At 53.4% G+C, this 117,987-nt stretch overlaps 1 protein-coding gene across 4 annotated transcripts; it reads left to right on the forward strand.

Moving 5' to 3' along the window:
• The first annotated feature begins 10,015 nt into the window (after nucleotides 1-10,015).
• On the forward strand, nucleotides 10,016-87,460 carry CDH22 (cadherin 22). 4 transcript variants are annotated; one of them, XM_053992905.1, is made up of 12 exons: nucleotides 10,016-10,381; nucleotides 35,053-35,986; nucleotides 39,889-40,183; nucleotides 49,657-49,776; nucleotides 58,781-58,948; nucleotides 59,926-60,113; nucleotides 60,947-61,200; nucleotides 68,166-68,302; nucleotides 75,351-75,472; nucleotides 75,747-75,864; nucleotides 82,786-83,037; nucleotides 84,431-87,460. In XM_053992905.1, the coding sequence occupies exons 2-12, from the start codon at nucleotides 35,762-35,764 to the stop codon at nucleotides 84,967-84,969; spliced, it is 2,418 nt and encodes an 805-aa protein (XP_053848880.1). In that variant the 5' UTR covers nucleotides 10,016-10,381; nucleotides 35,053-35,761; the 3' UTR covers nucleotides 84,970-87,460. The 4 variants fall into 4 exon arrangements, with proteins under 4 accessions (XP_053848880.1, XP_053848883.1, XP_053848882.1 ...); XM_053992907.1 differs by lacking the exon at nucleotides 10,016-10,381 and adding an exon at nucleotides 18,094-18,176; XM_053992908.1 differs by lacking the exon at nucleotides 82,786-83,037.
• Nucleotides 87,461-117,987: the final 30,527 nt, after the last annotated feature.

The raw sequence follows: 117,987 nt of genomic DNA on the forward strand, positions 1-117,987 counted from the left end.
CCAGCTCCAGGGATTACAAGTGAATAATTTACATCTGATGGCACATTTGAAGTTTAAGAAAAGGAAATGGCAAGTGTAGCCTGCTCCTTATCCCTGCCCCAGAGCCACGGTGCAGGCTGCTGCTGTGTCTCCAAAGGCAATTCCAAAGATTCCCTAAGGAGCCTTATTCTGCACATGGCATGGCCCTGCTTGGGCACGGCCACTCAGATCCTGGCAGCCTGCAGCTGAGGGATCCCAGGGCACCACAGCAGCAAAGGGCCCATGCCAGGAGGGGTTCCCTGCCAAACCAGGATGTGTCCTGGCAGCCCTGCAGTACAGACAGCAAGGCAAGGGCCAGTCGTGCCCTGCTGGAGGGCTGGCTGCTGGGCTGGCTGCTGGGCTGGCTGCTGGGCTGGCTGCTGGGGGTGCCTCGAGGGTCACCAGCCTGCTGTCTCCAGGGGGAGGAAGGAGGGACCGGCTCCCTCAGCTGTGCTGAGCACAGCACACACCTCTGCTCGACTCACACAGGGTCTGGGGCAGAGAATCCCTCCACACCCAGGGGCTGTGCTGCCTCTGATGGGCTCTGGGCTAGGCTTTCAGAACGCCAAGCTCGTTGCTAATTCTCTGGGGCCACAGGAAGATACTCCGGGAAATTATTTTTAACTCCCTGAGATTCACTCTTCAGAGCTAAGTCACTTTTATCAGCGCTGGTTCAGCCCCAATGAAGGCAATCTTTCCTCATACATTCACTTCTCTCTGCAAGGTGGCTCTGACAAAATTTAAATATGAACTTTAGTGGTTTCCAGGAGCTCTTGGAAGAACTAACAAGCGTATCACAGGGTCCAGCATTAAATCCTTCCCTGCTGGGATGCAGTAGAGAACGGAAACTGTCAGGCAGTTTGAGATCCACTTAGCAATTAGTGCAGATGAAAGAAGCACTAACGTGAAAGCCCTGGTCTCTGTGCTGCTGGTGGGAGGAGGAAAGGAACGTGTAAGAGAAACATAACAAAATGCCACTGTGTATCCCATAAAACAATGAATCATTTTAACATTTCCAATCCTTTTCAAGCAAGCAGAAACAGTCGATCAATATGTGACAGAATTAAAGACCTGCAGTAAAACCTTGGAGCTGAGGATCTGTGAGAATTCTGAAAACAGACTAATCTGTGAAATTCTGCATATGGCAATAGCACACCAGGAAAGACCAGAATATGTACAAGAGCCAGAAGCTGCAACAGAACAAGTCTGCTGGGCAAGAAGACTTCTCTGCCCACCCAGAGGAACACCCACTGCAGAGGAGAAATCATCACTGGCAATGGATATGCATCAGCTACAGAAAGCAGGAGTATTTCCCAGAAAACTCAAAGTTACAACAAACGTGGCCCTAAGCCATATCCTTGTAAAAGCCTGCGAAAATGTGATTCAGAATGTGTATTCATAAAAGCTGCAGCCATAGCCATGGCTCTGGAGGATTTTGGGCCAGTAAGAGCATCTCATAGCATTTACAGTCTGAAGTGGTGAAAACAGCCAAGAGGTGCTATTCCATGAGTGTGCCATAGCTAACTTCAGGAAAATGACAATTCCAAGGTGGGTTAGTAGGATGGTATGCCTGGAAAAAGGAAATGCAGGCATACAACAGCTAAACAGGTGACTACTTAATTATGTGCTCAAGGGATGTGATGGACTGTGTTTGAATCTATTCTAAAAATATCTGTACTGGGCTGTGTGAAATGTAGTAGGGAAGACACAAGTATGCGGTTTGGAAATAATAATATTTTTTTAACGTTAGGATCATTCTTTGAATCCTGGTAATTGAGTGAGCATAAGAGCCCCACTGATGCACTTACAGCATGTCTTTGGCAGGTCCAGGTTCCTGCAGCTGCACTTTGGAAAAGCTGTAGAACCCTGTCAGATACTCACAGAAGCCTGCTAGCACAACAGCAGGACAATAAATGGCACAAGGAAAGTGTAACTTTAAATTCATTTGCAGTGGGACTGCCACGGGATGAAGGAAGCCAGGGAATTGACTGCATGTGCACATACATTGCCAGTTAATTTAACAGTGGTGGTGGCTGAGCAGGATTTGAGTCAGAGGGAACAGGGCATGATGAAAGATAAGCAGAGCTGGGGCTGATGCTGCACCTCCTACACGTAGGCACTGAACCAATGCCCTTGGGCACAGGAGGGCTTTGCTAGTCCTTCCCAGCCACATTATGGTGATCTTCCCAGCTCAGACTGCAAATCCTTCCAGTGCTGGACTCAGCACTGGTGTACTCCAGCAGTGCTCACCTCACATCATTTCTGGGATGTCAGTCCAAAGAACATCCTAGTAACAGAAATAAACAACTGTTTTCCAGCTTACAGCCTCTCCACTGCTTTTTGCAGCCAGACTGTGACTTTCACTGCACCACAGTTCTCCTGTAATTATCACAGGAAGATTACAATTGCTTTGAACCTCATTTTTCTCTGCCTTTGGCTGACCTCGGGGCTACAGAAGAGTGTGTGTGCCTGCATGTGTGTGGACTAGGGAGAAAAGGACAAAGGGAGGCTGTATCGTGGTCCTCCTGCCACTTAGCCCTGGTCCTAAGCTTTCCATCTAGCTGAAATCCTTGGATGCAACCCAGACTTGATGGCCCCAAACTCTGCCTTTCCTCATTTTCTTTCCCTGTCTTTTTTATATTGCCTATCTAGGGCATAGCTTCAGTTATCCACTCTCTTGCAATGCCTAGGTGGTGAGCTGTGCATCTAGATGTAAGTCTTGGGAGCAAACAACTTGGAATAAGTCCCTGTGCCACTGAAGGGAGGGCACTTTGTGAACACCTCCCACAGCAGGGGCAATTCATCTGCCTGCCTATTAGCAGAGCCGAGTACTTGTCACTGGGCTTTCTTTAGTCTGGGCCTGGACCAGTAAAGCAAATGTTGAATGACTGCTACAAATAACTGCCCCAGCCACCAATTTTTATAGGCAGAATGGCAGCATTTCACACTGGGCACAACAAGCAGTGGAGATGACAGCTCAAAGCCAAATAGACATCACAGAGCCAGTACAGATGTGATTTATTAAAGAAATGTCTGGATTGCAGAGGAAGCAGAAAGGTGTATCTTGAAAGGAACCTTTAACGCCTATGAGTGAAAAGGAACAAGGGCTGGGAAGCAAGGGAAGCTGCCAGGGGCAAAAGCTAATGGGGCTGGTCCTGGGGTGTGCTGTCAGCAGGGGACGTGTGGCTGCAAGCCAAAGGGTAAGCTGTGCTGCTTCATCTGTAGGCATAAAAGCAAGAGCTGAGTAAAAGGGCTGCCCAAGCTGAGATGAGAGGCAAGAGAGTGCTGCTGGGGAAGGGAATAACCCCAGGCTCCCACAGGGGACTGACATTCTTCACTGGTTTGTGCAGAGAAACCAATAAACACACACCCGTGTCAGCAGGGCACGTTGAATTCTGCCCCTTCTCAGGGGCTCCAGCTCCTACCTGGCTGTCCAGCCCCAGTGCCTGAGCTGCCAAGTTCTGACCAGACCCCCATCCATCCCTCCTTTCCCAGTGTGCCAGCACAGCTGCTCCAGGCTGGTTCCAAGCCTTGGGTCCCCCATCACTGCAAACAGGCCTGCCCTGTGCAAGGACAAGTGTCCAGCTTCCAGCAGCTGACCAGGCCCTTCCAGCTGGACATGCTCAGGCCAGGCTGGGGTACTTGTGTGGGGGGGAGCCTTAGGCCTTCCCTTTCTCATGCTGTGACCCCCCACTGCCCAGCCTGTCCTCTCGTGCCAGCACACTGCAGGGACAGTGCAGCACATGCTGTCCCCAGCCCTGGAGCCACTCTGAGCAGCAGAATCTGCTGCATTAGGTCGATTTCAAGAGCCCCTCCAGGTCAGTTAGCAATTACCTGCACCAGATACACGCTTGGAAAGGAGCTTCTGATCTCTTCAATGCACTCGTTTTCCTCTTTCAATTTCAAATTCGCCTCACTGGAAATAGGCACTTCAGCCTCTTTTGCAGACCATGGTAAATTAGGATTTCGTCCAGTTCTGTTGGTTTGCTGATACAGATGTTTTCCTGTGCAGAGGCAATGCCATGGCCAATCTGAGGTGTGTCCAGACCCTTCCTGTTCAGCCACTTCCAGCTGAGCCTGTGGGTGATGTCTGGTACTGAGTGTTCCTGCACAGACCACTGGCCCTTGCATGTGCTGAGCAGCTGCTCCTGGGGTGGGCACCCTGGTTCCAAAGCTCCTGTTATCAATTCAGACTGGTGCCCCATGCTGTTGAGACATGGCCAATGAGGAATACCCTCCTTTGAGGAGTCAGCTGAAGTGCAGGTCTCCACCTGCGTACTCCAGTCTTGTCCTGGAAGGGAAAGGACTGGAAAGAAGAAAATCCAGGGTGTTTGCATATGTCCTTATCTTTGTGCTGAAACCTGACTGCCATCCACTTGTCACAAAGACATTTTCCACAGTGACATCCTTCATGCTGAGCTCTTCCAGCACTGCACTGGTCACACTGTGGGAATGCTCCAGCTGGCTCATTCTGCTGCTCAGCTGAGGGAGACACATCTCCTGCCTGTGCCAAGGACACGCTCCCAAGGGAAGGGAGGCTCACTGCAGTCCTGCAGCTGCTGCATCTGCAGAGGTCTCTGGGGCCAGTGTGCAGCCATCCCCTCGTGGTCCCCTCGCAGGCTCAGCTGAGGCACCAGGGCCAGCTGGTTGCAAGCAGGCACAGGCTGCTGGGAGGGGGTCTGGCAGTTTTCTGCTTGCCTTGTCACAGGGCACCCAGAGCCCAATGGGGTCATGCAGAGCCCTCTCCCAAAACCGGGGTTCAGTGCTCAGAGGCAGAAGCAATTTTACATAAAGTTCAATTAAATATTTGCTTTATAATTGCGCAACAAATTATTCATAAAGGCATTGGAATCTAATCACAAGGCTGACACCGTGGAGTCTGCAAATGACACAGTACTCGGAGAGAATAAAGATGGGGGGGAGCTGCCAGGCTGTGGTGACAGGCAGTGCCTGAATCTGTGGGGCAGTGGGAATGTTCCCAGAAAACGACCCATAGCAGCACAAAAGAACCTCAGCAAGGCAGGGTCATTTGGCTGACCGAGGAAGTAGGGTGGCATATGAGAAATGGCTCTGGACAAGAGTTTGGGGCATTTGGCTCAGATACGCCCAGCAAACAGGGCAGTGCTGGGGCTGTGTCCCTCCCAGTCATGTTTTGTCACCTCCATCTTTGTGTGGACACACTCTGTGTTGTGTTACAGTGTCCCCAGTTCTGCAGGACTTGTGTGAGCACAGGACTGCTCCCTTCAGCTCATGCCCCTATGTCCAGCAGGAATTATGGTGCCCGACCTTTTAAGGGGTGCAGAAACTCTCCCACAGCCATGGTATGAAGAAAGTCATGTGGTACAACCTGCCTGTGGGGTCCGTCCTAAACCATCCTAAACCAGAGCAGCACCCAGGTAAAGGCAGGAGGCAGTCTGGTCATGTAACAGGGCATCCCACATTGCAGCCCTCCAGAGACAGGCAGTGTCTCTGAGACAAGGATGAGCAGCTGGCAAGAGCTAGCTGAAAAGCACAATTGGAGCAAATGTGACCTTCCAGGGACCCTTTGCAGGGAGTGTGTCAGGGGGACTTCCTCCCATGCATCTTCATGGCATGCTGAGCTGCAGGTCTGTGAGCAAAGCCCTCTCTGCCAGTCCTGACACCCAGTGCTCAGCTCCTTTCAGGGTGAATTTTGGAGGGCAGCAGACTGAATCCTGCCCCCAGGAAGAGCGAGGCTGCTGGGACTGAGCTGTGTGCATCTCTGTTGTTCTGCTGAGACGAGGTGGGGTGTGGTGAGGGAATGAACACAGCTCTGCAGGACAGGTGCTGAGCCCAGCCACTGCAGCCAGGGATCTCTTTGCCTAACAAGTGCACATCCTTCCCAGATTCTGTCCCCTGCTGTCATTCTGGGCTGTGGGCGGCAGGCTGCCCTTGTCCTGCCAGGGAGAAGCCCTGCAGGGCACCCAGTGTTAGGAAAGCTCTGACTGACAGGGGAGCTGGATCCTGGACAGAGCTGGACTGGAGATGGATTGCCTGCCTGCCAAATGTGGACATTAGACAGGGAGTTAGATTAATGGGAGATGGCTCTGCCAACAGAGAGGTGAGTCACAAAGCTTGTCCTGTGCTGAATCTGTTTCTCCAATAGGGAAGGAGTAGGAGGATTTAGCAAGATTAATCTCTCACAGAGTTGTGAGAATAGCCAAGATTCATGGGCTTCTCAGCAACAAATTTCCAAGTAAGCAGACAGCACTTGGGCTTGCTCCATGTGACACAGCACAGATCTGTACTGGTAACTCTGGAATTTCCTGCCACTGGTCACAGGTAAGATTGACCATACTCCTGTGCTCACACGTGAGCCCTGCAAAGCACAGGCTGTGCAGGAGCACCAAGCAAAGTGGCTTGAAAGCATCAATTCCCTGAATTTCCCTGAAGTGGTCTGCAGCTGCTATGCTCAAAACAAACAATTTTGGACCTTTCACAGAACACGAGAAGGAGCTAAGAAAGAACTCCTTTTGGCGGATGAGAGGAGCTGGTGACACATCAGCTGGGAGAGTTTGCCAGGTCTCTGCCATCTTTACATGAAGGAAGAGTAGGAGCAGGGTTGGACAAGAGCCAGAGCACCTTTCCTGGTGTGACCAGCACTTCCCTCTGGATAGCAGTTTGTGATCCAGCACTGACACACCTGGCAGGATCTGTTAGAGATGGGGAAGGGACAGCAGGTTGCTCACAGCTACTTTTTGGCAGATGATGGGGAGCTCTCAGGCACCCCTGTGTCTACCCCCTACAAAACTGAAGTCTCCAGGAAGGAGGATGAAGCCAGGAAAATGAAATCTTGGTAAATGGGTTTTATATTGTGGTAAATGGGGTTTTGGTTGGGTTTTAAGGAGCTGTGGAGAGAAAAATCTCAATGCTAGTGAAACAGAGAGGTTTTTTTGGAAAAGGAAGATTTCCATTCCATGTTAGGAGTCCTGTTTCTTTCTGATATTTCTTCAGTTGTTCATGTCATGGCTCTTCAGTCTGAGCAGTTTTACAAATGTGTTGTGGAGATGAAAGCACCAGGGAAAGCTGCTCAGGATCAAGTTGGAAAAGCTTTTAACTTTCAACTCCTTACAGACAAAGGCACAGAGAGGAAGGGGGGAAGTGCAAAGACTGGGAAAAGGAAGAGGAAGAAGCAAAAAGAGATAAGGGAGAATAGAAGAGTGAAAGGGACAGAGCAGAGAAGACAAATCACAACAAGAAAAGGAACAAGGCACCAGCAGAAAGAAAGGGAGAGATAGGGAGAGAACAAAGCAAGGGGCCTGGAGCTCAATGAGATGGGGAGAGTATAACAGAGTAAGGGAACAGTGCTGCAGGTAGAGGAAAGCTAAAAAATACAAAAGAGCTATTTAAACGCTGGGGTAAAGCAGTGATGAGAATAAGAGGAAAAGAGAAGCCAGATGAGGACTAAATTCTCCTGGAGATAAAGAGGATGGCAGCAAAGTCAAAGGATAACCTGTCCGTCCTTCTGTCACTGCAATACAAGACATGACATGAAAGTGACATGTCAGCTTCTCAGAGGGGCTGAGACGCAGCTGTGGAAGCTGCATCCAGTGTTCATGGGGAGCCACAGGAGTGATCATGTCACTCACTAAGGGTGGTCCTTAGCATCCTCCATCTCTCCTTCCCCGTGGTGGCTCCTGGCCATGTGACCTGGGCATACTCTGAAGCACCACAGATTTCAGGTGTCATGGAAGGACTGTCATAAAGTGCCTTCTTGTGGTGCTCTCCAGGGCTCCTGTGGCAGCTGGGTGGGACAGGCTGCCTGGCCTTACCAGCACCTGCATGGCAGCAGCAAGAGGGCATGGAATCATGGAGTCATAGGATGGTTTGGGTTGGAAGGGACCTTTAAAGGGCATCTAGTCCAACCCACGTGTGATAAGCAGGGACTTCTTCAACTAGATCAGGCATGGAGCTGCTGTGCCACAGGGGAAGGGGCAATGGGAGGAGAGACAAATCTGTGTCCTCAGAACAAGGGAGTCTTAGCAAAAACCGGCTGGAAAAGGGCACCATGACTACAGACAAGTGCTGGGACCATCTCCTCCCAGTATCACACCACCTTATTGGGTGCTTTCAGCCAGGTGGTCTCAACTCCACCTGCACTGTGCGAGGCGGCCTCTTGGCTGTCCCAGGGAAAGGATCTGGGTGTTCCCAGTGCCAGTGTGATAGCTGGCACAAGAGCCTTGCAGCTGTCCCAGGGCTAGATTGGCACTGAGCACACGGTCTCTGTTTGCAGACTGTGTTAGCAGCACAGCAGCTGTGCTCCACACTTTGCTCCTTTCCCTACAAGAGCATCAGGCTCAAGTGGGATCTACTTTGGCAGCAGTGCTTGCAGCTGGCAGGTCTCTCAGTCTCACACTGGGATTGAGGACATTTCTAGATGCTTCTGTGTCTGAAGGCGCTGATGTGGAGCATTTCCTGGGATGTCTTCAGGGCTCCCTTGGCCTTTGAGGGTGGGAGTCATGCAGCAGTAGGATGGTGGGAAGCCTTGTGCCAGCTTGTGCAAAGGTGGGAAATAAAGCTGCCAGAGCCTGCTGCTGGATCTGCATCCTGCTTATCTTTTGGTCCTGGAAAGGAAGAGCCACTCCTCCTGGATCCATGCTGTGCTTATAAGCCTCTCTTTTGCTTTCCACCCACCTCTCCCTCACCTTCAGAGCACCTGCCTAAACAGGAAGCACCAGATCCACATAGTTTGTGGATAACCTGCTACTGGGTTACTACTGTTTCTTGACCAAATTGGCCAAGCAGAGGATTTGTTTGTGTTGTACACAAGGTGCTGTACAAATGGAGCACCACAGCATTCCCTCCTCTGGTGTTATGTTCCTTTCAGGGCCAAACTCCAAGCTCAAATAACAGAGAGTGCCATGGACACAGGAGAGCATTTTCTCCAGGTAAGATGTGAGTCTCTGGGCAGTGGAGACTGGGAAATGTCCCACTGGAGTCTGTTTGCCTGAGCTGATGAAAACCTTACTTGCAAGAGCAGATTTATCCATTCCCAAATACAGTACTGCAGTTTCACCAGCCTTGAGCTTCTCCCCTGCTTCCATCTTCCACTGGCCCAGAGTGCTCTGTACACCCTGCATCCCACTGCTGGTGGGTGACTCCACTGCAGGCAACAAGCCGTGTTGTCACTTCTGCCCCTGAGCCCTCAAAATGCTGCTGGGCCAGGACAGTGCCCACCAGGCATCAAGCAAGACTCTGGAGAAGGCACCAAGGAGCTGAGGTGGGTGCTGAGGATGCCAAGAGCCACGACCACCTGGTGCAGAGTGGGAGGGGGTCTGACAGCCTCAGCCTCAGCCCCAGAGATGCCCAGAGCCCCTGACAGATGCCCAGAGCTCCTGCCACGATGCCACTGGGCCATCAATGTCTGGCACCATACAAAGGCAGCGGAAGCGTGGGCTGGGGTGTCTGTCCCTGACCTGTCCGATGCCGTGGCACCCCGGCTCAGTCCTGTGCTCCACGCACTGAGCTAGCTTTCAGCACCGGGCACAGGAGGGTTGGCCCTGACCTGGGGGTGGCCAGGTCTGCCCCTGCCCCCGTCCGCGCCCTGCTCCCGCCCCCGGCTCGGCCGGCAAAGGCACTGGAGCGGCGGAGACCATGCGGGCGCCCGGGGCGGAGGCACCGCGGGGTGGGGAGCGGACCGGAGCTGCGGGCAGAGCCTCCCCGCCCCGCCGGGGGCCGCGCCAGCCCGTGGGGTTGCGGGGCCGCTGCCCCGGGGCCGGGCGGGATCCCTGGGGCGGGTCCCTGGGGGAGGCTCCGGGGCCAGCCCGGGGCGCGGACCCGGCGCTGCATTCTCAGAGTCTCCAGCAGAGGCTGGGCTGGGCCGGGCCGGGCTGGGCTGGGCTGGGCTGGGCTGGCGGGGAAGGAGGGGAGGCAGGCAGGGAGCGAGGGGGAGGAAGGCGGCTCTCGCCGCACATGCAGCCCCCGCCGCGCACCCGCCGCCCGCGCCCCGCCTCGCGCCCTGCCCGCCCGGTGCCCGCAGCCGGCTCCGCTCGCCGCCGCCGCCGCTCGGGGCTCCGCGCTGCTGCCGGGGCTGCGATCCGCTCCGTGCCGGGGCGCAGGGGCTCCGCTCCGCTCCGTGCCCGACTGCCCGGGCTGCGATCCGCTCCGTGCCCGGCTGCCGAGGCTGCGATCCGCTCCGTGCCCGGCTGCCGAGGCTGAGATCCGCTCCGTGCCCGGCTGCCGGGGGCTCCGCTCCGCTCCGTGCCCGGCTGCGGCTGCAGGGGCTGCGCTCCGCTCCGTGCCCGGCTGCGGGGCTGCGCTCCGCTCCGCGCCGGCGGGTGCCGCGCAGGATGCCGCGGGAGGCCGAGCGCCCGGCGCGGGGGAGCCGCCGCGGCCGCCGCCCCAGGTAAGATCGGGCGGGGGCTCGGGGGGCGGCGGGGCGGGCGCGGCGGGGGAGCCCAACTTCTCCGTCCCTCGCCGCGCCGCAAACTTTGCCGCCGCTCGGCGGGGATGCGGCGGGCGCTCCCCGCGGGTGAGCGCGGGCTCGGCCCGGCCCCGGGGTCGCCGCCGCCTCGGGCCGGGCAGTCCCGCGCCCCGGCGTGCCCCGGGGTGCCCCGGTCTCCTTGGTGTCGCCGGGCGAAGCCGGAGGTTTGATGCCTCCGGCGCGGCCGCGGCAGCGGCGGGTCCGAGCACACCCTCCAATTAAAACAGTCCGGTGCTTGAAGAGCTGCAGCTCCTTTTTTAACCGGTGGTATCTTAAAACGTCCTCTTCGGGCTCCTTCCTACCCAAGATCGATCTCCCCGTTTCTCTCGCTGAGACCGGAGCCTTCGCACTCATTCCGTGCCCATTCCGCACGGAATTTGCTCTGGGCGTGTGTGGATGTGTGGCTGCTGTGCCCGAGGAGCCCAGCGGGAGCCCTTTAGAGCCGGCCGGGTAACATCTCTCTTCACAGAGCCACATTTTTTTCTAACAACAAACTAAAAATAACTGTTCTAAAACTAGCACTTTCCTCATTTAAAATGTGGTTCCCAACTGGCTGTGCACAGGCCTTCTGGGAGCGAGATCTGCAGCCGCATCTGCTCCCCGGCGTGCCCTGGCCCAGTGCTGCCACGCCAGGTGCCTCTCCCCGGGGAGCCCACCCTGTGGCATCTGGGCTCCTGCGGGCACTGCCGGTGGGTCTGGGTGTGGAGGGATGCAGTTGATGCCTCTTCATTTTTATTTGGTTTCTGACAGTTTTAACATCCTGCACAATCTGGGGACATCTGCCCTGTCTTCTCATCTAACCTGGTTTTATGCATGAGCAGGACCAGTTACGGGGGTGATGGTGTAGACAGCGGCGAGGAGGGGCAGGCTCAGGAGTTCAGACATAACTTCATAAGGCAGTGCAGTGCACCTCAGGGAAGCCTCTGGACCTGAGAGGGCTGCAAAGGAAGGATGGGTGGCTCCGCCAGAGCTCTGATACTCCAGAGCTTGTTTGCATGGCCTGAGGAAATAAATGAGGGAATGTGCCTCTCTGTCCCTGCTCCTGAGTTGGTACTTATGCTATTAAAATGCCGTGTGTTGCAACACAGTCTTGCATACCACTGAGGAAATCTCAGCTCACGACTGTTTCTTTGGGACCTGCTTCTGTCTCTTTAGAGTACCCAATGCACAGAGCATGGCTGAAGCCTGCAGTCTCTGTACTCACAGATTGCATGCCCAGCTCAGAACCTGGGCTTTGCCAGGTTTTCCCTATGAGGGCTGATGGATGCTCTCCACTTCTTTCAAGAGCACTGGGTAATGAGTATTTGCAGCAAACAATTATCAGGGCTGGAGATCATTGTCCTGGTACATGAGTTTTTAAATGCTGAAAATAAATTGTTTCTCTGGCTTTAAGTCTGAAACGTTTTCTCTGTGCTGGTGCTGTGTTTGTTTGTGTTCGAGGCCAAAAGGTGGTTCTGCTGCTCATTGATGAATTCCCTGAAATGTTGACAGTACCCTGAGAGTAGCACAGGGTAAGAGCCCGCTGAAATCTAAATAAGGTGGCCCAGATTCTGTGCTGACTTTTGTCTCACATACGCCTCTGCTCCAGTGAGGTGAGGGTCAGATCAAGTGAGGTCTGGTCTCTGTATGAAATGCCGAATAATACAGTGCTGAAATTGGTGGGCTTATGAAAGAAAAAGTATATGCTGTTTCACAGGTAAAAAAGCCAGTTTTGTTCCTTCTGAAAAAAAAAATGCCCTTTGCTTTTTGGTGCATTGACACTTTATAATATGATATAGTGATTTCATACCTATGACAGAGAAGTGGCTACTGGAACAAGGTCAGTTTTAAAACTCTTTTTCAAAAGAAGCTAGCAGGCGTCTAGGAAAAAAAAAAAGGAAAGAAAAGGTTGTCTTTGGGTTAAAAATAACAGTTAAAATCCTATTCTTCCTAGCTCCATCCCAAAAAATATTATATTTTCATGATTTAAATGCAATGTCATGTTTTAAAAATTCATAGTTCTTTCTTGTGTGTAAGGATTATGAGAAAAGGATCACAATTTACTGTTTGTTGTTTATATTATCTGTTCAGCTTTTGGTTTTTTTTTTGGTTTTTTTTTTTTGCATTAAAAATAATATTGAGTTAGCAAGGCTTTTTTTGTAGCAAATTTTACTTTTGTGCTCATAGTCACTATCCCGTAGCAGTAAAATTTGGCTGGAAATGTTGCAGAGAGAATGTTTGTTTATTTGAAGCCCCTTTTTCAACCCACAGACTTTATTTCATTAGAAGGATTAGATTATTTATGAAAGCTTTGAAACAAAACTGGACTTCAGTTATTCCTTTAAAGTACAATTACTTATTTTTTCAAATAATTAGTTTTTATATTTTAAAAGCCCACATTTTGAAAGTAAAGGAAAACAGTTGGAAAAAGAAACAGTGTGGTGACACTTGGGTTCTTCTGACATCATGTCACTAAAGAGTATTCGTGCATAAGGATACAGCCATGTATGAATTTCTGTTATCTTTTAACCATGTGGTTATGCAACTGTGTTTGGGTTTACAAGCAGTGACACTTCTCTGCAGATAAGTCCATGCATATCCCGAGGCACAGGCCATTTTGAGTGATCTGCTTTCTTGAAAAATTACATGTAAAGATGAGGTGGGTGTGAATCCCAGCCAGATTGCTTGCCCGAGGCTGTAGGTGGACACGGTGTACAGCTCCTTGCTGTTCTCGGGATCTCTTTTGTCTCTAGCACCAGTTTATCCCATGGTGTTTCTTTGTGGAAGAGGTGCCCGGTGGGGAGGGATGTCACCGGCTCAGCCTCAGACTGTTTGTTGCTCTGGGAATGTCCTGCCCGTGCCCTCAGCACCCGTGTGCTCTTTGCTCTGCGGGGAGCAGGGTCCCCTGTGTCACCTTGCTCTCAGGTGTGTGGCTGCCCTGGGCTGTAGGCGAGGGCACAGGGCTCTGTCCTTTGGCTTGGCTACTGCAGCATTCACAGGGCTCATGCCTGCATGTCCCTGTGAGCTGTGTTACTTGGGAAGTCCCCGCTCTACCCCAGCAGAAAAGCCAAGTCTTCGTGGCTGGATTTCAACAGCAATTGCTGTAGACTTGGAGCATGGGGTTGGACTTGGACTCAGCTGTTCACCCAACATGAGCTGAGTGCCCACTGCCTGCTCAGCTCTGTGGGACATCTGTCTCTGCAGTTGTGTCCCGTTTGTGGGTTATTTTCTGCTCTGGAGAGCTGTGGAGGGCTCAGGCATGGGGCTTTCTGCTCCTGCTGGCAGCCGCTGCAGAGACCCATCCTCCCAGTTAGTTCACAGTTTCTTTTTCATTTAGTCATCACTTTCTATTATTTGCAAAGTCCATAAAAGGAATACAGCACATTACAGTAATTTTCAATTTTATCCTTTGCAACAACTCTGCTTTCAGAGACTAGTCCAGGCTTTACTTTAGCCTGACTCTGTATCTCTTGCATTTTTCTTTCTTTTTACTGTCCTTTGTGCTGTGGCAGGAAGAAGGGAGTTCTGGTTTATCCTGTTGGGGAATGGTTGTTGGATGACATTTTTGTACTGGTTGTGCAGGATAATGTCTGGGTAGTAAAAGTGGATCTTTTTCCAGCAGTGTCTGCCTTTTGTTACCCCACAGGGCTGGCTGGGATGCCCGCAGAAGGTCTAGATCTAGCTCTGGGTCTTCTTGGTGATGCTCTTCCTCAGATCCTCTTGCAGTGTGGTTGGAATTCTTCTTGCAAATGGATGTCTCATCTCTTTGACAGCATTACAGCACCTTCTTCTGAGGGTCTGTGGGACACTGGAGCCTGAGCAAGTGGTAGCTGGCAGCTGGGTGTGGAGCCCAGGGCAGCCCCAGAGCTCCCTCAGCTATTGAAGTTTCCTGGTGCATGTACAGCAAACGGGGGTACAGGACTCTGCTGGGAGGTGGGAGCTCAAGGAGGGACTGTTCACAGCATGTGGGTTGTCTGGGGGTGCCTGTGCCTCAGTGGCTGGGCATGGCTTTTGTCTTCAGATGGGTTTCCAAGTGCTGTCTCAGCTGCTTCCACACTGCTGACCCAGCCTCGGTGGTGGTGAGGACACACACCAGTGTCAGCTGGGCGTAGCTCTCCCCAGACCTCCTAGGAGGCATCTTTGCCTAAAAGGTGGGGGACAGACCCTGCTAAGCTGAGGCCCCTGCATTTTTCTTCTTGAAAACAGGTGTAGTTGTGCCCTTGGGCATAGGAGAGGCAGCCAGCCCAAAGCTGGTCCATCTGTGCTCCAGCCCAGAGCTGGTCCATCTCCTCCAGCCCAAGGCCCAGATTTGACTGGATCATTCATTGCTGCCACACCTACAAGCTGAAAATCAAGGTGCTTTTCAGAAAGTGCCTCCTTTCCGCTGGGTGCCCCATGTCAGGATAGCTCACTAAACACAAGGCAAGGTTGCAATACCCATTGCAGGAAGGGCAGCACTTCTGTGTTCCCAGTCCTGCCCTCCTGCTCTTGTCCGAGAAATCTGCACTTGCCTCCTCTCTGCCTGCTGTGCCCTGTTCTGCTGTCCTGCTTTTACTCACTGCCTTGCTCTGGCAGTGCCATCCTTGAGCCTGGAGAAAATAAACCCAACAGAACTCATTCAGTTTTGACTCTACTCAGCTCTGCACTTCCTGATTTCGGATCTCTTGTGGGAGAGCCGTGCCTTAGCTCACACTCCTCAGGGCTGAGGCCGTGGGCTATGTGCCTGTTAGCACTGCTGTCACAGTGTTGTGGGCAGGCTCTGCTCCCCAGACAAAGCCACCTTGCTTGTCTCACGTTGTCACTGCTGTCACGTGTGCTGAATTTGGCCCTGCCTGGCTCATGATGGAAGCTGTGGCTGTGATGGAGGTGATGCTGGGCCTGGTGCTTCTCAGAAGCACCTAGAGATTTGTGGCTGCCCTGCAGGAGCACTTAGTGAGGTGCCCAGTAGGAGCAGAGCCGGGAGCTCTGCCAGGGCGCTGGTGTGTCAGGGCCAGTCACTGCATGGACTGAAGTGGTCCTGTGCTTTGGTTATGGCAGTTCTGTGAGCTTTGCTGATTGGGAAATCCTTCAGGGAATATGAAAGCAGAATTGTTTGTCCAATACCCTTCTGCAGACACGCCCTGCCCCCCTCTGTTGCTCCTCCCTGCTACAGAGAACCCCAAGGGGAAGGAGACGGGCCCACTCCTCTTTGACACCGCCGTGCTCACCATTCAGTGAGGGTTTTGTTAAGCTCTTCCCAACTGGCTGTAGCCAGTGGCATTAACAACTGCAGGTGACTTGAAGCTTGAGGCCCTCAACTCACCTGAAGCTGCTGATGGCCAGAAGCTTTCCACAGCCAATGATGGGATGTGAAGGTAGTCGCCATAGAAACATCTTGGACAATAAGTGGAGCCTTGAAAGCTCTAAATGCCTTTTGGCAGGAGCCCACGTGTGAATGTGGGTACAGGTAGTGGTGTTCACCCTGCATGCCAAGGCTGTGAATGAGACATTTGGAAACAGCAGCTGTGGGAGCAAGCACAGGATCTGAGCACTGCTTTGGTAAGCTGGCACTTCCCTGAGGTTTTGATGGCAAAGCAGAGTCAGAGCAGGAGGGTGTGATGTGGTCACAATAGTGGCCTGGCAGGAGGGAGTTCATTCCCACAGATGAGCTGTCCAGTTCTGTGCAGCAAACAGCCCCTCCTGGGTGCTGCAGCCACAGGCTTGGGGCAGCTTCATCCCCAGTGCTGTGCCCAGCAGCTCCTGGGAACTCAGCACAGCCTCTGCAGGTGACACCTCTCTGTCTCTGGACTCCTTCTTGAGCACTGCTGCCCTTCCCCGTGCTCTGGCAAGCTGTGTGCAGGCAGACACCAGACTAGGAAGGGCCCCAGGCCCACCTGAGAGGTGTTGGAGCTGGGTACCCTGGGCTGTGTCCCCTTCGTGCCCCTCTGCTGCCTTCGGGGCAGAGCCTGGGTGCCCCTGGCTGGCTGTTTGCTCACAGGTCACAGGCTGCCCAAGGAGCCTGTAGAGCAGATGGAGCCTCTGGCTCTGAGGCCCCACTGTTGTCCAGAGTCAGTGAAAACAGATAAAAGTTTGGCTGGTCCAGAGAAACCATACTGGTCTGGCCATCCCAGGAGGGAAGCGAGCTGGAAGCTGTGGGCCAGGCCCTTGTTCTGGCAGCCTCCTGCTCTGGAATGGATGTTCCTTTGAGCCAGATAGTAACTTCTGTGTGTGCCTGGGGATGCTGCACTCCCTTCTCCAGTCCTGCTTCCTTGCGTCTCTGTCTGTCACACTGGGATTATCTCCCTCTGCTCCTACTGCAGCTTCTTCCCGGAATCCCAAATCCCCAAAATGCTGTTTCTCCAATAATCCTTGTCATTAAAAGTGGCTCCTAAGCTCCAAGCACCTCCTCCTGTCCTCATCACCCTCTCTAGAGAGAATCAGTTTGAGATGTGCACGTACTAACAGTGAGCAAATCATCTTGTTAACCTGGGACAGGACACTGTTTTGTTCCCCCCCCTGCCACCACTACCAGACTGCAGAGTTACCCTTGGAAATTTCTGTATTTTCACTATTCACTTCTTTTAGCTGTGTGAAAATGTGCTTTCTTTGCTATTGTTATGCCCCAACTAGGCATGTGGCTGTTGCTGACGGTGTTGTGCCTGTGTGGGAGAGGGAATTGTTTCCCCTGCCACTGGAGTCTGGAAGGTCGAGGACAGACAGGTGAGGGATAGGGTTGTTTGGAGAGCTGGACTTCACCAGCTTTCTGAGCTTGGCTGCCTTCCCACTTATGAAATACAGCTAAACCTTTTAATGGCAGGTAGGAATAGCTGAGCATCAGCAGAGTCCTTAAGAAATTACATCCCTGCTTAAACTTTTAAAAGTCAGCTGAACACCCGTTTGCTACAGCCCTCCCGGGCTGTTTCCCAGTGGCATGGTATTTTTTCCCAAAATAACTCCTGCTGCAGCAATACTGTCCCGAGGCAGGGCACCCCTTCCCTGGACATCCTCAGCTGTGCCCGGGAGATGGGAATTCTCGCCGCGGCAGCTCTCGGATGCTGTGGCGGTGCGAGGTCAGCCGTGCCCCGGGCCGGGCTGCGGCTGCTCCCGGTGCTGGGGGGACGGGCACGGGCGGGGGGCTCCTCCTCGGGCCGGTGCCGGCAGAGGGAGCCATCCTTCCTCCTTTCCCGTGCACAGCCCGCCGTGCCAATTAACCAATTAATCTGAAAGGTGCTGCGGGAGGTGAGCTGAGAGCTGGGCTCCTCCACTGGGCAGTGGCTCTGCTCGTCTCGCTGAGGCTGGGAAGTGACCGTGTCTTTCCCAAATCCCTCTTTTCTGCTTTGTTCATCTCTCAGGTGAGCCCTTGGGTGGGTTAGATCTGGCCCAGCTTCATGCAAGACAGGGGCGGCCTCCGTGGCAGGTATGGCAGAGGCTGATGCCAGGGTCTCGGCCAGCTGGGTGTGTGAGCAGGGGACGAGCCCCAGGTGTGCAAAGGACTGGGGCTGCCACTGTGAGTCCCCATGGCATGAGTGGCCAGGGGCTGTGGCTGACCCTGCAGATGAAGACATGGCCTTGCCCAGGAGTTGGCAGTGGATTAGTGAAGGCAAACAAGGGCTTTTGAGCTGGAGCTCTGAAGTCCTGCCTAGAGGAGTGACTGTTGTGCTGACAGATGATGCTGCTCCTGTCCTTGGCACCGCAAAGTGATGGACGTGAGGAGTGAGTGCAGGCACTGAACCCTCCCCAGCTCGAGTAGTCACCACAGGTGAGCATTTATGGGTTTTTCTCTGAAAAAGCGGTTTACATTTTTGTGTAATGGGAGACTCGTGTCTGGCTGGGAAGGATGCTGGAACCATCAGTTGAGGCTTTAATTGGTTTTGCACCTAGAGTGCTAATATATTTCAGTGGATTAGATGGGAAGTGGGGTGGTGCTTGGCTGCTCCAGAACTGGAGATGTGAGCTCTCGTCACAGGACTGAGAGGCTCAAAGCGTTGTGCAAGGAGAATGGCAGTTTCTCACTCTGCCACGGCTGCTGCTTTCTGGTTAATGCATTTGGAAGGGTTCAGTCTGCTTTCCTCTGCTCTGGCTGTGAACGTGGCCTGCACTGGCGCAGCCAAGTGTTTTGGGCTGTTATGGGATAGCCATGGTAAGCTGCTAAGCCCCACACAGCCAATTACTCACTCCCTCATTCCCAAGTGGGTCATGGGAAGAGGAAAGGAAGAGTAAAAGCAAGAAAATGTGTGGGTTGAGATAAAAATGGTTTAATAAGGGAAAGTGGAAGAAGAGAGAAAGAAAACAAGGGGTGCAAAGGCAAACACTCACTGCCTTCTGTGCGTGGACTGATGTCCAGGAGTTCCTGAGCTAAGGGTGGCACCCCCCCCAGGATCTCTCCTCTTCCTTTTTGTTGCTGAGCATGATGTTAGATAGGACAGGGTAGCTTTGTTGCTGATCTGGGTAATCCACTCCCAAACTCTTGTGCACCCCCAGTCTCTTTACTGGGGGACATGGTGAGAAGCAGAGAAGGCTTTAACACTATAAACACCATTTGGCAGTAGCTAAAATATCAGTGTGTTACCAGTTTTGTTTTGGTCACAGACCTAAAACTCAGCACCAAGCAAAGCTAATTAACTCCCTCCCAGCCATACCCAGTAGAGGACAGTTAAACACCTCTTAGTGCTCACACCGAGGGAGTGCTGGAAAGCAAGCCTTGGTAAGCAGGGCTGTGTGTCAGTGGTGAGCTGCTCACTCAGCTGGTGTAAATTATCCTCAGTCCTTCAGGGTGCTGGAGCTGGCAGGACAGGGTCTGACCTAGGGCTGCTGCTCAGCATCTCCCTTCAGTTCCTGGCCACAGGCTCCAGTCACGTTTGGTGCTTCTAGGGAGGCATTTTCCAAACCTTAGGCTGTCCCAGAAGGAGAAAATCCTGCAGCTGAGCTTGTATTGCTTATAGTAAGCACTGTCAGGGTTGTGAAAAGCTGCTGTGAAATAGAATTGAGAGGGAGGGACTGTGAAGCACCAGGCTGGAAGGCCTTTTCTTTAAACTGCAGCTGAGCTGGGCTTAGGCAGAGGTAGGACACAATGTCTGGTCCTGGTTTCCAGAAGGCAGCACATGCATTTCCCTGGTGAGCGATCAAAGGCTGGGACTGAGACTCATCTGTATCTTTTCTATATCTAGTCCATTGCTATGCTATCTGGTGCTTCCCAAGTATATATAGAAATAGCTTTTTTTTTTCTTCTTTGTCCTCTTCTAGACAATGCCTGGAGTCTTTGATAACTTTTTATGTTTTATATGTTTTTGTGTGTGAGGTCTGTCTGTGCCTCTGTGTACCAAGATGTAGAAAGCTGTTTCATGAGTGAATGCTCTTGGTGTCCTCCACCATGGGGGCCCCAAAGAGTGCCCAGATGCAGTGCTTGTGTCTGGCTGGGTCCTGAACCTCTCAAAGGTTTGTAATCAGCCCTGCTCAGGGCAGCTGTGTCTTGTTTTTGTGTTTTGGAATCACAATGACTGCATGTTCAAGGTGTGCGTTTTGGCATCACACCACTGTGAGGTGTGAGGGGCAAGACATGCACAACTCAGAGGCCCAGGGGGCTAGAATGGCTTCTTGGCTGGGCACTGCTTGGCTTTGGATGCCCAAACTCTGCCCGAGGTTGCTGCCAGCCCAGCAGCCTGAGTTAGGTGGTGGGTTGGAGAGGAGGACACGAAGGAACACGTTTTGCCTTCGCTGCAGTCCAGGTTGACACAGTCCAGTGTCCAACTGGAGCAGTGGGGGCCTGGAGGGTTGTGTGGCAGCACACAGGGGGTGATGTGCAGTTTGGGTTTCAGCACTTGTGCAAGTGACTGCATGGATTGGGTGTGGTGGGCTCTGGGCTAGGCACTTGGGGCTGTCTGAATGGGCTCTGAGGTGACTGCCATCAAGGGAGCTAGAAAGGCTGTGAAGGGAGAAGTGAGGCAGCCCAGAGGACAAAGGCAGTGCAAGCCAGGGTCTGCAGTGTAGTGACAGAGCAGGATGCAAAGGGTCAATGTGTGTGAGGGTGACAAAGCTGGAGAAAACCATCCAGGGAAGTGGCTGTGTCTGTACGTGTGTCCTGCCACTTCTCCCTCTCCCAGGCACAGAAGTTCCAGTTCCAAGCACGGAACTGCTTTGGGGAGAGCGGGGGTGCTCAGAGCCAGGGTCTGTCAGTGTCTCTGGTTGTGAGGATCTTTCTCTGTCAGAGTGGCTGCTGTACTGAATGGAGAGGGTTGGGTCAGGGGAGTCCTGCGTGTGCCCTGGCCACTCTCAGGGAGATCCCGTGCTGAAGCAGTGCCAGGCTGCCAGCCTGGGGTGGGGCAGGAGGACTGGGGGCTGCAAATGGCTGCACCTGCCTGTGTGAGTGTCTGTGCCCTCTCCTGCACGCCCACACTCCCACACGTTCCAGCACAATCCTGCTTGCTCACGTGTATGTATATCTCCTTCATTCTATTCTTTCCCATGCACTTTGTCCATTTGCTTTTCTGTCCTCCCTGTTGCTACTGTAATCTCTCTCTTTCTTTCTCCCTTTGTTGCCTGGGCTGCTTTGCTGCCTCTTACTTCACCATGTCCCTCTTTATTCCTTTTGATAATAATAACATTAGAACCTACATACAAGTCCCCAAGGTCCCAGCTCTGTGCAGATACATGAGGAAAGACCCTTCAAAGCCTGTGTGCTGGGTTGAGAAGATTCTCTCAGTCTCACTATTTCCAGGAGTGTCAGAGGCAAGGGCTGGATTGTGAAATAAGGCCTGTGCAAAACCTCACGCTGCGTCCTCTGTCCATCAGGAATGTCAGAAGTGAAGATGCCAGTCTTGTTTGATGGAGTTTTACACCAAAGCCCTGAACCCCTGTGCCTGATGGAGGAACTGAATGATTAATCCCCCTTTATCAGTTGTGCTGAGCAGAGTGGTTGTTCCCAGGGCTCCCAGTCTGTCCCTTCCTCTTTGTGCTGTTGGTTTGGTAGTGACATTAAAGTGAAGCTACTTGCAGATTCTGTTCCAGTCTGCTGTGTTCACGTGCTTCGAGCTTTCAGAAATGTTCTCCCTTTCAACTGCAATTTGCACATTTGGCCTCTGCTGAGAGGTGATGCTTCAATGGGATGCTGAAGTCTGGTGGTTGGAAAGCAGTGTTTCTAGTGATGCACTGAGCTTTGCATATGTGATACCCACTGTATTTCCCGTGCTTGAAGGCCCTGTGTGGCTGCTAGATGCTGGCTCACAGTCTGCAAATACAGCAACATTTAGCCTGTTGCTGTTGTCTGCAAGTTGGGGGAGGAATCAAATCCAACTTTGTGGAGGAGGAATCAAATATTTTTTGTCACTCAACAAAGTGGTCAGAGTTTCTTGCAGAAGGAAGGCTGGTGCTGTATCTGGCTTGCAGAATCATATCCAGAGACCCACAGGCTTGTCATAAGGATGTATCTCTGCTGTGCTAGTCCATCACAACTCAGACCATAGCTAGCAAAGGACTCTGAAATCAGGAGACACATTTAACAGTTTTTGTCCCACTGAAAGTCCTCCAAGGAATGTACTTCCTATGTGTCGTGGTCTCTTTCAGCCTTGTTCAGCCACGTTCCAGTTTTTTGATGCTTCCACTTCAGCTCTCTCATAGGTGAACCTTCTGTTATTTATGCCCGTGTCCCAAATCTCCTTGCTGAGAGCTGGATTTGGGAAAAGAGCAAGCAGTAAAATCAAAAGCCATCACCTGTTCCTGGGGTTTGCTGCTCTTTGCAGCCCTTTGAGTTTATGTACAGCAAATGTCTGTTGCAAACTCTGTCTCTGCAAACAGCAACAGGCTGTTTTGGGATATTTGCTTCCCCTGTGATTTCTCTTTGAGCAGCACGACCTGTAGGCAGGTCATGACTCAAGAGCAGTAGAAGGAGATGGGGGTGGGCTGTGGCAGCAGGACCCTCTGTTTTTGTCTCTGCAGTAAAGAGGCTGAAACACCTGTGCCAGCCTTTTCCTGGGCACCGTGGAGCACTGTGGAGTGTTTTTGCCAGCGCTTACATCGGTCACTTTGTTGGAGCTGGCTGTCAGCAGGGTCATTTCCTTCTTTCTTTGGGCAAAGTGCCTCAGAGAGCCTGAGAACACTTTCTGAGGAGAAACTTGGTCTCTCCACAGACCTGGGGGAAGATGTCATTTGTGGATGCAGCAGAGTTGGCAGCTCTGGGTCCTCCACATGAAGATTTTGGGAATTCCACCTGGGAGCACCTATGTGTCAGTGCTGGCAGCAGAGAGCAAGGCCAGGGGCTCCCAGAGCAGGTGGCCAAGATCCTTCTTGATGAGATGTCTAGTCCTGTCCCAGGCTCACCACCCTGGGAAAGGGAAGTGGGTGGTGTAAGCTGTTGCTGCCCTTAGGTCTGCCCCTTGTTGCTCTGCACCTTCCTGCAGTGCTCAGGAGAGTCCCTGATACGTGAAGGTGGAGGAGGAGAGTGATTTCTCCCTTGGAAGTCATGTTGGAGAAAAATGAACTGGATCTGGCCAGGTGAGATTTTTGAACAGTACCTAAGTTCTATTGGGGCTGCTCTGTGGTGGCTGCTTCTCCAAGGGTGTATATTGCTTTGAACTCATCCTGAAGCTGTTTGGAATGTGGAGAGTGGCATCATTCTGCTTACAGGGGGTTTGTGAGAGGTGTAATATTGCTGGCAGAGCAGAGAAAATTGGTGTCTGTCCAGTACAAGGCACTTTAGACAGGACAGAAATTGAATAGAACCTTGTCACCTGTTGTAGCATTTACTGGTGTGTGTTGGAAGATTTGCCCTTCCTCGAGGCAAGGAGGAAGGACCAGCCCTGGAAAAGGCAGTGGGACTGGTGTGTCTCTTTCTAAACTGTCCCATCACTCCTGCTCTGCAAACTCTTCTCCTCTTGCTAGTTAATATTAGTATTCCGTTTGTGGAACGGGCGATGCAATTAACACAAAGGTACAGTCATTCATTCTGGCTGGAGGACTCATGGGATCAGATGTACTGGGGATAGGAAGCGGAGGCTTTCTGCTGGGAAAGAATGTCACAGCACAGCGGACACAGAAATGAGAAGCTATTAATAATGATCCCGGAACTTCACTTCCATCAGCTGTTTATTTAAAGGTGCTCCATATTCAAAGCCTCCTGATTTATGTGGGCAATAACACTCACAGTCCTGGGATCACTTTTTTAAGCAAGGCTAATGGGGTGAAACCATCATACTGCGACAGTAGAGATCAAGCTGGGAAAATGATACTGGAGAGAAAAATAAACTATTGCCTAGATAATCCCTGAGCTACGCTGGGCTGGGAGCTGGTGTGAGCTCCCTGCTCTTCCAGCATTTATTAAGGCTTTTACTTCCTTTTTTTTTTTTTCTTGGTCTTTGTGAACAGAATTTAGTGGCCATGAAAGGATATCAAAATTTGATTTCTGCAAGACTGGATGCTAAAATGCTTCTTCATTTGCATGCAAGTGACCTGGGACATGTGGGATCTCTGTCCCTGTCTCCAGAGCCCCCATCCAGACTTGGTCCATTCCCAAAGGACTGGTTCCTCTGGAGAAAGGTGTCTGTGCCCTCTGCTGTGTGGGTTTTGCCTGCAAAGTGGTTGCACAGGAGTGCCTGGGGGGACACAACTGGGGAGTTCTGAGCTGTGGCACTTAGGGGACAAAGGGCTGCTCTGCTCTGGGGGTGTCTGGTTTCCATGTGGGTTCTCTTTGTGGGGCTGTTTGCTCTTGCAGGAAGGGCTTCTTGGTGGGGCCCAAGTTGGGCCATTGACATGTGAATTTTGCAGAAACTCACTGTAGCTACTTTGTTCTGCAGTTAAACCACGGCAGTGGGCTGGGCTCAAAGTGCAAGAAGGACTCGGGGCAGGAGAAGGGTGAGTGTGGTGCTGGTTTCTTCTGACTGCTCACTGAGCCCTTGGTGGACAGGAGCTGCTTTCAGCAGCTCCCTCTGCACATGGGGCAGTGTGCAGCAGTGCCAGAGGCTGGCCATCAGAGGGTATAGTGGCTCCTGGTGTCTGCAGGGCAGTGAGCAGGATGTTTTCCTGGGGAGGTGAAATAGCCCTGAGGCCACTGAGCTTCGGGTTGAGTTGCTCTGGGCAGGGAGTGACTCCTGGGACATGACTGTAAGCACTGTTCATTGTCAGGAGCTGCTAGTGGTGATGTGATTAGTAGAATGAAGCAAATGATTCCAGATAAATAATGCATCAATCATTAATGGTTGAATGCAAAATTTAGCCTGTTGCTGTTGTCTGCAAGTTGCTTACAAGGAGGTCAGTCCTTTATTGTGCAGGAAGCTGTTATCTGCAGCTCATGGGCAGACGCTGTGCTCTGAGTATTCCTGGCACATGTGCTCCAGTGTGTAGGTCCCTGGCCCAGCAAGAGGCTCTGGTCGCTCCTGTTTGTTCTTTGTGAGGGAGAGATGGGCTTTGCTTCCAGTGAGTGTCTACCAGGGTGACCATCCAGAGGCTCCTGTGGGGCTGCGATGCTCTGGGGCTTGTTCTCAAGAACGCTGCTCACTGCTGAGCTGTTTGTGCTCAAGGTGCAGCCTCAGGGACCCAGGAAGGGACTAGGAGAGCTCTGATCATCTGGGCAGCCCCTCTCCTTGCTGTGCTCCTCGTGGAGACGTTGGCTTTCAAACAGACTTGGCCAAAATGCACTACCTGTGTTGGAGACTCAGCTGCTAGGGATTTCTGCCAGCTGTGGTGGAATATTCTGCACAGTGCTGTGTCTTAGCAAAGCATGTTTGCCTCCTCTTTTGGGGATGAAGCTGTGCACCATTCTGCTTCAGGTTCCTAAATTCCTGTGGTACCCAGATTCCTTCTTTTCTTCCTGGTGCTTAGGAATTCCTGGGGAGCGGGAAGGTTTGGAGCATCTTCTTCCGAACCAGAAAAGCCTGTCTTTAGGCAGGACAGTGTTGGATTTTAGCAGGATGTTGCAGAAACAATTTTCTTACCCATTATACTATCTTCTTTCTAATTTTTATTTAATGAGCTCCTCTGAAAAAAAGAAAATCGTTGTAACAGTTTTCTTAAGTGTGAGAGATCAGGCTGAAATTGGCATTAAGGAGACTAATTACACTCATTCTTCCACCTTCCTAACAGCTGTTTATTGCTGCAGGCTTGTCTTGAGGTGCTGAGGAAGCCATTTAGCTTGGACCAAAGGCACCCAAAGAGGTATCTGCAGTAGAAAGCTGGTATGGGCTTCTAATCTGGGCTGTGCTCAACCAGATGATCTTGTTACACTGCAGAAAAGTACTGTGAAAACTGCAGGTGCAGCCCCCCAGGTCTTGTCCTGGCTTTTTGCTGCTCTCCTGTCCTTCCTCACAGCCTCTCAGCTTCATTGTGGAGGATTCTGTGGGGGCCTGGTCTTAGTCTCAAAATGACAGTGTGCTGTCAGGGGAAGGGACTTCCTCAGGCTCGTGCGTTCTGTGAAGAGAGGTTGCAGATCTCCTGTCATGAAGACTGAGGGATTTCCAAGGACAAAATTGCTAAGAGGATTAAGATGTATAGGGAAGAAGAGTGAGCAGCAGCAAGAGACCTTCCTGAAAGTGATGTGTGCCTGCCATAGTATTTATTTCACCAGAGGACTGAGTCTGAACGTGACCTTGAACCTTGAGAAGCAAATTGAAGGAGGTTTCTTTGAACCTTTCAGACTCAGTATAATACCCACTTGTTATTCTGTGTAGGAATTTGAGAAGTCTTTCACAAGAGGTAGAAAGTTGCAGACAAAGCTATGAACACCTTCAGTTTTCCATTTAATCACACAATATTGAATGATAAATAATTCATGCATCTGCCAAACATTGGCTTAAAAGAACCCAATTCCCTCCACATTTGTCAAAGCGGGAGAATTCCATTTTGTGCTTCTTTATTTTACTTTGTCCTTTAATTCCTATCCAAATGGCCCGTTGTCTGGGCCATCAGCTTTGATTCCACCTGTCCTGTTCTGGGCTCATGCCTTTCCTTTCTTGTCACTTTTGCTGGTGTTCAGGGCCCCAAGAAGTGGCAGCAGGAGGCAAGGAGGGGGGTGATGGAGGTCCCTGTGTGTCCTAGGGCTGTGCCACAGGTGCAGCTCTGGCAGGGGAGGTTGGTGAGGGTTCTCTGCCCCACTGCACAAGAGCACTTCAGGCTCCTCAGGAGCTGCTGGGGCATTAAAAATGTGGCTCTTCTAGGAATGCAACTTCTGACTTTATGCAGGGTGCTTGTAAGGGAACGACTTTCAGATACAGGTCTCTGTCCAGATCCTGAAATGAAAGGTTTGGTCTGAGCTCTAGAGCTCTCTCACCACAGCAGGAGGAGCTCTGTCCATCTCAGAAGTTGTGACAGAGGTGCTGTGATGGCTGCTTCCACCTCCTCTCAGAGACTGTTTTTAAAGAAAAATTAAAAGTATTGTATTCACATAGACAAGGCATGAAAATTCCATATTTGGAAAAAAATTGCTGCAGAGCGAGACCGTTATGGCTGTGAAAACCTCTTCCCTAGGGCAAATGTTGAGATTTTCTTTGCAATTAAAATTTCTTTGAAACTTGGACTAGAGAAGATTTGGAGGAAAAAAACCCTTCCAAACTTTGAAAATACTTCTTTCCAAACAATGCTTGTGTGAGAGCTTTAACAAATACTGTTCCTCACAGTGTGTCTGATAGCAGAAAGTGACTGAACATGAGAAGTCAAAAGGTTGTGAATAGCTCCTGCTCTGGCAGTTGCCTCATTTTTCTATTATAATTTCTTAAGGCAGCATCAAAGGGGACAATAATTAAACTTAAAGCAACTTAAAAAGAAGGGAGAAAGAGGCATATTTATTCATAGAGACCTGAACGTTGTGTAGGTACACATTCCTCTGCCAAAACAACTTTTCTTAACTGTGTGCAAGTTGATCTGAGAAGAAAGGCAGATGAAGGAGTTCCTTGCTGAGAGAATAGTTCCAACGAAGCAGAAAGAGGAAATCCAGAGATTTACTTCAAAAATAAGCATGACTAAACTTTTACTACGGATAATGGGTTTTCTGCCCTGTTGTTAAAGCTGAGGCTATGGTGACATCAGAGAGAGAACTTGATTTTTATCATTGTCTGCCTGTCTTCTGTGCTCTCTATCAAGGCTGAAGACTTGCTGAAAGGCAGATTGCTGCCAAATGTTGCCTTGCATGGTCTAGACCTGAATTTGGGATATGCTTATCCAGTAACTGGTTACATGACTCTTTCACTGTGTAAGTAAAGACAAAAGTAATTTAAATATCTTAATTCAAAAGCCTCTGCAGTTTTGAATCCTTTTGCCACTGATCTCCAGCATTTGTACACAGTGTGATGCTATCTGCTATCCAGGTTAATATCTCTTGCCATCTCTCGCTTGGTTGGCAAAATTTGGTGATATTCTGGAAAGGACACTGGGTTAGAGTCTGCCTTCTGCAGGATCCATTTCAGCAGAGGGTGCAATGGGAGTTCCAGAACTTGCAGTGGCAAAAACCTGTCTAGCTTCCAGATGCTCTCTGTGGCACCAGTATTCTGGTACTTTGTCCGGCTTTATCTGAACATTGAGACTGAAGTGGCACTGATGGGATCTGCTGTGGAATGGGAGCTTGCAGTGCAGTGGCTGTGACCATCACCTGTGTTGATGTGAGTGGGCATCCCACACCTTTTCTCTCAGCAGTGCTGCCATCCCTTACAGAATTAGTGATGTGTGTTCGTGTTTTCCAGTCAAGGACACTGGTTTGTGAGGGCTGCAGCCAGGTTGTGTTGTTGGTCCCTGGTGTTCTGAAACTGCAGAGTATTCCCTGTGGGGCAGGGAGCTCGGTGCCCTGAGCATTCCATTGTCCAGCCCAAAGGAGTAATCCTGAGGTGCCTCTTGAATGCTGGAGAGGAGCTGTGGGGGGCTGTGGGGATATGAGTGGGTGCTTGGCCCAGGTGCTTGGTGTGGTACTGACATCTCTTGTCAAGAGACAGCGTGTGGGATGCTGGAAGCTTGATTGTGATACACCTGCCTGGCCTGGAGTTGACAGTATTTTATATCTGGCAAGATTGCCTCATCTCTCGTCTCTATATTTTGAGGAGAAGTTTATAAAAGAGAAAAACGTCTCATCTTTGCCTCATCTTGTCTTACAATATCCAGTAGAGAAAGTGAGCTCCAGAGAGCCTGAGTTCATGTCTTAGCCCTAGGCTTGGAGATTATGAACCATCTTAAAGCTTTGCAGCAGCCTAGCCATGCTTGTATTACCTCCATACAACAGATCTGGGGAGTGTGCTCTAGCCAGCCTGTTCCTTTTCCCAGGAAGGGGAGCTTTAAGCGGATTTGAATCCTGTTTAACAGGAGGAGATGTGGTCACAGCCCGTGCTGCACTGTAGGCAGTGCTGGAAAAGAATTGCTGTTGGAGTAATTGCTGCTTTTTCCTGCCCCATCTCCCAGCAAGGGCTGTCTGAGGCTGGCCTGTTGTGCTGCCCACGCTCTCACATGTGAGGCAGGTGGGCTCCCTGTGGGGTGCAGACTGAGCTGGCACTAATTTGACCCCCAGAGCTGCTCTTGTGCCTGCTATGGCTTCAGCTGTTCCCTTGAGGTGACACAGCTGACACGTGTGGATGGTGCTGGAGCCAGTGCACACCCTCCGAGGTCTCAGGTAAAGGCACAGTGGGGTCAGAAGGAGCTGGGCAGAGAATGGAGGGGGCTGGTTGGTGCTGGAGGTTGGCCCCACTCTTTAGAAAGGGTTTCCAGATAGGTTTGCATGTTCTGGGAACAAGCTGTTGTGAAACTTGTGCTCTTCTTGCTGCTCTAACAGTGGGGCACTTATGGCTGCTTGCTGGGAGTCCAAGTAGGAGCTTTTGTCCATCTGACTTTCTATCCTGGGTTGTCTCCAAAGGTGCTGTAGTCCTTCCTGTTGGAAGCAGAGCTGCAAACCACTGACAAAGCTGTGACTGTACTCTGTCTGCATCTCCAACCTGCCTCTTACATCTCCCCATGCTCTTCTCTGCAGCCTCCCTGTGAGGTAGCTGTGGTCAGTGCCCAAGCTGGCAGAACAGTGCTGGACCTGTGTGGCTTCCTCATGACAGGTGAGAGATACCTGCTCCAGACCTTGGGCACACCGCAGCTCTTCTCATGCCCCCTTTGTCCCTGCATGATCTGCCCTTGGGAGAGCACATTGTAAGGAGCAGCTCTCTGGCAGCATGGGAGTCCACAAGCTCCCAGTTTTCAGCCATGGGGTTGGGATTCTGCATGCAGGTGCTGGCAGCCACTGCTGTCCCCACCCTGAGGACTGTCCCTGCTGTGCTGCTGTCTGCTCCTTCCTGGGCTTTGCTGGGTAGTGGGGCTGGAGCTGTGTAAGGGGTGCTCCTAGCTCGGGGTCTCAATGCTGGGCTGACCCCAAGATTGTAAAAGTCCTTGTTTCCCAGCCCATGCCGCCAAAGAAGGAGTGTGAAAATGTGTAGGATCGAGTTCTCAAGGTTGTTTGTTTTTCTTTATCTATAGCATTCTTTCTCTGACCTGCTGAGATCCGTCTAGTAAAGCAGCCATGGCAATCTGCCTGCCCTGTCGGGCAGCATCTACATTTTATATCAGAAATTACGTGTATTATATTTACAATAATGTGCCAATAGCTATCACCTATGTTAGACAGTGTGTCTCTACCTTAAACCAATAGAAAAGTGTCACCATCACACCAAGACATGGAGGACAAGAAGAAGGCCAGGACACACCCAAATTCCTCCACCTTGTATCCCTGAATCACATTCTAAAAACCCCAAAATTCTACTTTTCTACCCTGTGTCAATTCACCTATTACACTACTCAAACCCTTGTGGCTTCTAATTCCTCATGTAGAGTTGGCAGCCTCTCCCATGGGCTAAAATCGAAGCCACAGGTGTTTTTGACTTCTTGCCAAGGTCTCCCAGCCCCCTGCCAGGGTCTCAAGACAGCCAGGGCAGCCAGAGGGATGTCCTGGACTCCGACATTCCTAGTTTGAACTCATTCTGCAGGCAGCTAATCCAGCAGCAAGAGGACTATGGGTGTCAGGACTGAGGTATTGCCTCTGTCCAGCAGCCCTCCTACTACAGCCTTCATTTCCTTGTGTCCTCTGGGGTGTGGAAGGGCTGTGGTAAAGCAGAATAAAGCCCAAGCTTTAAGGAGCTCCTCTCATGTGCTTGGTATTCATGCTGTGTCTCTGCATTCTAGAGGGTGGCACAAGCAGTGCCTTGCTCCTGCCTTCCTCCTCAGCAGCCTTTGTAGCATCCTCATGGCTGCTCTGAACAGCTGGAGCAGTCCTGATGCTTGTGCTGGTGGTTGGTGCCACTCTGCTGGGAGGAGTGGGGAGCCAAAGAGGACATCCCAGTTCATGTTTGGTGAGGCTGCAGACTGGGGGTGAGGAGAGAAGGCTCTCTTTCCCTGCCTTTGCATCTTCTGGTACCTGGTGGGCAGTTCTGTGTTTTTTACCAATTATTAGGGCTTGTCAGAGGAGCAGTACTGGTGTGCCAACCCTTCCAGTAGAGCTATGTGCATGGGAGCACTGCGTGAGGTCCCAGGGATGCTCCCTGGCCTCTGGGTGGGACAGTCCTCCCTGGGCTCCTGGGCAGTAATGCAGGACTGTGGTGTACTGGGCACTGCTATTCTGGTGTGCTATTGCCTGCCCATGTCTTCCCCCTCCCCCTGCCTACTTTCTCCTGCATCAGCCTGCATTTATAAAATGAAATAAATATTGACATGGACGGGATGCTATTCAATTTGTCCTGATCACTGGGCTGCGGTGAGTTCTGACAGAGCACAGTGTAAAACATAAGCTCAGGATGTAATTTCTACTGTCAACATGATGTACAGTATAGCTGTGCCAAATGCACACCAACAAACTGCACGAGCTCCTGTGGGGAGGGGAGGGGGGACTGGTGCTGATAATTGGAAGCAGGATGGCAGAGCAGCAGGAGAGGGGACATCCCCCTGGGCCTGGGGCAGTGTGAGGGTCTGGTGCTTCACACTGCATGGAGACCTTGGTGTGGTGAGTGCTGCCATGCACGCTGCCATGTGGGAGCACGTGTGCTGCTGTGGGCTGGGCTGGCTGCAGCAGCAGCTCCCACTGGTTATTTACAGCCCCACTGCTCTCGTGTGGCAGAGAGAAGGGGCACTTCCAGCTGTTGGTGAAAGGTTTTCAATAACATAGGGAAATAAATATTGTGCTAGTCCTAGTTCCTCTGGATGGGACCTTCTGGGGTGTCTTGACTCCTGCTGCTGCCAGGGCATGAGTAGGACTTGGGGCTCTTGGCTTTGTAGCCTCTGCAAGAGGTCTGTGATGTGACAGCTGGAAAGAAGGTTCTGCACACTGAGGAGAGACATGACCCTGAAGCTGTCACAGAAGAGACACAGGCTGAAGATTTGTCACTGGAGAAGAAGGATCTGGTTTGCAGCAATGAGCCTGGGCCCGCATTTTGTGGTGCAGGAGACTGGAAGTTGCCACAGGTTTCTGTAGTTGGGCTTTGATGTCTGGGACCTGGATGAGGCAACTCAATCCTGCATTGCTGCCCAGAGGAAGAGCATGCAGACAGCTCAGCTGAGAATAGCTGAACTTTGGACATGTGACACTATCACCGGCAAACCACATTGGCTCAGATGAGAAATCTGTTAAATATAAAAAACAGCACAATAGCTGAGACTATACATAAGGTTGTGTTTCCCACAGCAACGCAGCCCAGCCCCAGGGGTGTTCAGCAGGACTCTCCTTTCCATGGCAGAATCTGCTCTGTGGAGTGCTCAGATGCAACGGGGCTGAACAAGTTGCCTTGGGAACTGTGGGCCAGCTTGTCTGCCAGCCAGGGAGCAGCTCTGCTCAAGTGGAGCTCGCCCACTGCAGCATCTTCTGCCCTCACTTCCTCTTTCCTGCTTTGCCTTAGTGTGTGCATTTAAGCTGTTCTTGTTACTGGTTTATTGATACTGTTTGGGACTGTGCTGCTTCCATTGGTGTGCTGTAACTCTGGTCAGGCTGACAGAGTGGCCCGGTGTCCATTTCTGAACAAGGAGCAGTTCCATTTGTGTGTGTACAGGGCTGTCTGCAGTGTGTGCCTGGGGTAGCTGTGTCGTGCGGGAAATCAGATGCCGCTGAGGTGTGAAATGATGTGATGAGGGGAGTGAAGGTGGCTCCTACTGCTGTGACAGAGCCAGTGCTGGTGCTTTCTGCCAGCTGTGTGCCCTCAGTGCTGGGTTCTGGAGGCAGTGGGAATGTGCTGCCTTCTTGTGCCAGCTCGGTTGGAGACCCTGGATGCTGATGTTAGTTGTGGTGCCAGGATTTGCTCCATTGGACTGGCTTCCTTGCAGCCTCCCCATGTGTTCAGAAGGCCTTCAGTGTTGCAGAACTGCACCCTGGCACTGGCATTGCTGCCTTGTCAGGCTTCTGGCAGGGCTTTATAAATCTGTGTGGATAGATTTGCTCCTGGATGGCAAGGACAGATGCTGGGTGGGCAGAATGGGAGATTTCAGCAGGTGGTGGCTGCTTCTCCCCAAGGCTCTGGCTGACACAGTTGTCCTGAGACCACTTGCAGATGGATTATTTTTTAAATTCTCTTTCTGGCAGTTGAGTTTACCAGCTACAACTCATTTGTACTCAGATTTTGGATACAACCAGAGGTGTTGCCTGCAAAAGTGCTGCAGAGTGACAGGCAGAGGTGCTGGGTAGGGTGTTCTTCCCACACTTACTGTTTACCCTTGCTGCTGACCTGAAACTCTTGCTCTGGCACAGCTTATGCTGCTCAGTTTATTGACATGTCTCACTATCTGGGTAACCTACTCCAAAATAACCAGAGATCTCCTAGGTGTGAGAATTTGGAGAGGTGCTGTTTGTGACAGTGATGCGCTATGTCTTGCTGTATTTATCTTATGTATACCCAGGTAAATGTGACAAAGCACACTTGCACTGGTGCTGTTTTTGTGAGTGTCTTGCTCTGGAGCCTGCTGTGGGTCGGGCAGCCTCAGCTCCGTTGCTCCAGAGCAGGGACCCCAATCTCTGCATTTGATCTGTGAAGTTTCTTTACCTTCTGTGTGGGAAGAGATGGCTCAGTCCCCCACCTACAGGTAGTCTTGCTCCCCTAAGAGTGCAGTGTTAAATACTCTGGCGTTTGATAGGGATCCTCACCAGCTGCCCTTTGGGAGCAGGGACAGGAAGCACTTCTGCGTGGGGAGGCCTGCCTGCAAGACAGTCATGGCATTGCCAACAGCCTCACCTGGCTGCTGTGGAAATACCTTTATAATAAATGGGCTGGCAAGGAGGAGGAGCGGGGAGCAATGTTACTGCTTCTGTACCATGATTGCTAACTTAAAATACACTGGAGACCCTGTCTTCCTTGGAGCATGAAGTGCACAGGGCTGGCCCATGTGACAGCTGATGTGCATGTGTGAGTGGAATATAGCGTGTGTACATGGGGAGGAAATGTGTGTGCACACTAGTGAGACACAAATAGACAAAAGAAGCCAGTGTGTATGAGTGATCTTAGCTGTGCATGGGGATGGGATGTGTGTGAGACCTTTTGGTGAACAGATTTGTGCACATTGTGTGACACACAACTTGTGAGCCATGAACAGGCAGTGTAGAATGATGCATCGTGGTTCTCAGGGAAGTGTTTGTCCAGACAAGTGAATGCAGACAGCAAAGAGTGCAGCAGACATTCCCTGTTTGGGAAGCAGTCCCATTGGTGGAGTCACACTGGGGAATGGCAAGTGAGGGAAAGGGCTGGAGAAATATGTGGGAGCTGTCCCTCCTCTGAACTGTTCAGATTCATGCAGGGGTCTGTGCAAAGCACAGTCCAGTTCCCTTTCTATGGGGAGTAGATGGACATCTAGTCCAGGATCATTTGCATTTCCATTCACCCTTTTTCTGCCTTCTATTAAGAGTAACAGCTGACAGGAGATGGATTCTGCAGACTGGTGCATGTTTCATGAGTAGATCAGGCTGTGGCTGGTATTGCAGAGCTCTGGTGGAACCTCAGGGCGTTGGTGCAGGGAGAGATGGATGCTGCATCCCCATCTCCTGATGAGGCTTCTTCTCTCCATGTGCTCACTGGATGCAATGTACCCTTGGCTAAAGGTCTCATGTCTCAGCCCTTAGTGCCTTGAGGATGGCTTGAAGCTTACACCAGAGCCCTTTTTCAAACCGTTACCTTTAGAGTCAGCCAGGTGGCAAATTCTTGAACAGATGCTTTTCTCTTGCCTGTGGCTGCAGAGGTGAGATGACAGAAAGGTTCTGCAGGAAGGGCTTCAGGAGTGTCTGCATAGGCTGTACCAGGGGCTGGTACCCCTCAGTGTGAGCCTTGTCTGCCTGTGCAGGACTGCTGTGGTCTGGTCCTGCACAGGCACTAGCAGCTGTGCTGTGCCAGGAGTGCTGCTACACATCTCCTAACAGTGTGGGTGGGCACCAGTGACTCCCTCCAGGCACAGACCTCACTCCTCACAACAGCCAGGACCATGTGGTGAGGGGATGCCCTTGTCAGCAGGGTCCTTGGTCTCGGAGTCCCTGCTGGAGCAGATGTCTGCAGTGCTGAGAGCTCTGCAGCCCTCCCTGTTGTGTTCCTGCTCTGGCAGGACCTGTGGGATTTGGCCCTGCTGTGGAGCACCTGGGGCAGGGCAGGGCAGGAGATGCTGAGCAAGGCTGCAGGAGCAGCATGGGGGGACATTGGGCTGTGTTTTCATACCAGCTCTGACACCTTGGCTTTTTCCAGGCTCCTGGAGATGCTGCTGACTGCCCTGCACCTCCCTGCATGAACCAGCAGAGAATGGAAGTGACCGGAATCATCTGGGCAAAGGACCCTTCAGCAGGCACTGGGATGGTGATCCCCTGGAGACAGGAGTTACAAATGGCCTTGTGAACCTCACGGACACCTGCACCGCCACACCCCTTGCACAGTAGTGCCAGGCTGCCACAGGGCAGGCAGACGTTGGCCACAGCAGCTCATCCTGTTAACTCCTCTGCGAAAACCTTTGTGGAAGAGCTTTCCTTCTCCTCCTGTGAATGCCAGCAGTGGGTGTCCGTGCCCCGTGTGCCCGCCAGCGGGGTGGGCAGCAGGCTGTGTGTCACCCCCTTCCCCAGCGAGACCGGCGGCAGCCGAGCACAGAGCCCTGCAGCTCTGTCCTGGGGGACAGATGCCAGCTGCCAGACTCTGCTCTGGAGACCCAGGAGCAGCCTGCGAGGCACCAGCACTGACTGCTCCCACGGCAGCAGCGGGCAGTCCGGGACACCTCTTGTCACAGGTGTGACTCACACAGGACAGGAGTGCTCCAGCTGCAGGGCACGGCATGCAGCAGGGACGGGGATGCTCTGCGTTGACCAAGCAGCCTCACGCTGCTAGTGTGGACTTTCCTCCTACTTTTCCCTAAAGGATGCTGGCTGCACATCCAGAAGCTCCTGCTCATGCAGCCTCCTAGAGTGCCATGGCGAAGGGTCTGCAGGGCTTCTCGTGGACCATGCTGCTGCTGTTCTGCGCCATCCAGGAGCTGGGGTCCTGGGCCATGCACACGGCGGTGGAGGGCCCTGGCCTAGGGGAGCCCGGGGATCCTGCACTGCTGGCCAGCGGGCGAGTGAAGCGCGGCTGGGTCTGGAATCAGTTCTTTGTGGTGGAGGAGTACACGGGCACGGAGCCGCTGTATGTGGGGAAGGTAAGCTGACCTGACATCTCCATGGGGCAGGGTGGACATGCTGGCGGTGCTGAGCAGAGAGAGGGCTCATGTGAAGGTTGTTCACGGGAGCCTGGCTAGAGAAATACTCTGTGGACTGCAATGGCAGGAGCCTGGTCCCTGCTGGGGGTGGTGAGGTCAATGTGCTCCCAGGGATGATAACAGGACACACCAAGATTTACATCTGCGTTCTTACAGTCGTATACTGGCTTCTTGTGGTGTCTGGGGGTGGGTGCAAGAAGCCCTGTCTCTGTGGGAGCTGCTGGCAGGTGACAGTGCCTTGCTGGGCAGGACTGGGTCTGCAGGTGGGAGCTCACCACACTTCCCTGGTGTGTGACCTCCTGGGAAGGCTGGACATGGACCTCTGCTCCCTCCACTCCTGGTGTCCTGAGGCTGAAGGAGCATTTCACCTTGGGGTTGCTGGGCTTTATCCTTTTCTGGGAGCTTTGGAGAAACAGCTGCCCCATGTGTCAGGCAGACATGGTGTTTGTATTTGGGTGAAGGCAGTGCTAGCTGTTGGGACCAGTCAGAGGAACACGCTACAATCCAGCTAGAGCTGGAGGCATGGGCTCACCCCGAAGGAAAGTGCCCAAGAGCTTGTACAGCAGGGCTGCCTGATGGCCTCAGCCGTCTGGGCATGAGTCTGGAGGAGCTTGAAAATGGGTTTCTTGGCTGGGGGCCAGCAGGGATTTCAGTGGTGATTTGTGTCCGTTTCAGCAGACACTCAAAGCCGCGCTCCTCCGCCGCCCTCGGAGCAGGCACAGCTAATTCATGGCTCCCCTGGGAGCAGCGGAGGCACCGGGCCCTGTCACAGGCCTGGCAATGCCTCGGCTCCAACTGAACCGAAACCTACAACTCACCCGTTTTACAGCCCCTTTCCACATCAGCCACCGCATCGCCCGCCCGGCTCACGGCAGCAGCACTGACATCACTGCCTGTGGTCCCCAGGGCTGAAAGCCAGCAGGGCCAGGCTTTTCCTGGTGCTGGGAGAGGATGGAGTGCTCGCCTGGGACACTCTTTGTCCCCAGCAGTGTGCCAGCCCTCTTAGCAGAGTCTGTGGGTCCAGAGCCTTCCTGCACTGGGGGACCCTGCAGAGTAGTGGGGCTTGCCCTCTGTGGATGCCTCTCACACACCTACACGTGCTTTCTGCAGGGCCAATACCATTTCCATAAAATCTGGGTTCTCTAGCTAATCCTTCTTCTGAACTGTAATTTCCCCTGAGGCTGCTGTCAGTTTGATGTGGATTTCTTTGGGTTTTTTAAATAGAATTATGGGGTCAGCACTAGTTACAAACTTCTGCATGTGGACAGATCTATTTTAGATAGAGGAGAGGATTAAAGGGAAAAAAGCAGATTTAATTAAGTTGCTAATATTTAAAGAAAATTGATGAACTCGGGCTTTATGAGTTGGAGCAAACAGAGTGCGCCTTTATTACGGGCTAGTTTTTATTTGATTTTCTTTCTTTTCTAGCCCCAGAGTCATTTTTTATTTGTGTATCTGTGCTTTCTGTTTAATTGCTTTTAATAAGGAATGTGCACCTCTGTTCATATTTAATTTTGATTTAATTATTAGTATGTAATTAATGGCTTCGTAAGAATTCTGGTTGTAGTCTTTTAGGACAAGGAAACAATTTTTGCTGTTTGACAAATGGGACAGATCAGCCCATTGTCCGCCCGCTGGATGTCCCAGTTCTGCAGACACTGCTGTCCTTGCTTGGGGCTGAGCTGCAGGCAGGGCTGGGTGGTCCCTCTGCTCGTGGGGCCCAGCGTGTGCCAGAGCTGTGAGACTTCAGTCTCCTGCCGTGCCCAGGGGTGGAGGGAGCCCTGAGGCTGTGCCAAGCCTGCCTGCTGTAACGGGGAGGAGAGAACGGGGAGGAGAGAACACCTGGGATGTGGTCGGGTCTGTGGCATCTCCCCTCGTGTTTCTGTAGTCTGCGATCTGGCCCTCCCCCATTAGTTGTTGTTTAGCCAAGCAGCACAGATTTAGCTCTTTTAATCTTCCCCTGTAAATCAATCTCTGCAGCCCCTTGAGCCCAGGCTCCATTTTTCTTCCTAGCATTCCGGTTTGCAGGGATGCTGGTGTCTGCTCCGAGCAGTCAGTGATGAGCAAATATGTGAAGAGGACGTGCTGAGAGCTCAATGTGGTGCTGGATGCTTTATCTCTAGCCTAATTATTAATCATGAGCCCAGTGTTCAGCAGAAAATGCAGGTTTCTGCTGCCTGCGCTGTACAGACCTGGTGCTCCTTCTTCGTTCTGAAAAGCTCACGGAGTAGCAGTGAGAACTGGGAGAGGATGATAAAGTGAAGAGGGCAGCAAGCTCTCCACCAGCCAGCAGGGAGGGTTGGGACTGGATGGCCAGGATGGGATGACCATCCCCACAGACCAGGGCAGGATGCTGCAGGTGGCCAGGGGGGGTGACCACCCCATAGGCACGTTTGCAGCCAAAGCCATCACGGTGGTCCCAGACTCTGCTGGGCTCACAGCCCTATTAGTGAGCTGAGTGAAGGTCTCCTTCCAGGCAAGCCTTGAGAGATGTGTCACCATGGGCAGTAATTTGTGAATGTTGTGCAAAATGCATTGAACTGCCTAACGTGTGGGTCCCTCACTTGTGAAATAAATACATAAACTGTATCTAACAAGACAAATATAATGAAGGCATCGTAAAAAAAGAGGCAGCTCTGGTATAAATTCTTGCTGGTAGAGCTGTATGTCTGAAAGGTGGATTATAGAACTGCAGTTTGGAAGATTGAATGGCCCATAAACATTTTCATATTTCATTAGCCGATTAATGGACAGCTTTTTTCTTTTTGTGGAGGGGGGACATGACTTTGCTGATTCTAAGCAAAAATTGTAGGAAACAAATGAAAGCAGCTGATGAAACCTTTCCGGGGGCCTGTCCCATTATGGATTGTCCCAATTAATGCCCATGCTGCTCTCTGTCAAGATGCATTCTGCCTGTCCAGTTACTGTTAATAGATTTCTCATAAGTGGCTGGATTGTAAAAACCTCATAACTCAGTTTAATGCCACCAATAAAATTATCTCTGGACGTCTGGCCTGGATTCCAGTCAGCTCTTGGTCCATGGAAAACTGCTGTTTACCCTTTCTTTTCCTAATTCTAAACATTGTCTTAATTAAAAACATGAAACAGCAGAGATTGCCTGCAAAGGCATCTTCCTCAGGGTCTGTTTTTAGTCCTGAACATGAGCTAATTTGTCACAATCAAGATGTTGTCAAAATCTTTTGCAGATTTTGTCCAGGTGGGGCTCTGGGTATGATGATAGGACGTTGTGACCCCTGTTATCCTGCAACATAAACCCAGCACAGGGGCGCAGCAAGTGTGTGAGCTCTTCAGCAGGGAGACTTTGTCAGCTCCAGCTGCCCAGATCATGGAAGGTAGCTGTGGCTGAGGCAAAGCAGGTGGATGAGGATGGACTTTGGGCAATTGGTTGCATAGAAGGGGAGGGATGCTGATGGTGAGGTACCTGTGCAGCTTGGGAGAGGTGGTCCCATGCTGCCAGAGTCCTGGGTCCTTGCCCATAGGGAAGCCTCTTTCTTTGGAGTGCAGTTGAGTTGTCCTTTGCTTTTCCATCATCTCGTAACCCCTTATTAAAGGGATTTTTCCCTTGGTTTGTAGTGGGGGTGGGCACTGGCAGAATCTGTAATCTGCAGAGCTGTAACGGCAGGCCTGAAGTTCCAATTTATTGGGCCTTCCTTTATGCACCGGAGTTGTCTGGTGATGCTCTCTGTCACCATCCAGTCCAACAAGCGCAGAGTGAGCAGAGGGGCATCACACAGGGGCCATGGGCATCTTGTGCAGGTGGCTAGGGTTGGGTACAAGCACAGCCCCAGCCTGCTCCCACCCTCTCCCTCTTTCCCTGGCAGATCCACTCGGACTCGGATGAGGGAGACGGCTCCATCAAGTACACCATCTCCGGGGAGGGCGCAGGGACCATCTTCCTCATCGACGAGATCACAGGTGACATCCACGCCACTGAGCGCCTGGACCGGGAGCAGAAAACCTTCTACACGCTGCGGGCGCAGGCCCGGGACCGGCAGACGGACCAGCTGCTGGAGCCCGAGTCAGAGTTCATCATCAAGGTGCAGGACATCAACGACAGCGAGCCGCGCTTCCTGGAGGGGCCCTACATCGGCAGCGTGGCGGAGCTGTCCCCTGTCGGTAGGTCTGCTGCGGGGGCAGTGCGGGCTGGGAAAGCTGCACCTCTCTCTTGTCAAACCTTGAGCCTGCTGTACCCTACAAAAACCACTTGCAAATCCCAGGGATTCCAGAGCTAGGGAGTCAAAAGGGAGAAATAAATAAGGTGGCTTAAGAAAAACAAGTGGATAAATCCTCTGAGCTGATTGCCAGCCTTTGGCTGAGCGCTCAGTCTCAGCCCTAAGCTGTGCTCCGGGGATGGGTCGTGGTGGTGGCAGCTGCCTGCTGTGCATTGACTGTGGCTTTGCACAGCCCCCTCCCTCCTAAATGCTGGATGGTTGGACTAAACCCTCACAAATCAAGGGGCTCATGTCTGCCTGTGGTTCAGATTGGTCTGGGTGGTGCTTCTCCCCCAGCTCAGGCAGTCCTCTGTGTGCTGCTTTGCTGCTCCTCTGAGCCCAGACATCATCCCCTTGTGTGCCCCCATGCAGAACTGCCAGTCCCTTCTCAGCTGGATCTGCTCTTCTCTGAGGGGCCAGGCATTTTTGGCTGAGACTGGGGAATTCATGTCCCTGTGACAGAAGTGTGGCTTCCCTGTGTTCGCCTTAACTGCCCATCCCCTTGGCACCAGGCCCCTCTTAAGTGTGTTGGTGATCAGCCTCACTGAAGCTCTGAGGGCCGGGCTGGGATGATGAGGCTGGGATGGCAGAGCAGGACAGTCGGCTTTGTGCTCACCCAAGCTTCAGGAGGGGTGCAGGGAGGTGATGTGTGAGCTGCAGCACTGTTGCCCTCACTTCTGCTGGGTTCCCATGCTGCTGAGCACAGCTGGAGCCCAGGAGGATGGCTGGTGCTGCACTGCCTGAAGCCACGCCGTCCCCTGTGCACGCTGGGCTCTCTGCTACCCCTGTAGCAGGCTCTGTGTGTCAGCATGTGCTGCAAGCAGGAACTGTAAATCATGTTCCCAAAGGCTGTGTCCAAGTAGCAGACAGCTTGTGAAAGGCTGATGTTGAAGATCAGGCGGGACCCCAACACTGTCAGCAGGAGAGGAGTGAGCACAGGGGGCAGTAACAGTGCCAGCACTGCAGAGAGCCCCCAGGGCAGGGGCAGCAGCTGAGCTGCACCAGGGGCGTGAGAGGCCAGCTCAGGGCAGCCACCAGGTCCTGCTGTGCTGCTGCAGGAAGGTCTGGCTGCAGAGGCATCTTGGCAGCAGAGTGCAGGGAATGGTGCTCAGGTCTGCACTTCCTCAGGACAGAGCTCCAGCTCTCCATGGTTCGTGTGCAGCATATTGCAAGGCTGGTGCGTGGCCTCCAGCAGGTACAGATGTACAGGAATTGCCTGCACCAGAGGAGCTGCTGCTGCCTAGATTCTCTTCATGTATGGAGAACAAGTTCTGAGGCATCCCAAGCTCTTCTTCTGCTTCCAGTTAGCTGTGCAAATCCTTCCCTCAGTCAGAGAGTGACCCCTTGAACTACAGCTGGGTGCTCCTGGAGAAATGAAAGACAGCATGTGGGCACCAAAGCAAGAGGCATCCTGTTCCCAAAGGGAAGAAAGAAATTAAATTAATCTGATTTGCTTGAACAACATTTTAAAAAGCAAGGAATTCTCAACTCTGGGTATTAGACAAGGATCCCAGTTCTTTGAAAATCACTAACAATTATGGAGCTGCCTGATCAGACTGATGTGAACAAGACATATCAAAGGAGACAGTTTCTATGCGAAATTGGAGATCAGAGGGAGAAAGAAACACGGTTTCACAACATGAAAGAAGGCGATTCCTGCAAATTAAAATACTCGGAAGTTAAAAGTGAAGAGGAGTGCTGTGAACGGCGTGGGCTGCATTTCCCAGCTGTGTGCTTGGAGAGGGGAGCTGGAGCCAAGAGCCTGTTCTGCTTTCCAGGCTACCTGCCTGCCACAGCCTCGGAGCCTTCTGCAGTCTGGCCATCCTGGGGAGTGTACGGGCTCCTCCAGAGCAGCCTTGCCCTGGAGATGGCCCAGGGAAGGCTTGACACATCATCTTCCCGTGCTGCTGCTGCCCGGGCCCCAGCAGTGTGAGTGCAGAGCTGGCTTACCCTGCTTTGCCCAGGAACAGGCAGCACGAAGGACAAGATGGACACATCCTGTGAAAGCATAAACAGGCAAGGCTGGCAAGGAGCTTTCTGCTCAACCCTTTGAGGTTCAGCAGCTGGGAGATAGATACGGCTGGTCGTGGACCTGGTGTGAGAAGTTCAGCTCCAGATGCTGTAGGAAGGGCTGAGGGTGCAGGATATGGGAAGCTGCTGGGCCAGGGAGGTGAAGTTCAGGATATTCTTGTGGGAAGAGACCTGCCAGGCCCTTTTTGTGTGGGAGTGCTCCTTTTGTGGCATCAAGGCTGGGTGCAGCTGTGCTCATGGCTTTGTTGTGGTTGGTATTGATAGTGACATTTGCTGTCTCTGAGCTGGACAGAGCATCTCCCCTAGAGCTGTGGGGTATTGTCATGAGGCTGAATGGGGAGTGTGCCTTGCTGCCTTCCTGAGTGGGTAGAGGTGATCCCAGCTTGGCGTTGGCCAAGCAGGAGAACGAAGGCTGGGGAACTTAGGTTGGCTATTAGTGTATCAAGATCAAAGCCTGGGGACCTGCTGGTGGCCATGCCTGCTCTCAGCACCACTTGGATTCAGCTGTGCTCTGCTGGGGAAGGGGCTGGGGCCACTCCAAGGACAGGGCTGCTCTCCAGCTTGGAGCTATAGGGAGCTGCTGATTCCCTGTCTCTGCTGCTCTGAAGCCTTTGCTCTGCATCCCAGCCTGAAAAGTTAAGGGTGACCCCTTCTTCCTCCTCTCATGGTCTTGCCTTCCCAGACCTCACTGGGGTTTGTGCTTGGGTGGTTTTTGTTCTCACTCAAGGCAGCTCTCAGCTACATTCTCCATTCCCTGCCAAAAGCAGAGTCCCAGCTCCCAGAGGTGGGTGCCTTCCTGGGGCATGAAGAGGAATAAACCAAATACAGTCAGATCCGCTCTGTGACAGCAGGAGCAGATCAAAGGACATTATTTGCATAATGAAGGAGTACTAATTGGGAGGGAAAGTCATTTGATTTCCTAGTGTCTAAGAGGGAATAACAAATGAGAGAAGTGCACAAACTCTCAGAGTAACTGGGAGTGCTTTGCAGCACAGCTGCCCCTTGCTCTGCGCTGGGGCCAGGGCAGTGTGTTTGTACGTGCTGCCTGAGACTCTGAGACTGAGGGTGGACTGAAGGCCTCTTTGTTCCAGGATCTTGCCTTGGCAGTGGCCAAAGTGCATTCTTAGGAAGGAGGAACAGCACACACAGGACATGTGATGCTCCTCTTAATATTCTCCCAGCCAGCATCTGTTTTCAGCTTGGAAATTTCTTTGGCTGTGGGTGGTTTCTGGGGGTTTAGTCAGCTTTGGTATCTGTCTTCCATGAACTCATCCAGACTCCCTGTAAACCTCTGCAAAGGGAAGAGGAAAGGGATTGCTGTTGTTATCTGATGGATCAAAAGTGGCAGATGCAGGATGGTCAGGAGGATAGGGGATTTGTAAAGGGCAGAGGTGGTACCTGGAGCTAGCCCCAGCCTATGAGCCAGGCTGGAGAAGTCATTGTTTTCTACACAGGGATATCCTACACTTGGAAGAAGCACATCCAAAGTGGAAGCTGACCCAATAGCTTTATCTGGCCTCCCTTGCACAGCAGAACCAGCTGCAAAACCAGCAATTGGCTTCTCTGGAGAAAACTGATCTGGCCTGGGGCATCAGGAGCAGTAGTGCAACTGCTGTGGGAGGTTTGCAGCCTGGCAGGGAGGGCAGATGGGTCTGTAGAGGGATGGAGAGGTCCCTGCTCAGCCCCCAGGGGAGCTGGGCTGGAGGCCATGCCCTGGAGTCATCCAGGCTGAGGAAGGCAGGGGCTTTTGGGGAGTATTTTCACTGACTCCCCTGTGCCCACAGCACGCATACCAAGGAGCAGTGTGTGTGCAGGATGGGGGCTGAGCTGCAAATCCTGTTTACAGCTTCACTGCTGTCCTGTCACCTCAGGGAGAGGCTGCTGGTCAAGAGCTCACAGGCTGCTCTGTGCTGGCACCCCAGGCTCAGCCTCTGTGGATACCTCTGGGTGGATCTCTCCAAAATATCAGAGTTGAGCAGAATCCAGCACCAAAGGGAGAGACCTGCAGCTGCAGAAGAATGTAGGATGAGACCCAGCCAACTGCCTTAGAACTGCAGGAGCTTCACCTTGTTACGGGAGGTGCTAAAATTAGCTGTATTTTGGGTTCCTTTCCTGACCTCCCTGGGGTCTGCTTAAGAGCTGTCTGCTGCACTGAGGTGTGAGCCCAAATCCAGCACACGGTGCCTCCTGTTAGACAACTCTGTTGGTTGCACAGGGTGGGTGTTGCAGCCCAGAGCTCACCTGTGGGGTCCTTGGGGAGCAGGCACAGCCTGGAGTGAGGAGCATGCCAGGAAAGGCATGGAAATGATTCCATCAGAGCATCACTCCTCCCTTGGTGCATTTCACTCTCATTTCTCTGTGTACCACCATGTCCAGATTAGAGGCGATTTGGCTCTACAGACAGAAACTTGGGGTCAAGCCCTGACTCCAGCACAAAGCTGGCTGAATGCAGAAGTGATTATTGTGAAGAGAAATTGTTTAATCTCTGTGCTGGGAGCAGAGAAAAACACTTTGTTTACCATGCAGTCAGAACACTTGCAGGCAATCGGATTTTCCCCCACTTGCTAGAAAGTACTAAAGTCACTTGTGTGTATCTGGAAGCTGCTGGGACAGCAAGTGGCTGGGAGCTGGGGCTTGCCCTGTCTGTCTTTGGTGAGGTGAGTCCCCCCACTTCTGCACTGTGCTCTAGGTCACGGGGCAGGCTCCAAACACTGCCCTGCCCAAGTGAGGACCTCATCCAGGCTGCCTTTGGCAGCCCCTCAGGGAACCTGAGCCTCTCCATGGGATGCTTTGGTTTGCTCCCCATGGCACCACGTTTACCTGCTCCATGCCAGGGGCTGCGGTGCTTTGTGCAGTGCCTTTCTCTGGCCAGACACCCCAAAAGAAGTTTCACAGGAGCACATTGGAGCAATTGCACCCTGCCAGGTTACTGCCCTGGGGCTTGTCCTGCGGGGTGAGAGGGCTGTGCAGTGAATCTCCTCTGGGCCTGGCTTTCTACCAAGTCAGGATGTTCACAAGATTGCAAGAAACTCACTTCTGCTCCAGTAATTTTTAAGCTACTCTAGTTCATTTTTTCCCCGATGTCCTGCCTGAATGTGTCTGGGGTGCATCAGCCACTGCAGGTGTTTGGGGCCAGACAAAAGCTGTAAATTGCATTGTTTATAAAATCCCACCTGCCTCCTGCCCCATGGCACCCAGGCACCTGGGGTGAGAGTGCTGCACACTGGCATCAGGCCAGGGAATGTGGCTTTGAATGACACAGCACTCCTTGCAGGGTCCCTGATGTTCTGCTGGACTGAAGTGCCTGAGTGCTGTCCTGGAGATGGCCAGATCCACACAGACAGGGCTCTCAGCATGGCCAGAAAGTATCCCTGGTCTCTGCCTGAGATGAAGGTGCTACCTGAGCCCCAGAGTTCGTCTGGAGAGCATCTGGAGGCTCCTGGTTTCACTGCAGAAGGGTATTGCTGCCATGAGGAGGGACAGTCAAGTTTAGCAAGTGCTGCTCATTTGCCTCTTTGCCTGCCCAGAGCCTGGCTGTACTTCTGTCCCTGGGGAAGTGACAGGTCCCAGCCACTTGCTTGTGCATTCAGTGCAGGGCCCCTCTGCTCGTGGGTGTGTTTGGAGTTTGCCTGTCAACATTTCTTTCAGCTGAACGTGTTTGGAGTGAGTGGCATAGCAAGTGGTCTGGAGCTCTCAGCCTTCATGCAGGGTCGCTGGGACTGGCCCCAGAGCTCTGGGTCCTGTGGGAAGGCAGATGCCAGGACAGGCCTGCATTGCTATTCCAAAGGTGCCCTGCAGAGCCCCATCCATCCCATCCAGGGCACTGGGCAGAGCTGCTGTGCCCTGCCAGCCCTGGGGACACTCAGCGTGGCAGGGCTGAGTGGGGCTGAGCTCTGCCCTCACGGGAAGGGACCCTGCAGAGAAACAGCTCCTGCATCCTGCAGCTCCTGGGGCATGGCGGGCACCTCTGGGTGTGGGCAGCCCCTCCCTGCCCCGCTGACCCTGCTCACAGCAGAGGAGGGATGCTGCTGGCAGAGCTCAGGGCTGGCTGCTGGCCCTGGCAGGTCTCCAGGATGGCTCAGGGTGTGGAATGGGGACAGCCCCAGCAGGGCCCATGGGGACAGAGGATGGCTGGGAGCCACAGTCAGCTAGGCTGAGGGAAGTATTGCTCTGGAAGTGAGGGTCTTGCTCCCCCTTCCTTCTGGAGGAAATCAGGGTTTGTTTGATCTGCTGTGCCAGATCTCACCTTTGCAGAGGGAGAATAAGAGATCGATTCTGACCTGTTAATTTTTATGTAAAATTGTTGGTTTCCTCTGATCTGTGGAGTGAGTTTGTCGGGGGAGGAACCAAGGTCTTATCTCATTTTACATGTCTAATTATCTCTGTGGATTTGGGCTCAGGCTTCTTGGTTATGGGAGGCGGGTGATACAGTACATGATGGATGTTTAGATTTTATTTAGTGTATCTTTTATGGCTAAGGCATGTGCCAGAAAACTAAATAAAAGCTGTACATTCTGTACTTGCTGTGGGCAGTGCTGTGCTTGGAGAGCAGGGACTAATATTGGAGCAGGGAAAGCTTGTCTCTTCAGGAAGGAGGGGACCAGGTTAAGCTGAAATTGAGTACCATTGCTCTTCACATGGAAAGAGAGAAGGGTGGGAAAGGGATAAGTGGAGGTTAGGGGAGGATGCTGGAAAGTTAAACTAGTAAATTCCTGATGCCCTTTAGGTGACCTTGAGCAGGCACCTTTGCAGACAAGAAGTCAAGGCACAAAGTGGGGTCAGTGTTCCCTACTTGGCTGATGTTGCTCTTTTGTTAATGAGATGCTGTGAAGGCAGGTGTGGAAGGGCAGAGCCTTCATCACCTCTGGCATTGCTGGCTGCAGCCCAAGGGCACCGTGGCCCATCTCTGCCTCTGAGTGAAGGTATCTTGCTGCAATGCTCCTCGTGCTGCTTGGTTTCCCTTGCCCTAGAGCAGAAAACTCTGGTCCCAAACATGGGGCTCACTCCTGGGACCTGGAGGTGGATCTCCTGCCCTGTTGCTCCAGTTCTTGGGAGTGCCCAGCAGCTGTGGGCCAGGAAGCCTGAGAGCAGCAGCCTACCTCACCTGTGCAAGCACAAACCGTGCTCTGGGTGGGCACAGATCCTGCTTCCTCTTCAGACTCTGCAGTTTGGCAGCATCCAGGTAAATACTGGAACACAGGGAGTACAGCTGTGTCTGATAGGGATGGATTAGGAGGTGAGTTATGCAATTGAATGAATGCATCGTGGGGGAAGCAGCATGAGATGCAGAGTCTGGTGCAAATGTTTAGTGGCCAGCCTGCCTCTCATGATCCCTGGTTTGGGATGACTGCACGAACAGGGCTGGAACAGGAGGCTGTGGTGTGCTCCTTGGGGCACCTGCTCTGTCTGCAAATGTGCAGTCCTGACACAGGGTGTACAGGACAAGGGCAGGGAAATAAACTGATGGGCTTGGGTTCCTGTAGGTGAGTTTTGAATCTCCTAACCCTCGGCAGGAACAAGTGGTTCTTGGAGCGTGGGATGTTTGTGCAAAGTCAGCAGGCCCTGCCTGTGCTGCAGGTGCAGGAGTGGGTGCTGCTGTGGACACTGGGCTCTCAGCTGATCGCTGCCAGGCTCTGCAGAGGGAGCCCTCTCTTGTTCCCAGGGGCAGGTACTGCTTTCTGTGATTCTCAGACTTTGGCACCTCCAGCATCCCTAGCAGGCTTCTCTACTGCAGCTGGGAGAAAGATGCTTGGCGACCCTGGTGTCATTTCCCTTCTCTGGTCCCTTTTTTTTTTTTTTTGCTTTCTGATCAGAAACTTCCAAAGGGAACTTGCCAGGCTGCCCGAGGGAATGTGCAGTGCTGGTGTGGGAGTGATCTGCCTTGGCTCATACCTGCTTGAAGGAGTTGTGTTATGGCAGGCAGAGGAGGAGGAAATGCAGCAATAGTATTTCTTAAACAGTTGTTTGCGAGGCAGAGAGCCAGTGTTGCCGTGGTGTAAAATCTGGACGTGCCTGGCAGGGATGCACCATAACTTCACTGGAGACAGCAAAGCATAAATAAGTTGACTCAAACTAGCTTGTTGCTGAAGACCGATGAGGGGGATTCTCCTGTTATCAGCAGAGCTGCAGCTCTGAGAAGGCTGCCAGGGAGAATGAAAAGCAACCATGGCAACTGCTCGTTTCCCTCAGTGAACACCCTTTCCAGGAGATCAGAGTGAACTGGACTGGGGGAGCATGTGCATCCCAGCTGCTCACAGCAGCACTGCTGTCTGTGCTGCCTCATCTCCTGCCTGAGTCCAGGCAGGGCTGGTGCAGGAAATCCCTGGTTTGCCTGCAGGCTCTGGGCTTGTGGTCTCCTGACAAAGAAGGAGGAAGGCACCAGGGACTGAATTCCTCATCCTCCTCTGGATGGTTTCAGCTCCATATCTGCCTCCTGTGACATAAGAACAGAGGCTGCTTCTGACTGACTGGTGCCAGTGTTTGACCTCTGGACAGGGATGCACTGAGTCTGGTGCTGGAGATGAAACAGGGTAGCCTGTCCTCACAGTGCTTTGGTCACACCACCTCCTTTCTCAAGGTGTCTGTAGGTAGGGGTAGGCTTCCCTTCCTTTCTCCCTTCTGTTATCTCTAGATCTCAGCCCCTTTGCTCCTGCCCCCACCCTCATGTTCTGGGTCCTGCTTTTGTTAAATTGAACATGATGTCAAATTAAAGCCATCACAGGGACAGTTGGAGTGAAGTACCCAGTTTAATGAGGCAGCCTTGAAAATCAATAACTTAATTGCAGACATTTGATGGACTTTTATCCAATTTATAGTCCTCCTGCCCTGCTACGTGTAGAGCATGAGGACCTGGTGCTGTCTGGCTCTGGGCAAGTGAAAGTCTTTCCTCTCCTCGGGCTGCTGTCCCTGTGCAGGTCTGCCTGCTGCAGTGGTGCTGCAGTGTGGATCAGCTGGCTGCTCCCTCTGTGGTCTGGAGGTGACCATGTCACTGTGCTGAGGAAGGGCAGGTGTGAGTATGACATCCCCAGCTCCTTCCCAGATGGTCCAGTAGAAGGCTACTGGGAGAAAAGCTCCCAGCTGTTCAGACCAGTGATCTCCTGGAGAGCAGGTCCTGCTCCAGGATGGCCCAGGATCCTGTCCCTGCTGCCACTCTGCAGCACACCAGAGGCATTTGCAGTGTCTGGAGTCCTGGCTTTCAGGCATTTGGCAGGGAGGTGATGCTGCATTTGCACCCAGCTGTTCTCTTTTCCCTCATCATTTGCAAGCAATCAGTTTTGGGCCCTGCTCTGAGGTCTGTGCTGCTCTTCTAAACTCCTGCCTTTGTTTTCCTCCTTGTCCCTGCTGCAGGCACCTCTGTGATGCAGGTGATGGCCTCTGATGCTGACGACCCCACCTATGGGAGCAGTGCCCGGGTAGTCTACAGTGTGCTGGAGGGGGAGCAGCACTTCACTGTGGACAGCAAAACAGGTGAGCAGCACCCAGCTGGGCTGGGCCAGGAGACCCCACAGTGGCTGTGGGTCCTGGGCATGACTGTGAGCCAGCAGATTTGTGCTGGCCACTGGTGCTGGATACTCCTGGCAGGGGTGGTGGAGAGGAAGCTCAGCAGCCCTGCTCAGGCTGCTGCCCAGCTCCACGCCCTGCCTGCAGCAGGCAGGATCTGCAGCTGCCTGCCCAGAGTGCCTGGTCTGCACCTGCACTGGCCAGAGATCCTCTCTGCCTGGAGCAGGAATGCCCCCACAGGCACATAAAACTTCTGTGTAGAAGGTTTAAATACTACCAAAGGGGCCTTACCAAAGGCTGCATCATTATCACCAGGGCTTTGATTAAAGGTAACACTTTAAATTAAGGATAGGTTTATAAATGTTCTATTAATATTTAATGAAAGAACAGTAGAAGCTGCTCCATTCCTTAATAACTTATAATAGAGCCTGTTGTAAAATGCCTCTGTAATAAATCCCTGGCAGATGATGCTCTGACATACTGGTTAGAGTAGACCATAACCAGGAGATGTTGGGGTATATATTCTCCTTGCCTCCCAGGAGTTTGACTCTCATTACCCTTAATGGGAGCCTCACAAGCTTGCTAAGAAGGGAAGACACTCAAATGCTAATAAGGGATATTTAAGGCACAAAGCATGCAGTAAAGTGCCCATAGTTTAATGAAAAATTGTCAAAGGATGAGCAGACCAAGGAGCTGCAGCTTGTGCTGAAAACTGGACAGCAAAGTCCTCCCCACCCTATTGCTGAACCACAGTGGCATGAGCTGAGATCACCCCCTGGGCTGAAGTACCAAGTCTCTGTCAAGCTGATAGATATTTTCTAAGGCTGGAATTTGTTCGGAGATGCCAGTGTAAGGAGAGTGTAAAGGAGGTCTGTGTGCCTGAGCCTCTGTACCTGCAAGAAACCCTCCACCTCTGACCGTGCACGTGGGGAAGCTGGGTCCAGCCCTGGCTCTGCCACCAGCCTGGCTGCTGCTGGAGGAATGCTCAGGTTTGGGAGTTTGGGAGCTCCTACACACACCTGACAGCAGCACTGTGGCATGTGCTGGGAAATGCCTCTGTCTGGGCTGGGGCTGGTGCAGTGGGGAGAGGGCACAAGCAGCAGGTTGGGGCTGTACCCACCCATAGCTCAGGAGCTGTTGCACCTGGGCTCTCTTCTCTCCCAGATTTGCTTTGTTTTATATTGTGTGTGTAGGAACAATAGGCTAAACACTGAAAATTCAGGTGCACGTGAGATCCTGTTAATCTGAGACAGCTTTGTGTGAGTGGAAGTCTGGCTGCCGGAATGGAGAGGGACCACTGGGAGCAAATTGCACAAGCCAGGACGTGCAGAGGCTCAGCTTCCTGCCACATTAATGCTCCATATTAAGGCATAAACTAAAATGGGCCCTGTGAGACTGTGGTGAGAATTAATGTCACTCTGGGAATCCAAGCTTCTTGATTCCTTGACTTTTTGTGTCTTAATTCTCAAGCTGGCTGTTTCATACACTGGGGGGTTGATTTACTGTTTTACTTGCTTTTGTTTCACAAAGGCAAAATTGCTGACAGTCTGCAGAAGACTCCAGCCCCTCTTGAGCACATCTGTTTGCAGGATATCTAGCTGCTAACACAGGTGTTGGGGCTGACTCTGGGGGGTCTCTGAGCTGCAAATGGCCTGTGGCAGCTGCCTCACCAGCACTGCAGGAACTGCAGGGCTGCAGCTCTGCCCATCAGCCACTCAAGTTGTGGCTGCAGCCTGTCCTGTGCCCCTCTGTCAGTGCTGGTCCATGTGGGTGCAGCTGTGCTGCAGGGGCACAAGGTGTCATCCTAGCCACCCAAGCACACCCCAACCTGCTGCACTCTTATTCTGTTAGAATAAGACTTTATGCTGCACAAGAGAATCCAAGTCTGATTGCCTGAGGTGGCCCAGCTTCTGCCCTGAGCATAAGATTTAATTATCCATAGCAGCAGCGTCGCTCTCAGAGCCACCATTGTTATTAATGGCCATAAAAAGAACCATAAAAACTTGGCATGTTACATTTCTTATAATATATGATAATGAAGAACAATTTGATTTCCATTTTTGGTTTTGACCTCCTTCTCTGCCGTTTCTTGCAGGTCCATGCATGCATGTGCTGCCTTGCACACCACCTCAGCCCCTGACTCCTTCCAGCACAGGTTCTTTCTTCCCCCTTTGTCTTGTGCTCTTTTCACACCCTCCTTCATAGCACAGGTGTGGCGTGTACAAAAGTGGTTTCCATGCTTGAGTACAGAACATGGACCACGTGTAGCTGACTTTGTCTCCTGTTCTTGGATGTTTCCAGCTGTAGTGTTCAGCTGGGATTTTGTATTCAATGGACCTTTCACAGGCAAACCCAAACTGTCTGGCTGCTGTGCTGTGCCAAGTCCTGCCACTCAGTAAGCCCTGAATGCCTGTAGCATCTCAGAGGGAGACAAGCATTTTTGGAGGGAGACAAGCATCTAAATGGCTCCACTGGAATAGTGGGAGCAGCAGGATGGCATTTATGCTGTAGGAAGATTCCAGAATTGAATGATGGCGAAGAGAAAGCTTGTGCTTGTGCTGATGCACATGAGCTTTTCTTTCTTTCATATACAGCAGCCACTCTCATGCTTTGAGATTAGTTTCACAGACTGAAACTTATGTTGTGTACACCAAATCAGGTACAAGAACTTCACCTATGTGTGCTGGAGGTCAAGGCTGGTTTTTCTTCTGTGAGTGGGGAGCTTTATATGCATAAGCTTTTGAGGCAAGGTTTTCTTGCCAAGTGTAAGAATATCCCCGTGGCTTGTTGCAAGAGCCTGCAGGCATTAAGCTTTGTAAGCTTTGTGCTGCCTTCTTCGCTCAGACAGGGTACAGGCAATCTTTGCTCCTTGCAGCAGGTGAGCAGCAGTGCCCGTGCTGTGGCTGCCCTGATCTGCTGAGGAGGCTGTGCTCTCACAGCAACCAGCACACAGCTCTGCCCTGCTGCTTCCAGTTGAAAACAGCCTCTTCTGCTGCTGTGCTGGGTGTTGGCTCTGGGTGAGAGCACTAATCTGACAGCAGAATCCCCCTCGCTGCTGCTGGGCCACGAGCCCAGCTCTCCCAAAGTTACACAAGGTGGGAGGTTGAGTGGCAGCTCCTGTTCCAGCTCCAGGAATCTCATCCTCACCAAGATATTTCAAGCTTGTGCATTTCCAGTACAGAGATGTGCACCTGAGTGTGAGCACTCTCAGCGCATTTATGTGAGAGGAGAAGTCTCTGCATTTAAATCCACGGACTGTGTTTTCATGCTGCTTTATATCACCCTGCATTGTCTGTACCACTGCAGATTATTCACCTTTATAGGGGAAAATCTCTCTTTTGGCAGGCAGCTGTGCCTGCCTGCTCGTGTCTGTTCCCGTGTCCTTTGCAGTGCCCTTTCTTATTCCTGGGTAGGGTGGCTGGAGACTCACTGCTGCCTGTGATCCCTTGCACACAGCCTTCCTTGGGAGGGAACCTGAAACTGCTCAACACTCCACAACCTGATGCCTCTGTTTCCAGCAGTTTTGTTCATCCCTTTGTAGGGATATTGAGTGCTATAGAGCAAACACAGCATGTAACACCATAGGTTTCATTATGTTTGCTTCCTTAAAAGCCAGCTTGTCAGTTTTGGGGCTGTGCATGGGAGCCTGGCTTTTTACCGTAAGGACAAGGTTGTTCTTCAAATCTGTCACTCTGCTGAATGCAGGGAAAAGGCAGAACTCAGAAGGTATTTGAAATGCAGTCTGGAATTTGTGATCACTTAAACCAGCTTCTGAGTTCTAGAGTCTGTGTCCTGATTTAAAGACTGAGCCATAAGGGCTTGGAGTTTTTTATGCCAGGGAGAATGGAGATACTGGCCTGCTGGGATGGAGCTGATGGTTATTTGTGTGCAGTCCTTAGTTGTTTCATCCCTACCTGTGTTTGGAGACAGACCTGCCCTGGTCCTGGGGCAGTAAGGCTGGACTGGGAGGGGAGCTGTGTCTGGGAGCCTGCTGCACATTGAGCTGGGTTGATGAGCTGTTGATCTGTGTGATGTGGTGGTGGGAGGCAGAACAAGTTTCTCTGCTGCTCTTGCCAGTTTGTTAAAAATGCTCCTTGGTGCCTGGAAACACAGATGTACCAGTATGTGTGTGTTCCTGTGTGCCCAGAGGTTGTGCAGGTCTGTGCTCCATCCCTGTCCCTTATCCACCAGAGCTGTGCACAGGCACAAGGGAGTCTGAGTGTAAGGCACAAGAGTCTGCAAAGAAGCCACATCTATTTAAGGGGATTCCTCTTGTCAGCGAGATTGAACATTAACAACCCTTTTCCGAGACTGGTGCAGGAATTTCAGCTGATTTGGGACCAAATTGTATGTTTGGTCATCTTGAGGAAATTCGAGTGTATTACTAATGTGCCGAGGGAATTAATGTTAAGTGATGAGGGACTTAGCTGCTAAAAGAAGAGACAAAGGAAGGGTGAGTGTGCTGGCTTTGCACTGGCATGGGCAAGGCTGATTGCAGCCTGGAACAAGCTCTTGTTAAGTGCTTCATGAACCTTCTGACCCTCTGTGCCTCATACTTCACTCAGAGCACCTTTACCTTCTGCCTCTCAAATTGTGCTGAGCTGAAGGACAGGATGGGGGGCTGAAGGGTGACTGAAGTGCTGGTTCTTGGAGCCAAGACCTCTTCTGCAAGGGCTGACCTCCTCCAGGATGTGTGCTTGCAGCAGGACTCATGTCTTGGCAGATATATTGGTATTTCTGTGTCCCTGCAGGCAGGTGAGGGCACAGGTGAGGAATCTGCAGTCAGTTTGGCAGGTGCCTTGCCATTCCTGGCCTGAAGCAGAGATGGGTTTGATCTAACTGACCAGGCTGCTGGCAGAAATTAATCTGTTTTATCCAGCTAAATAGGAGAGGGATGGAGGAGACAGACCCAGATTCTTCTCAGGCATGCACAGTAAAAAGACCCAAATGGCAGGAAGATAAGGCTTGTCACCATGATGGTGGCACTTCCATCCCTGGAGATACTAAAAACTTGAATCTTTATGGCCCAGGGTAATCTCGTCTGCATTTGAAGACTGCCTGCTTTGAGCTGTAGATGGATCAGGAACCTCCTTAGGATTGGTCCCTGTTTGTTAGTCCATGACTTTCTGGCTTATTGCTCCTCCTGCCCTCAGCTGGAAGGTGCCTTGTCCAGGCAGTCTCTGAGGATGTGGACATCTGACCTAGAAGTACCTGAGAGCAGAGCAAAGCCCATAATGATGGGATTCCTGGAAGGCAGTTACCTGCTGAGTGCTTTGTCCTGCTTTGTTTTTATCACCCAAAGAGAGTCTGCTGTTGGAGCAGATTCAGTGGTATTTATGTGATGCTCTAAGTGTCCCCTTGCCTGGTAATTATACTGATTAATCTGGATCATGCTGGAAAGCCACATGTGCCTTGTACCAGAGGGTATGCCACCATGTGTCCACATTATTCAGCTATAACAGATACTGACAAGAATGGGGGAGACAAGTCTGAGCTCGAGGTTGTTCTTGCTTTGTTAGCAGTGTCTGGGAAAGACAAAGTTTGTCAGTTTTTCCAGCTGGAAAGAAGGTGAATCTTGGGAGATGATAGCAATGACTTTTCTGTGCTCTCTGTACAGCCTTGAGGAAGATCTGTCTCTATCCCTTGCAGCTTCTTTGCAGAGTCCCTGGGAGTCAGGTTTTGGGAGCAGAGACTATCTTGGCTCTGGAAGATGGGACCATGTGGGTTTGCTGCTGGTGGGTGTTTGAGGCAGTGCCCTTAGTGACACATGAGAGCCTGATTTGCCACAGCCATTAGCGAATGGTGAGTGGTACCTCGGCCTAGAAGACAAAGCCAGCCTGACTCTTGGGCTGGTGGCCTGGTGTGGCCCGTGCAATTTGGGAATAGCATCCCAGTGACAATCCTGATGGGCTCCTGGAGGTCTGGCAGTTTGTCTGCAGCAGATCCCCACCTTTCCAGGATGGACTCGACACACAACACCATGAGAGGGAGTTTCTGATCAGTCTCCACCCTGCCACAGGCAGAGATTTTGTCTGTCCTGTGCTGCTGGAAGAACAGGAGCTGGCTGGGGACATTTGCCCTACTCTGCATGTGCCAAACAGCCTGGACTTGCTCCCCGTTGGGACGAGTGACCTTGGAGGTGTTCTGGGAAGTGCCTGAGCACTTTCCTCCCATCTTGCATGGCGTATTATGAGCTATATCATTACGAGCAGCTCAGTTAAGTCATTACAGCGTTGGTGAATGCATGAGCTTTTTCCCTCTCATCCCAATTCATCACTATTGTGCTGACATGAATCATTTTCATTATAAAATGCTTCAGACCCCGTTAATTAACAGAATTGCTTAAATTTCAATGCGATAGCGCTTGCCCAGAAATAACGGTTTTGTATTCACAGTGGAGTGGCAGGAGAGGCCTGTCAGCACGAGCAGCTGGGGCTGGCCCCTGAGCCCTGGCTGTTTGTGCTGCCCAGGTGGGAGGGTGCCATCCTTGCTGGCATGGGTGCCCACAGGCACGTCCTTGCCTCCCCTTCCTGCGTCTGCTCTGCCTCTCTGTGCGAGGTGGAGTGGGACTCCTTGCTCAGTGGCTTCCTCTGAGCAGAGCCAGGATGAATGAGGGGGTCAGAGCAGACCCTGGGCCCCATCACAGGATAATCACCTGCTCCCTTATCCGTGGGGCTGAAGGCAGGAGAGTCCAGGTGATTACAGAACTTGAAGTGACAGAGGGACGAGGGAGACTGGGTGATAATTGTGCCTGTCCATGAGAGCTGGAGAATGGCAATGACCTGAAATGCTGGTTATGTCTTTATAATAAATCCTAACAATGCTAATCATTGGAATAATTGCTAGTTTCAGAAAGGAAGGAGTGATAAATATCTCCTGAACAGTTTTGCCAGCTCCTGCTGCACCTGTAATGTCATGCAAAGGGCGAGGGGGAGGAATTTCATCATCCCAGCTCAGTGGCATTTCTGGCTGCCTTTGGGCCACAGCACCAGTGACTCCATGGTGTGAGCCCTTGTCTAGAGGTCACACCAGGCACTTGAATGGGGAAACTGGAAACCTGCTGGCTGTGGAGTAAAGATACCTGGTAGCCTTGGGGTCTATCCCTGTAGCCATATCTTGGCTCTTTGCAGCCTGCTGGAACTCAGCTCCCACTCTGCTGTGCTCTTGGTGACTTGGACCTTTGATGCTCTAGCACTGCTCAATGTGCTGCACATCAGCAAATGGATTGTAAGGTGCTCAGACCACTGGGTGATTCTCTACTGTTTGCTCAGCAAGAGAGGAGCTCCCTGTTCCCTCTGGGTCAGAGCCCACACTGGGGACCCATTCCAGCAGCCTCCTCCCGTTGGTCCCTAGCACGAGGTAGGATTACTGGTGAAACAAAGCAGAGATGAATTTGCAGTTCACAGTAGGAGGAGGCAAAGCTGATAGTTAAACAGAAAACCCTGGAAGAGAGAGGATTTAGAAAAACATAAACCAGTGTCTAAATCTGTGGGAATGTTAAAAAACTGAGCTGGAGGGGATTTTAAGCTGATTTCTGTCTGTTATGGGCTGCTGCTGGTACAGTGGGACTGGAATGTGGTGCTAATGACCTTGTATCCATCTAGGCATTCCTTCCTTCCTGACCCTGGTGCCAGGTCCGGCCAGAGTACTTTCTTTCTTTTTTTCATCCTCAATTTTTTTTCCATTTAAATGAAATAGTCATGGGTGATTGGTAATTTCTGCCATGCACAGAGTTTTCAGGCTTTTACTGCTCTTTGTTTTACATTCCTTTATATTTTAGTCTTGGTCTTTTCCCCAATCCCAGATGAATACTGGAGACCTATAAACACTGTTTTTAAAAGAGTTACTTTTGAAAGAAGTACTACCATGCTATTTTGTTAAACTCCAGTGCATTCTCTGGCACAGAGCATGTGTTTTGTCATCTCTGGTCTCCTTAACTTAGAAGGACACTTGAAAATAAGGGGTTTTGTGCAGACAGACTTTGAGAAATGTGCTGCCCGCCCCCCCCCCATTCTCCAAATCACACAAGTCCCCCCAGAGGTGCCCAGGCCACGGCACCTTGTAGATGGAGCCTGGGCAGGAGCACCCCTGTTCTGTAAGGGGTGCTGCAGCAAGCCTGGCTCCTGCTCAGCAGATAAGTGGGCTGCTGCAGATTTGTGCCAGAGGGATTTTGTGACTCAGCCTGGGTTTTTACAGAGCAGACCTTGAGGCTGGCCCCAGCACAGACCCTGCATTTGGATGGGGGTGAGGATGAGTCCTCTCTTCCTGTGACTCCTGTCCCCACCAACCCTCTGATCTGCACAGATCTTTAACCTGCCTCCAGGTCACCCTGGAGAAAAGCACAAACCTCCTCTGTGCCAGGGTTTAACCCAGTGAGAGCTGCAGGTAGCCCACAGGAGAAGCAGCAGCTGGGACTCTTTCACGCTTCATCAGGAGACTTGCTGGGAGCCGGCTGGGCCTGTGGCCATTCCTGGGCTTCAGGAGGAATTTTGGGATGTTTCTGGCTGGCTGACAACCTCCTGGGCTTGTTCTTCTCCCCAGTGCCCTTCTCTCCCCTTAGTTGGCTTTTGCTCACGTGACCTCTTGCAAAGGGGTTTAGCAGACACTGTTTGTGGCCAGCAGTGTGTTCCTGAGGCAGAGGTGGCTGGCAGCACCAGGGCTGTGGTTGGGGAGAGTGTCCCCAGCAGTCGAGAGAGGTGACAGTCCCTTCTTCTGTGCACTGGTGAGATGCAAGTGTCACACCTGACACCAGATATGATTCTGTGGGCATACCAGAGTGAGTCCAGGGATGGGCTGTGAAGGTTGGTGAAATACTGGAGCATCTGCCCCGTGTGAAGAGGGAGATCCAGCAGATCCTGCTTAGGTCTGGATCTTGTCCAAAGTAATCTCCAGTGACCCCTTCCAGCCTCAGCCTGTCTGTGGCTCTGTGACCTGCCTGTGCTCTGTGCTCAGCTGTGCTGCTGCTTTCCAGGTGTGATCCGGACCGCTGTGGCAGACCTGGACCGCGAGACACAGGACCGCTATGAGGTGGTGATCCGTGCAACAGACATGGCAGGACAGCTGGGTGGCCTGTCTGGGTCCACCACAGTCACCATCGTGGTCACTGATGTCAATGACAACCCACCACGCTTCCCTCAGAGTAAGTCCTGCTGGCCGTGGGGATGGGCACTGCAGCATGTCCTGGGTCCTGTGGGTGGTGGGATGGAACCTGCAGGCTGAGCCAGCCTGGCCATTCCAACTGCTGAGGGGGTGGCAATACCAAAGGTTCCTGACAATACACAGCTCCTGGCCTGGGTCTGAATGTGTCCCTGCCTGGCAGCACAGTGGGTGCCACATCCCTGCTCCAGTGCAGGTCCTGGAAGCTTGGCTTCCATCCTGGAAGAATGGCTTGCGTGGTAGGAGAGCAGGGCCAGCCCTTTCCTGAGCCCTTCCAAGCAGCTGGAAGCCAGCAAGGTCCACCATGCTGCTGTCCCCTGGGAGCTGGGGCCAGAACTTGGCTGCTGGCCTGGCCCCTCCTGGCTGCTGTGTGAGAGCTTGTCACACCCTTGCCCCCGTGCAAGGACAGTGACACTGCTCAGGGGCAGCAGCCTTGTCACAGCACAGCTATTTTCCAACTTGCTGCTAATGGCCTGTGGCTGGTGCTGGTGTCTGACCTGGGACCCTCCCCAGACAAGGTGCAGGGTGATCCTACTGTGAGGAGTGGGCTGTGAGGGCTCTGCAGGGCACTCCGACTGTGGCCCAGCAGCTTAAAGCTGGCAGGCCAGGGAAGGGGCTGCCCTGGAGGAGGCTCAGCTCTTGGGCTGCATCTCCTAGAAATCAGAAATTGCAAAGGAATCTTTGCAAGGAATCAGAGAGCACTGATTGCAGGGCAGTGTCCATGCAGAGAAATCAGCCCTTACTTCACACAGCACCTGGAATGTCAGTGCTTCCCAATTACCTTCCCTCAGCCCTTGTTTTTGGCTGGTGTATTTACTTCTCCTGTTGGGGCATTCTGGACTGTAGACACGGTGGGGTTTGAGCAACCCTCACAGCCCAAAGGTGCCCCAGGGAAGTGTGTGAAGGGTGGGGGCAGTTCGAAGGCAGAAGCAGTGACCTTGGTACCCATTTCTCCTCCAGAGATGTACCAGTTCAGCATCGTCGAAACGGCCCCCGTGGGCACTGCCATCGGGAGGGTGAAGGCAGAGGACTCTGACGTTGGGGAGAACACGGACATGACGTATCAAGTGAAGGATGAGGAAGGGGTGGAGATGTTCAAAGTCACCACGGACAGCAATACCCAAGAGGCTGTCATCACAGTACAGAAGGTGAGAAGTGTTGATTGAGTAGGGAGGGCACAGGTCCCTAGGAGGACCCTGTTCTTTGGGGACTGCTGCTGTTGAATCTGAGTTGAAGAAAATCCTGAGTGCTGCTCTAGCAGTAGCAGTTGCATTTTTGTGCCTGCTGATGCAGGGAGAGACCTGTTTCTGCTCTGCCTGCGTGGCAAAACACAGGGCTGTGTCTGGGAGGAAAGGGTGAAAAGGAGCAGCAGAAAGTGCCTGCTGACCCCCAGGGTGGCTTGAGGGTGGCAGTGAAGCAGTGAGCTGTGCAGAGGAGACACCATGCATAGGACTACAGAGAGGAATGCTTACAGCTGTTATTGATAGCACCTGTTAGAGGAGAAAAATGCCCACCTAATTCCTGTACCTGACCAGCAGCACTTTAACTGTATCTGCTTTTGGTGGCAAAAACAATCAAGCAAATACTTGGTGCAGGCAGGGAAGAATGATTGTTCTTCAAGGCCACTGTATGCAGCTTGCCTCGCCTGTAGAAATAAGAGCAGGGTGATTAATGATGAAAACTCGCTCATGTGCAGCACACACTGTGCTGTCTTCCCAGTGAATCCTGGCTGCTCACAGCCTGGGCACCCTGTTGGGGGCCCTGAGTGGAGTGGGCTGGAGGCTTCTGCTTCTTCCTGCCCCCTTGGTGTGGGTGCTGCTGGCGGGAGGGCAAAGCAGAAGCCCCCAGGCTGCTACAGAGGTACTGCTTGGGAGCAGGTGGCTTTAGTGGCTCTAGTGCTGCCCCGATGTCTCTCGTGAAGGAAGGGGCAGCAAAGGGACTCCTTGGGCTGGCTGTGGCTTACCCTCTTCCCTTGTCCCAGCCTCTTGACTACGAGTCAAAAAAAGTGCACACTGTCGTGGTGGAGGCCCTCAACAAGTTCGTGGACCCGCGGTTCGTGGACCTGGGCACCTTCCGGGACCAGACCATCGTGCGGGTCTCAGTGCTGGACGTCGATGAGCCCCCCGAGTTCCGGCCCCCCTCCAACCTGATGGAGGTCCAGGAGGATGCACATGTTGGGTCTGTCGTGGGGGTGGTCACTGCCCTGGACCCGGACACAGCGAACCACCCTGTCCGGTAAAGCGCCGTCCAAACCTCACATCAGCCCCCTTCCAGCAGTGGGCATGGGGTCACCTGCAAGGGACACGTGTCCTGGGAGGGCTTGTGGCCATGGCTGGGGCAGAGGAGGTGGGAGAGTGCAGGTAGAAGTGGCAAGTGCTGCATGTGTGGCCCAGTGTGTGCGTGCCTCGTGGGACAGGCAGATGGCAGGTGAGTGGCAGCCTGTGCACAAGCAGGCACAGCGGTCTCTCAGGCAGCAGATACGTCACTGACAGGTGACGGCTTTGTGAGTTCAAGGGAGTGTCAGGGAAGGTGGCTGGGTGATACCTGTGTGTCCTTGCTGCTGACAGCAAGGTATCTGCAGTGGTACCTGACACCAGGAGTGGCAGGGGGACAGTGGTGAAGGGTGATAAATGAGGTGAGGCTTGGGAGGCACAGAGCCACAGCCTGGCTGTGTGTGCGTGCATGTGTGCATAGGATCAAAGATCAGAGGAGTTTATATTTGGGCAGGGGATATAATCCAGGCAGCAGCTTATCTGCACAGGACATTTCCCATTTCCATTTAATTTGTGGCTAAAGAGATTGTTACCTTGTTAAATTGTTATTACCTAAGGCACAAAGCAGCCTTCTGGGCCTGCCAACTGGCCTGAGTCACAAGCAGTTGGGTTGGAAATCTGGTGTTCAGAAAACATCCTCAACGTGTAGAAAATTTCCTTGAAATGTGTGTTCTGGTGCCAGGTGCCGGCGGGGCTGCAGGCGCCCGTGGAGCCGCTGACTTCCAGGGAGCAGCACTGGCTGTGGCTGAGAGCTCTGCAGGGAGTCAGCCCTGCAGCAGCAGACTGGGAAGGACAGGGGTGGGGATGTGGGGTGGAGGGGGACAGGCCAGAGAGGGCTCAGTTACAGCACTTGGTTGCATTCAGTGATGTCCCCAGTGCCTGTTTGGGGCACTGAGCTCAGTGCTGTGCAGCCATGGGTTTCTGTTTCATGGTGCGGTGAGGAGGATCTCCTGATCCTCATGCAAACAAGGACTATGATGATTAGAAAGCTCAGAAATGCATTTACACATGGAAAGCTGCCATCTACAGATGCCTGGCAGCTAGCAGAGACTAGTGTGTCACAAAGCTGGATGCTCAAAGTTGACTTTAGGGGGAATGTGAATGAAATCAGCCTTGGTGTGCCAGGAACTGTGTATGTGAGTGCTGCACCACTTGCACTAGTGGGTGCTGAGTGCTGAATGTGTTCTCAACATACCTCTGCTCACCTCATCCTGTGACTCTCCAGCCCCTCTCCAGTCAGGCTATGTGTCTGATTTCTTTCTTTGTTGCCCCTGAGCACATGTCTGTCAGCACACACCCTTAGGAGAGTGGTGTGTCCACATATCTGTGTGTGTGCACATGTGCATGTGCTTTTTCACTCGACTGTTTCTAGCAGTGCTGCAGAACATAGATTTTATTTTCTGATCTGTAATTGTAGAAAAGGGACCTTGGGGACAGAACTATTCTTATTCTTGTTTTTTCTTGTTCTTTGTGCTGCTTCCCTGTGGAGCTTGCTGCATTGTTTGCAGACAGACCAAAAGAAAGCAGTAGAGGGAGGCTCTTAATGCTGTAGAGAAGAGACTTGGACAGAGAGAAGCAGATTCACGTACTGGGCAGGAATGAGATGGTGAGAGCCCAAACTTCACTTTGGGAGTCTCTCCTACAGTGAGCTCAGTGCTGGCAAGGCAATGCCTCGTGCTCAGACACAAGGACCCAGCCAACAGGACTCCCAGGCATCTGCTGCAGCTTGGGAATTGCCATGTGTTTTCCCTTGTCAGGGTTGATGCATTCAAATACGTGTCCTGCCTGCAGCTATCCCCAGGCAGGTGGCTCATCCTGTGTCCCCCATGCTGCCCTGTGGGACTTGGTCCATCCCTTCACTCCCTAGTGCTGGCAGTCCCTGCTGTCATGAGCAGTGGCAGTGCAGCAGGGTGAGCCTTCACAGGCATTTAACGTGCCAAGTGGAGCTGCAGGTTGATATTGGTCGTGCTGATGCAGCACCAGTGCAAGAGGAAGGTACAGTTGGATCTCTCCTGCTTCCCTGTCCTCTGGCTAGCCAGGTAATTTAATAAAATACTTTGCTGCGTAGGCAGCTGTTAACAGCTTCAAAGCAGTGCACAGACATTAATGCCAGCACCCTGCAGCACCAGGATGTGACACTAACCCGTCAGCAGGAGAGGCAGTAAGTCACCTCTCGTTTCAAGTGTGCTGCTCGGAAGTACAGTCACAAGAAGCCAGCACTTTTACTTCACCTCTGATACATTAGAGAGCACCTGGTCCTGACGGCATGACCAGCATTTGATCCTCGTCGCCTTGAAGTTGGTATGAACCCTTTGAAGTTGCTGCAGTTCTGTGGATCCCTTTATCTGCCAGCGGCGGGAGCAGAGGCACGGCTGTGCTCCTGCAGGGGCTGCTCTCCCGGACTCGGGTCTGTGTGTTGGTTCTGCCTGTGAATAGGGGACAGTCACCACTTCTGTCATGTCGAGATGCACTCTCCCCTTGAGGCAGGAAAGAACAAGGATTGCCAGAGACAGCAGAGCAGAAATCAGCTCTGTCAGGGTTTCCAGGTCCTGCTGACACCAGGCTGCCAGTAACGAGGTTTAGGAGGTATTTTTAGCCAAATGGGAAGGGAGGTGCCCTTGGCTTTTTGTTTTCAGCCCCAGGCCAGCACGAACAAGGCTGTGCGACTCCTGCTGCGCTGCCCAAAGCAACTGCTAGAGGCACATTCCAGCCTGATGTTCATGTTCCCCTGCCCTCCTGGTGATCCACGTGTCCCACAGGATGCAGCGACTTCGTTTGACAACAAATCCCTTCCCACAAGCTGGACTGGGTCGCAGTGACCTGTTACAAAGATGTGAGGATTGAAGGGGTGTCCCTGAGGCACCTCCTCACTGCCTCACTCCAGCTGCACATTGCCTGCAGAGCCCCTGGCAGCTGCTTGCCCTGGGAGTGAGGAGGCACCTGGAGATCACCCCATCTCTCAGAGCAGGACACGCTCCCAGTGACACCATGAGCAGGGAGCCGGGCCAAGCAGCTCTATGAACCCTCTGTGGGGCACAAAACCTTCTGTGGTACCAGTGAGGGAACTGCCCTCCTAAAGGTCTGGTTCTTTTTATTTTATGCCATCCTTGGTTTTTTGCCTGTCAAAGGTTGGAACTGTTTCTTTTCAGAAAAAAAATTAGTTTTCAGTTGGCTTTTTTGGCTTTAGCTGTGTGTTTTCTGGGCGTAGTGCAGTTTTTCTCAGCTGAGCCATTGTATGAAGTAATACAGTGATAGACTGTCTGTGTGTGTGAGGCTGTTTGTATGGGAGCCTTTTGTTTCTCTCTCTGCAGTGGGAGCCTGTGCTCTGATTGTGTGCATTCCAGGCTTTATCAGCACTGGGAAGATGTTGCTTGGGATTTAAGGTTCTCAGAGATATTCTTGTTTGGCATTCACAAAATCTGGAGACACGTGTTGGACATGGGCATTTTATAGACTCCAACAGCACAGCAAGAACTACAACCTGCTTCAATACAAAAAGGAGAGGAGGAAAAAACAAACACAACAAAAAGCTTTTCACACAGTGTTTGAAAAGCTCCCTATTAACAAAACACATGGCATAAAATGTGCTTCTTGTTGTGTTCAGGGGAGAAGTGAAACAAACTGCTTGAGAAACGCATTCATGGGAAGGATGAGCACCGAGAAAGCTGTCGAAATTAAACAGTCACTTGTTACATCCAAACCAACAGGCAGTGCCAGCAGGAAGAGAGGGAAATGGAGTACAAGGTCCGCATCCCAATCAGAGCTGGGCATTGCAGCTCCAGATACAGAGCAGCAGCCAGCTGCAGGAGAGACGAGCATAGGTCCTGTCTCTGAGTACCTGGAGGAGGAGGGATTAAATGCTGCCTCCTCCCAGGTGAGAAGCACTGTTCGACTTCGGTGGGATGGGTGAATATGAAGCTGGAGTAGAGGTGGAGAGGCTGGTGGTGAAGATTGTATTGCACAGAGTGATGTGAGTGAGCACAGCAAAGCACAGCTCACTCCAGCATGGGATGAGATGGAAGCTGTTGGAAGGTGAGGTCTGTTGTGAGATCTGCAGCTCTGAGCAGGTTATGGCTGTGGCTTTCAGGGGTGGGTGGACATCCCTGTGCCATCATCGCAGACCCCAGCTCCCACAGCAGCCGAGCACTCCAGAGCATCCATGGCCTTTGGCACCTGCAGAGAGCTGCAGACTCACCTGGATTGGCCACCTGCACAGTCACAGTGAGTGGCAGCAGAGTCAGTCCTGCCATGGCAGTTTGCTGAGCTCTGTCTCCTTCCCTGGGGCAGTACTGAGAAGGTGGCATTTCTCTGTAGCAGTGGTGGCAAAGGGATCAGAGTTGTGGTTTGGTTTGTGCTTGGCAATGGGGTACAGGCAGCATGTCCTTAAGAGACCATTCACAAGGGACAGAAGACAACCTCAGCAGCAAAGCTATGAGAAACATAAGAACAGGTTCCCAGTGGCATTACCCTGAACACTCCCTGCCATCCTCCTGCCCTCTGGCCTGGCAGGCAGCCCTGTCAGATGTGTCCAGGCTTGGGGGTGTCTCCCATCACTAACTGGGTTTTTCTGTGTAGATTTTTTTTTTGCAGATGTCTCTGTTTATGCAGCAATGAAAGAAGTGTGATCAAAACAGGCATGTGCTTATCTGAGAGGCAGGGAAGCCATGGGCAGGGTGAAGTACCATCTTGAACTTAACAGCATGAAAAAGTGGAGTGGAAGGCAGGACATGTTCAGGGTCAGGGGATGTGGGAGAACAATGGAAGCTGTTATGTAGAATTAGTTATGCTATTGAAAAGGTATTAGGTGTTGTCATCCCAATTTCTTCTCCTCTTTCCAGCAGAACATAGGACTGATTTGTACAATTCAGAGTGGCCATACCTCTCCTTTTCCTTTGCAGTGAGTGAACAGAGTGGATGAGAGGCTGCAGTACATGCCAAGACAGTGTCACTGTCCCTTTTGGAGTTGGCCGTGTGCCTGTAAAAGCTCTGCTGCCAGCTGGGAGTTGGGGCAGAAAATGTAGGCAGTCCCTGGTAGCTGGTTTTGAGATACATGAGCTTGTACCTGGCTTTGTGTGAGATGTCCATCACCTCTAGATGCAGGGGGGTAGAAGGAATTCAGCTACATAAGTACTAGATGGTGGCTGGATGCAAATGAATTTAGATAGTGAATTTTGAATGTTTTTATTTGGCTACAAGCAAGTGCTGTTGTATTTACTCTCTCATCTCCCCATCTGTCTGAAAGGGAGAGAGCTAGGAAATGTAATCTGGTATTGTATAATATGTTAAACTGTAGGAATGCCTTTTTGTGTGCCTCCATCAGAGCTGGAGCTGTGTGGATGGACAGGGGCTCTGCCAGAGGCACTCCCATCTGCAGCTGGTCCCATCTCAGGGCATGGGGCAGAACAGCACAGGGACATCTCTGGTCATGAAGAAGGTGAGCTGGTGTTCCTTGGCTGTGAGCCATGTGGGTGCTGGACCCACAGCTGGAAAACTGCTCTGCAGCACATGGAGCACTTCCCCTGTCCTGAACCTGCTGCTAGCCTGGAGCCTGTCCTGCTCTGCTCCTGTCCAATGTGGCCTCTCAGTCCTACTTTGCCAGCTTTCCAGTTTGCTTTGTCCCTACATTTATCTTCCTTCTGTGGTTGGACATGTGACTGAAGGCTTTAATTTATTCACAGCCCTGCTTTTGGTAATTTATCCTTTGTACTCTTTGCTGTCTTGTATTATTTAATTCTGTGAAGCACTCTGGGATTCAGTGTGTGTGAAAGATGCTGTACACAATAACATTATGCTGTATTGTTTGTGATTTGCAGGCCTTCTGGATTTCTAATTCTGATTGCAGTGGTGGTTTGTGTTATTTGTGCTATGGCTGTGCTCAACGGCCTCAGCTGGATCAGACCTCCCTTCCAGCCCTTTCCTTCAGGAGCTCACATCTCGTTGTGCCCTGATTTACTGCTGGCTTGCTCCATTCCATGTGTAATGGTTGGAAATGCAGGACATACCACTGGGACATGCATGGATTTGTGGTGTCCTGGTGAAGGCTCAGTGCCAAACCTGGTGTCTGACTCCTCGTGAGCTGTGGGGCTGCCCTTGGGGAGAAGTGGGAATCGTGCTGTCTGGAGGTGGCCCAGGGAGTACTTGGGTTCCACCCTCAGGAGGGGCTGTTTGAGGCAGCACTGAAGCAGCAGAATGAGCAGAGTGAGAGCTGCCTGTGATGGGTCTCTGCTGAGCAGCTGGACACAGCCAGAGCTGGAGGAGCTCATCAGCCTGTTCCTTGTGGGACAAGAAGCTCGAAATAGGGCAAATCTTGGGGCTACTGGCATGATGTGCTGTGTTGATGGGGGGATGCTGCCCACTGCTCTGCTGCCAGGATTGCTGCACCAGTTGCACATGGTCAGTTCAGACACTGTGCTTTGTGCCACTGTAACTGCAGATGTGGCTTACAGCCTACTGTGTCCTGCCCTCTGGGTGTCTCACGTGGGAGGATGCAGTGGCAGGAGCAGCAGAGAGGGTGGCAGGTGAGATGGGCTCGTCGAGCAGGGGTGCTCACCTGCAGTTTGGTTCATGCTTTTCCTGAACCTACAGCGCTGAAGCTTCCCAGAGTCACAGGTGAAGTTACAGTCCACAATTTTTGTATTGCGCTGTCTATCCAAAGCATAAGGTTCCCATCAGAACAGGTTTTTCCCCTTGTCTAAAGTCTGTGCACAGTTCCATTTTATGCACCAAAAGCCACACTTTCATTTTATTTGAAGGCTCTGGGCTTGCAGCCCGGTAGAAATGTGGTCTTCCTGTACCACGCTGCAACACAGGACAAGGAGAGCAGTGACACAGGGCCTGTGGTGTTAGATTCCAGTGCTCCTGGGGCTGGTGGTGAGGGTGGGCTTGGCACCTCCAGCTGCTCATGGTTTCCCCTTTGCCTGGTCACAGGTATGCCATCGACCGCAGCACGGACGCCGAGAGGATCTTCGACATCGATGCCAAAACAGGTGCTATTGTGACAGGGAAGGTCCTGGACAGGGAGACAGCAGGGTGGCACAACATCACTGTCCTGGCCATGGAAGCAGGTGAGATGGGGGAATGCTGTGTGGAGCAGAGTCTGTGGGGCAGGAGGAGGAATATGGGTGCTGTCATTGCAGGGGTGGCCAAGACACAAGTGTTAATCAACACTGAAGTAAAAAAGAAAAATAAATGCAGCAGCACTGAGTCTGACATCTCCCTAGACAACCTAAAAATACTCTTCCTGAGTCGAGCATTAATAAGGGAGCATGGTCGAATAGTATATTTGATGAACACTAATCAAATTTGTGTTATCTCTGCGCCATCTCTGCCAGTCATCCCTGCACAGCTTGCTGCCTGCACTCACACCTGCTGAGCAGCACCGGGGGCTCCCAGGGGGCTGCGCTCACATCCCTGCCTCCCCCCGGATCAGTCCTGGGCCATGGTGGATGTCCTCTCAGCTGGAGCCCTGTGGCACTTGTTTCTGCCAGAGCTCTCAGTGTTTGGGGTTCACAGACTGTACCTGCACCTGGGTGTGTAGCTCTGGATGCCTCCTGTGTGCTGGGGGTGGTGCAGGTTTGGCACAGAAGGGATGGATGGGAGGTCCTGGGGCTGCAGCAGTGGGAAGGGGCTGTGGGAGCAAAATGTCCCAGCCACCGTGCTGGGAAACAGAAAGGCATTGCCATATTCTCCAAAGTTTTGCATATTTTGGATGTGCAAGTCACCAGGGTAGCCTGGGCCCTGCTGTGCTCTGCCTCTGCCCTGCAGTGGGTACCGGGGAGCTGCTGTGGCTGCAGAGCACCTGCTTATCCCTGCTGACATGGTGCCAAGGCCTGTCTGTGGGCAGGAGCCTTCTCCAGGCTTCGCTCTGAGTGTTTCTTTGCTCCTTCTTGAGTGTTGAAGCTGCTGTTCATGTTCAAGGAGCCAGGTCAAGGCCTGACTTGGATCCCAGAGGTCAGATCCTGCCACCCACTCTGGCCAGGCAAGGGCACAGGCCCTGTAGCTCTGGGAGAGGAAGGGTCAGTGGCCCTGGCCAGACCCCCGCTGCCCAGAAGGGATATCTGTGGCTCCATGGTGCATCCCAGTCCCTCTCTGTGCCAATGCTCTGTGCTGGATGATGGGAGTGACCCCTGCACTCTCTGGCTGTGGCACTGTTGTGAGCCCTGCCTGGTCACGTCCCAGGGAGGGCTGTCCATTGCCCAGCTGTGACCTGTACTGGGGGCTCCATGGGGAGGCTCTGCCGGGAGCAGGGGATGGCAGCATTGCAGCACAACTCAGCATCCAGAGGAAACGTGAGGTGACAAGAATCAGAAGGACGATATTTACACGCTGTGGCTAGGATTTCAGAACAAGTCAGTAAATGCTGCAGCTCCCCTCTAGCAGGGAAGCCTGTCAGGCTGGATCGCTTCAAAAGCCAGGGAGACTCTTCAGTGCTCTGACTTCTCCCATGGTGAGCTCTGACTCATCCGTTTTAGCTGCCCAGACATTCTTCCCAGTGACATTATCCTTAACGTTTTGTAATCATGAAATATTAATGACTGATATTGAATTTAAAGTACAATTTATGTCTGAATCCTCTGGCGGAAAGGGCAGTTGTAAAGGTGCAGCCTTCTGAGTGATGGAGGGCTTTGGGAGCGGGGCCATGCAGCAGCTGTGTCTGGCACAGTGGGATCAGGCGTGGCAGTGGGGAATGCAGGGCAGCTGGGAGCCTCCACGCTGGCAGCTGCACATCCAGCAGCGCAGTTCCTGGCACACGGGCATCTGGGGCCAGGGGTGCTGGCAGGGCTCTGGTGCTCACCATGGGCATGTGGGGTGCAGCTGGATGCCACAGGGCCGGGCGTCACCAACTCCATCAGAGGCAAGTTGTCATATATTCTCTTTCTCAGTGAGATGTAAACTTGGCAGGAGGAATGGAACATACCCAGTGGGAGTCCTGCTGCCCAGGATTGTGCCTGGCGCCTCAGCTCCTTGGGGCTGGTGGGAAACTGCACCCACTGTATTCCCATGGTGCCAGGACCCATTTGATTCCCGTGGCACCAAGTCACATGGATTGGAGTGCATTGCAAAAAGATACTGCATCCCTGTGGCCTCCTTGAGCTGGTTTGCTGTTGGGGCTGTCCTGGGCAGGGTTTGACCACTGCAGGCTGAAGGACAGCCAGCCCCACTGGCTGTGCCACTGGCCAGCCCCACTGGCAGCACTTGCTCCATACAGCAAGTGCTGTATGGAGCAGCACTTGTGGGGCTCCATACAGCACTGTGGGGCTCCATACACCCTGTGGGGCTCGAGCAGCTCCATACAGGAGCTGTGCCCCCACCCTGGGCAGCCCTGTCTGGTGCCCACTGCTGCTGCAGCAGAGACCGTGTCCAGGTTATTTCCCACCTGCAGGTATCAGAGTGTGTTTGCCCCTGAAAGCAGTAAGAAAAGCTGCAGAAGGTGCCCAGCTGTGCCCATGAGCTGTCTGGGCTTCCCACTGCTGCTGTGAGGAGCAAGGGCAGCTCTGCCCCCGCAGCCAGGCACCCCCAGCAGGAGCTGCCCGGGCCGGCCAGGGACCAGCAGAGTGTTTGGCCTCGCAGCGTGGCAGCCAGCAGGAAGCATGGGGGCTGTTCAGCTAATCTGGCCTGGGACCAGGCCAAGCGTTTCCACAGATAAATCTTCATCTCCCTCACAAGCTGTTTACCTTCCTTGGGCTAATATTAGTGATTCTCTTCCTGTTTTCCTCTTTGCTCATGTAAAATGATGAGGCCTTGACTGCTGTGTCCACTGCTGGTAATTGAGATGCTAAATCTTCCTGCTGGAGACTGGCTTTAATCAGAGCATTGTGTTTGGATGCAGTTTAATGACTCTCATGCTGCTGAGTTTGGGCAGGACTCAGGAGAGGTGAGAGCCATTTATGTTACTTGGCTTAACTGCTGCTTCCACTTTGCTTCTCCCCAGCTGGGGGCCACGTTTTCAGCTCCAGCCTCTGATATAGCCACCTGTCAGACAAGTCATACCCCTGGCATGCCCCTGCTCTGTCCTTGGCATCAGCACTCTGGTTTGCAGGCAGGAGCTGCACAACAGCTACAAACCCACCCTGTGCCCCAGAGCCGTGGCATCAGGGCTAGAGAGCAGAGTGGCACATCCCAGTCTTCTGTTCTGCATTTTCTTCTCCCAATTTGCTGAGATAGCGAGGAATAAATTCCACTCCTGCCTCTTCTGACTTCCTTACTAATGTAAAAATTTTGAATTCAGTATTGTACCAATTTGGTGTCGACACAGAAGAGCAGATTGGATGCTGTGCCCAGCAGTGTCCCTGAGCTGCTCCAGGTGCTGCAGCTGCGTGTGGCAGCCCACGGGTCCCCTGGGCTCTCTTCAGACCCAGAGAAGCTGCTAAGCACTTTTGGGTGTGTGTGGGGAGGAAGGCAAATGGCATTTGCTGGACTTGGAGCTCCACAGGAGATGTTTGGGTATAAAAATGCAAAGTGTTTTATTGTGAGATTGTGTGAGGGTCTGGAGGAGTAAGGGCTGGATCCTGACACAGCAGAAACCACAAGTCCCCTCCTTTCCTGCCACAGCAGGGGTGACCAAGCACTGTCAATCCCTTCCCATCCCTGGGAGCTGCTGCAGAGCTACAGCATTGCTGAGCAGTTGCCCAGAGCTGCTCGGTGTCAGTCCTGTGAGCACTCAGCTGTCTGCAGCTCAGGGAGAGGCCAAGTTGGTGTTTTGCATCTGAATATTTAAGAGGAGAATATTGTCCTGTTGAGATTACTTACTTACATGATTAATTAAATAAGGAAACGCTCTGGGATGTGGATGAAGATTCCCCTGAAGCATTTGACTCTTGGCCTGAGGGTTGTCGTGCAGCAGGACTGTGACCATCTCATGCTCCAAAATCCTGGTGCTGCCTGTCCCATCCCTGCCAGTCCTGTCCCAGTGCTGCCTGTTCTGCTTTGTGGCACCTGGGCAGGGGTGTCTGGCTGGCACGCCCTGAGCCACGCTGGTGGCTGTGTTGAGGTAGGCACAGATGCAGCAGCATGGAAGCATTGGGCAGAGCTCTGTCCCCCACACAGAGCAGCTCCAGTGGCTCTGAAATAATTCCTCCCATGCTGGCAAAGGCAGCTGCCAGTCACCAGCCTGGAGCTCCCATACTGCACGGCTGTGCTTCCAGCATCTCCCCCTTGTTCTGTGTATTTTCCATGTCTCTTTCCTCAGTCTTTTCAGATTAATGGCATTCCAAGTCCTGAAGGAAATGCAGAAAAACGGCATGTTTAATTTTAATTTAGGAAAGCGTTTAGGTAGCAGCCTAGTTTTCTCACTGCTGTCAATCAGGTTTTCTCAAGGCTGACATCAATTAGTTTAAAAATATTGAATGTAATTTTGCCTGACACAACATATTGCAGCCACTGCAAAATATAATTTATTTTAGAAGAAGAAATAATTAAACTAATTTGCATGTCAGTCAGCTGAGCTGGAATACCGAGGAGAGACGCTGCAATGGAAGATGGTTATTTTCCCTTCCGGGTGCCCTCAGCCAGCACGTGCTGCCCTCGCCTCAGTCACGGGCCAGGTGCTGCTCACAGAGCCCTGCGAGGGCAGGTACCCACACCACAGCCTTATCCACCCTCTCTGCTTCCCTTTCTGGTGCTGGGACCTGCCTGCTGAGCCTTTGCTCCTGTGCTGGAGCATTTTGGGTGCGTGCACACAGGTAGAAAAAGCACAGGCCAGAGCTTCTGACCTCGCAGATGTGAATCCTGTGTTAGCTGAGTGCTTTGTGCCTTTCATCACAGATGTGCTCCAGCAATCTCAATCACACTTCTGGCCATCATAATATCAGTTTATGCCACTGTTACAAAAAACATATTTGAGATGTTTTGAAGATAACTTCTTTCAAATACATCTAGCCATTTTTCATTTTTTCCACCCGTAAATCCAGGTACTGGCTCAAAGGATGAGGGAAGTTGATAAAGCATTGAGAAACCTTCAAATATACATTGTACAGCCAAAAAGAAGCTGATGTGTGCCTCACTGGAAAGGTAGACAAGAGTGCAGCAGTTGCCTTTCTAACCTTGATGTTCCTGGACACGTCAAATTTTGACCCTGTCACTGAGCCAGGAGTGAGCATGAGCCTCAGGCTTCAGCAGTTTTGGAAGGGCAGAAGGAGAGTTTTTGTATGACAGGGTGCATTTAGAAAGGTCACTGTCTCAGAGCTGTGCCCAGGGAAGCGGGACGTGAGCCCTGGCTCAGGAGGGGTCAGCTCTGTGCTGAGGCAGGGATGTGACCCCGCTCCTGACAGCCACGGCTGGAGCTGGGGACGAGCACGGCCCTGTGCTTCTGCCTGGCTCTGAACACGCTGATCACATCCCTCCTCAGGGGCTGGGGGAGGTGGTCTCGAAGAGGAGCTGCTTTGCTCAGGATCACCTGGATGTCCAGAGCTGGCACGCACGATCCCAGCAGGTTCTGGAGAGGGTTTGGCAGTGCTGGGATGGCTTCTGCTCGCAGCTGGCTCCCACACTGTGGGGCACTAAGGGAAGAGCTCTTCCTCTGGGTTACAGTTAGGAAAGGGAAGAGCTGGGGTCCTGGATTCTTCCTCCTTTCAGGCTCTACTTCCTCTCCTCTCTTTCTGCCTTTCCTCGTCTTTCTCTCAGCAATCCCAGCCTGCTCCAGAGCTGAGCAGCGGGGACGGTTATCCATCTTCCTTGTGGGTTGAAGAGGGGGTGATGAAACGCTGTCATCCTCCTTCTTGCAGGAACTGAACCCTTTTTCTCCCTGCTCATTTGTGGGCATCAAGCACACACCCCGCCGCCTCCCCGGGCTCCCTTCTCACCCCGCTGCCTCCCCCTTTCTCTCTTCCTGCAAGCAATTTCACTGCACCAATATGCCTTTTAAAATAACACATAGTTCTAGGCTTTTAGTCACGACTTCAGCCTCCCTCCCCCAAAAACAACTATCTAATCACCAGAGCAGCTGGTCTGGGTGAGAAGGAGTGATAACGTGAGAACCGGGTGAAGGCAGCTCTGGGGAGGGGGCTTAGATTCCTGGCTAATTATGGAGCAGCGCTAAATCTCCTCTCCCCTGGGTCCTCCCCCACCTGATCTGTTGGGGCCAGTATTAATGTTATAGACAAACAGGCAGCAGAACTCCTGCCTGAGCGTGGAGAAAAGCATTAGTTCTGTCACAGGTGCAGCCTCTGGGTAAAACAAAGGAGATGGAGTAAGAGGGAGTTCTCATTTCTGGAGATATATGAGGTGCTTCAGCAAACATCAGGCCCTCCAGAGTGATTTATAATCCTGTGGCATGGTCTCAGTGTCCCTCGGCAGTGTGTGTGCAGCTCAGTGACGCTGCAGTGAGTGGAGGCGTAAACGCTGCCCCATCCCACGTGCAGAGTGAACCCCAAGGGAGGGGGTCCCCAGGACCACTGCCTGTGTGAGGCTGGGCTGGTGAGTGCCAGGGTGAGAGGCCTGCCCTCAGTCTTACTGCGTGACCCCCTCATGCCAGCTGGTGGATGGGGCTGTGTTTAAGTTTAGGCTGCAATGGCAACAAAAACCCAGTGTCAGCATAAGAAGCCTAAGTCCCTGGGCAAGAGCCTCATGCCTCAGTGGGGCACATGTGACCCTGGGTCACCTGGGCACAGCAGAGGTGGATGGACAGATCTCACCATCAACCTGTGCCCTTAGCTGATGCAGCTGTTTCACATCTCAGCTCCATTTGCTCGGCTCTCAGATGTTGCTGCCAGTCTCAAGCACCTATGAATCAGGAGCCAGGTCAGAGGGGGATCTCACATCCAAGTTTTCTGTCCCATCTTGGTGCTGTTTTGCTGCAGCACAGATCCTGACCCTTATGGCTGGGACTAGCTTTGGGCTGCTCTAGTTTTTCAGGGGTAGATCAGGTGGTGTTTCAGGAATCCTTGGCACACAGCCCAGTGGGCTTCTTTTGCAGGGTGCAGTGAGGCTGCAGTGAGGCTGAAGCATGCTCTACAGGTTCTGCTGTCCTGTAGACAGTCTGTGCCACAGGCAGGCAGAGGTGCGGTGCTGGCAGCAGCCACAACAGCCTCTGGACAGATGGGGATGAGGAGGTTTGCTCCCTGATAGCAGCAGTTGGCCCTTTGTCCTGAAGCTCTGCTTCTCTTTCTGTTTCAGATAACCACTCCCAGGTGTCGAGGGCCTCTCTCCGTATCCGAATCCTGGACGTCAATGACAATCCACCTGAGCTGGCCACCCCCTATGAAGCTGCTGTGTGTGAGGATGCCAAGCCAGGCCAGGTAGTGAGAGTACCCCAGCCCTGGTCTTGGACTGCAGACAGCACTCTGGACTAGTGCCAGCTTGCCCATCTGTCCCCTTCTGCCTGAGAGTTTTCCTGTGCAGCCCCTGTCACAGTGGGAGTCGCTCTGCTGGTCCCACTGAGCCCGTCTGCAGGGCTGAAGGCTCGTCCCACTCTGGCTGCAGCCGGCGATGCTGCTGGCTGGACCCTGCATGTGGGACCCTGGGAGAGGCTGTGGGAGCAGCTCTGGTGCTCACCTCTCCTTCTCCCCACAGCTGATCCAGACAATCAGCGTTGTGGACCGGGATGAGCCTCAGAGCGGCCACCGTTTCTACTTCACATTGGCGCCTGAAGCCACCAACAACCACCATTTCTCTTTGCTGGATATCCAGGGTAAGTCCTGCTGTACCCTTGGCCCAGCATCCTTCAGGCTGAGCAGCACCTCTGGCCATGGACAGGGACGTGGGTTACGGTCTCTCTGTGCCAGCTCTGGGTGCTTTGGGCATGTTGCAGAGCTTCTTGTCCACCTGAAATGGTGGGACTGATCAGCTAACAGCTTGGATTTCTTCAAGGAGGCTCTGCCAGCTTTATTACTTGCTGCAAGCAGCTACAAAGCTCCTCTCATGCTGTCTGGTTAAGCCTTTGGTATTTTCAGGGCTCTCAGTCCTTTTCTTGATGGGAAATCTCCAACCTGCCTCTAGGCAAGGAGATGATCTGGATTTATAGATGAAAACACTCCCATTTTGAGCGTTATGATTTATTCTTCTCCAAGGTAAATCCTGGAGCATGGGTCATCTTGGGGCTGCTATGTGGTTAGCCCTGTGCCCCTGACAAATGGGAACAGCTCCAGAGCCCTGGGAGGCAGTGGGGCCATGCTGTAGCCAGCCCACAGCCACGGTGGTTTCTCTGGGACACAGCCTGCAGAGCCTGTGAGGTTGTGGCTCTGGGGTGCAGTTCCTCTGTTTCCTGGGGCTCGTCCTCTCCTGTGGGACAGGCAGCCAGGCAGAGCCTGTCTGTTCCTCTGGGCAGCTCTGGGGTTCTCTGCATCCCTGAGCTTAGCAGCTCATCCTGGCTGACTCGATGCTGCTGTGAGTGATGGGGTGCCATGCACATTCTGCTGGTTGAGCCTGGCAGCTGTTGGATTTTGCAGGCTGTCAGGTCAGGCTGCATTTGTGTAGACAGTAACAATCTAGAAAAACAGTTATCAGGATGCTTCCTATTTTTGGTTGATGTTTAAGGGGGAATTTAGGTGCTGATTGTAGCAATAGGTACAGCAGGGTCCCCTGTAGATACTGGGACCTTCTCCAGCCACATGTGCATGTGCTTGTCACAGGGCCCAGCAGACCACATTGAAATTCTTCTTTGGTTTTGGTTGGGTTTTCTTTTAAAACCATTCTCTTTCTCTGCTTTTGCAGCTTTATCTGTCAAAAGCCCGGTTTAGTTTGTTCTGAGCTTATCATAGGAGCCTTCTGCTGACGTAAGATCCTGCTTGCTCAGTTTGGTTCAGCATTATTAGGGATAGTCAAAATGGAAAAGCTTCAGATGTGATGGTAGCACAGCTGGATATTGCTTTGTGTCCTGAGTAGCACAGCTGTCCCTGACCTGAGTCCCTCCCCCTCTGCTCAAGGGCAGCTGTTCAGAAGACCTTTGCTTCTTATGTAAACAGGCTTTAATCCTCAGCAAGATTTTTCCCCACACCCAACGATTAACTTCCCTCACTTTCTTTGAAAAGCCTTATGAAAATGTGCTTGAACACACTGAGCTACGCCCGGGTGTCCATCCCTGCCCAGACCCTCATGAGGCTCTGAGCTCTGGGCCAGGGTGTCTGCCACGGCCAGGTTGCCATCCCAGAGCCACCACTGCTGTTTTGCTCGTCTGTCAGGGCACGTGGCTGGGGGTGTATGGGGCTTAGCAGGGGCTGCTTGGCTCCCTGGCTCTGTGTGGGGGTCCACCAGCAGTGGCCCAAGAGCTGGCTTTGCAGTAGATGCAGGACACGTGTGCCACCATCTCCTCCAGAGCTGCTGCTCTCTTGAGTGGGATGAGGCTCTTGTGGCACGGGGTAACTCTTTGTGCTAAACGATCCCTGGAGCTTTTCGTGTGGTGTAACACTGCATAAAATGAGTAAAAGCTGGCATCACCTCCCGCTCTTGGGAAAACAAATGTTGTTGCTGCAGGGTTATTCCCAGAGTGTTTGGAGACCCTCCCAATTGCTGAGCAGTGCTGTCTTCCACGGCAAGCGGAGGTGGCTGCCTGTGGCAGATGGAGGCACCCCTCATTTCTAACAGGGTGCCTTGGTGCCATCTCCCTCCCTTTGATTTCTGCCCCCTTCTCCAGTCCATCAACTGCCCTGGGTACACTCACCTTTGCCCCTGCTCTTGTAGGTCTCCTTGCTGCATCCTCCCTTGCATCCCCATTGCTTCCCTCTCCTGCATTCACCCCTCTTGCACTTGTCTCTACTCCCCCGTGCAAATATCAGTGGTGACAAACTGCTACCACCAGCCCATCTGTTTCTTTGTACAAATTTGTAGCCAGTTTTGAAACGTGATTTATAAATATTGCTTTTGCAGCCAAGGAGTGACACTGATGGATGTCAGCACAGATGGATTCTCTAAGCTCTTGCTTAAATCCTCTCTTTTGCTTTGCACCTACTTCGCTTGGCTCCTTTGTGGCACCAGAAAGCCACCTCAGGGAGTGACTTGTTCTCAGCAGGGTGAGGACCAGCACCCGCTCGGGAGCGCTGCTGGTGCAGTGGGGCAGGGCAGGAGCACCTGGCATGGTGGGGCTGCTTGGGGGGAGCCTGGGGGCTGTGAGCTGCCAGCACTGTTGGGGCTCCCTCCGGGGGTCCTGGGTGTGGCACACAGAGCTGTGCTGGCTCCGAGATGGAGATGCAAAAACCAAGGGTGTCCCTGAGGTGACCACATAGCTGAGTTACAGGTGGTTGGCAAGAGCTGGGCTTTTGGAAACAGCACCATTGCCTGTTGGTTCATCTCCTTCTGTGCTTTTGCTCTGTCTGAGGGAGCGCTCGCACACTTTGTGATTCATCAGACAAGGAATAAATGTCACCTGTGGTAACAACAGCGAGCATCCAGGAAGAAGATGCCCATCATATGGAGTGACTAAAGGAAGAGATGGAATTAGATGAGCTGACCATGTTAAGATCCAACTGGCGCCATTCCAAAGGCATTCACCATCCTCTGTTTCCTAACTCACCTTTTGCTGGGTCTTTCTGGCCTGACGAAATTGATTACAGCAGGATCAAAGGCAATTAAAGCCTGAAATCATGTTCTCCAAGAACTGCTAATTGTGTTGGAAGGGATGGTAGAAAGCATCCCTGCCCAGCAACCTGGAAGGAGTGCTAGGTAGTATGGAGTGACACATGGAGCTACTGACTCCAGGGCTCAAGGGCTCGGCAAGCAGATGTCTGAACTCTCTGCAGGTCTCATTAAGAGCGTGTAATGGGTGATAGAAGATCTGAAAATCCTAACAATCAAAAGCAAAATGTTAGGATTTGAGGATTGCCTGAGGATAGAGGAAGCCTCCTGGAGCCCCGCAGGGATGCCCCTCTCAGCACAAGCAGCTCAGATGCTCGTTTGACTGGGGCAGGGTTGGGGTGTGTGTGTAAAGGAGCATCAAACCTCCTTGGGGCTGAGCAAACAGCAAAGGAGCAGCAGTGATGCTGTGGCCTGGTACCCAGAGAACTCAAGAGGCAGAAGGGAAAAACAGGATGTTTCTTCTACCAGCTGCACCACCTGGGGCTGGAGGAGGTCTGCTCCCTTGGGGCAGCTCTGGCAGCAGTGTGCCTGCAGGCCCAGCCGGGTGCTGGTGCTCCTCCCCAGAGCTGGTGTTCCCAGGCTCTGGTGCAGCAGAGCAGCTGCTGGAGAAGGGGAAGGCAGATGCTCACAGGGCCCTGGGAGTGTGGGAGAGGGAAGGGACATCAAAATCCCTCCTGCTCTGCTAGCACTGTTTGAGATTGAGTTATGAGAAGGATTTATTAGTTCTATCTTCAAGGCTGCCAAGAGCCTCTTTGGAGAGGGAGTCTGGGAGACTTAATTATTTTATTATTCCTAGTGACATTAGGCTACCACCAGAGTATATTGCCTTCCCAAACTTTCCTCTTAGGGCAGTATTGACGAGTCCCTGTGTGTTCAGCTCATGTCAGTTCCTGCCCTGTCCAGTGTCCTGCTCCTCAGGTGGACAGAGGGGCCATCTCCTGCCCCATCACGCAAGGCAATGTGATGTAACACAGAATAATGTCACTGCATGATCAGAGAGAGGGTGGCAGTGGAAACCTATGAAGAAAATGTCAATTTGTGCAGCAAGAAAGCAGTGACAGTAAAAGGTTTGGTTGGGGCATCAGAGGACACTCAGCAGCAGAAGGTGCAGCTTTTTGGGGACTGGGCAGGAAACCAAGTGTGGAGACCCAGACTCGTCTGTTCAGGAAAGCTGTGGATTAATGTCTGCTCACATTCCAGTGCTGTTCCTGAGAAGCACTGCTCCTCAGCTCATCACCCCAGAAATGGATTTGGCAGGAAGCTACTGCGGAGGAAGAGACACGAGGGCTGCGGGGCCAGGGCTGCCTGGGCTGTGCCAATGCAAACAAATCTGCACCAAGACACATCCCAAAGCAGCTGCTGTGGGTCAGCTACATGTAAAGAAACAACTGCACCAAGAGAAATGACAACTGTTTTGTACAAGGTTGCTTTGGATGCATTTTCCAGGATATACGTTCTAAGATCTGGGCAAAATTTTCCCAGATCTGTGATCAAAAGGACTACAATCGTATGTCAGAGCACTTTTTTTGGACTATCTCAGAGGGGAACTCAGAAGTTTATGAGTAACAGGAGTGCAAACACCCAACAGAGAAGAGTTCATGGTGGTGGGGGGCAGGGGGTGGTGGGCAGGTGGTGGAGCCATTTCAGTGCCAGAGGCAGGTGGTCCCTGCCAGGCTGGGCTCTGGCTGTCGAGCCTTGGTGAGCAGTTTCATCAGTGTACGTGAGACATTTCTGTGCATCTCCCTCCTGGGATGAAGGGCGCCTGCCACCCCGTTCAGGAGATAAAATATAGTTTCATGATGTTTAAAGTAGTGTTTGTAGTTGTGATTTTTTGTTGCTCCCTTGCATCAACTTTTGGGTCACAGCCCCTTCCTGAGGCGAGGTTTGTCTGAGCAGACCTGTCTGTCATGCTGCTGTTAAATTTAAGTACCACATTCTTTATTTTGACTTGGTGGGTGGCAATATTTCTTTCTCAGTGGTGCCAGGCTGCCTAAACTGTCTGGGCTGAGCTGAGGTTGGTGCCTGCCCCTCTGCCACTTGCATGTGTAGTTCCCCTTGGTTTCTAGAGACTGTTTCTAAAAATACAGCATGCCTTGTCGCAGGTCCGTAACAGGAGCTGGAGCTGGCTGTAAACAGAAGGGAGTTGCCAGCCTCCTGCTGCAGTTCCAGAGAGGTTTGGTGCTACCCCTGTGTTTACACAGTGTCGAAGAGCAGCTGAGGGAGTTCCCAAGCACTGTGTTCCATCAGCCCTGTGTGATGGTTGGGCTGAGCTGCAGTGGAGGTGCAGGGCTCTGTGCTCAGGGATCCTCTGAGCCAGGATCTGACCCCATCTCCAGGCTGGTGACCTGGCTGGTGTGACATTGACAGCAAAGGTGACCTTCCTGGGCTGTGGCCAGAGCCTTGCTCTCTTACAGCACTTTTGTCTGTCCTTTTTATCCTTTGGTTTTATCTCCACTTGATCCAGGTGTCTGAGGCTTTTACCTGGGCTAGCTAGGAGTTAGTCCTGGTCTCTTGCTGAGATAGTGCCATTAATGTTATTTATATCCCCCTGCTACACTGCAGCAAGGAGGGGGGACCAGCACCAAATGAGATCTCATTACCTTTGTGCAAACTATTAGCATAACAATATTTTTTTTTCCATAGCTCATCCTTGGTATGCCACCACACTTGGTTCAGCCTCCTTGCACCCGGGGGCCAGTGCTCCCCTGTTCCTTTTGACACCTCTGCCCAGTTGCCATGGTGCTGCTGCCACATGCTGCTCCAGGAGTCTGAGCCACAGTGGCAGGTGTCCCACAGGACAGGAATCTGTGCTCTGCGGTGCCCTGGCTGCCACACAGAATCTTTGGGATCTGCTTCCTGGCTGACCAGCAGATTTTCCATCCTGGCTCACCTCCTGTCCCCACCATGCCCTGTGTGCTCTCATGCAGCACCCAATCCATACAGCAATTTCCGTGATGGCAGCAGCCCAAGGACCAGAGTTACAGTACATGTCTGTTCCAATGGAAGAGCTAATTCATAGAGAAAGGGGATGGTCTGGCATAAATCAGGTCTGATGAGCAGAGTCTGTAGACAGCAGCACCTTGCTGTGAGTAGGCCAATCCATGGTTTATTAGATAAAGGCTGCAGACAGTCGGCAGTGGCTTGTGACACCTGCCTCCAATTGTCACCTGCTGTTCAGCCTTACCTGCCCACGCTGCTGCTGGCTGGCAGCTTACAGCACCCCTGAGCAGGGAGTCAGTCCCAGTGTCAGTCCCTGTCCCCTGCCCCCCATCCCTGCTCCTGGTTGGCAGCAGCTGCTCCTTGGGTTCATTGCTGGCACCAGGGCCCTGGAGGGTCCCGTGAAGTGGCTGTGTTAATGGGATCTTAACGAGTTGTGCTGTGCCAGCTGAGCCCCTGAAGCAGCAGGGTGTAAGCAGATGGGGAGGAGGATGCCTGACTTGGCTGGGAGGCTTGGAAGAAGCTCTGCCTATTCCTTCAGGAGTTACAGAGGATTACAGGGGTATCTGGCCCTCCGGCTGAGGCAGGACCATTCACTCATGGCTTTTGGCTTTGGAAGAAGCAGTGTCTGCTCTGGCAGTCTCAGTGCCACCTGCAGACCCTATCTGTTCTAGTGTACATGTCAGCAATTGATTTTTATCCTGACTCTGTGCCACTCTCAGAGGGTCTTTTGGAAGTTTTTCCCCTCTCTGTGCCGCCTGCGTTGTTTGTCAGCATGGTTCAGACACTCATGTGCTGCTGCTCCTGTGCCAGGCTCACTCCCAGGTGTAGTGACAAAGGAGGTGCCAGGCTGGCCCTGAGGTGCTGCTGGCAAAGGGGAAAGTGCTGGAGTGGAGCTGCCCATGTTCAGGCCCAGGCTGCAGGGGTCTGCAGTGAGCTGGGTCCATGTGATGGAGGAGGGGAAGGCCCGAGGCTCTCTCAGGACAGCTGCTGGAGGTGGTACAGGAGTAGCTGCTGTTCATCCAGAGCATGGAGGAGGTCCTGGCAGGTGCTGCAGGCTGTGATGTGGAGGTGACTTTGCTGTGGTTTTGCTTGCTCCCTGCAGACAACACGGCAGCGGTGCACACACAGAGAGTGGGCTTCAATCGCCAGGAGCAGGATGTGTACCTGCTCCCCATCCTGGTGGTGGACAGCGGCCCCCCAGCCCTGAGCAGCACAGGGACTCTGACCATCCGTGTCTGTGGCTGTGACAGCAGCGGGGCCATCCAGTCCTGCAACAGCACAGCCTACGTCGTGTCAGCCACGCTGAGCCCCGGCGCCCTCATCGCGCTGCTGGTCTGTGTCCTCATTCTGGTTGGTGAGTGCCTGCCTGTCCCCTGAGTCTTCCCTGTCCTGTCCCAGCTCCTCTCCATCAGCATCACGTGAATGTGTGCAGGCAGGTGCTGTGGGCACAGAGCTGTGGGCACAGAGCAGGCTTCTCTGCATCTGTCTCCTCCCTGGTAGCTGCAGCACACGGGGCACGAACCTCAGCCCCTGCTGGGGGGGACCATGTTTGCCACAGCTCATGAGCGCTGGGCTCCACAAGGCAGCCAGAGCAGAGTTCCCTGTGCCAGGCAGGTGTGATGCTGCCCAGCAGAGCCTGGAGAGCTGCTGGCTCACTCCCTGCCTGGACAGGCAGGAGCCAGGAGCTGCTTGCCAGCTGCCATGCTGTGCCCACGGCAGGCGTCTCACAGCAGATGGGGCCGTGTGATCCCAGCGTGCGAGCAGGGCTGGTGGGTGTGGGGCACACAGGCGTGCTCTTACCTGAAAAGGTCAGTGTTAGAGCGTGTGTGAGTGTGTGGGCAGGATGCAGAGCTGGGCTGTGGTCAAACCAGAGTGCTACCTAGGTCAGGAGCTGTACCCCGGGAATGCTGCTGCCCGCCACTGGCACACTGGCACAAGCTTTGCTGGGCATGGGGAGCGTGTGCTTGTGTGCATGTGGGAAGGGGCTCTGAACGAGGGATGTTGCAGTGCTCTCAGGTTTAGCACAGGACAGAAGATGGATGCAGCTGCTGAAAGCGCTCTCGGGCCCCAGAGCTGGTTCCTGGCTGGCTCCAAGGGCTGTCCTGACACCTGTGGGAGGCAGCACATCGTTTGGTGAGGTCTCCTTGGCATGGCTCCACTCCCTGTCTCCTGCTGCATCTCCATTCAGAAAACCCTTACCCACAGGGTGCACTTTACACTGGTTTCATTTTCCAACGCAGTGCAAACAAATTTCTGCCTAATTGCCCAGACAAATAAAGTGCACATTGGTGCTTTAAAGGTGATGGGCTGAATGGATGATGACCCAGGACACAGCTGCGGCTCGCTGCTCAGGCTCCGTGCCATCTGCTCCACATTCACCCACCCAGTATTTGGCTGCTACTGTGAATCATGCACCCCCTTTTCCTGCTCATCATCTGCACAAGCCATCCGTTCGTCTGTCCAGCTGTGTGTTTATCCATCGCTCCCTCCTGTCTCGGTGGTCACGCTGCATGGCAAAGGAAGCTCCTGGTCTGCCCTGGAGCCTGAGCAAACCTCTCTCCAAGCCAGTACACAGCAGGGCTGCTGCTTGATGAGCCTGGCTGATGGGAACCGTCTGGCCTCCGGGCAGGGCTCCCCGTGCCGGGGGTGCTGTGCCTCCCTGCCACCGAGCAGGGGTCGTCCTCGCCCTGCAGGAGCACAGTGTCCCCGAGACTCTGCGCCCGTCTGACTGTCTCTTCCTTTCCCAGTGCTGGTCCTTCTGATCCTCACGCTGAAGCGGCACCACAAAAGCCACCTGACCTCTGAGGATGACGAGGACATGAGGGACAATGTCATCAAATACAACGATGAAGGAGGTGGTGAGCAGGACACAGAGGCCTATGACATGTCAGCCCTGCGCAGCCTCTACGACTTCAGTGAGATCAAAGCTGGCGATGGAGGTGGGGGGCCAGGAGAGGGGGGCCCAGGCAGAAACCCAGCCTCCGAGCTCCATGCCCTCCCACAGTGGGTGCAGAGCCCAGACCTGGACTTCTCTGTGTTCAGAGACTACATCTGCAGGAAGGTGGAGCAGGCGGATGAGGACCTCTCTGTGCCGCCCTATGACTCATTCCAGACCTATGCCTTCGAGGGCTCGGACTCCCCAGTGCCCTCCCTGAGCTCCATCAACACCTGGTCCAGCGGCTCGGAGCAGGACTTCTCCTACCTGGGGGGCTGGGGGCCACGTTTCCGGCAGCTGGCAGCGCTGTACGCGGGGCGCAGGGGCGACGAGGACGGCGAGGAGTCCTAGCTGCCCCTCCAGCCCCGCGGGCTCCGGCCGCCTCCTGGGCCGGGGCTCCGGGCCGTGAGGTGCCGCACGGGGATCGTGTGCTCCCGGGCCGGACTCCACGGCTGCCGGCGAGAGGCGGCACCGCGACTGCTCCTCTGCAGCTGCCTTCGGCTCGGGTGGGCTCCGCACCCGCGTGGGGAGGCTGGGGAGCCCAGAGGAGCCACCGGGGTGTCCTCATCTCAAAGCCAGTCTCCATTAAAGCACCACGCATTGACTTAAGAAGGAGAAAATCTAATTCAAGAGGGTTTGGAGAGGGTTTCTCCCCCACAAATTATCATTTAAATAGATCTGTTCGGTGATCCCCATCCAGGAGAGGAAGAGCAAACCGGGAGCCTTTTGTTGTCTAAATTGTTTTTGTCACTTGAGTCAGAGCATTTAAAGAGCTTTGATTTCTTTAAGAGCTTTCCTTGCTGAGGGAAACAAGCTTTTAACTTCTGTTCAGATTTTCCCCTGCTAAGTTTACTTGCTTTTTGAAGTCTTCCTTCTCGCTGCTCCCTGTGGGGTTCTCAGTAGCCCCCGGCTGCGGGCACGGTGTTGGAGGGAGGGTGCCACGCTGGGATCACATCCTGCAGAACGGCTGCTCACCTCAAACCAGGTTTCCCTTCCGTGCTGCAATCACTTCACCCCTGTCTTGTGATCACAGAGGTGCTGGTGATGTGAAGGGGTTCCCCAACACTCCCTGCACAGCAGACATTGTCTGTGAAGTCCTGGTGTGCCCCACAGCCCCAGTGGCAGGCAGGGATGTCCCACCTGTCACCGAGGCACGATGCTGTGGCCTGGGCCACAGAGCAGCTGCAGTGCTGGGGAGTGCCAACGGAGGGGCCCAGAGCAGCACCCCCAGGTGGGCTCTGCCAGCCCCTCACACAGGACCTGGCGTCTGCAGGCTCCCAGCCAGGCACTGGCTGTCACCAAATGGTGTGAGCTGCACAGGGCAGCAGGCAGGACTTCAGTGTTCCCTGGCCCACAGCGGCTGGGGGAGAGCTGCATTCCATGCAGGACTTTGCTGCAGGGTGCAGGAGAACCCCCGGCCCCTGGCTGGGAAGAATAATTCCTGCTTGCACCCAGCTGACAGCAGAGCATCACCATTAGCAACAGAACAGCCATCCCCAGGAGATGTGTGTGAGGCCAGAACCTGCTGGCACAGCTCTGGGGCTGAGCTGACTGCGGGTTGGGCAGCACATCTGTGACACCTCGGGATACCCAGGGTGTCCCCACCCCAGCACAGTATCCTGCAGCAAACCAGCATGAGCTCCCAGCAGGACTGCTTTTGCATGTAATTCCTGGGTTTGGGAGGCAGGTGAGGAAGATGCCAGTGGGATGTGCCAGTGCTCCTTAGGCTGCAGATGATGCTGGAGGAAAGCACTGGGTGCCCACTGCCTTCTCAGCCTGCCAACTACCACAAGGAAAATGGAACAGCCTGTAGAGTGATGTCCTTGCACAGCACCTCAGGCCGTCCTGGCTGGTGCAGCTCCTTATCTGTTCATGTTGGGAAAAAAATCAATTATATCATTGATAGGTAACTGATATGGTCTCCCAAGGCCTGACACATCCTGGGCTTGTCATTGGGTTTGTCCTTTTAGTTTAAGTACAGACACTGTTTTCTCTCTTTGGAGAAGGTTTAACTGTAAATGTACATGCGTGTCCATTTTTTTTCTGTGTGTTGCTTCCCGGCTGCTGGCGTTGGTCCTTTGGCTGCAGCACGAGACCCGGCAGCAGAGAGGGACAGGACCTGGCTTTGCCATTGTGCCTGCCCTCAGCTGCTCCTGCCCACTGCCACCATGGCCCCTGTGCAGAGCCCCAGCGTGGCTCATACTGGGACCAGGAGCCCCTCAGGGCCTCTCTGGTCCCTCCGAGGAGGCGATGGTGCTGTGGCTGGCACCTGTGCCCAGTGTGCTGCTGGTTCACTGTGATGATGCTGGGGAGGCAGCAGCAGGGCCCTCGAGTGCCAGCTCTGGCCACGCCGTCTCAAGCACGCGACACCCCGCACCTCCAAGCAGGAGAACGGAGAAATCCCTCTCTTTCCTCAGGAATGTGTTCGTGTTTTCCCTCTGGGCTGCAGAGCTGTGCCCGAGCCCCTCCGGCACTGGCCCCTTCCTCTAGCCAAGTGTTGTGCAATAGCAGGGCTCTGTCCTAGGAGATGGGGTCTGACAGGGTACGTGTTTAGCAACCCTCGCGGCGGGTTCTCCCCATCCCTGAGCAGCCCGTGCTCCCCGGCGCGCATGCACTCACGCTTGCGTTTTAGTTTCCATCCCACTGTAAATACGGGCGGAGCGCGGTGCCCGCACCCCCTGCCCGCCCCGCAGGAGGAGCTGGCAGCTGCCACCATGTCTGATGGAGTCACTTCGGTTTTGTTTCTCTACCCAGATGAAATTAGAAGGTTGATTTCCTCACCCTTGTTATTTTTTTCAAGGTCTTTCTGGGACCTGGAAATAAATTATTTCCTTGTCGTCTAGCCTGAGTCTTACGTGCTTTTTTTTTGTCTTTTTTCTTTTCCTTATATTGCCCTGTCATTGTGGTCCCTTTGGTGCCTTCCACGAGGGGCTGGGTGGCTGATGGGCCGTGGCACAGCCAACCCCTGCAGCATGTTCCCACTGGCAGGATGCTGCATCTCTGGCTTCTTCCCATTTTTCATTGAAATGCTCATCAGAAAAAGCTTCTTCAAGAGAAGGGTCATTTTTTCTCTCTGAACTTGAAAAAAATGAAAATGAACAATGAAAAAAAAATGCCCTTGGTTTTCTCCATCCTTTCAGGAGAAAGTTGGGTTGTGTTTTGAGCAGCCCAAACCATTGTATGATTCTGTAATTCTTGATGGATTCGGTACAGCTGAGCATTGTCAACAGCTTTGGTACCTGACCTGTTCCCATTTTGGTGATGCTGTGTGTTACTGCAGTGTTCAGTTACTGGCAGCAGCTAAAAAACCCTCCTTCAAACTCAGTTTTAATACTGAAATGATGCAAATAAATGACATTCTGTCCTGACCCCAGCTAAATCAATTGCTGGTGGTTTCCTTGATGGCCAGGGGCTGGGGAAAGATCAAGGTGCTCATGGCAAAGAAGCGTGACCCTCCCTGGGCCTGGGAAGCCTCACTGAGGTGGCTGCAGATGCTCCAGCACCCGTCAGTGTGACAGTAGCACACACTGGAGGGATGGAGCAGGCACAGAGAGAGGGGACATGGCCAAGCTCGGTGGCCTCAGTGTAGGTCAGCAGAGAGAACAGGCAAACTTTAAACTGCTCCATAAAGGAACAGTCATTTAAACAGCATCTTGCAGTCCTGGCTCCAAAACAGGATTATTGTTCCCCCAGGTCTTTGAGTGTTTCCTTATCCTTCACCATCCCCTTGCCTCCACTCTATCCTGCTCCCTTGATTATTCACTAAATGTTATGGAAGAAGCATCTGGTGACCTTTGATGACAGCAGTTACTGGGAGGCTGTGACAGAAGGGGGAAGTCTTGAGGCTGGCGGGTTTTCCAGAGGCACAAGGTGTGCTGTCAGACCTCAACGTCCACACAGTTTTCCTTCCCACACTTACAGTGCGTGCCTCTACAGCTGCCAGCCTTGAGGAAGCCCTTCTGCCAGCATCACCATTAATTGCACCATTAATTGCCCCCTCACAGCAAGTCAGTCAGTGCTGTGGTCACAGCCACTTGCTCTGGCAGGTCTGGACACTTGGCCTGTTGCTGTTTGCAAAGAGCTGAGTGTTTGTACCCGAGTTTCCAGCCCAGCTCCTTGGCAACAAGAACTCTCATCCAGCTGCAGCTCTCCAAGTCCTGCTGTCCCACTTCAGGCACCCAAACACTTTGATATTCTAGAGGCCCGGGTCTGGAGTGTTCTGGGAACTCCACATAGAGGAGGAGGAGGAGGAGGTGTCTGCAGTCACTGTGCTCATTGCAGTGGAGGTGACAAGTGCCTGGCATTGAGTGTGAGCCTGCGCTGTGCAGGAGGATTTGCTTCTTGTATATTGTGGGGAAATGGAGAGAGCTCAAAGCAACAAATTGCCAGTCAGAACCAGACCCTTCACTACAAAAGAGGAGGATTATTGAGAGATTTGATTGCAGAAGCATCTGTGAAGATGCTTGAATAGCTCCATGCCTCCTCAACACAGCCCCTTCTGAGGAAATTTTTCTATAGCAGCTTCTCTCTCTCCAGCAGTTGCACAACAACCTCGTTGCAGAGCAGGGTAAGGGCAGGTCCCTCTCCTCCTCCTTCTGCAGGAGGGGAAGCCAGTCCTGCTCTGCAGATGATGCTTCTCACCACATGGGACATGACCTGTGGCTGTCTGCTGGCAGTGTTGGCCAAGGACAGTGGCACTTGCCACTGTCACATTCTGAACGGGTCCTACAGGGCTAGTGCTGCTGTGTCCCATCAACCACGGGCTGCTGCAGCCCCTTTTCCTTCCCCAGCACAGGGAGGCTGCATCAGTCACCTCCATGCCTCCACTGAGCCATGGCAAGCTCCAGAAGGCAAAGTGTCCAGGTCTCCTCTAGAGAGGTATTTGCAAAAGATGGATGTGATCTGCTGGGATCATTAAAAGGAAGTGAAAAAAGGGCAGTGATACCTTCACCCCCAGGAGGAAAATCCATCTCTGGTAACTGAATGTAGTAAGGCTGTGTCAACCTCTACCTCCCGTTCCCACTGGCAATATCTTGCTGTGGAAGGTGATCCCTTCTCTTTCCTCTGAGGAAGCTGCTTTATCACCAGAAAGCTGACTCTTTAACCACCTCCACCAGGCTAATATCCCAGCCCTCTACGTCCTTTCATTTACCCAGCCCTTGAGCTGCTTTCAGGGTTGGTGTCAGACTCCCCCTGCTCAGCAAAATCTCTGTTTTACATCTCTGCCCTGTGCTTGGTGCAGGCAGCAGCTCTGTCTTGTCAGGGCTCTCTTGCTGTCACAGAACTCTGGTTTGTGCTCTCAACTGAGAGCTCTGGCTGTGGCTCTGCTGCCTCCCAGCCCATCCCAGGAGTGTTCCCAGTATCTGGAGATGACCTGGCTTTGTGCTTGGCAGCAGCCATTCTTGCTTCCCTCTCACTGGTGGGAACAGAGCTGTGTTTCCAGGCAGCTGTCACAGCTCTGTCACCACAGCCAGAGAAGTTGGAGAGAAACAAAATCGTTGAATTTCACTTGACCCTGGAATTGTGCTTCTGGGCAGTCAGTGGGGCTGAAACCACCCCCCACTGTCTGGAGCAGCCAGGGCGGTGTGGTGGAGAGCTGGTGTTCCTGCTGCCAGAGGGACTGTGCCCTCTTGGGATGCTGGTGCCATGCTGAGCAGCCAGGCTGGCCATCATCTGTCACTCACACATCCCAGCCTGGGCTTTCTCCAGCCTCACAATTCCTTTCCAGATGAGTGTGGATTTAATGACTGTTCTTCAAATTTTTAGGGAAGTACCTTGGGCTTTGCAAAGCTGAATGCAGCATGAGTGGGCAGAGTCTGAAGCAGTTGGAATACACAGCAAAGCACAACCAGGGCTCCCCATGCAAGAATCACACATCCCTGGCTTTCCCATGGCCCTTCCCATCCCACCTGCCCTCACCAACACTGGAACCCAGTTGTGAGGGGTCAAAACTGGCATTTAACAGTTTTGCATGACATTGCTGCATGACATTGGGCAGCAAGAAAGGGTGAAAGCAGGAGCAGGAGCCCAGTGCCTTGGTGTTTGCCTCCCCTAGGCTGTGCAGCGAGTCTCACCATCCACCCACCTGTGCTGCTGCTGCTGCGTGTGCCCATCGGCCGTGGCTGGGAGGCCAAGTGGTGATTCTTAGACATCCCTCATCTGCAGTCAGTGACAGCAAGTGTTTGTGGCTCAGGGTTGTTAACTGCCCTGTCCAGCTACACTGCAGGTTTATGGACATCCATTTTTCATCTCTCTCCTTCACTGCTGTGGAGGAGCTGCTCAGGTGAGCATGAATTGGTCCAGCTGTTCACTGGGGAAACAGCCACCAGCCATTTCTAAGCACAACACATCCCCTTAGCTTGTGTTTTAACCGTGGTAATTCGTGGAGTTTTAATCCCTCTTCTGCTGGGGGAAGCACGCGTTGCCATCCACCCCGGCAGAGCCAGCCCACGGCAGCCTCCACCGCGGTCAGGAGTCACTCACCTTTAGCCAGGAGCCAGGCAGCTGTTGAAATCCCTTCACACTGCACGCAAATTAGGCATTGAAAACACTCATTACAGGCAACATGACACGCCTTCATTATTCCAGAATAATTGTCTGAAAAGCTCAGCTCGCAGCACAAGCTTCACTTGGTGCAGGAATGTGATAAAAAGAAAACAGGAAGTGCAATCAATGCTTGTAATCCTTTTAAATAAAAAGGTACTTGCTAGTAGCTGCCAACATCTTTAAAAAGCTGTGATTTCCCCGGAGAGAGCCCTTATCAGCTATGACTGCGTGTCATTCTGGCAGTCTGTCAATCCATCAGACTTCAGTGCCACTGACATTAAGAAGCCAGGCGTTAAGATTATCACATTTACCCGTAATGTAGCACAGATTGTGTTGACATTTGGGAAGTATTCCACCACAGGAGCTATTTGACTTCAATTCTTTCTTCCTGAAGAAAAAAATGCTTTGAAATACTCGAGGGCAGGAGCCTGCTCTGCCTGCAGCATGCCGGCATGGGGAGCAGGAGGAGAGTGAGGGTGCACAGCTGATGACCCAGGATGTATCCCAGGAATGTTTCCCTCCTGTTCTTTGGCTGCACCTGGCATGGAGCAGGCAGGTATTTGGGTTGGCTGAGGAGGGTTCCCGTGTCCTGCCCTGAGGCAGCTGTGGTTCAGTCTTCATGGGGACCCAGAGAGCAGCACCATCTGCTTGCACCCCTTCTTCCTCCTCCTGGCACTCCTCCTCCTGAGAAGGTCTCAGCTCTGTCCACAATGGAGAGGGGGATATTCCCAGCTAGGCCATGGAAACAATGGTAAATGACCTAAAATGAACTGATTAATCTCTTTAAATAATTGTGAAGCCGTTCTCCAGAAAAAGTTAATCTACTCTAAATGGCTTTGGTGTTTTTCTTGGGCTCCAATCAATACGTGGTCGCTTGCTTTTCATGTGTAATTCACAGTAATTGCAAAAGATCATTTTCTGAAGAAAATGACACTCTGCAAGCAGAAAAGCAAAAAGACACAATGGCCAATTGTCTTTAAATCCCAGCACAAGGCATGCTGTCAGACATACTGGTGAGCTGGAGGTGCTTCAGCATCACAGCTCTGTGTCCTGGGTTCTTCTCTGGGAAGCTGCTGGAGGTGCTGGAGCGTGTTGTGTCCAGATGGCTTGATTTGGATCCTCATCTGCTTTCAGGTCTGGCTGCCAGGGCCCTGGCCTGTGGACACCAAGCCCACCAGCTGCACTGAAAAGTTGGCTGCAAGATTACAAGGTTAGGCAGAGACACATCCCTTTCATGTCACTGCAGACATCGCTGGGATCAGCCGTGCTCCTTGCCAGGCTGTCCCATCCAGCCAGGGCTGCACACAGCCAGCACTGCCCATGCACAGCAGCACCCAGCCATGACCCAGGGCCTCTGGGGCCGGGGATGAGTCCTGTGTGCAGAGCTGGTGCAGTCCAGTGCAGATCACACCCCCAGGTCTGTCCTGTCTCTTTCATCTCCTGCTCAAGTTTGCGCCAGCCAGGCTTGCTTCATCCGCACCAGCCTCGAGCCATGGCTGCCTGATGGTAGGACAGGCATCCCTTTCCAAAAGAGTCCGTTGCCTTTCCATCATACGCTGTAAAACCAGAGCATAATTTTCCAGGATGTCATTCTAATTCTACTGAGAAAGCTTATTACTTGTGATTTACCCATAAAAAAGGCCCGGTGACTTATGCTGGTGTGTCTGTGGGTTTGCCCATCAATCCATCACGGCGGCGGCAGGCTCTCCGCAGGGCAGGGGGAGCAGATCCAGGGCTGAGGTGAGCATGCCACTGTGATTGACACGCTGCTTTTACCGGCCGTAAAGCCTGTGACATATTCCTTTTGGCTCGCTGCGGATCCGCACTGCTGAGCTCCAGCACAAATGTCATTAAAACATGTTCTACCCATGGTACCTATAAATAATTGAGGCAGCAGGTCTGCACTGAGCTCTGTGCTGCAGCTTTCTGCTCCTCCAGCGAGGCGGCCTGGGGAGATGACCTCTCCTTCTCCCACTCACCATTTTAGACATGAAGGGGCACCTGACACTTGTCCCCACACTGATTTCTCTGCTGTGTTGGCAGGCCGTGCTCCCAGGGCTGGGGGTCTGGACTGCTCCCTGCAGAGCGGTGAGTGCAGACCATCGGGCTCCAGACCTTTGCCTTTCCTGCCCCCTGCCTGGGGCACTGCCACTTGTGGATGTGTGAGGAGAGCCTGGCACATGGGTAGAGGAGCCCAGTGATCCCAGTGACTCAGGAACAGTTCCTGGCTGTCAGTGCCCACCACTTCCCAATCTGTTGAAGTTTCCAGAGCTGCCCAGGGCAGCACCTGCAAGTCTCCCTGTGCCAGCACATGGCCAGCACACTTAATGCTATCTGAAATAGTTTAGTGTACTCAGATGCATTTCCAATACTGTCACTAAATGTGTGGGAAATTCACAACCCATGAGAGTGCTTGTTGTGGCCTTGGAAGCACAATCTATCCTCAAACACAGCTTTCCTCACTCACCTGGCCATGACTAGTGGCAGCATCCTGTCCCTTGTGAGTCCCACCATGGTGTACTACCTGCCACCCATTCTGTTCACCAGTCAGACCACTCCAGCCCTTCTGCAAGTCCTGGCACAAAGGGCAAGTGCAATCCTTGACTGGGGCTCCTGCAGGCCATCAGGCATGAGCTGTGGGCTGGCAGATGAGCTTGCAGGGAAGGCTTACCTGTGTGAGATACTCATGTGGGACACCCATGTGGGACATCTAGGGGGGATATCAGCAGGTTGCTCTGTCCCTGTGAAGCAAGCTCACACCTTCAGCCTCAGCCCCCTACACTCCCATCACATGGTTCTGGCTCCCTTCATGCCCACTAACAGATTTTTTCTTTCCTTCCTTCTCATGACAGCCACCAGCTCCCCCGTACCAGTGGGAGTCATTAGCAGGCATCACACTGGGAATGTGCAGTGTAAATATGGAGTGCTGATATCCCACTTTGCCATGCTGGGAGCAGCAATCCCAGACTGACGCTGTTCCCCTGGCAGCTCCCACCCATCAGTCTGACCCTGGCTGTTCTTTAGATCCACAGGCTCCTCCTGGCTCCATGAGGGCACAGTGCAAGAGAGCTGTGTCGTGGCCACACACGAAGGCATACAGGGAGGGGCTCATCCATTGCCCAGCACAGACACACGTGGAGCCACAGCAAGGTGGAAGCACCTCCTGCCCCAGGGACACATCCTGGGCAGCAGGGCTGAGCTGCCCCCGCACACACATGTGTAGGGCGCTGGGCACGTGCAGAGGCAGGTGCTGGCTGCGTGTGGAGGTGTGCAGCCATGCAGAAGCATGAGTGTGGTGAGGCAGACGCTGTGCAGCACAGCCTGTGCGTGCCCTGACAGATCGTGAAGGTGTATTAAACAGCAGCTGTCGGGCTCTTCCTGAGCACAGCGGTAACACAGTTGGGACCATTGTGATGTCTTCTTAATTTAAACTCGTGTTGTCTTCCAGCCACGTGCTAATGAGGGCTAATGGGAAGATCAGCTTGCTGTTTGCCAGCGTTGCTGTGTGCATTGCCATGGCCCTGTCACTCCTGCAGCCTGGCTGTCCTCACTGGCTGGTGTTTTTCCCTGCCTTGCTGCTCTGATGGGAAGAAGGACTCGGGGTCTGCTCCCCCTGGGGCTCATGTGGCAAGTCAAAAACCACTCCACCAAGCCAATTTCTCTGACCACAGAGCAACACGACTCATGTGGGGAGCAGACCTTCCTGGTGCTGTCCATGGGCAGCCCCCAGGATCTCCAGGGCTCCCATGTGTCACAGCATCAACAGTCCCAAAAGCTCAGTTAGCTCCTGTGGCTGGGGCACCCACAGTGCTGCCACGTCCCCTCGTGTCTGCAGCCCCAGGACAGCCACACACACCCTTGTGACCCTCCTTTTAGAGAAGGGGCAGCCAGCTACTCATGGAGTCTGTGTCAGCCCTCGTGCTGCCCTGCTGTGCCCCGGGGTCTGCACAGGGTACAGCAGTCACTGGTACCTAGAGGAGTGAAGGTTTGGCCACAGCTCAGTAACTTTTTGTCACCTGCACGCCCATCCTGGCTCGCATGGCTGTGCTGCTGGTGCTTGGGGACAGAGCAGCTCTGCATGGCACATCTCTGCTCCACAGCCTGGGGCCCATTGTCCCTCTCCCTGTGCCTGTCCCTGCTCTCCCTGCTCCACAGCCACAGGTGCCAGCTGCACAGCAGGACACTGTCCCAGGGCTGCTGGGTGCCAGCACCGACCCTCCAGAGCGGGAGCGGAGCACAGGGAGCTCCATGGTGGCAGCATCCCTGGAGCTGCTTCTCCCAGCACTAACCCGCACATTTATCAGGATTAATGAAGCATGCAACAAACGGATCGGGAGGCAAAGAAAGCAGCAGAGACAGAGCCAGTGGCTGGCAGCAGGCAGGAGGGAGATGAGGGGGTGTGTGGGTCAGTGAAGCTGGCCAGGGCTGCACAGGAGCAGCACACCTCCCTGGGTACATGCTCCCAGCTTCCCACATGGACACGCAGGAGTGCTCACGTTCGCTCATCATCGTGCACACAGGCATGAAGAAAAGAGAGACAGTCTTACCAGAGATCAGCCATCAATATTTGAAAAAAGCCATTGAATACTAACACATCCACTTACGCCATATTTGCATATTTGCTTAATAAAAAATTATGGCCATTCAAAGCTCAATCATTAATTACCCAGCATATTTTTGTTTAACTCCCTCCCTTTTTTATTACAGACTAAGCTGTTTTCCTGCTTATTCAGCAAAAATTCCCTACTCTTCCACCAGGACGAGACATGCAATAAATATGTACTTATTAAGTGTGCATTACAACTGCATGAGCTGGGAGAAGTAATAACAGGCCCAACATAAAGCTGAAGTATTTATGCATGTACCTAGGGCCACTTTAGCTATTTATTTTCACAAAGAAATTAAATTAGATAGTTTGATAGCTCTCAGTGTGACTATGGTGGGAATTTACATAGGCCCCAGCCTGTCAGGTGAGGATGGGTTTTAAGGCACAAACCCATGATGAGGACAAGCTGCAGACTTCCTGCCAAGCCAGGTGTACTGGGCAGGAATCCCTGCCAGGAGGGTCAGTGCCCAGCCAATGTCCTCTGCCTTCCAGGTAGGAATCCCATGGGGACACCAGGCAGCCAGGATGAACACCAGGCAGTGAGGATGGACACCAGGCAGCCAGGATGAGGCTGCCCACTGCTGGGACCACAAGTGACTCTGTGGGAAAAACATAGTGGTACAGTGTCCTTGGAGAAAAACTGCGGGGATGTGAAGAGGGATGAATTTTCTCAGGAAAATTGACTTTTCAAACCCTTCTCACTTGAAAGAATCCCAGTGCCTTTGTGAGTGTTTAACGCCCACTCTCCATCGATGCCTTTGACAAGAGATGTGACACCTGCCCGGGACAGGAGAGGGGATGGGGAGGGCAGTGCCACCCTCCTCCGCGCCCCCCAGCCCTCACCACCCTGCGGGAGGCCCCGCAATTAGTGAGCGACCTGATTAGCGCTGATTGCGCACACGCCGCCCGCAGCGGCGAGAGCTCGCGGTGCTGCCTGCGGTGCTGCCTGCAGTTCTGCCAGCTCTGCCCCACAGCGACCCCGCACCAGTCCCAGCCCAGGGCACAGCGGAGGGCACCAAGCCCGGGGGCTCTGAGCCTGCAGGGAACACTGAGGCCGCCTGCCTGGTCACATGGGGCTGGGACCACCTGCAGCACCCCCTGCTCCCCAGGGAGTGGCTTCCCCTTGTGCTTGTCCCCTTGGTGTCTGACATCCCCCCTGTGCCTGTCATGCAGGTTCCTGATGTCTCCAAGTTATTAAAGATGGGATTTTTAAATAGCACAGAGGATGTACAAGTTTTGCGGTGTCAGCACGGGGGAGTGACAGGAGCTGCTGGGAGCCAGCCCAACCCCAGCAGTGACAGTGTCCTTTAATTACAATTGATGGCCTGGCATCTCCCTTCCCCTGTGCTCATCAGCTCATTGTCTCGCAGCGGGACAATGGGACCCCAGGCCCTACCCAGCTGCTCCCTGAACCCAGGCACAGCCTGCTCTGCTCTTCCAACTGCCCACATTTTATAAAGAATAAAGGAAACTTTGGCAAGATGCCTCCCCAGGAGGCACAGGCATCTCTCTGAAGTGCCCAGTGCCTGCCCATCCGTGTGTACGAGGCTCCGTGGTCCTGGGCATCCTGTGGCCTCCAGCAGCTGCTTCCAATGAGGGCTTGCAGAGAGACCAGCAGCTGCCAAGCACACGGTGGTGTTTGCTGGCAGAGGAGTGAGAGGAAAACTGCCTCTGCCTGGGGCATGACTGGGGTGGAAGCACGTGAGCTGAGCGCCAGGCTGACCGTGGATGTGCCAGCTTGCCAAGAGAAGTGTGAGAACTGCCTCTCGCTGGTGGAACAGGAGGGAGCACAGCTCAGCAATTACAGCACAATTAGCTCAAACAGCAGGTTGATTGTAAATTGCAGCTCTGTGCCAGCTACAAGTACGGAGTGAAAGGCTGGCGGGAGCTCTCCTGCAGCTCAGCTGTCTCTGCTCGGGTCTGAGCCAAGCAGGACGTGTAGGGCCATGGCCCACAGCAGCCCCCGTGAGGTCTCCTGGCACTTGGCCCCACAGCCTCCCCCTCGAGCTGCTGCAGACACAGGAGAGCTGGTGAGGAGCCCTGTTGTGGCCTTGCTTGTACAGCTCCTCTGTGGAGAACTGCCAGGAGCAGCTCTGCAGAGAGGACCTGTTGGACCTTCTTGGGGTCACAGGGTATAAGAGCCATGCTGCCTTCCCAGAGCATCCTTTGCTCCAGAAGAGCTCCTGAGCCTCTCCTGCTCCATGCTGGAGCCTGGACTGCACTGGTTCAGAGCCCAGATAAGCAGTGCCACCCATGGGTCCCCTAAGCAGGTGTCCAGGGTGCAGCAGCCTTGCTGGAAAGTGGGTAGTTGTAACATGCCTCCTGCATCCTCTGTGTGGAGCAGCCTTGGGGAGGCCACTTCTCAGAGGGGGACCCCCAGACCTGTCCCTGTGGGGCAGGGAGGCGTGGCTGAGCATGGGCTCACCTTGCAGGACTGGCTACAGCCAAGCAGTGAGTGTGGTTGTTGTGTTGCCAAGGGGATGTGAGGCAGTGAACATGTGCACTTCTCTTGGGCATGACTGCCTCAAAGCAGCCTGTTCCCTGCACCATGCCATCATCCCATGCTGTCCTGCCTGATGTACACAGGACAGGCACTGTCAAGGACTAGGAGGGGGCCCTGGAACGGGCTGTCACTCATGCCCAGGCAGTCATCCCCCCTAACCCTTGTGCAGAGTATGAGGCAGCCTGGCTGCTCTGGCTGGCCATGGAGATGTGGCAGGACTCCTGTGCAGCCCTAGGGAGGGACAGGCTTCTGGGGGCCCACAGTGGAGCCCCACTTACTCAGCTGTGCTGAGGGAACTGTGGGAATCTTTAAAATGAGAGGGTTTTGGGTAAGTTGTAACAGGTAGGCTTTAGAGACAGTAGAACTGTGATTAGAGTTAAGTAGTAGCTATAAGATTTGTCAGTAGAAAAATTATATAAGTAGAAAGTAAAGACAAATAGAACAATGGTTCGTATATTAACACTTAGAATAACTCTCTAAGTTACAGAAAAGTATATCTAGTGAGATATTAGGAAGTTCTAAGCTTAATAATGGAGCTCTGTGCATTGAATCTTAAGGCTTACAAGCAGGTATTGTAATACCTGAAATAAGTGAGCATTGTTTTAACCTAAGGTACTTTTGCTTATAGTGGTTGGACAGAACTACTGTCAATATGCTTTTGCTTTGTGTGGTTAGTCAAAAAGTTTTTAAAGTAAGTTGTAACATTAAGTTCTTTGTCTGCTGCCTGGGACGTGAGCTGCTGGCATCTTCCTATTGTCATAACCATGTAATGAGACTGATGCTGGAAAATAAACAGCTCGAGACGCGTTCCTCACAGTCCTGTCCTGCTCGTGATTTGTACACAGTGCCCCAGCCAGCGAGAGCAGCCTCTGGTACAGGTGCAGGAGGATTCAGTGCTGTCCATGGGGCTTGCAGCAATCCCTGTCCCCCGGGACAACACCCCTCTGAGGGACGCAGGGGATGCTCACAGCCAGCTTTGGGGATGGCCATGCCCTCAGCAGGGTGTCCCGTTGGCTCTGTCCCCCACATTGTGCTGGCGGTGGGGTCGGTGCCCGTGGAGCCGTGCGCTCGGTGGAGGCAGCAGACGGACACGGAGTCTGTGCCAGGGAGGGCAGGAGGGGCCCTGTAGCCCGGCTGTCCCTGTGCGTGGGCTGCCGAGGGGCCTGGGGCAGGCGGGGGACAGCGCCTGTCAGCCTGCTGAGGCTGATGCCTTCCATCTCTGAGTTACTGGCTCGTGTCAGGGCAGAGCTGGAAATGTCAGGGACTGCTGCAGGGTGACCGTGCAGAGTGGCAGATGGTCAATGATGGATTTGTCACTTCAGATTCAGGCGGTTTTTAAATATTCAGCAGAATCCGAGGTGACAGCTCATGGCAGCAGGCAGAATTTCTGTACGTCTCGATAAGACCTCCTGGCCCCCTGGGAGGGGGGGCACAGCAGGACAAACCCCGGCACCTCGCGGCAGTGGCTGGGGACAGCGCAGCCTGGGACCGTGGTGAGCGTGGCCAGGGCTCCCTGTGCTCCCCGTGGCTGGTGACCCAGTGGAGGTGCAGGAAGGAGGCTGCTGCTGAGCTTGTTCTGCTCCAGCTGCTCCCTGCGAGCTGGAGCATGCAGGTAGTGCCTGTGCTGCCTGTAGCCACCCTGCTTTGTCAGCACCGGTGCATTGGGATGTCTCAGGAGCACTGGGGGCTCCCACCAGCTCCACACCAGAGTTCACACTCCTCAGCCCTCTGGTGATGGCCGTGGCAGCCACATTCTGAGAGGCCCAGCAAGTGGCAGTGGGAAGGAGGCTCCTGAGCCAGGAAGAACAGGGGTCTGGGCAGGCCGGCGGCACAAGGGGTGTGGGCAGAGCCAGTGGCAGGCCCGGCTGAGCATGCAAAGTAGCTGGGTCAGCAGGGAAGAGAAATGGAGCTCGGTACAGCCCACAGAGCTGCCCTTCAGAGTCATGCCTTGGGCAGGGAGCAGGGTGCCTGCTGGGCTGCAGACAGGTGCTCTGCAGATTCCCAGTGGCAGCAGCACTAGGGCAGGGCCAGTGCTGCAGTGCTGTGCAGCAGGTCAGGGCAGACTGTTGAGAGTGATGCTTCCACAAGTGCTGCCATCAACCCGGCTCCCACTGATGGTTATGAGGAGCAGTCACTTCTCCTTGCTGGTGCTTCTTCCTGCGGCACAAGTCGTTCAAGAACTGCCTTGTACCTGCTCAGGGCCCCTGTGGTATGTGGGATGGACATGGCCCTGCGGAGCCAGCACAGGAACTGTCTGTCTCCTGTTGCAAGAGGAGAGCCAGGATGGAGTGTGGGTCCTGGCTGATCCAAGGGACATGGAACTTCCCCTCCCTGGGGGGATGTGTGGCTATGGCCACTGGCGGGAGGAAGGCAGCAAGGTCATTGCAGTAATGAACACACCCGCCCTTGAGGGCAGGGCACGCAGTATTGACTCTGCATTCCCTGTGCCTGCTGCCTCGAAGAGAGCTCTGCTCACGCCAGCTGGATTGGCTGGTCTGTCCCTGTGCTACAGCTCATCAGGTGCAGCCTTGGCTGCAGGGCACTGCCAACCACACATTTGCACATTTGCATCAAACTTTGCTAACGGTGCAGGTCTTCCTGTACATCCACCGTGTGTGCAGAGGTGCCTGGCTGGGGGACATAAGCAGATGGATGGCATGCTCCCCCTGGTCCTCCTGTGCTGCAGGCAGGTCTGGGTGACCTCTCTGCCTCCCCCCAGCCCAGGGAGTGATGCCCTTGCAGTACAGATTTGCAGTCCAGGCTGCCCATGCAACCCACAGGGTGGGCAGCACTGAGAGAGCTCCGTCTATCAGGGCTGTCTCCCCATGCCCCTGCAAGGCAAAGCACCTTGGCTTGGGACTGACCAGGTGAAACTGCAGCCCCTTCCTGCCACGGTCCAACCTGCCAGGAGCCTGATAGGCTGTCAATGATTAATGCTGAAGTCAAACCCTTCCACCAGCTCCAGCCTTAGAGTGCTCTGCAATAGCGCTGCAGCCCCCACCAGGGAACCCCAGGAGAGTTCACAGACCACCTTGAATGCTGTGGCTCTGCAGCACTGCCCTGCTCCACAGAGCTGACTCCTCTTCATTACTGTGTCTGCTGTCAACAGCCTGTTCCTCTCTCCTGCCCGGGCTTCGTGATCGCAGCAGCTTCCAGCAGGGCCAGTTCTCTGCAGGCCAGCCCACTGCCAAATTCTCCTTCCTCCATTAGGTGCATCTCTGATCAGCAAGCAGAAGGCAACTTGCTGGTCAGACTCTCCTGGAGGAGCTGAGCTTGGCTCTGGCTCCAGCCCGCGCTTAAAGCAATTTAATATCAGCAGCAGGAGGGGATGGGGAATTAATTTTGGTTGCTGCCACCCCTTCGGGCCACACCTACGTGTGCTGGGTAGTGCAATGTGCTGGCTCCCCCCTTCCTCTGCTGGAACAGCTGCTTGAATTTCCTTGTCCTGCCTTCATCCTTCCTTGCATTAACTGTTTCTCAGCCACAAAACACTGAAGGGCTGCAGCTGGCTCTGCCCAACAGGCTTGGCCCTTCTGCTGATGGAAAAGCACAAAGCTCTCAAGGAAAGCACAGGCCATAAATCAAGGGCAGCAGCAGCAGCAGGTAGCCCTTGGCTCTGAAGGGACCTTGCAGGGCTCATGAGCACGGCTCAGGTGCTGGTGGCCACCAGCCCCCCCAGATGACTGCAGTGGGACTCTTGGGTGGGTGCAGAGTCCAGGCTTTGCAGGGCAGCCCCACACAACAGCGGGGTGTCAGGTCACATAGCACAACACACTGTGTCCCCACCCCTGGGAGACAGCACAGGATGCCCCAGTTCAAGTCTGGGCGTGCTGGGTCTGGGGGGCACTGCCTGAGGAGGTGGGGCTGAGCATTCACCCTGCAGAGATGCAGGCAGCTCCAGCTGACTCTGAAGAGGTTAAATCTTTCTAATCGCTCAGTAAGACCTTCTCTAAGAATTTATCTACTTTCTGCCTTCCAAGAACATATGGATAAAATCCCCCTGAGCGGGACTTACATTTATAGCATCTATTACTGAGATCAAGGTTAATCCAGAGTAATCTAATGGGGTGAAAAGGACTTTGTATAAATCTGTTTTAATCTATGGGACATGATAGCCTGACAAGGCCATCAGAACACTCCTGCACCACCACTGGGGCAGTGAGAGGTGCCAGAGTTGCACAGGGGATGCAAGAGGGAGAGCTGGCTCATCCAGCACCCACCAGTCCAAGTGCAGCGGGGTCAGGAGACTGGCAGGGCTGGAACATGGCTCACCAGGCCCAGAGCCAGGCCAGCTGCCCTGGTGTGCAGCTGCTGCTGGTGCCTCCAGAGAGATTGAGTGGCCCTGTCCCAGTAGGAATGTTGTGCCATGGGACAGGGGAGGCTGTAAGTGCTCTAAATTAAGAGCCATCCCTGTTAGGTGTAATTGATCCATTCTTAAAAAGAGGGGGCTCAACACGGAGACACAGAAGGTGAACATTCTGTGTGCTTGCCCGTGCTGGGGACTGGTGGCTCCACCAGGGCTGGTGCTTACAGCACGTGCACAGGGCATTGCAGGTGGGCAGAGAGGAAGGACTGCCCCTGCCAGGATGTCACGCTGTGGTCCCTACCTCACCCCACATCTCCCACAGCCGGGTGAGTGCACCCCTCTAAGCTGTCTAGTGCCAAGCATTGCTCCCTCTGCCCTCTCTGCTCCCTCTGCTCCCCATCCTGCCACCGCCGGGCTCACTCCAGCCCGAGCCTGGCAGCTGTGCCTGCTGCCTGGGGATGTGCTGAGCCCCAGCCAGGCCTGGTGCTGAGGGCAGCCCGTGCCTGCTCTCTGCCCAGGCAGCAAGCCACAGGAGCGAGTCCCACGGACACAGGAGGCCAAATAAGAGAGTTCTCCAGAGCATGGCGTGTCGTTTTACATCTGCTCAGATGGAGACTGAGTTATCCAGGTCCCTGAGTCCCAGACCCGCCAGAAGACAGTATCTCAGCTAAACGATGCAAAAATGATTTAATGGAGGGAACTAATCAAGGAATCCAAGAGAGACTGCTCACCAAGGGCTGATGCAAGATTCAATTAAACTGCAGCCTTTGTGGGTTCACCATTTTAATTTTCCACAAATTAGCTTAAAAAAGGTATGGAAATGAAGATATTAGATTTTTTTTAAGTCAAAAGGAAAAATCCTTTGAGGATTATATTAGCTATTTCGCTTTAACAAACATAATTTCTATACTCATTTTCTTGTTTTAATCTCAGCTGTTGAGATACTCTATCCATTCCACTCCAGTGTCAGTGTGGAAGTCTGTTAACCCTTCCCAGAGTAGGTCCCACAGCCCAGCTGCTGCAGTGCTCCATTCCCATGCCAGCCACGGTGCTGGGGCAAGGGCAGCACACTGGCATGGGAATCCTCCTTGGTCAGCTGGGATCCAAGCTGGGGCAGCAGCACCAAAAGAAGCAAATCCAGCCCTAGAGCAGTGATGGAGATGCCTCCCCAGTTCGAGGGCTCTGCTGTGTCCCTGCCTGTGCCAGGCTGGTGGGACAGAGGCTGGCTGTGAGTGATTCCAGTGCAGACAGGGCTGTGGATCTGCCTGGGGCTGCAGCAATGCTAAGCTCCAGACACCCCACATTTTCTGTAACTTCACCTGCTTTTGCCCTCAGGCAGCTGGAGATAAACACGGAGTAACAGTGTTGTGTGTCGGCTGTGATTTGTCTTCTGCAGGAGCATGTCTTGCACTAAGGATCTCCTGTGAGTAATAACAGCTGCTCTTACGGCCCTGCCTCCGCTGGCACCTGCTGGCCTGGCATGGCTGGCCTTTTCCTGCCCTGGGTGGTGCAGCTCCAGGGCTTGGCTGGAGGCTGCTCTCCAGCAGGAACGGTGCCTTGAACGTGTCAGGGCTAGTGACTGGTTCACTGGGCTTTGCCTGGCCACACAGCCTGCTCCCCACCCCAAGGAACAGTGTTCTCTCCCTGGGCTCCTGCTCATCAGTGGAAAACAAGTCCCCACTGCAGCATCACTTACTGGTGTGGGGGCTTTGCCAGGACCGCAGTGGGTCTGGCTGGGCCACCCTGGCCAGGGCTGGCGTGGCCAGGCCATGGTACCAGGCGTGTACCACAGTGCTGAGGAGCCTCATCCACAGAGCTCCTGCTCCCAGGGTGGGGTCAGCTCCTCCTTGCCCTCTCCTCCCATCACTATCTGCACCTCTGGCCCTGTCCATCAGGTGCCAGATCCACCGTCCCACCCTGCTTCCACCTTCCTGTCCTGCACTGTCCCCTCCTGGACCCCCCCTTGCCTTCATCTGGCTCCTGGGTGACCTTCAGCTTGCAGCTCCTGGAAGCACCTCCCTGTCCCCTTCCTCTGTGCCTCGAGTGGAACAGAGCTTCATTTGTCACTGTCTCTTTTAAAAGGTCCAATCTCTTCTGTGGGGTCACCTGGCTGCTCTGCCAGCAGCTCCTCGTGCTGGCACAGCTCTGCTGCAGCCGCCGCAGCTGCCAGTCCAGGATGCGTCATCCCTGTCCCCTTGTCCTTGGGGTCCTGAGTGGTCCCCTCTGTGCCCGCGGGTAAAGTACCCCCAGTCAGAGCCCAACCCACAGGTGGCTGCAGCACACAGCTGAGCCTCAGGGCATCCCATCCTGTCCTCATGGAGAGGGACAGCAGAGCCAGGCACATGGGGCCTCCCCTGCACCACCCTCCCAGAGCAGTGGATTGTGCAGGGCTGGCTTGGCCCCTGGCACAGGTCTGGCAGTGGAGGCTTGGCCGGGACCCTCCCCACCCTGCACACACTTAGCCCTGAGTGGAGCTCAATGCAGAATTAATTTGTCATATTGACACTGATCGTTTATTAGGGAGCAGAGTGGAGCCCATTCATTTGAACAGAAAACATTTCATCTTATCTCCTGCCTTTTCATGCCTCAGCTCTCACTCTTTAACCTTGGACAACGAGACATTCATAATTTCCTCACTGGCTCTATGGCTCCTCTAGATAAGAAACTTATTTTTTAATCTTTCTTTCTATTGAATTTTAAACATGTTCCATTACAAAACCTGATGCACATAACAACACGTTTCATCCAGAATTAATGTGGCCATGCTGTGCTGCAGCCCTGCCCTGATCTGGGCTCCTGGCCCTTCAATTCCCTGGGACCCAAGAGCCAGGGAGCAGCTGTTTTTCCAAATGACTGTAGGGGCTCTGGCAGTGGTGCAGGGGCAGGCAGGGCCCAGGCAAGCCTTTGCTCTGGGGACAGTGTGACACCGGGGTGCTGCCTGCAGAAGGGTGCACAGGTCTGCAGGGCTGGATCTGCCCACCCCAGGGACTGCAGCCAGTGGGACTGCAGAGGAATGGGTGCTACAAGAGGAGCATGCTGTCACCACCCGATGGTTTTCAGCAGTTCCCATTTGCTCTAACATGGTCTGAGCTTGGGCAAGCATTTCTTGTTTGGGGATGGTCACTGGAGAGCTGACATGTGACTGGGAGCCCTTGCAGCCCCACACCTGAGCCCCACTGCAGCCCCACAATACAGTGCAGGGTCTGCCCCAACCGAGGGCCGTGAGCAGCTGCAGAGACATTTGTCTCATTTCCAGTTCACAAAGCTACTGCCCTGACAACAAATAGCCCCACCAGGGCCCCTACAAGGAGAGGCCATGATTGCTTTCCATGTGCAGAAGAGCCACAGAGATAAGGCTTTCACCTCCAAGGCTCTGCTGAAAAATTAGGGATGGGAGGTGGGAGGGAGCAAATTGAGATAAATGAGCATGCTGCATGGCATCCTGCCTGCAGGATGCTGAAATAAAAAATCAGTAAATAAAAAATCACCAGTCTTTATCTGGTCAGAGCCTGAATGGGCTGTGTGATAACTATAACGGATGAGCCTGCCATGAGGGCCTCTGAAAGGGACCTGCTGGCCCTCGTGCCACGTGGGAAGGCACCTGCTGGCGCTGGGGACACAGCAGTGGCACGCACAAAGGGCCAGGGCAGCAGCTCTGCCGTGACACACTGGGCGCTGTCCCTCTGAGAGCACCATGCTGGCTGCTGCACCGATCCCAGGTGGCTCTGGGAAGGGCTTGGCTCCTTCCTCAGTGTGAAATGCACTTTTCCAAGTCGTCCTTCACAGTGAGAAAAAGGCAGATCAGATGCCGAATTAGCCTGCGAGAGCCGTGTTCCCGTCTCTCTTATCTAACTCACTGTAACAAGCTCTTTGCATTTATTCTACCAAATGTGCTGCAGAATTGCGTTACAGCTCATGGCTGCGAGCCATCTGTGGAGAGAAATCCAGTTATACCTTGTATAATAAGTTCCTGACAATCTTACAGAGGACTCCGGGTCATAAAAGTCTCCCAGTTTTATCGCCAGTAACAGACACGGAGAGAAATTAAGTTGTCTTATCAAATTTAGATAATATATATCCCTCTGGAGTGGAAGGTTTCTGATGGATCTTTTACAGTATTAGAACATTTAGAGGGGTGAGCAGAAATGCACAATGGGGGTGGGAGAGCAGTGGGGTGCAAAAATACCCAGGGGCACCCAGGAGCAGGAGTCCCATAGCCATTGGGCAGAGACCGGCCCTGGGGAGCCCTTGGAAAGCAAAAGGGAGGAGAAGGCTGTTTGCAGGCAGGAGCTGTGCTGAGAGAGAGGGGCTCTCTCCTGCCTGGCTCACTTTGAGCGCTCTCATGCAGCTATTAATGAAAGCAATAACCTCCAGCATCCTGATACGCACGCTCCTTCCCGCTGCCTCCTGCGCCAGTCACTGCGGGCAGCAGGAGCCACAGGGTGTCTGCTGAGTTCCTGGGTGCTGGGATCTGCTGAAATCAGGAGCCAAGCCCTGAAGGGAGGCTGCACATGGGATGTCCCTGTCACATATCCTCTGTGGCCAGTGCAGGCATGAGGATCCCTGGTTCTAGAAGGGTCCTGCTCTGGCAGCCTGCACAGTGTTGGTCCTGTCTGGGCTCTCCTTGCAGGAGTTGGCAGGGAAAGGAGTGCTGCTCCATTAAGGCAGTAATTTCAAGCTCTCTGGAGAAGGTTCCCTGCTGATCCCATTACCCAGGGCTTGGCCTGTCCCTGCCCCTGGCTCCGGTGTCAAGGCTCCTGCAGCCAGGGGGCTGGAAGAGGGATGGTCGCCATCTGGACTGACCTGTGGCCCCTAGCCAACCTCTCCCTCCTGGGGGACCAGCTGCCCAGAGGGATGGTGCTGGTGGCGTGGGAGAGCTGGGATCCTTGGCACACCTGCTCTGTGTTCAATATTTAGTTTCTGCAGAGGCAGAGTGCAGTAGCCATGGCAATGCAGCGGGCAGGCCCAGCATCACCAGTGTGCCGTTTATTATGAGCTGAGCAGTCTCAGGCACTGGGGATGCAGACACATGCCTCCCCCGAGAGCCCTGTGCTAATAAAAAAAATGAATCCTCACTTACTGATCTCTGTATTTTTAAAGATTTGTTACTCTATCTTTTCCTTTTTCATTCATTTTTAAAAAATCTATCTTGCCGTTCAGGGCAGAATTATCTGTTTAGCACCGTTGTTACTTTAATCACAATTAGCTTTCCCACTCCATTAATAAGACTCTCAATAGTGCTACATCATGGGAATGTGCCTTCACAGCCATCCTGGCACTCTGCCCAGTCTGATGCCCAGGGTTTTTTCTCCCTGCAGCACTGGCAGCCAGTGCTCTCAGTGCCATGCTGTGCACTCATCTCCATCGCCTCCGTGCTTCGTGGGGGGCTGAGCCCCATGGCCGAGCAGGCTCTGGGGCAGGAGGCGCTGGCAGCACTTCCCTGGAAGGCTGAGCTGGAGCTGTTCCCACTCCTGGCAGCAGGAGGAGAGAGGCTGGGGATTAGGATTTAACCTCAAGAGTGGGTCAAGAGACTACCTCGTCTCCCCACATCTTTTCTTCAGAGCATTTGGTGAACAATGCATGCAGAAGGCTTTTTATTTTTGTGTAGAAACGTGTGTCTAATGAATTAGCCACGGATTGGAGCCTAACATGGGTAATTTACACTGAACATTCGCTTGCTTAGAATCATGCATCAATTTTGTACCACATTAAAACCCACGTCCTGCCCTGGGAGTGCGTAGCTGGTGCTACACCGCGAGAGTCCCTCCCAGCACATCTCTTGGTGCAGTGTGACCACACTGCTGCCCTCTGCAGAGAGTGTCACAGGCTGTGGTCACACTGGCCTGGCCACTTCGTGGGCAATGGGATTTGCCCAGGAGTCATTGGCATCACATGGGCAAACACGAGGACAGACACAGGATCCCTGTCCTGCAGCCTCTGGGCACAGGGTGTCCCTGTCCCAAGGCACTGCGGTCAGCCAGAAGCCCTGCTGTGTGCTCGGTCTCCCCCAAAAGCACAAACAGCTTTTCTGCTGGGAGTCGTGTCCCCTCGGCTTACAGTGTGACATGAGCCTAAACTGCCTGCCTAGGACAGGCACCAAACCAGGAGAGGATGCTGCCACCAAAAACCACCATGGCCACAACCTGTGGGCACCTGCAACACCAGCAGGGTGTGGGTGGGGTGGTGTGTGGCCATGGCCAGGGCACACAGGCAGCTCACCCCTTGCTCAGGAGTACTGTGTCCCCCTCCTCCCATTGGCCTCCCCACTACTGCAGGGACTCCCCCCCGGGGGAGGCATTACACGAGGGAATTGCTGGCACAGGCGTAATTGCTGAGATAACTGCTGATTGTGGAGTTTGCAAACAAAAAATAGAGTGGCCGGGGTCAGTCATAATTGGTAAATATTTGTCTATCTAATCAAAAGGCCTTTTAATTAACAATTTTCTTCTTGCAACTGGTTTAATTTTTTTTAAGAACTTCTGCGGGAAGTCAATTAGACCCAACAGATGGTGAAGAACATCCCAGCATCAGCACATCCTGCCATCTGCCACCTCTGGAAATGGCAGCCCCACCAAAGCCTCATGCCCCATGGCAACCACACCTGGGACAGGGCAGTCCTGACACTTTGCCCCCCATGGACCACAGGTAGGTGGGGTTCTCTCAATTGGAGTCATGCACAGCCAGTGCTGGTGCACATTCTGGGGCAAGAGGAGGGGCTGGAACAGCCTAAAGCACGCACCAGGGGCCTCTGGGTCTGCAACTCTGCCCCAGGCATTTTGCCTCTTTTTTCTCTCCCTGGGCAGCTTTTGAGCCCTGACCCAAGCAAGCAGCAGGCAAAAAGGTAGCTCTGCCATGCCACAGGCTGGCTCCTGGTAGCATCAGCAGCTGGCACTGTTCAAGGTGGGCACAGATTGCCCTGTTGATAGGCTCTGCCCCAAAGCTGGAGACCACAGCACAGTGCCCCTGCCTGCTGCTGCCCATGGGGCTGCCTGGCCCCTGGTCCCTGGTCCCCAGGTGGACTGTCCCTGCCAGGGTGGGGCAAACCTGCCAAGCCCTTGGCAGAAAAATACCTGCAGGGACACAGGGCACATGCTGTGCAGGGACACAGGACACACTCACATCCACCCTGCCCTCCCCACTGTCCTCCCTTCCACCTCGGCAGGAAGGGCTCCTCTCTGCAGGTGAGCTGGCAGCACTCACACCTGCAGCTCTCCACAATCAGGAGATTGCTGTGCACAAGAGGCAGCTGACGCATCTCTTCCTCAATCAGCTGCTCTTCACGCCCAGCTCCGTGCCACTCGCTGTGCCACTCTCTGTGCCACTCGCTGCTGATTGCCCTTTGTCTCCCGCAAGGCCACGCTCGGTGGCAGCGCAGACAGCAGGGCCAGGGCGCTCCCGTGGCACTCCCGTGGTGTGGTTTTGCCCTCCACTCCCCATGAACCCACAGTTCCCAGCAGAGGAAGGTGCTGGGGCTCTCCCAGCTCCAGGGGCTTGAGGGGAGCCCCAGGGATGAGCTCTCTGCAGGGTGCTGGCTTTGGCCCCACGTGGATGCAGGACCCTGCTGCTCCTGCCCTCAGGAGGTGTCCAGCGAGCCTGCAGCCAGCTGGGTCTCCAGGTCTGTCTGGTGATCAACCATGGGGCAAGCAGATGGTCCTGCAGCTGCCAGGGCAGGGCAGGGAGAGATGTGGGCGAGCAAAGGGCTGGTCTGGGAGCCGGGCAGAGCGCCTGTGCCTCAGGGCTGGGCACGGGGCAGGAGTGGGTACAGCTGCCCCAGCATCGCTGCCCGGCCACGCCACTGGAACATCTCCAAAGCACCAGGGAGTAAAGCACCTAAATCTTTCCTGCCAGGCCCTCCGGAGATGTCCCCCTTTATTCACAACTGCTTTTTAATTGCCTTTTGTCAATTACAGAGAGATGGATCGGGTTCCTCGGGGAGGCAGCAATTAGCGCGGGGATGAATGCCGAGGCAACCAAGCTCCCTCTGCACGCAGCAGTGGTGATTTGTAAACCTGTCACCCAGACACTGAGCTCCGCTGCCAGCCGCAGCGGCCTCACGGCAGCGGGAGCACCATCGCAGCTGCCCCCGGAGCGACAAGAGCGGGGCATCCGCCCCAGCTCTCCCTGCAAAGCGCCCCAGCCGTGTCCCCTCGGTCCGGCTCTGGGGAGCGGTGTCCGGTCCGTATCCAGGCAGGGTGTGCCCCGCCAATGGATCTTGGGGCACATGCAGAGCAGGTGAGGACTTGAACATGGTGCCAAAGCCGATGGGAGTTGCTCTGGACAGGCTGGGTGGCAGGAGCCCCTCTGGATGGGGCACCACCCCTGCCAGAAAGAATTAACACCTACAGTTTCCAGCTGGCTGTGGCCAGCCTCCTAATTAGGTGTGGTGACAATGGCAATTAGTCATCCATGTTCCCCACTGCGGTGCCTGGGACGTGCAAGGAGCTCAGACCAGATTTCCATGCTGGGGCTCCAGGTGTCCTCTCCATGGCTCAGCCCGCACAGATACACTGCCTGCTGCTGCACAGCCGCCACAGCTAACTGTCCTTGAGCTCAGGATGCGCTCCTTCATCCCAAATTCATCCCTCCAGATAACCTGGCTGGTGATGGGACAACCCGGGCAGGGCTTGTCTTGGCTATATCCAGAGGCTCAGACTGTCAGGGGCTTGTTCTCCCTCAACACCCATCCCTTCTTGGCACTCACTGATGTCTCTCACCATCCTGGTCCCAGTTCTGCAGGGCTTTGGGGACCAAGGAATTTTGGCCATCAGCCCCTTCTGGGGCTGCAGCAGCCACCGCCTGCTCTTCCCAAACTCACCCAACCCTCCCTCTCTGCTTCATGGCCTTTGTCTAATTCCCTACACCCCTTTCCTATTTTTCTTCTCGACAGAAGCAGCAGGCTCATGCATCCAGAGACTCCACAGCCCTTTCTTGTAGCTGTAGATTAAATTTCCCAGCTCAGTGTCTGCGGGCCTCTGGCTGAGTCACTCTGCACAGGTGTCCTCCTGTCCCCAGGAGCAGCAGGCAGTCCTGGTGGTGCTGGAGCCTGGGGAGAGGGTGCATGCAGGGACACAGGGTGGTCCCTGCCCGCTGAGCTAAACTAAGCACGGCCTCCTGGGCCATGGCTGTGGGCAGAGAAAAGGGGTAAATCTTGTGTGGGCCCAGCAGCCAAACTCTGCCAAGCGTTCCTCAGCTCCTGCTTCCCTCAGTCACTCTGTCCTTGACCCTGGGGAGGGTGCAGCATGTGGAGGGAGCCCGGCTGCTCTAATTAAACCATGTTTGCAAACTCCCATGGCAAGCATTACTAATTATAATTAAGGAGAGTAGATCTGCTCTTCCTGCCTCTTGGACACGTGAAGCACCCTGCATGCCGACCAGGCTCAGGGGCACTGAGGGCTGGCACATGGCACTGCTCAGCCTCCCCTGGGCTGGGCACATCCCTGGAACAGCGCCCATGGGGCAACAACACCGTTGGAGCCCTTGAGCCAAAGTGCCAGGCCAGGGGCAGAGGGCCACAGTGCAGCTGGCACCACCCCTGCACCCAGGCATGGCGTGACTGCACCCCTCTCCCTCAGCATGCACACTTCATGCTTGAACCACTGGCCTAACGATTTCAGGTTTTTCCCCATTTTCCTGTATTATTATTTGTCGTTGTTCCTGTTGCAGTTCAGTGACCATGAATTATTGAGCGTCTGCTTGCTCAGTAACTCTTTACTTCCACCTCGGCACACTGCTGCCGTGCCGCCTGTGTGGGACGGCCGCCAGCTCCTGCCCCCGGCCCCTCCTGCTGCCGTGGGACCCCTCACCACGCTCGGCACATGGCAGGGCCCCACACGCTGCCAGGGCTGCGGGCAAGGGGCCACACAGGCTCTGGGTCCAGCAAAGGCCTTTTCTCTCACTCCACTACAGCAGTGCAAGGGCTTTTGGCCATGGGACCCCTGGCTGGGACATGGGATGCACTGGGATGTACCGGCATGCACTGGGAGGGTTTGCAGTGAGTGCTCTTGGGGCAGCACTCACAGGCATGAGGGGATTTGCCCAGCACCCATCCCTGCTGTCAAGAACGTGTTCATGGGCAGGGACATGTTGGTGATCATTGTGCTGCCTTGGTGGTGATGGCAGGACAGGGGTTGGAGCCACGGTTGAGCCATGGTGTTTGCAGGAGTGAGAAGGCTTCTGGTGGGTGACAGTGCCTGTCCAGGCCACCAAGGCACAGGGAGGGCTCAGGCAGAGCCTGCTGATGCTCCAGAGCTGCTCTGGGCAATGGTACCAGCATTGGAGATGAGCAAGGGAGGCTCATGTCAGAGCTCAACCCAATCCTGGGATGGGAGGACTGGGCTTTCCCAGGATGGCAGAACATGTCCCTCTCCTGTGACATACTCAGGATGCATTTGCCAGGGACAGAGGGGAATGGCAAGGTCTAACAGGCCTTGGAAGTGGCCATGTGGTGGGTGTGAGGACACAGGTATGGTCTGTGCCAGTGGAAGCCAGTCCTGGCAGTCCAGGGTGGCTGTGGTAGGAGCTGCTGCCCTTGCAGAGGCATCACTTTCCCTGAGCCGCTTTTGGGGCAGAGTTGAGAAATCTCTGCTGGTATTGTGGGATTTCACAGACATGAAGGATAAAGTCTCTGAACTCCCACAGCTGCATTTTCTGAGCAGTGCAACACTCTGATACCTCTGAACTGCTATTAAGCACCTGGTGCTGGTTTGTCTTTGCAACTGTGTCCCCTAAATAAATCCCTTCCCCACACTGAGCCATGCTAATGGCCTATTGCAAATGGCCAGCCAGTTCACTGTAAGCTGAAGTCATTATTTTTTCCACTCATCGCTGGAATAAAATCTCTCTCCAGCATCCATCTTGTAGGATAAGACTGAAACTTGGAAGCTGCAAGTCCCTGTGCAGGGCACATGCCCCTTGCCTTGAAGCATCGGATGGTGGCCACTCAGGCCCCTGCAGGGTTCCTCACAGGAAGCACGGAGGGTTTGCCATTATTGAGCTGGATGAGGCACCTCTCTGGTGGGACAGGGTGGCACCAGGGTTAGGGAGCAGCGTGGCAGCAGCTTCTCCATGGAGTGGGCTGGCAGCACCCACAGGAACCCTCGGCCCCTTCAGACTGTCCTGGACCCATCAGCGCCTCTGGCCTCCTGTTGTGAGCCTGGGCAATCACTGCCTGGTTCTGGGCTGCTGGGGAGCTGGCCCTTGACACATGTGTGTGCCTGGCACTGCCTCCCACCGCGTCCCACCCCGGCTGCTCCCTGGCACCCGCTCCTGTCTCTCTCTGCTGCCATCTCACACGTAAGTGGCTCCCTGGGAGACTTGCTCCATTTTTTTCCTTTAACCTTGAAATGCAATTTCCTCCCCAAAATATCCTTTTTCCTGTAAACAACATCTCTTTAGTGAGATTACAGCAGAAATCCCTGAGCTCCCAGGTCCCGGGCGCTTTATCACCTGGTGAGCCCCATCCGTCACGGCCACGCGTGGGCTCTCCGCACCCCGCCCTTGCCAATGGGCGATGGTCTTTTCATCATTTTTACAGATTTATTTTACAATAATTTAATTTCATCCTCAGCCCTGGGAAGACGAATTGGCCCCTGATGTGACTGGGAATTCAGAGGCAGTCTCATAAATTTGCCGCCTCTACACAAAGCTCTGTTTGGAGTTCCTGATGCAGCTGTGAGCGAGAGTCCTTAAACAACGGGGGACAGGCTGCAAATTGCGTGTGTGGCAGGGGCATGTGGTGCCACTGATACTCCCGGGGCCTCAGCCTGACTTGCTGGCTCTGGGTGGCCACAGGGCACATAGAGCATAGGGCACAGGGCTGGGAAAGGGGCAGACAGGGCTTTGCAGGCTGCCCCAGCATGGCCCATGTGGCACTAGGTGCTGTCAGTGCTGCACTGCCAGGATGCCATCTGCCCACATGGGCACTGCTGCACAGGTGCCCTGGAGGGGTGAGTGCCCAGGACCCATCTCTGCCAGCAAGTGCCTCACTTCTTACTCACTGGAGCCGGTGCTGTGCCGGGCACAGGCGTCAGGGTGGTGCCACCAGCTCTGCCACCAAGCTCTGCACATTCCTGCACATCTGTGCTTGACACATCTGGGACTTGCTGTGCTTTTGCTGCGAGAGGCTTGCCAATGTAATTAAACTCGAGTGACTCCCCTGCCCCCAGGCACAGCCCCTCATTTCCCTTTGATTTATTATGTCTTCTTAATTTATTTAAATGAGCCTCGGTGTTTGCACAGGCTCGGAGGGGGCTGGCTGGAGCTCTAATTGCCCGAGCGAAGGGAAGGCGGCTGGAGAGCTCCCGGGGATCTCTGCAGGGGTGTGTGCTGTGGGTTAGGGGGCTGTGGCCAGACCTCCAGAGGAGCCCCAGGCATGGGAAGTGCCTTTAGAGCAAAGCTTCTTGCACATTTGGTGGTGGTTTGGCCCCTGGTGCTGGGTGTGCCAGTGCCTGGGGATCTGCCTCAGTGGGGCTCTGTAGGAAAGGCTTTTGGAGCTGGCATAGGGGCATCTCCCTGGGGCATTGCAGGACAGTGTCTCCACTGGCTCTGAGTTGGCAAAGGCAGGGGATTGAGAAGCCCAGCAGAGAATGTTTGCTCAGCCACACACCTGAAGTGTACAGGGGCTGGGATGCTGCCAGATCTCACTGTAGCTCCTGGCCAAGTGGGAGAAGTGCATGGGACCGCAGGGGAGCCCATGGCACAGCTCAAAGAGGTCAGTCTGTGCTTGGGGCCAACAGAAGTTTCTCTCACTCCCTCCATCCATTCCTCCTGCCTCCTCATGGCCCTACCCCCCCCAGCTCAGACTGAGCAGACAGCCTGAGCCTCCTGCCTGCCCATGCCCTGTGCCTGCCCCATGCCTGTCCCATGCCTGTGTGGCCTCACACCCGGCTGTGCTCCACGCCGCCAGCCCTGCTTGTGTTTGCACAGCTGATTCCCCTGCTCAACGTACTGCCTTGCACTTGTCCCTGTTGAATTTCATCCTATTTTTTCCAGTCCATTTCTCCAATTTGTCAAGATCATTTTGAATTCTAATCCTGTCCTCCAAGATACTTGTAGTCCCTCCCAGCTTCATGTCATCTGCAAATTTAATAAGCACTTTCTCTATTCCATCATCCAGGTCCTTAATGAAAACATTGAGCAAACCAGAACCAGGGCAAGCCCTATGCCATCTGAGCAGCCCAACACATGCTGTGCTCACCATGCTCTGCCCAAATGTGACAGGAAAGGGTACCAGAGCTTTGCCATGCTGGCTGTGCCTCACTGCACCCCCAGCTCACTTAGGACCTCTCTGCTTTGCTGCCCTGGAGTAGTGCTGGCACCATGGTGTGCTGCCAATATCAGGGGCGCTGGTGCTGGGATGAGGCTGGGAGGGGACAGGGCACATCTCCAGGACGGCTCCAACTTGAGCGGCCACTGACTGGCACAGTGCAAAGGCCTGGGAGCAGCTCCCGTGTGCTCCCATGTGACCCCAGTGGTTAGTGTGGGCACAGGGGCAGCAGAGCAGCCCCTGATGGGGCCATCCTCCCCCCCCCACAGCTGCCCACCCCCTCCTCCACCAGGTGAGGCTCTGCCCAGCCACATTATCTCCCCATTCTGAGGCTGCTCCTTTTGGGCTGGGACTGCTCCTGGGGCTGTATGGCAGGCATCTGGAATCAGCCCCAACCTGGAGCCATCTCGTGTGCCACCTCTGGCTACAGTCATCTCTTTTCTTTAATTGATTGTAGAAAGCAATTTACAAAATACAAACTTCTGCTTGTGCCAAGCCCTGCGTGTCCAGGCAAAGCCTAATTTCACAGTAAAATTTCAAGTGCAATGAATGGCTTTTCCCAGCACCAGTCCATGTCCAAGCCAAGAGCTTTGCAGTCTGCATAAGCTGTGCTGAGCAGCCCAGAAATGGCTTTGCACTGCCCTGCGGAGCATGCAGCTCCCTGGGCTGGCTGTCACAATAGCCAGGGCAGCTCTGCCAGCACTCACTTTTGGGCTGGTGCCGCCTGGGTTGGCATGGCTGTGTGGGACCACCATGGCTGCAGCCCAGTCTGCAAAGAGCCACAAGCCCCAGCTCTCCGTGCAGCCAGCTGGATGATTCAGGGATCCTGCGTGGCCCTGTGGCCATTAGGAAAGGTGTCCCAGCAGGGCTGGCCAGAGCTGCAGTGATGGGGGCTCAGCTGAGAGACGGTGCTCCTGGGCTCTGGCTCTTTTCATGTCAAAGTCATAATTTCATGGTCAGGGTCTAAGGAAGTTTGTACACACAGATGCATTAATTCTGCATTTAGTGATACAGGAATAATTGGTGTCACATCAATTAGATCGGTTCTTGGACACTGCAGTGATAAGTGCTGTGCAAAGGCCTCTGGGCTGCAGGATGTGAGGAATTCCAGCAGTGAGCGAGCCTGGTGGGGCTGGCAGCAGCAGGCAGAGCGGGGCCAGCAGGGACATTGGGTGCTGAGAGAGTGCTGGAGTGTCCAGCACCTTTGGCCTTTGCAAGAGAACAGTAAGGCCTGGGGCTCTCACAGTGGTCAGTGCCTGGGGCTGCTGTGCTGGGGGCTGCTGCACAGCCTGGGGGTGCAGGCCTGTGCTTGGAGAGGGGCTGGCAACTTGGCAAACCTCTGAGTCTAATGTCCCAGTCCCATCAAGGTGATCCTTTGTGTCAAGGCACTTGCTGGTGCCTGGTTCAGCATCATCAGCTGTATCCCTGTGGCATGGCTTTGCACACATGGTGGGTTTGCCAGCATGCTGCTGTCCACCCCACCAGCTAATGGGACGAGGCTCAGGTGGGTCTGGGGCAGCGTGGAGACCCCCTGTGCTCACACTCCCACAGTACAGCGCTGTCAGTCCCATCCCTGCTGCGAACTGTAGGTGGAGGTAATTTGCAGATGACAAATATCCCTGACAGTAAATATTTTTCCCACCCTCATCCTTCTACAAGCAGATAAGGTGGCAGCACTGTAGCAATACGGTTGCTGGAGGGAGACAAACTCTTTGGCAGACTTAAAAGTCTATTGTGTCCCCACAATTATTTATAGATAAAGAGAAGAAAGCCAATAAGCAGAGAATGGAGCTGCACAACTGCATTTGTTATGATGATGATGATGTTATCTCTCCCTCACACCCACACACGCACATCTCAGTGCATGGAAACTCACTGCTGGCAACAATCAGGACAAGGCAGGACAGACTGGAGGCTTAACCCTCTTGTCACTGACTTGTGCCCAGCCTGTCTTCCCCACCAGCTGAACCCAGCACACAACTCCTGTGGCTTCTCTGGAATAGCACCTGCAGTGCCCCTCTGAGGGGGTCTCTCTGTTTCTGGCTGCAGGATGTGGAGACCAGGTGGTCTTTGTCCCCGTAAAGCAGCCCCTTGTGGTGTGGGTGCCTTGTGGTGAGGGGGATCCAGGGCTGCCTGCAGGGAAT

Source organism: Vidua macroura, chromosome 17 (genome assembly GCF_024509145.1).
Source record: "Vidua macroura isolate BioBank_ID:100142 chromosome 17, ASM2450914v1, whole genome shotgun sequence".
NCBI lineage: Eukaryota > Metazoa > Chordata > Aves > Passeriformes > Viduidae > Vidua > Vidua macroura.

What these genes read in the sequence shown, in the direction of transcription:
- CDH22 (XM_053992905.1), top strand. Translation starts at nt 35,762, where the DNA reads ATGGCGAAGGGTCTGCAGGGCTTCTCGTGGACCATGCTGCTGCTGTTC. An exon ending in CACTGTGGACAGCAAAACAG is followed by an intron (nt 49,777 to 58,780) that starts GTGAGCAGCACC and finishes GCTGCTTTCCAG; the next exon opens with GTGTGATCCGGACCGCTGTG. An exon ending in TGTCCTGGCCATGGAAGCAG is followed by an intron (nt 68,303 to 75,350) that starts GTGAGATGGGGG and finishes TTTCTGTTTCAG; the next exon opens with ATAACCACTCCCAGGTGTCG.